Raw genomic sequence first — 141768 nt, forward strand, 5'->3', positions numbered from 1 at the left:
AATAAATCATTAGACAGTATACAAAGAAGAAGTGCCTGTTGGCTTATTATGAGGATTTATTTGAGTTTAAAATACCACAATCCTCTAACAAGGTCACAATAAACCTTTCATTGAAAACCTCAATCACAGTCTCTCCCCAAGGAAACATTGAGGTGTTTATCTTTTCTTCCTCTTTGCTTGCAGGCCAGTGGACAGAAGAAAAATAAATGTATTTGTTGCTTTGTTTTCAACAGTAAATGTAATGAAGATTATGCAAATTACATGGATGTAAAACCAAACATGTTTTTACAAAGGGCATAATCTGGTGACTGTGCTGGGTTGAAAGAGCTGTCTTTTATTCACTGGAGCAAAAAAAACAAAACATACACAATATGTGCTTGAGTGTTTATTAATTAGTTTGCATAGGTTGCCAAAATTGTGATGTGTAAAAGTACATACTTTATATGTGAACACACAAGTAATGTATGCGTGCCGCATCTTCACTCACTAGAGACTAAAGCGTTGGGGCTGAGTGGTATTTTGTTGAGAGAGAATGTAGTCATGTTAATGTGTCAGTGATGATGCTGATGCCTACTGATGGATGACTTTTACTCAGGCTGTCATTTGCAAATGTAAACACCCACGAGCTGTTGAAAGTGATGTGTTAAAAATAGCCTAATTATGAGTTATTGCAGGAGCGGTGAACGTGTCGGCCATGCGGTGCTCCCTTGAGAAAAGGAGGGTGGACATGACACTTGTGAGATGTGATGGGCTGAGTCTGAAAATGGTTCTGTTGACAAAAACATGCCATTTGTTGCATCCGTTGCGTGCCTCATGAGAGCCACGCTGATTGTGTATTCATGCATCTGTAATGAATGCAGTTATGTTGAGATCGCCTCATGATTTATTGCATCTGGAGTCGCCACCCTCCAAAATCTTTGTTTCCCAATTAATTCTGTTTTCTGCATGCTGATGCTCGAATTTAAATACCAAACCCCGCCTGTGATTGTAGAATGCTTTGCAGGGAGTTAAGATATTTCTGGAGGGAGGTGCCATTCCCATCAGAGCAGTCTCTGTTTCTGAATCGTGAGTTATTGGGTGGCTTGTGAGCCCTTTTCAAGCACTATCTCTGAAAATATTTACTGGCTAACGCAGTGGACCCGTTGCTGCAGTGCGGTGTTCATTTGCACAGGCTAGATGTGTCTGATAGGATCAGATACTCTGGATTGAGCATCAGTGTTGTCGCTGCTGCAGCGGGTCGTTAAAGCATAATAACAATTTGAGGGAGGTGTTTTGAAGACAAATATGGGCAGCTGCTGCTGTGGGCAAAGTTCCCTATTTGGTTAGGAGAGTAAAGTGACACCTCTGAGTCAGAGAGACTGTGCCTTGATGTTATACAGTTAGCCAGTGGTGTTTTCAATTGGGAGAAAATTAAGAGGGCATCATGCCTTATTTCCTGTGTCTTTCCTAACTGACAATTAGGAAAGAAACTGGGACGACAATTATTGTTTATTTTGGGTAAAACTTCCTAAATACAATTTGAGACAAGGTAGATAAACAGATTTTCTCAGATTAGTTTTCCTGCTCTCCTCCCATTTGTTGCTAGGCAGAGTTCATGAGGCTTAAACTCAATTGCCCCAAACTACATATAGTACGTCAGTCAGTCCTAAACCAGCCTGTTCCATAAAGTCAAACTACACATTTTGAGCACTCCCAGTTGGCGGAAACATCCAGGAATTATGCAGACTCCTCCTGTTCTGTATGAAAAGGACGTAGATGTTCACACATTCACTACTGTATTGATTTGAAGCTTTAGCTTGTGTAAAAAAGAATAGCAAGGTGATTTTTCTGTGGTCATCATTCCAGTGGGAACTGAAAACAGAAATCAAGACACACGCACAGTTGCCCAAGCTTGGAATAAATTCAAAAACAACTTACATGGTGTGAATGAATGATCAAATATGAAGTCAACTTGGACAGGTGGCAGTGGTTGTCTGCATGGTTACAGATTTGGAGTGACCCATCCTAGCACTTTTGCAACCTCGACAGCCAAAGATATAAAATGCCAACTAATAAACGGTTTGGATAATGGATGGATGGAGGGATGGATAAATACATGAACAGATATGTCACTCCAATGATGAAAGCTTCAAGTGGTTAGCAAGTGTGTCTAACTGGATATACCCATAATGACAATTAATTCATTATCTCTGCATTGTTTTCTTCTGATCAGCAAAGATCTTATTGTTGGATGTCTGTAACAACTTATCCTGACTGGCTATTTTGTGTTGTGGGGTGTGTTGAGAGATTTTTACTCACAGTCTGCTCGGAAAACAGTAGGAGCCGACAATCATGAATATTAAACATGTTCAGTATTTCTGCTTGCAAATTCTTTTGTGTGGTCAACACCGAGCTCAGCCGAGCCACGGATTTCGTACACTCTAAAAACAGTTGGGTTAAAAGTAACACAATTTTGAGTGAAAAATGGACCGATCTGCTACTTGGGTCAATTTGACCCATAATAGATTTTTGTCACTTCACTCACTTTATGAAGTTGTTTTCATTTTCACTGGGGTTTTTTCGGCTAAAAGCATGATGCACACAGCACTAGCATGTTCCGTGTAAAATACGTTTTAATTGTATTTGACCAAAGAATATTAGAAATGATAATAAAAAGAAAAATACAATACAAGTGACCACATGACAATGTCAAAATCATTAAACTAATGTGCAATTAAATGGAAAAACTCCCCAAGGACACATGGGATACAGGTGCAACACAAAAACACACAAGCAGGGATTGGATTGAAATAGAATGGCTACTTGTGAACTTTTTGATGTTTTTCAACTTTATTAAAGGAATCTAAAAATAATAATTGTAAAATACAAGGGTCTTTACCGGGGCTACACAGATTTCTGACGGGGCTATGGCACCACCAAGCCCCGGTGTAGCGAAGTGCCTGATTATCATGATGCCTCTCACAGGCCATACTTGGTATTACAACAGACATCTATCTGGTTTAGGGGAGGAGACTGAGGATCGTCGGTGGACCTTTTGTTACATGCGGGGTGAGCTGTGCTGGTCATCTTGAGTAGACTACACAGAGCAGTGCACACACTTGCTGATATTTGCTTAGTCATGTGTGGGGTTGCTCATGAGGAAAAAAATGGTTATGTAATCACTCTCTATCACTGCTGTCACTAAAACTGGGCAGATTGTTCTTCTAAATGTATTTTCAGCCTGGAATGTGGGGCAAAGGGGTGTGCACTATTTTTAATTGATAATAGCTTATTATGTTCTTTGAGCCTGACAAGACAAACATTTGGAATATGTAAAAAATGCTGAAGAATTTTTGGTCTGTTTATACTAGATAATTGCAGTGTAAACACACCCATAAGGAAAATCCCACATGCCCAGGACTGCAGGAGGAAGTCATACTGACATACCGAAAAAAGAAATGACTCCCCAAAACATTAAAAGGATTATGAGACGTGTTTATATGTAGTCATTATTTTCATCTGATAATAAATGCTTTGTAGACTATATTTATAAAATAATTATGTATGCATGAGACAAGAGCAGCTACCAGGACAGATGGGCACTTCTAAACATATAGTAATGTTCCCATCTATCACTGTGCATCCAGGAATCACAGCTCCCAGATAAATTATTTATTCATTATTACTGCATGCTACTTCTAAAGCTTTTATGCCAGCTGTTTCTTCTAAGGTGGGATTTCTCTTCTTTTTCCAGAACAGGTTCAAACTCTTTTCAAATGATATGCCTCAGTGTGCAGTATGCAAGGAATACATCAGTCATCGCAGTCCATGTGCATTGTCTGACCTTATGTCTTATAAGGTGATGAAAATGATTCTGCTTTGGGCTCCAGGCTTTAGGTCACTGCTTCTGGCTCATATTCATCACACTGTAAAGGAAGTGACCTGATATCACCCAGCAAGCATGCTAGAATATTAGTGAGCTATATTTTACGGAGTGTGCATCGTCCCCGACCACTTGTAAAGATCTCCAGTGCAGCGATGACGCTCCCGTGAACGATGTGGGCAACCAAATCCTCAGAGAGGGCCCAAGGCTTCATTGTAGTGCAACTTCCCAGCCCTCTCTATGCTGCCGCTCTCCACTTGTCATCCTCAGTTAGCTCAGCAAAGTAATGAGCATGCCGCTGTACATTTTTCATGACGAGGGGTGGGTGTGAAAAATGTGCTCCTTATAATGCTTTTAATACGCAAGTTTTCCCACACACGCTTCACCCCATCCCCCGCCGAGCACCCTCCAGGCTCCCATGGTGCTGCATGAGCTTGTTTCATGGTAACATTCCCTGCGGGAGATTCAGCATAATGCAATGTCACTCTCGGTGATGAATATGTTGACTGCAGCAGATACACAAGCAGCTGTAAATCATGAGTAAATTAGATCATAGTGCCCGTCCTCTTTGGCAAAATAGACATCGGAGAAGAATTATAGTATAGTGAGGTCTCACATTAACAGAAGGAGAATGGATCTCAATTGTTATTATACTTCAGAGCAATGAAATATGAATATGATAATATTTTAAGAGTAATTGTAAAAAATGTAAGATAAAATACACACAAGTTGACACGGATTAATTTGCTATAAAGAGAAGAATTCTACAACATTAGGTAAATGCACAATTCAGTGACATCCACTAATCAAGCTGGATTTAAAATGCTGTCTTCCGAACATTCACATGAAAACCACTACATTGAATGAATGAATGACTTACAACATTTTTTTATACTAGCACCAATGCTAGTACTAACACAACATGTAAGACCTGGCCGGTATACTGTAAATCACAAATTACAGTGACATGTGGTTGTCATTCCACTGATAGAGACAATGATCCACTTACTATGAGACAGTGAACCATCCAAATTCATGATTATAGCGATATTTTGTTTTACATGTTTGATTTCGCCATTCATCAATGAGAATGCAGAATTATTGCACATATATGATATTATATATATTTACTAGGAATATAACGGTTTTTGTATTCGTCCCGTACCGTCTCGGTACGGGCTTCACGGTTCGGTGCACGCAGTCATACGCCGAATACGTCTGATGGGGAAAAAAAAAAAAGTCAACGCCTGAGACCAAGCGACCACCACATTTGTTGCTCGAAGAAGAAATAGATCAAAAACAAATGTAGAAGAAAAATGGCGAGTGCGGGAGAAAGCATGGAGCTAGAGGAACCGTCTGCCCCTATACAAATCAGTCGTTTGGGAACATTCCGGCTTCCGATTTGAGTACGACGGCGATGGAGTGCAAGCAGTGGAGCGAACAAGAACTGTGTGTCGGCGTTGTTCGACCTCCGTGCGGTATGTTGCAGGTAAATCTTCAAAAATGCATGCTAACACGTGCAAGACGGCATCACCCCGATACAGTTAGCGGACTGTAGAAAAAAGAAACCCGTTCAACACCAACAATTTATCCCAGGCTACTTTTAAGCAGCCTGGAGAAGTGAAAGCAGACAGATCCAACAATATTCGTAATTACTGAAGCAATCGGCATATACATAGCAACATCTATGCGCCCATATGTTTTAGTCTAAGAGCCGGGCTTCAAACGTTTATTAAACGTGCTGGAGCCCCGTTACAATGTTCCATCCCGGGCGCATATAGTAAGACCGCGCTCGCTATCATATACAATCGAACAAGAGTCGTAGTGGAGCATGAGCTATCCTCTGCTGCGCCCTAACTCTTGGAACGAAGTTAAAAGTTGGCAAGTGCTACCTGACTTTATCTGCAATGTCATTTTATACATACAAGAAAGGGTGTTTTCCTGTGTTCTATCTTTTATTATTATTATTATCATTATTATTATTATTATTATTATTATTTATGAACAACCCTAATGCATACATTTTTATTCTATTTTGTGCTTTTATAAACTGGAATGTTTTTTGCTTCATAGCAAATTGAAATGTAGCTTGATCTCTGTTAAAACAAAATTTCAAAAAAACAACCTAGTCTTGTGCATTTGAGACTTATCGCTGGACCGAACCCGTACCGAACCGTGACCACCATACTGAGGTACGTACCGAACCGTGACTTTTGTGAACCGTTACACCCCTAATATTTTCATTAATGAATAATCAAAGGTGCAGAGGACATTGCTTATTTCAGATAAACCAAACTAAATCTCTCCAAGCCACAAGATAGAGCTCAGCCACAGTAAATGTCAGCACCCCCATGAATTGAAAATTAATAGTCCCTCCATTCAAATTTGCTGACAACAGCAGTTTTTCTTGTGCCTAGACCAAATTGATTTATTAAAATGTTAGATTTTGCACATTGCATACTTTGATGTTAAACAAGCAAGCTAAGTTCAATAGAATTCCCTCTTAAAGTCCATCCATCCATTATCGATACCGCTTATCCTCACAAGGGTGGCGGGGCGTGCTGGAGGCTATCCCAGCTGTCTTCGGGCAGTAGGCGGCGGACACCGTGAATTGGTTACCAGCCAATCGCACGGCACACAGAGACAAACATCCGCACTCACAATCACACCGAGGGGCAATTTAGAGAGTCCAATGAACTTACCATGCATGTTTTTGGAATGTGGGAGGAAACCGAAGTACCCGGAGAAAACCCACACAGGCACAGGAAGAACATGCAAACTCCGGAGCCGGGCTCGAACCCACAACCTCTGAACTGTGAGGGGGACGTGCTAACCAGTCGACCACCGTGCCGCCCTCACTCTTAAAGTGTTTCTATCAAATAGCAAATATCCTGTTAAAGAAAGAATAAATTAAAAGACAAGACTCTCAGAGAGAATATTTTTGGTCATATGAGACAAAACCAGAAGAAGTCACATCAGCGTTGCTCTATATGTTTACAGACAAAAATGAAGCATCCGGAAAAAGACCTGCTGTGAAGCCTGCTTATGTTCTGGCACAGCTTTGCTGCATCAGGCACAAATGCTGTCTTATGTGCAAAGTACAATTTGAATCTCAAGACTGTCAAGTGAAATGAGCTGCCCAGTGTAAGAACGCATGGTCTCAGCTGCATGTCTTGCGTTTTCCAGCAGGATAAAGACCCAAATTACACGGCTAAAAATATCTGCAGTGGACAAACCTCAATGAGAGCTGCATTGATTGCAGTAATTGCCTCAGGAGGTTGTGCTACAAAGTATTAAGTTAAAAGCATTTTGGTTCAGGCCAGTTTCATTTGTCTTATTTCTAAAATAAATCAAATCATCAGCTGTCATTCGGTAGTTCTTTGTCAATTCCAATTACTTTTGTCATTTTCAAATTATTTCAGTGACCACGTGTTTTTGTTTTTGTTTTCCTTTTCTTTAACAGAAGGTTACCAACAATTGTGTATTGTGTCCAAATTAATCAATGTGGACTGAAACAAATTTTTATGGTCATATTTATTGCAATTCTTTAATTATAGCAGCCTCTAATTTTGCGTTTATACCTTTATTCTATCATTAGTGTATGGTACTCTGGGAATTCAGCATAGTAATGAAAAAGCGCCATTACCTCGACGATGTACTGATGGTAAACTGAATTCATTTTATGGACTCTGAGTCTCTTACTATACTGATCCAGTTTGCTTGAGTCAACAGTTTTTGCTGCCTGAATCTCCTGTGTTTCCAACGAGTCTGCTTACTTGAGTCAGTGAACAAAATGACCTGAGTCAACCTATCTCACACACAGTATAATTAGCATTATAAATAAAATGAATAAAAATGTCTTGTGTTTATTTAACCCTTAATTTTAGGTCAAAATGGAACAACCCAATTTGTTGTGTTAGTTTAACCCTAAAAGTTGGGTCAAAACTGAAAAACCCAATTTTTTGGTTCAAAGTGACCCAAGTCTGGGTCGGTCTTTTTTTAACACAACAGTTGGGTCAAATTTAACCCCAAAATAGTTATTTTTGACCCAACTGTTTTTAGAGTGCACCTCGTGCATTTAGCAGCATCCAGGCAAAGGCCTTGTAGGATCTGTGTTAATCGTCTCCATATCCTGATCCAGTCTGATTATTCGAATTATTGCATCTTCGAGCCATTGCCGTTATTGTGATGGAGGAGTTTGCATGTCCTGATGATCCTAAAATCTATTTACCTTTTTGCCCTTGGCAGGGTCACCCAAGGCCAACTGTGGTGCCTCCGTTGATCATGACCAACGTTAGACTTTGACCGATCATGACACATGGGTCACCTGGGTCCCCTTTGGAGCCAAGCCTTGTGGGTAGAGCTCTTTTGCGAGCCCCTGGTGGGTGGAACTGCACTCACGTCCCAGCTAGGCACAGCCCAAAGAGGTAACGGGGATGGGCTGTATTGGATGGAATACTTTGAAATTACAGGGAGTCTGTTCTATAACCTCAACAGGGACTCGGGGTGCCTGGGAGTTCACCCAACCAGTGTTCTTGCACTGTGGATTCAGTGGGTCCTATGAGTGGGGCTCCGGGAGCCTCTGTTGCTGTCTGCATTGGTGGCAGTAAGTTGGAGTTTTTTTTTAATTGATTGTTGGACTCCTAAACTACCCTTTGTCATAGATACTGTTCATAAACATTATGGTCAGAATTTCACCCAGGGTTCGGTTTGGTGACCTCAAATCACAAGGGTTTCCATGGTCACCCTTCTCCATGGTTTTTAATCTGAGACCATGGAAAAGGTTGCTGTGTCGCCTTTGGATCAGAGAGGAGTGGAGGAGTCAAGTGGAGGAGTAAAAGTGTCTTGCGATTCAACAGTTGGGGAACAATGAAATGGGAGAGTGACAGGTGGTAGGTGTATAGCATCACTGCAGAAGCAGCACTGGTCTGTTGTGGTGTAGGTGTTGATTTGCTTGTCATTCTGACCTAAGGTCATGAGCTGTGAGTATTAGAAAGAAAAAGATCCCAAAATGAATTTCCTTCGCTGGGTATGTAGACTTTCTCTTTGAGATAGAGTGAGTAGTTTTTTTTCCTGTCCTTTTACTCTCTCACTCAAAGTTGCATCCCTCACACGTTTCTGTTTTTTGTAATAATTTTTTTCTCAGTGTCAATAGCAATCAGTTCTGGGTATTCCGTCCCACGGGCGGAATAGTCCGTCCCTCTCGCCCAGACGGATGCCCATTTTTGGGACGGAGGACGGGGGGTGACATGTTTTAAAAAAGGACCGGACTAAGCAATGCCGGAGGTGGATTTTAGTCCAACTCACTAATCATCCCTCATGCGTGTGACGTGGTCGCGAGGCGGCCAAAATTTCATCTCAACCTACTCGGCGAAATGGACGAACGACAAAAATTGCCTCAGAACGCTTCAAACGCGCCACAGGTTACCCAACTGCGTGTACTTACCTGCATTGGGAACGCCCTGGTGGGAACGCTGTGCACTGCACATGTTCGGTCTTCACGGAGGGGAGAAGAAATGGAAGAAGGGGAAGAAGGAGCGCTGGCATTTGACCACGGGAAATTTGAAACCTGAATGCCACAGCGGTGTCATCTCATTTAGATTGGAAAGGAAATTCCTAAGCAAAAACAAGAATCCAAAGAGACCCTGCGTCTACTAGCTGGCTTGGAAATACCTCAGAATTTTCTTGGAACATCTGGATCAATGGTCGGAGAGAGGCAAGACTGGGGCTCTCTGCTTCGGCTGATGCCCTTGGGACGTGACCCTGGATGGATGGATGGATGGATGGATGGATGGATGGATGGATGGATGGATGGCTGGATGGATATATGGATGGATGGATGGATGAGTTTCAAGCTTGGGGTTAATTCAGGGACCAACCAGCTCTAAGACAGTGATAATGATGTAAAAGCACTGCAATAGAGCATTTGTGCAGAAAATCAAAACAAGCTGATCTACACAATCTCTCTTGACAGCATGTCATCATTTTTTCTGAAAATCTAGGCCACTGTGCTGTGGCTCAGAATGAACTGGACTGTTCATGCAGTCTCCCGAAGAGGACAAGAGATGATTGATGACAGATACAATGACTGTTGCCACAATTTCATTTGAAACCAGAGCTGTATTTAGCCTACTCTTGCAACCAGGTGTGCAAACCCGTCATCCTCTTCTTTTGAACCACTTTGCTCAGATTTGGATTCGTGCGATGTTGTTAGGGAGTTTCACATAGGTGATCATTAGTAACACTGATCAAGATTAAAATTATTTTATATATATATATATATATATATATATATATATATATATATATATATATATATATATATATATATATATATTTTTTTTTTTTTTTTTAATTTTACCATGCATTGTAATTTATAGATATGGTGTTTCAAAAAATAACTGCACCTTCCGCTGAACCTAACCCTTAATTCAGAAATACTATTAAATATTTTACTATATTACATGTGTTTGAGGAAAAACGAGGGCAGGTGATACCCTTTTTTCCTTTTTGCTTTCAATGTAGCATGGTTTTCGCGATACGAATACTACAGTACTAGTTTAAAGTGCAAACCATGTCACTTTTTTGTTATTATTAATTTTACTTATCAATACTAAATAATCTGGGCTCTGGTCATTCTGTGATGAGTTTCCATGTTGCGTGGTGTCAGATTCCCCTTACCGGAGAACTAACCATTTCTAGTCCTCGCCAGATCTCCATCTAACGGGTTTGAACTTTCCGTTTTTCCCCGCCAGCAGTAAAGTGGCCTCATGGGGGGGTCGGAAGCTCTCTTAAGCCGGCGTCAAGGTAGACACGTCTAGATAATAACTGCCGTAATATTACGAGGTCAACCCTTCTTCCGTCGCCCACACGCTCTCAATGAGTGACCACTTTAGAATTAAGGCGAATGATCCGACCACTCTCGTTTTTTAGGCAGCTCTACCTCTTAAGAATCGTTTGCACTTGTTACGACCTAGAAAATTTAGCTTTCCTTGGTAGGATGGCTTGGGTTTTTTTACATTGAGCCGGCGTAACTATTTGAATTTATTTATAGCATATACCGTTATTATGGGTGCAGTTATTCATTAAAAAGGTCGAATGGTTGAAATAAAAGAAAATAATAAGGTGACAAAGATTATTTTATAATTTAAAGACAATTTTAATAAGGGAATAAATAAATCATTCAATAATCATGAGTCAATGTTGAACACGCCAGATGCGTACTACAATCAATAATCATGAACAATTGTGAAATAAAATGGTTACAATAGTCAAATAACAATTGCAAACGATTAATACGAATAGTGATAAAAGACAATAATCAAATTGGAAAAGGTCATCCTTTTGGCATAATACTATGAAAATGATATTACTCATTGGTCTTATAAGCAAAACATTTTTCCAGTGAAATCTGAACTCCCAATAATTGAGATAATTCAACAAAATCAAGTTGTTAATTATTATGGAAAGGATAAACCTTAATAATAAAAGAGCATGAATTTAAGAAAATGATTAAAATAAATACATTGGCTTGAATGCAATTAAAAACATAAATGTGATGAAAAGGAAAAAATAAGCATTAATCTATTTTGGGTGGAATTAAGATTGATCAGTTCTTAATCAACACGAAGCCTAATTCATCGACAAGGTATTTTGAATTTGGAAAAGTACGCTGTCTAACTGTCTCTCTTAAATGCAATAGAGTGTTTTTCCTAATGTTACCTTATCGTCGTTCATTTGGTTAAGTCCAAAAGAAGCTAAAGAAGTCCTTTTGCCGCAGTGTCTTACACTAGAGAATCAAAAGGCAAAAATCTAACTTCATCCACGCAGCTCTTCGCTATGCGCCCTTCAGACTACAGCCCCCTAGCTGGCAGAAGGAAAAGAGAGCAATGATCTCTGAAGGCTGAGGCCTTTTATAGGTCCTCGTCCTTCTGGGAGCTTCGAGATGAGGTCGTGGAAAATTCCACTGTAAAACACATGATTCTCCCGACATTACCTCATCGTTCACCCTTGTCCGAATTACCTTTACTCCATATTTGGAAATCTGCCTTATCGCCCATCGGCCTGTGTTCAACAGAGCATATCGGTGTGACCATAAATCATATGTCCTGTTCAGTGGCATACAGTCAGCATCACCCCATTATCTTCCTACAAATGTACAATGAAGCATTGCTTTTATAAAATTCCACCATTCAGGCTAATACGTCCTTTTCATCCAAAGTCTTCACCAGTTCCTATATCACAATAAGTAATAATAAAATCAACCGTTCAAAATCAAACCGTTTCTCAATCACATTACTACATTTTTCTGCACATGTAGTAATGGGCCTAACATAGTTACAACTCTTAGCACATGTAACATATTGTGAGAATATGTACATGGCATAAACATAGCATCTAATAAGCAAGTACTGAGTATATATGTGGCAGTAGCTAAGCATGCAAAGCAATCTCAACAACAAGTTTGTAGATAAACAACAACACATCAAAACATAGCAAATGAATGAAACAGAAAATTATCACAACATGTCATAGCAAAGTACAGCAAGTGCACATTAAACATGCAGAGCAACTATTACATAATACATCAATATAAAATGATATGTATATATCTGTTGCATTGAATATTGAAAGAATGTTGCATTGAACCTGTCTCTCTGCATGAATTGTGGTCCTGTGTTAAAGCACTGGCAACCTCTAGTGTCTAAATTTGAAGCCGAGAATTTAGAATTGAGGTCAATTTCCCCAATTCAAGCCAACGTTGCTCCTAGGAACGTAGTCCATTCATTATATTTACCAAATGATCCATCACGTCACCTGACCATGGCGCTTTTGGTAAATCTTTTATGCTCCACGTAACACGACAGTGGGTTTTCTGCAGGTACTTCCTCCCAAATTCAAAGAATTTGTATGTTGGGGCAATTGAAGACTAGGCTAGCCATGGGTGTAAGTTGTCTATGTGTATCCTGTGATTGCTGGCAACCAGTACCTTGTGCACCCTGCCTATGACAAAGTCAGTTGGGATGGGTTTCTGCTCATCTGTAACCCTGAAGATAACCGGCATAAAATAGATAGATTCATGGATAGCCTACTGGAAAGGAGGGGAAAAGACGCATTAACAGATCTGTTGTGTCTGCTAAAAACTAAATGCGTCTAAATGTGGCATATAAAAGACTATTCCACATTTCTATGCAGCATAACACAGATTTCCTTTCAATAACATGGAAGATGTTGCATTAGGCCAAGTAGCAGCGATGGTAATGGACTTTCTCTGTTACCCTGGAATATCGACTTGTCCCTGGCTTCTGTTATAAAGCTGGCACCAAACTGCAAAAGGCTCTTCTTTTGAACCTTATAAACAGAGGAGAAACCCCCAGGATGGACACCCACAGCCTAAAGCTATACTTTTTCTCCTGCCTGGTATTTCAAGTTGTTTGGAAACAAAATGGTAAAAAACAAATTCAGCAGCATTGTATATATTCAGAAACTTTTCATGCACAAACTATCCCAAGGGTGTTCCCATTGGCATGTCAACTAGCAGTGTGCACTCTCACACTAAGGATCAAAATAGGACATGGTTGATGTATTACCATCGAAGAAAAAAAGAGGCTGAGGTTTTTCTGCAAATACAAACTCTTATTATTAATATTCATCACAGCTCAAACGAAAGCTGTTTTTTCTTGATAACCCCACTAACCACGATGACAGCTCCAACCTGACAGCAGCATATGCAGACGTTCATGACCACCGAAATAAGAAAGTCTTCAGAGAGCAGTTCACACCGGCTCAGTAAGCTGCCTGTTGTGGATGAAATGTTGCCATCCTGGGCGCTCTAAGCCCTGCCACTCACTTTCCATACATAACAACATGTCATGGATTGGATGGCCAGCGTGAACTTCATCAAGCCTGTTCAACCTTTCTGTGATATCTGAAGAAAAGAAAGGACCCTTGATGCAGCTAACGTTCCGACATTTTACAATTAACGTTTTTTGTTGTCATAGTGTGTACAACAGGTACAGGTATTTTATATATATATATATATATATATATATATATATATATATATATATATATATATATATATATATATATATGTGTGCATAAAAGGGCAATTCAATAGCTCCAAGAGATGAGAAGTAGAATGTAAAATGCGAATGTCTAGTTGAATGGCCTGGGAGCAGAGCGGTCGTAACAATACTAAATCTATAAAAGACAATTTTGAGGCTCCAAACGCTCAATGGTGAAGCGATTCACTTGGATTGATCAAGGAGCAAACCGATCACAAGGGAGCATCACACATGTCTCCATGGTTTGAGCAGGTGGAACTCTCAGGAGGATTTAAAGTTGAATTGAATGGATTTGTGGGGATGGACTTAATAAATCCAGAAGATGCAAATAGAATTCTCAAACCATTGTAACCACATTTGGCTGGTGTGCGGAAAATTTTAAGTTCATAATGATACCAGTGCAATTTCAATGAACTAAGGTTGCATGAGAAAAGAACATCTCAGTGAAAACAGACAACACCTTTTCTAAAAGTCCCACCCTGAGCAGCAAGCCTAAATTCACTGACATATTACAAGGCTTTGTTTGTTATAATTGATTCTCGTTGAAAACTAATTTCCCTCCCTCCAACTGAAATAAATGCAGCACGTCTGCCATTAAAAATTTAGAACCTGTGCCTCCTATTGCACTCTTCCTCTCTGAAAATAAATATGGCATAGAAGAAAAAAAACTAAATATTGCATAATCATTCACTTCTGATGATTGCCATATCCATGAAGATGGATCACCAAAGCAGCATTGGTCATGTACAGCAGCAGTATTCCACAGCCACAAAAGACACAAAAGTTAAAAAAAAAAAAAAAAAAAGAAAGAAACCAGCAGCAGCTTCATGTCTGAAATCACTGGTTCATGAACCTGGCGCCAGAGCAGGCCAGCGATCATGGTCTTGAAGTTGTCAATGGATTGAAAGTTTCATCCAAATTGCAGTTTTGTACATCTCCATAAGAGAAACCTGCATTTTTTTTTTTCTTTGTACATATTGTTTGTCCACGGTTTCATTTTACTGCTGTGTGACATGACCCTTAGGTCTCTTGAAGCCACCGATCCGCAGCCGCGATTTCCGGAGCATAGGTTTCTTTACGATCCGGGTTCGCTAAGCCCATGACCAACCCTCCTTCTCCCCCTCCATCGGGGCATGACATTAATTTGTATTTTTGTATTGCATTCTAAAAAATGAATGCATCCTGTATTTAAATTTCTATTCCCCCTCATTCATGTACTTTTCTGACACTTGCTTGAATATAAAGATGAATAAAAATATTTAAGCTTTTTCTGGGAAAATTAAAGTTGATGTCCTCCAATGTAATCAAATTACACAGTCTCATGTAAACAACTTAATGATGTCAACTATACTAGATGTATTTTTACCAAATGTAAATGATAATACATTGTTTTGGCGTCATTCAACTCCCTGAAAGGCATTTTGACTCACTCAAATTGAGCAATAAAATACTTATGAATTATTGGTAGCATTCAGAAATGTTCCTGTAATAAATGTTGTGCTTTTAATACTTCATTGCCTATTGTGCCATGAGTTTCTGCTGGTGGCATAAAGAAAGGTGAAGAGATCACGAAGATGTCTCTTAGTACTCAATTCAAAGTATCATCCATTATTTGAGGATAAGTGACACCTTTAAATGTATGGCAATCATTTTTTTTTACTACAGAGCCAAGAACGGGTGAGGAGTGAATAATATTTCACTGCAGAGCCAACAATGGGCAAGGATTGAATAATATTTCCATGCTCCTCACTTTATTTCACATTTTTATTCATGGTTGACAGTCATTTTTCATTGAGGTTTCAACATATTTCTTTGTTTTTTGTTGCTGTTTTTTGCTTTTGTTTTTTTAATGACATTTATTTGTGAGTAATGTGAAACTTGTGAAGCTTTAATTGCAAATGACAGACTTGGCCGGTTGCAATAAATATGTAATGATTTTCATCAGCACCAGTAATATGATCTGCACCGATGCAAGCACAGTAGTGTATAGCGGCCAGAACAGGGCAGAAGTCTAATTACCGCGTTGCGGTGTTGGGAAGTGCACAGGCTAATCCTTTATGAGTGGCTCTGACAGATGTGTCCAATTAATGGCCTGTCTGAAGGAAGACTAGTTTAGATGCATACCATCTAGGGATTTTTATTTCAAAGTACAAGACCCAAGACTCACTTTTGACAAGGATTTATGGTGAGATTTAATCAGACTATGCTTTTTTTTTTTTTGGCATATGCTGAGACTACAGTTCATAAAGTGCTGGGATAAAAAGTAATTTAACAAAAGGATAAGGTTATGTTAAAATGTTAAAGTAGCTGTAAGGAGAGAACAACTTTTTTTTTTTGCTATTGACCGCCTCCTTGAGAAGAGCTTAATTTAAATGAAAGAGCGGTAAACATGTTTTGGCTCAACATCAACACATGATAAGAAACCAGAGACCAGAGGTGGGTGCGTCAGTAAATTTCACCAGTCCGTCATTCGTCATTCGCCAGTGGCCGGCCTGCCAGTCCATCGGTCGTCAGTCCGTCACTCCGTCATTGTGCTTCTGTCATAGCTAAATTTGCTCCTACGCCCATTTCAACATGATAGGATGATGTGAAGTTTTGACGGCGTTGCATCTGCCAATTGGTGTCAAGATCGTACTTACTACATCACACGCAGACTTGTACAGCACAAGCGGACACACAGCCAAACAAAGTCAAAAAACAGACACACAGCGTGGTGAAATAAAAACAATATGGGACAATATCATTGCAGTCTGATATAGTTAATAAATTATACAACCCAGCCAACAAATGAGAAGCGGGCTTCGGAGAATGAGAACTGAGATTACTAGCCAAATCAACCACAGATCACCAGATTGACTAGCAATGTTCAAAAACTTGATGTTCAAGGGGTTTTATTTTCTATTGTAAGATGAGGAGCCCCTCCTCCACTCCACTCTAAGCAACGCTGGTGTAGTCACTCCCAAACACACGCGAGACACGTTTGCTTCAGTTGACGGACCTTCAGTTGTTACTGATGGAATGCCCGCCACTGGGGTTAGTGACGATTCAGCTGATGGCCAAAAAAAACGCTTCCGTTAGCACTTAGTCCGTCAGTGTTTCAAAGTTTCCGTCAGTTAGCCAGAAATGCGTGAGTCCGTCAGTGACTTTCCATTGGTACTGACGGAATGCCCAACACTGCCAGAGAAGTCAAACGAAGAATATTACAGTACTCGCTCTACATTAACAAATAAACATTATCAACTCAATTTTTGTTATAACAGCCTAATCCTGCGTGGTGCTCTGCAGAGGCAGCGAGACCCGGTGTTGGTCATTTTGCAGATGAGCACAGACCGGCAAATTTGAGAGAGGAAGGTCTGCACCGCTTGTAATAGTGGTCACAGCTGACTTAAGAGTCATTGCTAATCAGACTGACTCCCCTTTTTCCCATTAAATGCAGCACACCAGTCACACTCAGACAGTCTTGGTATGGTGAAGCACAGATAACCATTTTTTTGACATGGGCGAAGCAGGCACAAAATGTCCGTGCCATGAAGTGGGCACTTAGAGGCCGCCCCACTCCCAATCATTCATATGCTATCATCTGACATCACCACACTTGTCCACGGAGCTCGATATCCGTCTGCGTGCGCTCCAATCGGATTCACCAAAATCGTGTCACATCAGCAGTCTGCGCCGGCACTTAGACGTGGTTGAAGCAGGCATGAATTTAGATTCACTTTCTGCCACCAAATTTTCACTCTGCCAGGCGCATCTCTGACGACACTCCCTCTGATATGGTGGTATGAGAAGCTTGGCGAAAAACCGCCTGCCAAATTGGCAAACACATGCAGTGAGCTTACATGAAACCCGGCATTTGTGCCTTGCCACAGATGCGCTGTATACGAAAATAGAGCCCTGTGAATAAAGTAAGCACCAACACTAGCACCAACCAGAACCATATTATAAACCACCAGGGGCGGAGCCAGAACGTGGCTCATGGATGGGCCTGAATATTTCTCTCACTGAGCACAATCCTTCTGTCACGACACATCATATATGAACGGAATAATATGAAGTTCACATCTTCCTTAGACAACCAAAATGATGCCATTCTTAATATTCAATCAAATAAAAAGACAAGGAAACACAAATTGAAAAATCCATCCATCCATCCATTATCGATACCGCTTATCCTCACAAGGGTCGCGGGGCGTGCTGGAGCCTATCCCAGCTGTCTTCAGGCAGTAGGCAGGGGACATGCTAAATTGGTTGCCAGCCAATCGCAGGGCACACAGAGACAAACATCCGCACTCACAATTTAAAGAGTCCAATCAATTTCAAATTCGAAAATAATTTACAAAAAATTTAGAAGTAAATATTTTTTCTTAAATCTCACTGGGTGGGCTGTCTGTCGATCTGGGTGGACCTGTGCAAACCCAGGCCCACCCATGGCTCCGCCCCTGTAAACCACTCAAGTAGATAAGATGTTGTTGTCATTGCAATCGCAGCGACATTATTCCTCATATTACAAACCAATGTACCATTCAAACGATTTTGAAGATGTTCTTTTTTTGAGTACTTGTACAATAACGTGTCAGTTGTTGTGAAAAATTGGCTGCGAGAACAGGACAAAAGTTTTTTTTTATAGGGTGACCAGTGAATAATTTTAATAAGCTAGTTAAGAAACCAAACGTAGGATGTACAAAGGTCAAAGAGGACACAGTTCGATTAAACTAAATCTACACTTCAACACTAAACATTTAGTGTTTTAATCGGGAAGTGTTGGACTGAAAAGTGAAAAAAAAAAAAACATTCCACTATCATTTGCCACTCCTATGCATGAGCACTTTTCCATTCCTTCTTGAATGAATGAATTTGGTTTGAGAGGACAGTCAAAGAATCTCACCCGTTAGGTCTGACAAGAAACCTTAATGGAGCTGAGCCACCTCTCCCCGGCTGCTCAGAGAAAAGCCTGTCAGCTTGCATGTACATGCATTTAGGCTGATTTGCCTTGGATCCCGCTGACAGGCTCACAGGCACGTTTCACTGCTGGAGATGCTACGCCGTTGTCTGGCAACCCCCTAGATCACAGAGTTGTGCTGCATGACCGGCGCATTGTAAAGTGTGAGTGCACCGTGCTGCTCATGCAAAAGAAAGCTAGTAAACAGAAACGCAGCATCTGCATCCATTGATGTGCTGCCTGCCCTTTGGTGCTCATTACCTGGACTTATTATGAGGCATCGTTTTGATCTGCTGGCCGGGGCACCGCTGGGCTCAGCCAGACTAATGTACTCATTACGATCCATTTTAAACTGCAGGAAGCAAATATAAGCTGCATGTTGAATGTGTCAGATTTAATTTGAAAGCTGAATTTACACTATAGGTCCAGATTCAGATTGAATGCTTGTATTAGAATGTATCAGTCTGTTAACATGTAAAGCTTACCTTTGATGCTCAAGTGACATAACTGATCAGCTGCCATGTTTTGCTTTGAGCTTCATTTTTTGCTTTCTTGTAATAATATACAGTTCAACATGAGAGGCAGACCAGCAGGTTTTATGTCAGATATTTGAAATCACTCACAGTGACTTTAACCAAGTGTCAGGCTGGGAAAGCCACCATTAGAAAGAAAATTTGGTCAGGGCCAGTTGAGGAAAAGTGGCTTCCTCTCAAGGCTCTTTGGCAGTCCAGTTTTGACCTAGGACCTCCCCAGCCCTTTCATTTGTCTTTTCTGAGTGAGATAACCAGGAAATACTTTGTGGGAAGGTTGTTTGAATTCTAAAAATGCTTAAGGAAGCAATGAATCACGAGTAAGTTACAAATATGCTACTACACAACTTACAATGTTAATATTAGACAATGTTGTAACAGTTATTTTCATATACCAATTTTTACACAATAAAAAATAACTTTGGAAAGCAGTAGATTCACACAAGAGACTTATGTCAGCAATACTCACTCAATTTAAACAGTGCTGACTGTTCCTATGTTTGAAGGGAAGCAACTTTGCATCCCCCAAGACCGCAATGAGGTTTTCCAATAAGATGAAGGAAAGGTGGTATAAAAATTAGGAGATCTGACTTTCCAAAGCGCTCCCCATTTTTTTGTTTTGTTTTTTTTGTCTCTTTTATGCACCATGGTTGCTAGTGGAGAGTGGAGCAATCAGTGCACCTGGATGCTACAATATCATCAGGTGTGCCACAACATTAACTCTAATCACTTAATTGGTCCGAAAACATTGTATTTATCTATGTCAAATAATGTGTCTTTGTTAATCTATCTACAAGCACATATATTTAAAGGGAGAACAAATCAATGCTCTTTGACTTGATGGCAGAAGGCACAATTAACGTGTATCCGTCATTATTTAAATATTTATACTTTTTTCAACATTTAGGTTTGGTGGTGTGCAATTAATTTTTTCCAATGTAAAGTATGCGCTTTGGCTCCAAAAAGTTTGGGAAACATTTTTATATACTATCAGGCCCCTTAAACTCAGCGCCCACACAAACAGTCAGATCATTCCCTTGTCTTCTGCTGTTCAGCATTCTGTCTCGTTCACAATGTCGCCGGGTTTGTTGCCTACCACTTTTCACTTTTGTATTTTCTCCGTGCTAGATACTAGAGACTGTCAAACTTCTTGTTTCTGATGATTGATTTTGTCTCTTCTTCCTGGCTTCCCTCCTTTTGCTGCCTTTCACTGACTGTAAGTTCAAAAACAGAATCTGCAAGCCTCATTTACATTCTCAAAATCACTGCGCTGACATGTACCAAACACCTAAAAAAACCAAAACACATAAACTCGCTGAATACATAAAAAGGAGGCATGATTTGGATTTGAAGATAGCGGATTACATGCAATATTTTTTTCTTGCTTAATATCACAAGAATCCATCCATATCTGAATTGGACCACATGGAGAACCACCCCAAAACAAACACATAGTGTACCTCTAACCTTAATCGCATTATTTTTTCCAACCAATAAGATAAGAATTATAATGGTACCCATTAAAAAGTCATGAACAAAGACAGACACATTGTTCCAATGTACAGAAATAATGTGTGTATAAGTATTTTAATTAGTGCCTTATAATTGGTTCATATCATGCTGACAATTTTTTTAGAATGAAATAAAACACAATTACTTTCAATAGTTTTTTTTGTGTGACATTCAGGGATCCCCCAAAATGTCACCTACTTTATTCATATCGGAGGTCCATGTCACGAACACACTGAAACCAAACATTTTAGTCATTTGGTAGTCAGTAAACAAGCACTGGAATTCATACAGGCAGATCGGAAGCATCATGCCAGCACCCGCAGAGCCACAGACTGCCGTTTATTTGAAACAGGAACATACAGCACCAAGATACAAAAAAAAAAAAAACAGTTCTAAAATCAAAGCACATTTGAAACATCCGAACAGACTGAAGAACATACAATAGTACAAGTCAGAAACAGTCAAGTCAGCTTTAATTTCACTTTTAGCCTCGTACTTGATCGCCTTGAACAACAGCGCCCAGCAGTTTACCGCAGCGTGAGACGGCCGGTCGTCTGAACGGCAGTTAAGGAGGAGGTGTCAGGGTTTGTCAGAATTATGAAGACATCAAGGTTTCAGCCTCCAAAGACAGCCGTGTGTGTTCTATACATTCGCTTGTGTTTCTTTGCAGTCAATGAGGCTAATTATTAAAATACAGAGGCCTATAAAAATATGTGTACCTAGTTCAGCATCATGACATCTAGACAGTATTCGTATATATTCATAAATATTTCAATATATATGTAAATAAATATTCTATGTGTGGATTATAAATCTTCATAAAAGCCTTTGCTTAGTACAGACTCCAAATGCTGACCCGGCTGACCCTGATGTCCGGAAATCTGGGTGAAAGGCCAAGTGTTCACACGGACGGGCACTGGTGTTGCATGCCAACGTTCTTCTCACCGTGCCAGTCTCTAACCGTGCTGGCATTCGTTCTTACTGCAGGTGGCTTGGCGTTCAATCTGCCAGGTGCCCTCTTCGTATGTGCAGTAGCAGATTGTACACTCATCGATCTTCACCTCTCGTCCGGCCGGTATCACTGTTGTGTCTGCAAAGCAGTTGGGTCCTGTTGGCAAGAATAAGAATGGAAAATGAGAACTGCAAAGCAATACGCAGAATCAAGCCAATAACAGCGCCACAAATGAATAATGTGAAGTCTGCATTGAGGGATTTCTGTCCTAAAACCGCTATTGAACGTTGTTCAACCCCTGCGAAAAAGACCACCTTTGGCCCGGAGGACACAACATCCATGATTTCAAAAAATAATTTGAAACGTGAACCCGTCAGACCACAACACACTTTTTTTGCATTAGTCCATCTCAGATGAGCTCAGGCTCAAACGCCAGCAGCGTTTCAGGGAGTTTTTGATATACGGGCTTTCACTTTGCATGGTTGAGTTTTAGCTTGCATTTGTTGATGTAGCGAAGAACATTATTAACTGACAATGGTTGGTTTTCTGAAAAGTTAATGAGCCCACATGGCAATATCCTTCACACAATGACATCAGTGTTTGATGCAGCCTTTGGGATCCATTGTCATTGGCATTCAGTTTCGGCGACGCTGTTTACGTGCAGAGATTTCTACAGATTGTTTGATTCTTTTGATGATATTTCGGACTGTAGATGATGAAATCCCCAAATTCCTTGTAAAAGTACAACGGGAAACATTGCTCTTTAACGGCTGGACTCCTTTTTTGGAACGGGTAGCAGGCATCAGAATCAAAATGAAACAATATTCGGAAGAAAAAAAAAAAATTCCCTGAAAATGTAAAAAAATTAAATAAAATAAGAAAAGACCTGCACAGTATATATCGTCACACTCCAAGTACACGTCAGGTAGGTTGCCTAGTTTTTGTTTTTAATTTTTTTTGGCAAGGAAAATAAGGCTGCCTACACAACTAGGCTTTTCATGATTAATGTAACATGTTCAATGTTACAAAGCCACCCGTACACTGATGGGGGACTTAAGGATAGCGAATAATTTCTATCTAGCCTGTATTATTCAGCCGTGGGATGTTTATTTCATACTGCTGTAATATTTGCCGAAATTGTTTATTATTGTCGCACCACCGGAAGTAGTCGAGTGAATAGTGATCACTAGAGGTCGATCAGGGATCAGAAGGTTTGAAAAAAAACGATACTTGATCACCGATTCAATCGGAAGATGGAGCAATATATCTATTTATATCTACAGAAAGAATGCATGGGAAAAATACTCAATTAAAAATCCAAAATTATTTAACAAAAAAAAAACACACTGATAAACATTGAATATAACATGTAATATTTACAGCATCTCCTTTTTGGAAATTGTGGCTGGGGCTTTTGCTCAAATGATTGCTATCTTGGTACAACCGCTGTGAACAAATCCACACAAGCTACGCCAAGTAGCCTACACCTGCTCCTTTTAGGACCGTATTGGAAGCTGGCTGTGTTGTGCAAGTCACAGACCGCAATGATTATTTTGTCGTACATTGTTTGTCCAATTTTTACCTGGCATGTATGTGCCGTGTATGTGACGAGAAAAGCACATTCTCAAAACCGTTTGGCTCCGGTGTAGCTGTACAGGCTCACACCTATCCACGCAAATAGTATTGACTCTATATGTAATCACGTCGCGAGAATAGCTCAACTCACATTCGGCATGACCACAGTATATCTCGTATCCTTGTTCAGCAAATGTTTAGTGTGTCTTGTCCAAATTGAGCTGTTTCCATGTTTGTTCAAACAACACGCCTGCCTGCTGGTTGCATTTGTGATTGGCTAAATGTGCATGGCCGGAAGTTCACATAACGTACGCTGAGTGATGAACACGATTTTGAATTGAAGAGATGTTAAATTAAATGAATAACATATACTGCAACTAGTTCTTTTTTTGGGGTAGTTTTTAGACTTTTTACTAGTAAAAAAAAAACCTATATGAACACTATTACTTTATGATTGGATGGTCGGGGGTGCGGGGTTCTGCCTCCCAGCGCAAAGGCTTTCCACTCACAAGAAACGCAACAAGGCCAAAACCAGATTAGCTTTCGGGCTCATCTGTACGCTATGACAGCACAGGAAGACCCTGGAGTTCACAAGGTCGTGTTTGCTGTAATGTCTTATTTCATGGAGATGATGACGTTACAGTCGATCAGTGATTTTGCATACAATGCCAAATATTGACTGATTTCGATTTAGTCGGTCAGATCGGTCTAAAGTTTAATGATTACACTGTGAGTTGATGGAAAACAACCCTGGGAAGTTATGTAATGCATTTGAATAAGCTATAGTACAGTCGTTTATCACAAGAGCTGCTACCACCAGTGAAGTGGATCAGCGGGTGAATAAAACATGTTTTGCAACATATAAACAGGCACCATGTTATTGACAATGTTCAGTGTAATCAAATGAGTGATTGCATACCGGGTAGAAGACTTCTTGACAAAAGCACACTTTCTACACTACAAAATGCAAACAACTCATTGTTTGGAAGAAGAATAGGAAGGGTAGGGTGGAATTTTCTGAAAAGTGAGGAGCCCCCCCAAAAAATTCTGAGACTTTTTATGGCCTGATGATATAAAGGTTAAGCATTACCACATGGATATTCACATCAACGATAAAAGGGATTGGCCTCCCTATGGAAGACAGTGTACCTCACTCATTATTTTACTTTCTCTAATAATTATTTCTCATGTAGGATTTGAGATTATTTCCTTTATTTATTATTGGATATGTGACACTTGTCTTAAACTTGTGGCTTTTATTGATCCAATTCCTAGTTATAACTTCACATTGATTTAACAAATGTTTAATCCTGGTTTAAGGTATGCTAGCTCTGTGTGCACTTCAGGTCTTTTTGGGGGTTATTTTTAATCCTATCACCTTGACCCATGTATTCTGTTCTGTGTATTTGATAACCTTTACTGCCCCCTCTGAGTAAACGCTTGTTCACAATATTTCTCTGTGTCGTGTTCCTTTCTACCCATTCCTGCCAGACGCTTTAGCCAATTCTTCATGTGTTCCTCATTTGCGCCCAATTCATTGGAACTTCCGCTTCCAAATTTTCAGTCTTCATCTTTCCAATATTGAGACTCACTAATAGGTCTAATAATTGTACTTTTCAAAGTAAGGACATTTTCAAGTGGAAAGATTTGATTTTGTTTGATTCAAGGACGGTACATTTTAAAGTGGTTAATTAAACAGTTTGATTTACCGGGAGTTCAGTTAAATCCAAACTGACTTCCTAATTTAAATTGGTTTCTATCCCCTAGTTGCAACATAATAAATGTAATCATTGTGCATTGGCAAAGTAGATCACCTGTCCAGCAGGAGTGATTTATGGACAAAACATTTTAATATAAAATGTCATTGAAACGTTTACAATTTATGTACATGTTCTCAGGGGCCCCAAGAAAAATCTTGTTTTACAAGAACTCTGTTTTCATGTTGTTTCAGGGCACACATTAAAGCAATCTCTATCATGCGTTATGTAGGGAGGGAATAAAGAGAGATGATAACTTACCCCGATCCTATGCTCAATTTACAGTAAGTAGATCATACATGATATACATCATGTCACAATACAACATTTTCGGGGGACAAGCTACAGTAGTTGACTAAAACTCATACAGTGTGAAAAAGTGTTTTGGGGCATGTTTGTCACAGTTAAATGTTTCCAATCATTAAACTAATTCAAGTAGTAGTCAAAGACCGAAGGATCTAAATCAACATGAATGGCTAGATATTAGCCAAGAGGTTAACCTATATGTTAAAAACCAATATGGCAATTACACAAGTGTTAGAGTCAGTGTGCCCTGATCTGACCAACCTGGAGAGGATCAGCCCAGGGAGGACAGCCAGGGAGGAGACCAGCCCACATTATGTTTAGATTTTTTTTTTTGAAGACAGTATAAATGTGAGGGCTGCATGTTAGACCGTGCCCCTTTTCTGCCCTCGCCCAACTGAGAGCATTCGCAAGGATGGAAAAGCTGCCCTGATCTGATCATTGTATGATTCCTGAACTTCAGAGATGGAAAAGAAAACAGACGAGAAAATTCAATCGACTTGTGTGAGTCTTTATTTACATTGGATACCTTCTTGAAAGATAAAAAGAAGACGCATTGAGTAAGTAGTTGTTTTGTAATTTGCTAATTGGACTTATGGCCTCGAGACCTGCAAAACATTCCAGCAAGACAACACAATTAAACGCAAAATGCAGTTTTTATATGAAGGTTTTTTGTTTTTACGGGAGAAAATAAATCCAAACATACATGGCCCTGTATGAAAAGTGATTGCAGCCTAAATCCTGGTTGGCCCACCCTCAGCAGTAACAACCGAAATCAAGTGCTTTCTATAACTGGCAATGAGTCTGTCACATCTCTGTGCAGAAATTTTGGCCCACTCATCCTTGCACAATTGCTTTAATTTAGCAACACAGCAGAGTTTTCGAGCATGAACAGCCTTTTTAAGGTCAGTCAGATTCAATTATGTACTTTGACTAGGTCCAGTCCAGTCCAAAACCTTCGTTTTGTTTTTGTAACCTATTCAGAAGTTGACTTGCTGTTGATGTAGAACCCAAATGCGCTTCAGCTTGAGGTCACAAACTGATGGCCAAACAGTCTCTCTCAGGAGTTTCTGGAAAAGAGCAGAATTCATGCTTCCATCAATCATAACAAGTCATCCAGGTATTGAATTAGCAAAGCAGGCCCCAGACCATTACACTGCCACACCATATTTGACTGTTGGTATTATGTGCTTTTTCTGAAATGATGTTCCTTTTACACCAGATGTAATGAGACACATACCTTAAAAGTAAGACAATCCTTCATGTTCTTTTTGGTGAGCGGTGGCTTGGCTGTGGAACTCTGCCATGGATGTCATGTTTGCCCAGTCTCTTCCTTATTGTTGAGTCATGAACACTGATCTCAGCTGAGGCGGGGGAGGCCGGCAGTTCTTTAGACATTGTCCTGGATTCCTTTGTGACCTCCTGGATGAGTCGTCACTTTGCTCTTGGGGTCATTTCTGTAGGCTGGTCACTCCTGGGGAGGTTCACCACTGTTCCATTCGTTCTCAATTTGTGGATAATGGCTCTCACCAGATTCGCTGGAGTTCGAAAGCTTGACTTTGTAATCGTTTCCAGACTGATAGATGCCAATTTTTTTATTTGTCATCTGTTTTAGTATTAATTTGGATACGGACAATTTGTTGCAGATTTTTTTTGTATTCTGGCCGACTTCAGTTTGTCCGGCAGGTTCTTTTTAAGTGATTTCTTGACTGAACAAGTTTGCAGATAATCAGGCGCGGGTGTGGTCAGTGCAAATGAAATTAAAAATGTGATTAGCCACTGGAAATTCATGATTTAACAAAGGGGGGGGGGTACTTTTCACACAGGGGCTGGTAGCTTTGAATAAATTTGTCCGCTTAATGAACCAAATCACCATTTAAAAACTGCATTTTTTGTTTACTTACGTTATCTCAACTCAAATATGTTCTTTACATTTGTTTGATCATCTTAGACATTACAGTAGCGAAACTATGCAAAACATTAACAATTTTAGAAGCGGACAAATACGTTTTCATGGGACTGTATTCACACTGAATCAAATTGTTTAGAAAAATGCTTGGAAAAATGTATGGTACATTGAATGTAATCCGACATGTATTTTGTCTCATTTGTGAGCAAACTGCTCCAGCTGTCTTCTCCAGATCGCTGTTTCCCTTGATATTCAGTCGGATTTAGATCAAGGCTCTTCAGAATATTCCGATAGAAAAAAAGTGTTGTAAATTGATATGCATCCATTTTCTACCTTGTTAAGTCATGTATGATAATTATCAAGAGAAATCATTAAATTGGCCAGTGTCTTCCGTTAATTGTTAATAATAACATAATTAAAGGTCAATTGAGAACATGTGTTATTTAGGAAGAGTACCCTTCACAGTACCCAAGAAGTAGATTTTTCAGTTTCAAAAAGATTGGTGACCCTCTGCTCTTTGGCCACATTCTTCTTTAAAATTCAATAAGTGTGACTTAAGGACAGATTTCGTCATTTCATAAATGTCTTACAGCTCTGTAGAGACATTAACAGTTCAAGTGTGCAATGTTTTTTTTTTAACCATATTGGGTTGAGTGGAGCATATTGTAAGTTTAGCTACTATAAATTGCAGTAGGCCCTTATATACCTTTCCTGACATCACAGCCAGCTAAAGTGCAGTCAAAGGCAAACAGACCATGGGCAACCACAACTGTCACAGTGAAAAATATGCTCTCCAACTGGGCTGTCCCAAAATCATGTTATGGCATGAGGATGAAAAGGGCAGGAAAATAATATAATAGATACACAAATGTCAAATCTTGCGATAAGGTTTGTAATATTGTAGGTGCCATGTTGTGCCCTTTTCTGACCGGCAGTAATCAGAAGCAAACCAATACAGAAGACATTTTACAGGATGCAGCAAAGTTTTCACCAGGGCCATTTAAAAGGTGGAATTTACACTCTGACATTTTCCCAAACTGCCATGAATCATCCAAAGGACGCTGATCGGTTTCTACTTTAGCTTTTCTCTGCCATTAACAGGCTCTTGAGACCAATGAGTGGCTGCCCTTGTTTTATGCAGAGAAGTATTTTCCTTTTAGCATCAGACTAGGGATCCACATTTTTTTACTATAATAATCGAAAAGATTGACAATGTATCTATTGGTGTAATAGGAAGGAGAAAAAGGCAAATTCACTCAATAATGTTATTATGTCCAAATACTCATTTTTAAAGGCCTGGGTCACCGTACTCCAAGCAGAAAGGCGCTTAAACCTTTTCTTTTTTTTTTTTTTTTTTTTTTTTTTAATGAAGGTAATGGTGCTCTATTTTCAGACAAGTCTCACCTTGGCCATTAATTATTATGCGTGTAATTTAAAATGATTTGCTTAATGAGATACGATTTTATTGTGCAAATACTTGAGGAGACTTTACAAAGGATTGCTGTTGCTTTTGTAATTAAATAAGTTTTTAGACTTTACAACTGATTCCTTATTACTCAGTAACAATTTACAAGTGTGCTTTCAGTACATCAAAAAATCAAAGACGGCTGCTTTCTGGGGTAAAAAAAATGTGTCAATAATGTTACATAACAGTAGCTCAATCTCTCTCATATGTGTCAACTTTTCCCCATATTTGATACATTTTTTGATCATTTCAAATTGCGTATGCCGTATAACAATTTTTGTACGGGGAAAAAAAAAATGTAAACTCGTTTTTTGTTAGACCGATCTCGTCTTGCCCATTTGGGCTCTAATACGGAGCGTCCGTAAGCGATTGCGACTGTAAACTTCGGTCGACTTTCACGAGCATAGCGTTCTCTTTCCTTGTTTGATGAGGACTCCTTTACCACTTGATATGCAACAAAATTTAATTTGCCTAATGCAGTGTCTTGAAACAGCCATCTCTGACATTCACCGACAATAAACATATTATTTAATTAGAAACTCTACGTTTTTTTTTCTTACTTTCTGATCCTCTCATAAGTACATTGCCGTGGATGTCTGGCGACCAGTTGAGGGAGTCCTACACCTCTCGCCTCGCGGATGTGCTAACCATGATTAAAATCAATTAAATGGAAGATTCCTTTAAAAATTAAATGTTTTTCTTCTTTTCTGAACATGCCTCAAGCACAAATCTAACTGCAGGCACCGGAGAATGTGCAAAATAAATAAAAAATACATATACAGTGTCAGTCAAAACAATGTATTGTATACACACGCCACACTCTAAAAACAGTTGGGTTAAAAATAACACAATTTGGGGTAAAAAATGGACCGATCCACTAATTGGGTCAATTTGACCCACCTTCTTGCGTTGTTTTGTACAAAACAGCCCAAGTTTTGGGGTTGATTTGTACAAAACTACCCATTTTTTGGGTTGTTTTCTGTAACCCTAACCCAGAAAGTTGGGTCAAATTGACCCAAGTAGTGCATCAGTTTTTGACCCCAAATTGTGTTATTTTTAACCCAACTGTTTTTAGAGAGAAAAGGATAATTTGCATAAATATTTTAAAAGCAAATTTATTCAGACATCACAAAATTAATACAAGTTACCTTTGGCCTCTACAATTACAAGAGATGCTTAAACTGGTGGTCATTAGCTACCAGACATTTATGTGTCTAGCAAACTACTGCTTGAGTGACATTGGCCTTCGTGCCCAATGGGATTGCTGCACATGCATTTTCAATTTCTTGTCTGAGGAAAATCACTGTAGTCAGTTTCCTGCGATACACAATATCCCTTAGGATATCTATGAGGGAATCGAACACATGAAAATGCATGTGCGGCAATCCCACTGGACACTTTGGCCAATGTTACCCAAGTAGTAGCGGAAATGTTGACACAAGAACACACAAACTGAGTTTTAGAGGTAGATTCATTGCCAAAATTATGGAAATTATATTGATAGGCCCTCCAAACATCATTTCACCAGAATTTTCCTTTGTTGTCGACGTTTTGGGATGGCTGTTGTCTCCTGAAGGTGCTTTTGTCTTCAGCCTCCAGGAAGAAAAAAAGAGCCCATAAAGCATCCATTATCTCCCCAACAGCACCACACAAAATATAAAGTCGACAGGAATTGTTTCAGGCAGCATCAGGTATCGCATAACAATGGCCATTCCTCGCACTAACAAGCTCTCAAGCTGCTGTGTTACACATTACTATGTAATTAGGAGACTGAAAAATGAGGAGTCTTTCCATTGCAGCCGCCCCATTTCATTGGGTGTCAGCACCCAGAGGAAGGTGCTGCTAGCACATCAATCAATGCGAACAGCCTGTCAAAATGTCAGCTTTAACACATTCATAAGTCCTTTCGATGCCAGCGTACACCCTTGCTGGGGAACAGCTCATCCTGTGGCCGTGGACTGCTGTCGTTGCTGATTCATCATCATTAGGGATCCTTACAACAGTTTCTCATGAGAAGTGTATCAAAGATTTGCAAGGACAATAATGTTAGAAAGCAAACACCAAACTTCATCTTGATTAGTCTGTGAAACACACACACGCAGTTGCATTGGTGCATGCATTGAACATTCATTTTTATCATCCTTTTTTTCATTTGTCACGGCTTCATTAATACACAGGCCTCCTCTGCATCAATCCATGGCTTTTCTTTGCAGCGCACTCGGCACCACAAGAACTTTTCAATAGCAGTCACAGAGACAAATGGACTGTACATGTGGAGCCAGACATTCACTCCAGTTTGTTAAGAGGTGACAAAGGCCGCATGTGGAAATGATATGCCATTAGCACCTGTAGCTTGAAAGCAGCACCGCATCATGGAATGGAAGAGAAGACATCCCATCATTCGAAAAAATGAAAACCAACAGATCTCAATTATCCAGAGAGAAAAGTAGCTGACATCACTCATCTTAATGGACTTCTTGAGCGTATTTGCATTATAAATGTAGAATAAAAGTGTCACTGATGTGTAAAGACATAAAACATGAGAGGGACCAATTTCGCAAAAACTATGAATAAATGAATTCAAGTTATTAATAGCTTGGAGTGTCTGTACTACGTCCAGCATAATCTTTTCTTCTTCATGTTTTATGCAGTGAGACCACCTATAATCTTTAGGGATGAATCCACCTGGACACCGGCGGCCTGCCTATTGTAGTCAATGTCCTTCATGAGGGCAGAAATAACAGACCCTCTACTGTCGTCCTACGGGTGTCCAGGTAATACTCGGACTTTACTTGAATCCCATTATACATTTAATGCTTTGATGTCATTGTAAGGGGCTCAATCTCTTTATAATGTAAAATATCCAACCAAAGGGCCACGATGAAATATATTCAAACGAAATGAATAGAATCATACAAAACAAGCAGGGAAGCACTCTGACTGAGCACTACACATGTGATGTGATCAGCTCTCATTATGGCAATCATAACTTGGGAAATGCCTTGTAAAATATTGACATATGATGAAATACCTCAACGAAAAAGTGAAATACATAAAACAAATCTGTCAGTATTTTGAACGCCAGCGCAAGTCTAGCGCAAAGCGCAGTCTAACTGTGTGTATGGGTGGAGTTTTCCTTCTTTTGGTGTCTTCCTAGACTGATGCAGAAAGAAGGGGGCGTTTGCGCCTTTGTGGGAGGTAACGCAGCCGACTTGTTTGACATCCAATCGAAGCGTCTCCCCTCGCTCCGTTGAAATTTATCGCAGAGAGAGCTGCGCAGTCTACATGGCATGTAAATGCAGGCGATTGGCGCACACAAAGTACATTTAAAGGAACTGCAAGAAGATCTCCACTCGCTGATGATGTCAACTTTACATGTACAATATGTACATATAATACATATATATGGGTGGTCATTTGTCTTTTTTGATGCAGGGCCTTCAACAAATGGCCTTAAAAACAACCTTTATAGTCTTCTTTTTCTTTCTTTTTTTTGTAAGCCACATCTTAAAAGGTCCTTAATTCTTGCCTTAATTCAAATGAGACTTTATCGCTCTTGGCAGCAAGGCCATGTCTCATGTTGCTCTATTTGAAGTGATATTGGCTCTGGTTCAGACCGTTTATCACATCCCCACAGATTAGTGCTGACCCTAATGTCTGCGTCTCATAGAACAACCGTTTGTTTCCTTGTACGTTACCAAGACGATAACCTGCAAGAGTAAAGGAAAAGAGGGATTGGAGCACCGACTGAGAAGATGAGGAGAGAGGCCTCTCTTTAATTTCTTTATTTTAACATCCTCCAAAAGCATGCCGTGCAGAATTTTTATTTAAATTGAAAAATAGGACGGGCAAAATAGTCAATTTGCTTGGCTTTGTGGGCCGGTGAGTAAACGCGGCGAACCGGCACTCTTCAAGTTGCAGCAGAGTACGGAGTAGTTTTAGCAGTGCTTTGGTTCGTTTCTTTGGTTTTGCATCCATCATGAGTAGAATAGGCAGAGCATATTTGCAGTACTTTACAGAACTGCTTTGCGTGGTTCAGTTAATGACAGCAACTGGGACTTCGTAATGCTGGAGATCTGCAGATCAGCGGACCGCTCCTTCACCATCCGACAAAAGACAGTGAGGCTAAGGTCTAGACTAAATGCTAACGCCTTCAAAACAGCCATTCCAAGATTCTTTCTCGCCAACTCCCAGCTCAACAATAAAATGGATGGTAAAAACTGAGACGTGGCTGGACTCTTTTCATCCTATATACACACACACACACACACACACACATGCACGCACGTATAAATACACTTTTTAGGTAGGATTTAGAATGAGTAAAATGCAGAGAACCTGCCACCATTCACAGCTGTTCTTTGATATTCATGAACAACTGTCTGGGCGAGATGTCAGCGATACCTCACACTTTCATCTTCATCCCCTGGCCCTTCCCCAAATGTCTCCATGCATAACGACTGAATAACACATCTGAGACAGGGGACTGCTGTGCCATAGGCATCGATTTTGCATGTCTGAAAAGGCCACGATAATGCCAGTGCATAATTGATGAACTCATCAAACGTGGCAATACTTTATCGTTTTTAGCAATGGAAGAGGTGCTACAGCGGAAAAATGCAGACTGGCTAAATCACGCAGATAGCAGAGATGTTGAATGGGGAATCTCATTTGGATACTGCGTCTCACCCTTTCATCCATTTGTTTCACGTTCTCAATTTTTGCGTACCTTACTTTTCAACATTGGCACAGCTACTGTGATTTACTCAGTCAGCCAGTGGTAAAGCACCCCTGCATGAGGAATTTGTTATTTTCCTATTAATGAGATGAGCTTTGATGTGACACATTTCCTACAAGCTATTAACATCTGCTACTCTTAAACAGCATATGCTAGCAGGGCGACAACTTTAATGACCGCCGATAACCTTATTTTACACTAATTACTGTGTAGGGCAAAAGAGTTTTCCCTTTTCTGTTGCATGTAGAACTCTGTTTGATTAATAGTGGGTAGGTGGAATTTGATAGCTATTATTGTTGTAATTCTCACCTTTTAGGAAACATCATGAATAAAAGACAAAGTAAAATTAAGTTTAGTTACTGTATGTCAATACAAGCTCATAGATCACTCAATCACTTCTTTTTACCAGTGTCAAATATATATAGAAAATAATATATCTCTTGAAACTAAATAGCTGCTGTGCAGCTGCAAGGAGAATTAAAACCCTGAATGGCATTTGTTTCCATAGCATTGTAGTAATTAAAGATGAAATCAATGTAAACTGTTTTATTATTATTGGAGCAAGTCTTGTTGGTTTTCTTTCGTTATTTGATTAATCATTTGGCAATAACAAAAAAAATTGAAACGGTGTATATTTTTTCATGCTTTGACTTCATTGTTTATTTTATACATTGTCTATGAAACAATCTATAATCAAATATACACAGTTTTATGCCAGTTTCTTTTTTTTTGTTTCATGTGTATTCTATTAAATTTTATATATTTTAGATAGTACTTAAATTCATTACATACTTCTAAAGCATGAGAAAGCAAAATGTATTTTTGGTCAATTGCTCCATTGATCTAGTGGTGTACTGAGTAGGATTAGACAATAAACATTTTTGATGGAAGAATTCACGCATAGGTGTTGCCTGGTCAAATTGAAAAGCACTGTTTATTGCATTTACAAATAATGCAATTAAAGTATTTTAATTTGAATTAATGTGACTAATTTATTCCAGCCTGTAATTACACTGGTCAACACAGTTTTTTTGTCAACGATTTAATCAGAGATCCAAGTAAACTGAATTTTGTTTGCGCTGATTCTGAATCTGCCAACATTTTTTTCTCTCACACATCAGGTTTTCATAATAATAATAATAATAATAATAATAATAATAATAATAAAAGGGTTAGGTTCAGCAACAGGTGAATTTTTTTCTGAAATGTCAGCAACAAATTACAATGCATGGTAAAATTCACAGTCCGCTGACAGTGTAGTGATACACACGCCTGAGTTGTGGGATCGATTCCCGCTCGGTGACAGTGTCTATGTGTGCCCTGCGACTGGCTGGCGACCAGTTTGGGGTGTAGTCTGCCTTCGCCCATTGACGGCTGGGATAGGCTCCAGCAACTCCCCGCGACCCTATATAGGATAAGCGGTTTGGAAGATGACATGACATGGTAAAATTCATATTGTGTATGCTTTAATAGGTCAATCTTCAAAATAAAAAATGAAAATATCTAAAAAAACATAATGTGCTAGGAAAACTGTAAAGAGCTTTTTTTAAATTAGTGTCAAAAATACATTTAGGGACACATAAAGCCATCAATGATTAAGATTTGCTATTGACCAGTGTTATTATTTTTTTATCCCCACCACTCACACGTTTTGGGTTGTGCATGCATGAAAAATAATTTTCACTGTCTTGGTTTATTTCTAATACAGTGTCTAATAACTGTACAATTTTGATCGCTATGATTGTGATATAAATGTTTCATGTAGTTTCTTTTGGTTGTGGGTGATGAAGGATAGTGAATTACTTTTTAGGTAGGTTGATGTTAATTATATTTTTGTTTCCTTAACCTATGAGGCACTGGCAATAAATTATTCTTGGAAAGAACCATAAAATTGACTAGACTGACTAAACTGGAAAAGATTTAAACATCCTGTCACTTGCAAGAAAGCAAATTGTAACAGAACCACAAAAAAGGCAATTATAGCGTGTAAATTGGCATTACACTATTTTGCAAAGATGCAATGATCAGTGTTTTGGCTTCGGGGACATATCAGATGGTATTCAGCAAGCGCCATTGTACTTTTAGGAGAAAATGTGAATGATTTGATCTAACTCCAAATACCACTTTCAATTTGTTGCATGCTATTAGATACATGTCACACAGAGTGAAATCAGAAAAAAATGTAGAAGGAAAAGAAGTCTGCTCTTTTAGTGCCATTTCTATCAAAACTCTACACCGCCTGTTTTAAAATTAGAATGTACTGTATGTGCTGTAGTGTGGGAATGTTGCACAGCATGTATATATATATATATATATATATATATATATATATATATATATATATATATATATATATACATATATATCTGTCTGCACTTTTATGTTGATGATTCCTTCAGGCCTGTCGGCTCACATTGGTTAGGGATGGCTTCATTGTACGTTTAAGATGCATTGTGTGTGTTCATTGTTTTAAACTTAGCTTGTTGGTGGTGCTGCACGGTTAATTACAGAGCACGCTGTCTGTCTGGTATAATTTCCTGTCTCACTGGCTACAGGGTATATGAACAGATTATATCATTTAATACAGTGCTATTTCTTTTTGTCAGAGATCTGCTTTGAATGACAGCAGCAGGAGGTTCGGCATCACTGTATGTATGAGTTGGATACATGTGTGTGTTCTAAAGTTAATGTGCATGACTGTGACTCAGTCAACATATTATGAATTGATTAGGAATAAAATCAACACTGGGCCTCAATTTCCCGCAACTGAACATAGTAGGGGTTGAACGACTTAAAGTTTCTTGTAGTTTACTATAAACTGAAGATCATCAGTGATGTCATTGGTATTTCATCAATGACATTTTACTTTTTTAACACAGTACAGTGGTCTCCAACCTTTGTCGCGGCAGGGTCCGGTTTCACATAAAGACATATTTTGACAGACTGGCATAGAAAGAAACAAAAACAAAGGATGAGAACAACAAGTCACTCTCACACTAATGTAGTTTTGTAATTAATGAGGCGCCCTGCATGTTTTTTTTCAAGAAGCCAACCAGTCTCATCTTCAGTCTCAAGTTGTTTTGGGAAACATTATTGACTTCATATTTGACTAATTTATTCCCACTTGAAACATGAAGCATAAAGTGGACATTTAAGGTGATTAATTCAGCCAAGTAGCTCGGTTAATTTTTTCATGCGGCAATGACATGACGTCATCTTTAGTGATGTCTCCATGAAATTAGATCAAAAGCCACGCCTCGTTATTACCCGCAAATACAAACAGACGGAGGTAGCATTTATAATGCAGTGTGAACGCTTACTCAAAAAAGAAATCAGATTTTACCCCAAAATCTGAATTGAGCATTTAGTCCTCAGGTGTGAACCTAGCCTAAGACTTAGCTTGATTTCGTGCTGCTGCCCTAGATCTTTGCCGCCAGTCCCATGGTCCTGATGGTGTCGATATTTTAAGAACAGCGTCAATTGGAATAGCCTGTTATAATGACGCAAACCACTATTCTCATCCACAACCATCGCCCTTTTGCACGGGCATTTCAATCCTCCACGGAGATGTAGTTCAGCGAGAGCAGCAGAAGGGCAAGTTGAAAGTCCCCTTTAAATTGGCCAACTGAAGGATGAGATACCAGAAACATGTGATTAACAGTTAGAAGACTTCAAGTTTTAAACGTAAATGTGGAGTAGTATAGTAGACTCGTCGACAAGTAGTTTCAACCGCCTACCAGGGGTGTCAAACTCCAGTCCTCGGGGGCCGCCCTCCTGCATGTCTTAGAGGTTTCCTCGTCCAACACACCTGATTCAAACGATCGGGATCAGGATCAGGCTCCTGCAGAACTTGCTGATGAGCTGATCATTTGAAACAGGTGTGTTGCAGCAGGGAGGGATGGAAAACAGACAGGACAGCGGCCCTCGAGGACCGGAGTTCGACACCCGTGGCCCATGGTCCAATGCTTTTGCTTGTTTTGACATTTTGTTGTCTCTCGTGGAGTTAACATTTTAAAATTGCAACCCTGCACCCTTACAGCTTGAAAAAAGAGTATACTTTGGCCACAGAAATCCGACATTTTCTGATTCAGAAACAGCAGCCCTCATGTCATTTGCTCTCTTTGATATATCAAACTCAAGCAAGCTTATGGTAATATGGGTGGAATCCATTGCAACACGGCATATCCTTCCCGGTTGAAAGAGCATGAAGCCTTGGTGGCAGTTGCGAGTATTATTTTACACCCATGCCACATCTGTCTCTGAACAGATGTGCATACAGCTAAAGCTCAGCAAATCTACTGTGCAATCCAAAGGAGAAAAGATGGAGCATTGCCCAAATGCAACACAAGCACTCTCAGCATGTGCATATTTCACAACTGAACAGACGATCATCATGTTGTCTGCCAAAATACAGCAGGTAAGTATGACTGCCTACTAACAGGACATGCTTAGGGGAAAGAAACAGGAATTTTACTTTTAATTTGGATTCATTTTGAGCTCATTTTAAGTGTTTTATTTGTCGACTTTGGTTCATTCTGTTGGTTGGAAATACAATCTAGATTTCTTTGTATCTCTTTTGAAAGCCATGCGGTTAAGTATTTTCATTTCAAATTTTCTCCTGTGAAGATGAAGATCAGCGCCAACATGATAAGGCAATAATCTCTTTTCTACTTTGAAGGGATTCGAGCAGTATTGTTGCACTATAAGTGGTTTTTTGTGTGCAACATATTCTGTCATCTTCATCTGGCAGATTTGCTAGTGGCATTCTGCACCACAATACTTAACAATCCCATTTCAGTGATATATACTGCATCATCTTTGCCATTGTTTTTGCTGAAGGAAGCAGTGTTGATGACATATGAATTGTATTACAGTCACACCAAGAGAAAGAGAAAAAAATGACACTCTGACATGCTGTCCTCAATCATTGGAATCAGATTTGACTTGAATTGACTGAGCTGCATGATTTCTTCTCAAATGGGCCAGTGCAGAGGTTTACCATCACCAACAAAACATGAACATGCAGCACCTCTACTCATGACAGCACACCACACTGAGGCATCAATTTACCACAGCACATATGATGCAGCCTCTCTTTGAAGTTAGAATGAGGAATAATTCGTCAAAAATATGGAAGGACATATGACTGATGAGCCACATACAGTGCATGACCTTTGAAAAGGAGCTACTAAGTTACGACACAAAGGCACGCGCGCACACACACGCACACGCACACCCACACACCCACGCGCACACAAGTACAGTTCATTGTACTAGCAATATTTTTCAGGGTTTTCATTTTAAAGGGAGAACATGCACTATTCAACTAATAAATCCAATATCAAAGTATTACTTATATGCATTGTGAAGTTACATCAGCTTTGTTTATGTAACACCAAAAAAACAACAGATGCTATATCTTAAGGCACTTTGAAAATGTGAAAATGTTTCGGAAGACACTTCTCACACATTCAAGTGAAACAACAGAACACCACATGAATAGGGATGCACTTATACAAGTACCGTTATCGCTGCTGATATCGTACGATCTGTACTCCTACTCTGAAACTATGACACCAGATACCACTTTTCCAGCCTGTTATACACTACACTATTCTGCCCACTATTTTGTCCACTATTCTGAGTGCGCAGTGTGAAGTTCAGCACTTTGCAAACAATTTTTCAAAAAGACTCAACATGCGTTTATCGACATCCCCAGTTGAAGTTTACAGTAGACGAACCAAATAATGAGGATTACACAGGATATTTCGAGAAAAAATACATATAGCTTTGTCTTGCAAAGGTCCACTAGCTTAGCTTAATGTAAACACATAATATGAAACCCTACAGAGATGCTAACAAATAGCATTGAAGACTCAGCAAAAAACTTTTAATTATGAATTTTAGAACACAAAGGGTTGAGTATCATATTGCCAGTGTCCTGTGAAAAACATGTATGTACAATTTGGGATTTTTTAAAAATGTTCGCATTAATGTGATGTCTGTAACGCGGAAAGCACATTCGCGTCAAAATAAGAAAAATGAAAAAAATGGACATGGGTTTTTTTCCACATCACAGTGACGATATGCAGAAAGATGATACAATATTCACATTCAAATATTGTTTCTACTCTGCGAAAAACGAGTTACCGTACATTACTGCAGCTTTGCACCTGCATCCTTGTTTGTGTCTTGTCATCAACTGTACTTGTATTGTCTGCATCTACTGCCACACTGTCCGTGATAAATTAAAGTTTGTGTTTTAAAACAATATTTGATTAAAATTAAAACCCATTCCCTCGAAATTGCAAGACCGAAAGGCTTTATCAAGTGCCGGGACTTGATATCGGTGAGTACTCAAATGTAAGTACTCGTACTGCTACTCCACCTGAAAAAAAGGTCATCGGTGTATCCCCACATGTGAACAAGCTAAAGGTCCAAGTCACAACATTTGAAGAAAATTAAAGAACTGAAAAAGCTCGACCAGTAGAAATACTGTAACACTTGCATGGGATGTGTCTTTGTCAATATTGGTGCTTGTGACCAAAACATCCACAACATTGGCTTGTCAGCTTTCTGCGCCTTCTGACTTGAGCTATATGTTTTTTGGACATGCATTTTGTCCACATGTGCATGTGGGTTGTTATTCAGTGAACGTAAACACACTAACATCAGTCGCTTGAACGCACATGTAACGAGACAAATCCAAATCTTAAGCCTGTAGTGTAAATGTGGGGACGCAACCCGTAGACGGTGGAAAACTGTGGGTGGAGAAGTCATTGCTTTGATGATTTGGATGGATTGACTGAATCTATGGGCTGCTGAAACATTTCAAATAACTATTGCTGTTGAACATAAAATCCTCATACTTACCACTCTTGCAGATCGGACAACACTGGTCCGGCTCATATTCCGGGTCCACACATTCTGTCTGAGGGCAGGCCGACACAGAACACAGCACCTCTCCGCTTGGTTCACATCGACATTTCTCACATGGAGACACCTGGAAAACACAATTAGCACACATGAATGCGTTCACACATCCACACAGTGGAAGCATCCATTTTGAATTAATTCCTTGACATCTTTGTCTCACAATAGCAACCGGACAAGATTTCTGGAAACTGACAGTCTGTCAAAATGCTGAGTCTGGTTGGAAATGGACACTCGAGTACAACGCACTAAGAATTTAGAAAATTGCATGATGGGGCCTGAAGAAAGTGCATTTTAGGGGAATGGTTTTGTGTGATATTGCCTATAGAAAATCTGGTCAAAAAACACCATCAAATTCGACTGAAACAGAGTAACTTCCTTATTTCTCAACGTTATCCTCAATCCTTTTGTTTCATCTTCAACTCGGGGAACTCACTCCTCTTACTGGCTGGGAAGTCTCAGTTAAAAATATCCACCCGTTACTCATATAGGCCGAAATTACGAGACGGTCAACAGAATTATTATTATTTACAATTATTGTGATATTTCAAACGCTGACACTTGCCCTAAAACTCGACTTAACTGGGGCAAATGGATGATTATTAGGGAGAAGAGCAGTGTGGGTCGTGAACTTCAGCAGTCAATTGTTTTTATTCGTGAATTTATTTGTTATGTAGGATTTTTGCAGCATTTGAAGTGCTCAATCCATGATTTGAAGAAAATCCCGCAAAGATGGCAGCTACTTGTCACGTTGCTACTTACATGGTCTACCCTTGTATGTGCATAAGAATTAAATGCAACATTAAAAAGTGTCTTAAGTTTGTTTTCTTTTATTTTTATGCATTCAACATAGAGGAGTACTTTACAGGAGTACAACAAATGGAAACATTTTCCTGCAAGTGTCTTGGATATCAGGTTACATAAAGAAGATCATTAAAACCTAAATGTCATTCTGTATCTGCATCTGTAATTTCTTGTTGACTTTATGGTTAATCAAGTGAAAATGAAGTCAGTATTACATCATAAAAAAAAGTTTTGTTCATGCAATCAATTCTAAAAACACTCTCCAGTCCGCACTTTTTATTTTGAAGCTGGGTCAACATATCCGACAATGCAGCTGGTTCCTCGCTCCATTAGTGTTCCAGGCAGCAACATGCACACATGCATGTGAAAGATGCTGAATCAATTCAGAAATGTCAAATTATTGATTGTTAAATAACATAACGCTGGCAGGATGAATAAAGTGGAAATCACAAGTTGGACACCCGCCAGAAAGTCATTGTGGTGAACAAAGTGAATCTAAGGGATAGGTAGAAGTAGGCTTTCCATCAGTCCATCACTGACAGAGGCCCGTTTTGCTGACGAATAAAAAATGACAAATAACTTTTACTACTTTGTCACTAACCTGGTCAAGTATCAACAGACTCTCTGTCCGTCACTGGATGACAAACGACGGACCAGCAACATTTTGTAAATTGCACTCCTCTGGCGGTAGGGTTGTCCCATGTCCACGTTAATATGAGTATTCTTTTTATCCACAGTACAAAAAAGCTGCAGTATTGATGGTATTGTGAGTGACAAGTTCTGTACATGCATGCAGAAACAAGAAATGACCAAGCCACAACATCAGAGCAGAGCAGCAGCATGTGAACCTCGGCTAATGATTTTTAAAAAATGTTTTGTGTGAAAATGATTTACCGGTAATATGCACTGCTGGATCTCAAGACTCCCAGGACTAAGCAAAGTATCGTGCAACACATGGATACAGGGGCGTATGATTACAGATATCATAACTTTGTGGACGCCACTGTGCAAAGATTACAAGCTACCTGAGTGAATGATGCTCACTTATATTTATGTTGGGGAATAAAAACTCATATGCTTGAGACATGTTTTGACATGTGGACATGTAAATCACTCACTCTGGTCTTAACTGCATGCAGACCCTGCTCTTACCTTCTGTACAACTCAATTGAGAAAAACATGTTTTCGAGAAGGTAAGTAAAAATTTGCAATTGAGATCACGCGGTTGCACAAGTGTGGACACCCTCTTTGAATTGGAGATGTTCAGACTTAATCATCCCTCCGTCCATTTTTTATCCCGCTTATCCTCACTATGGTCAACAGCCCAGCATAGCACACGTTGATAAACAAACATTCACACTCACATTCACACCTAAGGATAAACAAGTCAATCACATTCAAATTCATGTGAAAGGCAAGTCGGCACACACCCGCCATCATTTAAAGTGCATCTGATTAACCCTCAAATAAAGTTTAGATGTTCTAGTTGGCATTTCTTAACTTTGTTTTTCTGACAGAGGCCTGAAGGTTTTGTGCTGGTATTTGAAATTGTGCATAATTCCCTTCACCTGGACTAAGTCCCCAGTTCCAGTTGAAGAAAAACAGCCCCAACGCATGATTCTGCCAACACAATGTTTCACTGTATGTACAATATAGTGCTCTTATAGTGACAATGTGTTGTATTTGCGTACATTTTTTAATGATAGCCAACAACTTCCAGCTTTAATTTCCTGACACATTTTCCCACATGCATTTGAGACATTTCAAATGTGTCATCTTCAACACCGCTTATCCTGCGCATGGTCAGGGGGAGGTGCTGGAGCCTATCCGAGCTGACTTCGGACGAAAGGCGGACTAAACCCTGAACTGGTCGCCAGACAGTCGGAGTACATTTCAAATGTATTTTTGTTCAATTTTGCCAGACTTGGATGTTCTTTATTTTTTGTAAGATAGGGCTTCCGTCTTGTCAACCTACCTTACAGCCCAGACGTATGAAGAAGACAGGATATTGGTGTTTCTTATACTAAGCCACTACTTGCTAAAAATTCCTGCAGCTGTCCACCTGCCTTTTGGCAACCTCCCTGGCTAGTTTTCCCTATTATTTTTTCATCTAGTGTTTGAAAGGACATTCAGTTCTTTGTAATGTCACTGAAAAGTAAGAAGAGGGGATTTTTTTTTAAGTTTGACTTGACTTGGCTTGTACGAGTTAAGAACTAGCAAGTAGCAACCCCACCTCTGAGGAAGATTCATCGCCCCCTAGTGTTGCTGAGGCTGACAGTGTTTGGTCAAATATCGAATTACACCCGGTGCATGTGAACTGGAAAGTTGGAAAATGAGAGAACGAACCGATTAATGTTGCTGCAAATACTGTCCATTCACATGCCTCAAATTTCAGCCCTGGTTGCCACAATAATGGAGGACATAATGCAGTTGTGAACACACTTCACATAATATAACTGCAAAGTCTTAAATTGACAAAATGGTCTATTAGGTCAAGTGAAGGAAACAAGTTATTTTCAGGATGTAATAGGATTGTCTTGTGAAAATCAATAAGAATAGGAAATAAAACATCATCAAAATTTCATAGGCTTCTCTTTGAAACAAAGTTTAAAACGAAACGAGTTCAAATGTCTTTGCTCTTGAATTGTTCTCATGCGTCTCATAGCCCAGAAAAGACTGGAGCTGATTGTGTACAGATTGAAAGGCATGCAGCTCCTATATTCCCTGTGGAAGGCTTGTTTGGCAATCCCTTGTGCGTAGCAGCATACCTTTGGTCCTATGAAGAGCGCTAAGGTTAATTCTGACAGCATTGTTGCTGATTGCAGAGGCTTTCGCCTCCGCATGCCACTTCACTGTGAAAATGGAACGAGGCAGCACTTCCCAAACAAGTTAGCAATCACGCATAACAACCTGCCTGTTGCAAATCCCACGGCGCAGCACAAAGGCTAATGTATGATGCTTGTGTGAGAAGTTTTTTTTTTTTTTTGCAGGTTTAGCTCAGCACACATTTGACATAAAACCGCTTTTAACATCTGTGAGTAGGCCTAATCTCAAGATTCACTTCTAGTCACTAGCATAAAAAGGGTAAATGTAACATTGTGTTGGATAAACAATTGCAGCACGCAGGTGATCCATCCTTTTTAGAATTGTGAAGAGACACTTCTAGCTTGTAAGACTACTACAAGCGTACAGTAACAATACGAAAAGACTTTGCTGAAGGTGCACGTCGAAATTGAGCCGACAGAAATATTCCGGCGAGAAGAAAGACAAGTGCTGACCTTTGCCATTATAAATCTGCCTTCATGCCTTCTTCCCCGCCTGCTTGCTGGGGGGCAACTACTTTTTACGTAGCGCTTGCCATAGACTCATTTGAACGTCAAAGCAGGTCCCGTCAGCGTTTTGTTCCACTTGGACAAATAAATAAGTGAAAGCAGTTCCTGAACTCACCTTAAACTCCTCTAGCGAAGAGTACATCTTTCCGCGAAACTCGCAGTAGTTCTTTTTCTCCTTGCACTGCGGGCAGCATTGACTTGTGTCCACTTTAATGCAGCGAGGGTGCACCCTGGGACAATCTGGCTTGCTGCACAGAGGACCTTCATCTGTACAGAGGCAAGGGCATGTGGACGGGCCTGGGGTGAATTGCTCACCGATTGCGAATACAAAACCGCTCTCATCCATGCAGCCTTTACCCCTGTAGTCCGGGTAGGCGTACTCGTCAATGGCTTCCAAGGACAGGGTGACGTCACTTGTGGGGCCCACGTTTATTTGGTTGACGTTGTCCTGCTCAGGCCACAGCTCTTGGGACTTTCCACCCTTAGATCTGAGGTTAGACCTGGCACGGCTCATGCCAGTTCTGTTTAGGCCCAAAGTATCGTTGTCCTCAGGCTGCAGCTGCTTGGGGAGCACTTTTCCCTCTCTGGCCTGGGTCAACACTCGCTCCAGACGTTCACGGCTAACGGGTAGGGTCGTGATAGGATTACTCTCAGCACCATTCATCAGGAACCAGAGAACAAAGAGAACCTCTGCTGTCATGGCAACGGAGTGCAGCATCTCTCCCCACCACCAGTGAGGTGGGAAAACACCTTGGCTCACATAACACACTTCACATCTCAGGTGTGAGCCAGTCCATCTGGAAAGAGAAAATTAAACTGGGGTTATGCGCTTAGTGTTTTGTCACTTTTTATCCCAGGTGCCGGCTTTGGAACAGGGCAACAAATTCACATGGCTTTGTTCCATCATGTCAAGCAAACACCCCAGTGAGTCTAAGATCAGTGGATTGGATTGTCGAGATAGGGAACATTCATAGGCCTGTGTTAGGAAATCAATACTGCTTGATACTGTAACAGTTCTCTGCATCAATCAGTCTTGTTGGTGACAAAGAGCTTCGAAGGACTTGAATCAAACATTCTTAAGCCTCCGCACCTCTTAACGGAACAAAGAGTCTGGATCAATTTATTTCTGAAAATGAATCGCAGTCAACTGTAACAGGAATTGATTTGAAAAAGAGCATGATTTGTGTCAGGCTGCAACCGTATCAAGTCATTCAAAGTAAAGAAGCTTTCTTTTTCACTGTACATATTCAAGAATCCAAAACCACCTTGGAGCCTTCTTTTATGTTGTAATCACATGTAATTGCACATCACATACATTAATACACAACACCTCGGGAGGAATGAAATCCTGGAGTAAACTGCTAACGCAGCACATTTTATAAAAAGCTGTGCTCGATATTTTTATTTTTGCCTCTCGCTAAACTTGATTTACTCTGGCACTTTGAAATTCAAATGCCTGCTATGACGCTTTGCTGCGTTCGGTGGCCTACTTCCATTTATTTCCTTGCCATTGCTGAGGCCAAGCACACGCTGCAGTTGTATTGATGTTAACAATTTCATACAATGATATAATTATTCTGTGTTGCCTAACTAAATGTAAAATAATCCCGTGTCAATTTATTCCAGCATAGTTAATTGAATACATTCATTTATTTGTGTACTTCAAGACTCTTTCCTCCAGAATGATAGAAGGAAACCAAGGAAGGAAAGTTAGCGTGAGCACAAAACAAGTACGGTACGTTTGTGACAAGATGAAAGGCAGATGTTTAGACAACCTGACAAAAAATTCAATCCGACTCAAACTATGGCGCCTAAGTCTTCATAAATTCTGAGCCACTCCGAGGAAAAAGATGAAGTTGACTGCTGGCAGCCAAGAGTATTTGAGCAATGTTTCTAGCTGATTTGCTATGTTTGAGGCAGAAGCGTTTGAGATGTAGTGGAAGTGAAAGCCAGCAGAAAGAGAGAGAGATGATGAGATGAGCCCATTAGTAAAGGAACCTCACCCCTAACTACCTTAACAGCTGTTACAAACTGTCACATGGACACTGCATGCTTGCCTTGTGCTCCTAAAGGAGTGATTATTGACTGCGTGGCTTTCGGGTGGCTTGTCAAACGTGCACAAACTGCCTAATTTGAGCAAGCAAATTAATAATTACTGCGCATCTTGCTTTTTCTCTTTTCTCCAATAAATGACGGCGGAAGGGTACCCCGGCCGCAGGCGGAAGGCGATAAACGGACCACAAACTTTTAGTAAAAAGCCCAGCTCTGCATATCATCAACTTCTTATAGTTATATACTTAAAGCTATCGATAGCTAGATACATAGATTAATGAATACTTCTTTTGCATGTATCTAGGTGTACTACAGTGTATAACAAAGCTGATATTTATTGTAATACATCAAATAAATTAATTAATTGCCTGGGTTTGTTGAAAAATACATTAGAAAAGGACCTTCAAAACATTGAGGGAAAACATTGCAATTATATTACTTTCCAAAAACCCACTCAGCTATAACTGCAATGAGGCATTGGAAATCAGAGAATTCTCTAATGGAGCCCCTAATAGCAGGCTTGTTGGAAATACACCTGCAGTAACTAAATGCCATTCACAATGGAACACCAGAAGGGACACACTTTATTCATAAGCCAACATGTATGTGCGCACATCAACAGTTTTTTTCCTATTTAAAGTGGAAGTCAACCCAAACATTTTTAACAAGAATATGTTCAGGCCCACTTGTTGAAACAAGGCATTTGCATTAATATTGTGTTAGTGGACTATGAGTTAAGACGCAAAATCCACCCGTTTTTACCCACCTCAAGGGGCGGCCATTTTGTCACTTCTGTCGACTGAAAATGATATCACAGTTGCTCGGGGCTCAGGTAACGACCAATCACGGCTCACCTGTTTTCTGAAGCTGAGCCGTGACTGGTCGTTACCTGAGCCCCGAGCACCTGTGATGTCATTTTCAGTCAACAGAAGTGACAAAATGGCACTTGAGATGAGCCCTGAGATGGCTAAAAGCAGGTGTGTATCAACTCTTATTTCACTCGCCTAATATTCATTAGAATGCCTTGTTTCAACAAGTGGGCCTGCATAGAACATATTCTTGAAAAAAAATGTTTGGGTTGACTTACTTTAAATCATTTTAATACAATTTGCATATTTTTGTTGTGTTGCATATCACAGGAAAACCTGTGATTGCACTCCATCAGTCTGTTACTGTTTTTGAAATTACTTCGAGGCGATATTTTTTTTATTTTCTTTGCACTTTATTATTTATTAAGGATTAAAACAGTCTACAGGCAACTTTATTTCATAAGTTAATTGGGCTGTTCTTTATTTGGTTGTTAGAAAGACTATAAAACTGAGATTATGTTTTAAACACTTAACAAGTTTGAGAAAATAACATGATTTATATCGTACATTGACATTCTGTCCAAAAATCCTAAAATATGACTTCTTTTTGGAAAGAACAATTCTACAGAGGGCTACAAAACATAAAGGGACAAAATGCACTAAATGATGTTATAACATTCGAGGTAGAGCCGTTTACTACCTCTGGGCGCTATTGTCTCAAAAGTAAAATACATAAATGTGACTTGGTCATAACAAAAACATTACACAAGGCGTTTCATTCAAAATCTTGCCCTTGTATCTTTGAAAGAGATGACAAAATGAGCAGAAAAATAGAGGACATACAAGGAGAACAAATCCATTACAATGGTGGACAAAAGGAAAACTGACTGTAGGACAAGCTTCATTCATTCTGAATTGAATTATTTTTATTGCATCTTTTTCAAGGTTATTCCATCCTCGAAACCTTAATCTCGCTGTTTTATAATAAATCACATATTTTCCTTGGGTTCTTACTTTGCAAGCATTGTATAATCTCTATTAAAAAGACCTTACAGCGATAGTGCTGTGAGGGAAAAAAAAAGTTGTGTTATGACATTGGTTTATGCTTCAATTTTCTTACTTGAAAACACATTTCGTAATTGCTGGTTTGCATCAATTTAATCCGGACTTAAAAACAATTTTTTCCCCACAGGAAATAATGGAAAAAGAAATAATTTATTCAAGAGTCAATTATTCCACAGTTTTATGCAAAACATATGTCAAAAAGAATCTGTAACATGGGGTAAAGGTGACAATTATGCTGCCTGTCATTTGCATGCAACAGCCTTTAGAAGGCAAAAGTGTGCAGAAACGAATTTGCAAATGCTGCTTTGTGTGAGTGCTCATTTCATGCCTTTCACAAAGAGCAGCTCAAGGTATGACACTTTTTAAGTCAATTGGCACTGAAAAAGCTAAAGCCTCGTCACAATATGTTCCATCACTACTTTAACGAAGCAAAGCGTCTTCCACTAAATCATCGTGCCCAGCTCAACTTGTCTCGGTGCAAGTTGAAGCTTCTCCAGCTAACTTAGTTCAGCATAACTTGCTCCATGCGTCTCTTATTGACGCATCACCAAGCAGTGATTAAGTGTGACTGTGAGGTGACATGACTATTTTGGGAAATGTGTGTGGAAAAATGAACAAATCTGGTGGATATTTTTTTTCATATATAAGTCCTCTTCACGTCCACTGCCAGCGTGTCATTGGAGTAGCCATTAACGGCCGCACAGGGCACTTGAGGCGGCAAGAGAGTGCGACACTGAACCACGGCTTATATGAAAATTAATATGAAAATGTTTACCACAAAGTGAGTATAGTGCTAATATACATCAACTTTAACAAACTTAAACGTTCCTTGCCGAGGCATGCTTATTACTGTTGGACATTTTCCTGAAAACAAAACAAAAACATTTGTCAATCTGAGGAGAAGGGGGCTTACCTGTGTATATAATCGACATGATAATCGGTTCTGAAAAGATTTGTTAGTGACAGCTCTAATCGCGACTCATTATTCAAGTACAAGGTTGCTACATGGCAACTCAAATCAGGAAAAAGAACCTCCAGAACCAGAATTGTGCTGTGTTCGGAACATTTTTTGGAGAAATGCTTCATCAAGTCAACCGTCTTTCACACACATTTCCGGCTTTTAAGCGACAAAGCCACACACACACACACACACACACACACACACACACGTATAAACATTAAGCTCAGTCCCCTCTCGTGGCTGTGAGGTCGAGCTGCATCACCACGGGGGTGTACCAGTATTAATTAATGTTTTGGGTTTTTTTTCTAAGTATAGCATACATTGAGAATCAACTGAAGAACAGCTCCGTTTGTGCTTCAGAGCTCACATCCCCTCAGAATGCTCATTTGGTGAGCCCTATCCCAAATAATGAAAATTCACAAGTAAATGAAGTGTTCCGCGTGTCCTGCAAAACCTGGAAAATGATTGAATAATTTTCCAGTCATGGAACACACATGGAAAATGAGAAAAAAAGTAAAGTGTCCTGGAAAAACTTGAGAAAATTATTGTCTCTACCTAAAATTCTCACTGCCTTGTGGGTAAACGCAAACGGGTTAAAGTCTGTTTTCAGCCGCCTTCAATGGACAACGTTGAGTTTTGGTGCTTTTCAGCTCCATCGCTGCTTCTAGCCAGCAAAATATCCCATGTGATGCTTCCAGACAATCTCCTCTCTGTCACCTGTATTGAGTGACAGAAAACTGCAGTGGGCGTGCCGTCACTTTTGGCTGTGTGCTGGGAGAGGAAATAGTAGGTAGTTTTTCTGGGTCACATTTCACTCAGTATTTCATTCTTGCTCCATTGTCCCGACAACAGAAACAGAAAATATATGAATGAGGAAAACTTCATTAGGAATTCAGTTCTACTAAAATACTAGTGTGTATGTGCACAAAGAGCAGATCTTTGTTTTTCATGCAGTTTTAGTTAGTGTTATGCCCCTGGGCTAGCCAACCTGGCTGTGGCAGTGTCAAGGGTGCTAGCATAGGCTTTGGCCACTCTCCAGCCCATCAGCAGCTCATTAGTCAGTCATCTCTATTCCATCAGCTTGATTTACTTAGCAATGAAATTAATTTAGATGTCAACATCCAAGTGAGATCTCATATTAGTTCCGGGATATTCGCGAATGAGTTGTTCTTTTGAACGGCTCTTTTGGTGTGAACAATGAGAATCAATTCGCAGCTGTGAGGTTGACTGTTCGGTTTTCCGAGCCAATTTGGTATGGTATTTGGTAACATTGAAACAAGTGGTTAAATGTACAAAACATAAGTTACAATTGTATAAAATAACACTTCCCAAAGCTTGGGGTGGAATTGATTAGTGTATATTGTGTTAACTTGACTACTTCTGTAGCAGATGCGATAGTCCCGGAAAAGTTAAAAAAAAAAAAAAAAGTCCTGGAAAAGTTCTGGAAAATAATTCCAAGAAAAGATTGGGAACCCTGAAGTGATGCCCCCCCCCCCCCCCCCCTAAGGAGTATGTAATTGCCTATAGATGCCACAGGATGGAAGCAAAGCACTTAAAATGGGGAGCATCATAAAAAGGAAATTGCTCTCCAGACTAAGAATAATCAGCAAAACATCAACACCATGCATCTAGAATGTACACAATCATGAACCCATGTTACATAAACGACTATTCAGTAATTAATGTATTTAACAGAAACACACTACCTTCGCATTAGGTAGTATTAGCTACCATACTCTGCGAAATAACACGCTCGTGCAAACTGAAACTGACATAACATCACACATGGAAAAACAAATATGAGCACTAGCACTTTAGACATATGGTTTAAGTTTAATAACTTAAGCCCACCTTTTGCCATTTACACACAATTGTAAATAAATAAATACACTGAAAATAGATGAATTTGCAAATGTTGACACTGCACTGTATAATTTTGGGCTTCGTTTCGCAAACATCATTTGCAATGCTATTCACTTACGAGTCAACATTGGGAATCACAGCCAAACTAGTTGCAGATGGTCGGGAACTAATGAAATCCAGTTGCAGAACCCTGCAAGACGAACCAATTGTTCTGTCCTGTTCAGTTGCATTGCTTGAGGTGCGGCTTGCTTTTAAGACTCATATTCAGTGAAGCATCTCTCTGCTTGTAGTGAGAGTCAAAATGAAGCCTTTTAAACTCAGCACAGATGTGGCCTTGTGGACTCAGTAAAGCCTTTGTGCTTACTACAGTCATCAGAGTTTATGTACTGTAAGATCATATATATTGTAAATGTCTGACAGCTTCTTTAAAATGAAGCAAATCATCTCTGCAGGTAGAGAACAAAAATCCTTTTTAATTATTTTCAGTTGCATGTAGTTATCCCAGGGAAATATACAAGAAAATGACTGGTTCAGTACAATATATTTTGGCTGAACTTTTTCTATTTCTTTTTAAAGCTGATAAGTCAGTGGTGAGGTGATTTTCACATTAGGTGGTCTCTTTTTGCAGTGACCTTCTGATATGTCTCTGCATGCTTTCAAATATTGGATACCTCTGAGCCAACTCTAATGTTGCAAATACATAAGTTCCAAAACTGTCAATTAAAAAAGACACATGCGGTGCATGTGACTCACACAATGCATCAATAATTATATTGCTCAGCAAATGAACCACAAGTGTTTGGGAAACCAGACAAAATGTCTGTTTATTTCAATCCTTTAACAAATAAGAATGATTCCTAAATCTGTGAGGTCTGGAAACAAACCTGAGACCTCCAGGGGTATGTACATGTATATAAACTATATTAATAAGCTAAGTAGTAAAGAATATATTTTAGTTTTTTGTTGAAGCATTTAAATCAAATCAGAGAAGTGCAAACATTAATGATTTTAAACTAACTTTATATCTAATTTTTCTTCTAGCTCTGCTCCACCATTTATATATACATATAGTATATTAGATATTTATGGTCAATATGGCCTTATTATATTAGGCGTAGATATTTGATTAAATTCCCTTGACTGACAATGGGAAAAATTAACTTGATTCAATACAATTTTAATAATATTTTAATATTCATGTTGGATATCACAAAATACAGAAAATGTGTCACCACATGTATAGCCTACTCCTATTACATTAATAATCTTTTTTATATCAAATGCAATAATAAACGTTAAATGCTTTGTAACAAAAGAGAAAAAAAAACAGGGCAAACGTTTTTTTGTTTGAGGCCTAACCAAACCTATTAATATTAAAAAAAAAAAAAAAAAAAAAAAAAGCTTACTGGTTCTTGATGAGCAATATGAATACGTCAACATGAACACAGTTCAGAGACACTAACGGCTTAACATTGCAAACCTTGCAAGACAGCTGGGATAGGCTCCAGCACTCTCCGAGACCCTTGTGAGGACAAGCGGTATAGATAATGGATGGATGGATGGATGGACATTATGATATTGTGACATCCCTAATAAACACACACATGCATATATATCCTTCCATCCATTATCGATACCGCTTATCCTCACAAGGGTCACGGGCGTGATGGAGCGTGATATATATATATATATATATATATATATATATATATATATATATATATATATATATATATATGTATATATATATATATATATATATATATATATATATATATATATATATATATATATATATATATATATATATAATAGTACTAGCAATACTAGTAAACTACAATAAATGACATTGGACTCTTACTGGAGTGCAAAATGTGTATTTGTCATTATGCAGTGTAACAATGTGTAACCGATTGATTGTTTTTGTCAAAGTAATACATTACTATGCGGTAATTCTGTTTTGCTTAATGTGCGAATACATTTGGGGGATTGGATATAAGTACAATTACACTGGCTGTGCAGTTACAGCAGAGGAAATGGTGAATATGATTATTTTTAAACCTAAGGAAAGAATGCTAACGCAATAGTAAATAGAGCAAGCATTCGATGATTACAAGGTAATGTAATTGGGCCCTACACCATATTAACACTAAATAAAACACTTTAACACAAAGCATCAGCCCTAAATGCAGGTTCATGGCTCATTGTGGCAGTAAAGGTTTATATTTTTGCCTCCCATTAAAATTTAACTGAGATAATCAAGGTGATGAATGTTAAAACAAAGCAACATTAGCAAGATATCTCAGACCAAAGCCAGAACTGTTTTTGACTACTTAATGAGACTGAGAGCTTTTCCTTGACACAAAGCCAAATTTACTACAAATAATTTTCCACATCATTGCTCAGCTCTACTATTAATATTGCAAATTTGCTATTGATCCACATGCATTTTTCTTTAACTCTGTGATCCTGATCTCCACTGACATTTAAATATTGCACTGACTTTCTGCACAAGAATGAATAAACCACTTGTTTTGCAGCATGAGCAGGTTAGGGATGTCACTTTGGATACGCATCCACAAAGTCAAAGGTCAATATTTTGCTCACATCACCATATTTCATATTTGTCACAGTTGAACACTGAGGTGCAGCCACGGTGATTAATCTAAGAGAGATTTAACCTGGCTGTTAGTTCATGGTTCAATGATTCTCACCATAGCGTTGATTTATGACTCATAATAAATATTGTTGCTTTCATTACCAAGCAGAGGAAATAAAGCCCATAAGTCTTGAAAAGGAGCATTAGCTCAGGGAGCAAATTTAGCTCAAGCTTGACTAATAAGACACTACTCATTCTATTCCTGTAGATTAGACTGACAAGACTTCAATAACACAAGATACGGAGAAAAGGTTGACCTGCCTCTTGCTTTCTGCAGTAATGTCACTCACAGTTGTTTCTTCTAGGGTAGCTCAGAGCAATTTACCCAACACATTAATGCTATAAATAGGCCCAAATAAAATTATGCAGAGTCCCCTTCTTCAGGAATTTTCTACACATGAGCTGAGACATCTCTGTTTTAGTTGATTTCTAATTAGCTCCGATGCATTCTGGCAGTATTTTTTAAAAAAAACTCTATTACGAGCATGTTTCATCCACATGAGAGGGAGAACCAAGCTTGCGCGGCTGAGAGCAGCCTCATGTTTTGATTTGTGTTTAAGGCTGTTGTTGTAAACAGTCCAAGGCTCACACAGGTTGGCTGGCAATGAACCGCCACGGCGAGTATTGCATTCAAAATGTCTCCGTGAATAAAAGTAAAGCGATGTCCCTCTGTCACATCAAACTAGACGTCACTTGGAGGAAAAGCAGGTCCACGGGCTAGAATTAAATCAGGCTCACAATATGCCTGCACAGCTGTCTGCACTTCATTTTTTGCACATGCTGAATCAAATTCCTTATCTTCACTGCTCCAACATTCAAACATGCCAGCTACACACTTGGGGAATGGAACTATTTACTTTGGTCAATTTGTGACAAAGCACATCACAGGGGATAAGACATGAAAGGTTCAGACAGTGTTTGCTTGTGGGCTCCAATGTGACAGGACTGGGAAAGCATTGAATTAATGATGCGACATTTTTTTGCACAGGTGGATTAATGCAATCTAATTAGAGCAATAAGGTACACCAAAGCAAAGTATTATGCCATCTGTCAGCGAATAAATCGCCGCAGAGCTTTCTAATTGAATTTCATCCTTTGACCGTAAATCTCTCAAAAAGTGACCTACATCAAAAGAAAGTTTTCCAAAGCATACGACGCAAAAAGGCAACCACCATTGCAAAACTGTCATGTAATTTTTGGATAATGTGGCCTGGAATAAAGGTGAAAATGTGCTTGTGTTCACAATTTCAGCCATGAAAAGTACAAAAGAACCGAGTTGATGTTAAAGGGCAGAGTGCGGCATATGACACATCGTGTATATTTCATTTTCTGCAGCTCACAAAGAGATGTAGTGACATTTACATTTTACTGAGTGTATAATGTAATACAAACATTAGCACACAGAGCTCCTTTTTTTTTTTTTGCCTTGAAGCTTGAATCTCCTAGGACATCTCTTACCTACCTGAATACACTCTGAATGCAATTCCATTGTACATGTAATATGTGTCCACCACGCTGGTACTGTATTATTTTCTCCTCCCATCCTTAAGTTGCACACTTAAGGAAGACACATGCAGCATCTACAGGTGCATACAGCATCGCTACTATATTGTACTGTATAGATGCTGTTTGTGTAATATATAAATGGATTTTACATGCTGGTTGCAATCTAAGTAAATAGCTCTCAAGAACACTGAAACACATACGAAATATCAAAAGAGCATTCCACTTGAACTATGACGACAATCACGCGAACCTACCTGTGATAAACGTACGGTCTCCGTCAGCGCTTTGGGTCACCAGTACACACAGTTCGACCAGTATACAGAGTGTGTGAGGGGGAGCCAGACAGCAACAAATGATAACAAGTGCAGACTGGTCCACTTTGTTCAAAGACGGTGGCTCTCTGGAGGATGGCGGCTCGTTGTTAACTTTACTCGTCTCACAAGAGTGTAGAAGGTGCTCCGCTCTCTGCTTGTGCTTCAGAGAGTGTGATGTCCCCCTGCTCCACACACACAGGCACTTTATTCTCTCTCCCCAAATTATTAAATAAATGGAGGCGGAGTGCCTTGGTTCCGACGTCGTGGTAACTAACAAAGTGGCCGCTAGATAGCGCAATTTAAAAACCTGAACTGCTGACGGCGGGGACGTCGGTGGTTATGATAAATCAGGTCCAGCATCTCAGATCGGTTTTACGCTCCTATTAACAATGTCGGTTAATTGTGTCTAGGGCATTTAAAAAAACGGACCATTCATTTTATATGTATTTTTTCACGTTTTCAAGATAGTCAGGTAATAAACCATCACAACTGGATAATACGCCCATCTCATGGTCATGAGAGGATTTGAGAATATGAGAATTTTTTAAAATCTGATATCAATACTTAATATCAAATAGTTTGCTATGTTAAGCACAACAATGTGACAGATACGCAGGCACCTGAAAAACATAGATGTAAAATATTTCTGAATAAATTATTTACAATTGAATAAAGAAGTAAAATTTTACATAAATACTATGTAATGTTAGTCATAGTATTTACTATTTAACAGAGCTGGGCAATTGACCCTTTTTTGTTGGTCCGTCTTCCGTCCTTCGTCCGCGACCCGGGTACCCTTCCGTCCTCGTCCCTCCGTCCTTATTCATTAAAAATGATCGTCCTCTGACCCAGTCTGTCCTCGTCCTTTTAATGCGGTTCCGTCCTTACGACCGCCTCCCCACACCCACCAAAAAAAATAAATAAATAAAAAAAAAAAAACTCCGTGCATGATGCTAACGGCAGAGGTTTATTTAAAGCTCATTAGCTGGTTAATTTACTATTCAAATCCACTTACCTTATGGGCACCCACGTTTGGGTTATGTATTCAAACTTCTATAATTCAGTGCAAGTAGCACTTAAAAAGATTCTGACAGTTGAGGAGAAAAATTCAAAGTGTTATCTTCAAAAAGAGACCAAAACTATGCCGATACTCCAAATGGTTCAAGTACAGCATCAAATTTACTTTGGTGCACCTTTCATTCAGGTAAAACTGCCAGGTGGAATTGCAAAGGGCTACCTTATGAACCCAACATTGTCCAACAACAACTACCATGGGTCCCACATACCTGGTTTACATACCTTTAGTTTTTTTACAGCTGTTGAACCAAGACGGCAATACTGTTTGCATTAGTTTTAACACAGTGTCGGCCACCTGATTGCGATGTCGAAACCTTTTTTTTGTTTGGCCAGTTGTCGTCTACTACCAAGCAAAGCCCCTCCCCTCTCCGCTGTGTGCGAATGAAGCGGATGTGGCATTCAGGTTTCAAATTTCCCGCGGTCAAATGCCAGCACTCCTTCTTCTCCTTTTTTCTTCATCACATTCTTCCTACCTTCCTTCCTTTTCTTCTCATGCATTGCACAGCTTTCCCGCAGGGGCGTTCCCAATGCAAGTAAGTACGCACAGCTGGGTAAGCTGTATTTCATGGTATTTCAATTCTTCAAGAACAATTTTAGCTACATAATAAAAAAAAAAAAAGATTGTCTTTTACTGATCATATATGTATAATAGCGTTGCATTGGTTTGAGTAGCACGCTTCATAATGGCTTAAAGGATTTGGGGGAATGAGAATAAGTACTTAAGGCTACTTACCCTACGACAGCGATGGGCAATTAATTTTGCAGAGGGGCCATATAAGAAAATGGAATGCTTGCCGAGGACCAAGCCAATACGCTAAAATCAGCTTTGTCTCTATTAGTTTTAATGTAGAAAAAGCACATTGTCTTGCTTCAATGCATTACTACGTGTGAATTAGGGAATACAAATTTTACACAAAATTACAAGTGGTCATTAAAATTCCATTTTTAACATTACTTTTGTGTATCAACCACCGACTCATATTAGCCATTTCTTGTCATGACTCCCAAATACAGATAAGTGGGAAGCAAATTATTATTGACAATGATGAATAACGAAACAGGGATCACTTATAATACTGCACACACAATATTTAGAGTATATGAAACTGTAGATTTGCATACAGTATTATCAGGCCAAATAATCTTGGCCCTCTTCCCTCCACCATGGAAGAAATAAGAATGCTGCTAACATTAGGATCACAGATGTCATTTTTAATAGCCTACACATACATATTTTTTAAAATGTTTCTTTTCATAAGCCTAGTTTTTATTTAATTTATAACGACCACTCTATTCTCTATGGTTGAAAATAAAAATCATTTTCTTGGCAGAGGTTGGCTGTGACCCGAAAACTCTGAACGCATATCAGCATACACACGTCAGTGCTTTCTGCTGTTACACCTTGCCTGAGGTTGAATGTCAATCTTCACTGTCATTATATTTCGGCCCCATTAACTATTGATCTTCTGCACGTCAACATTTAATCCCAGCAAAATGGCCCATATGGTTGTCCAGTCAAAAGGGTCAATTCAAGGTTGACAGAGTATGGGGACACAGAGTAACTACACGACACTACACAAGCGGCCTGTTAGCAATACAGTATTGCAGTGTATACACTTGGGTATAAACTAGAGATTACAATTTTTTGTTTACTTTTTCCTTATTTTTTTGGTGCACCCTGCTGAATATTTACAAGGATTATATTCTGCACTTCCTCCCTGCTCACCTGGGATTTGCAAACATATTTTCTATCAACTGCCTCCAACCAAAATAGTAAAATGTTTTGCTTTGTCAGTGTTTTTTTTCTATACAACACAAAAACATGAGTTTCTATATTAGTTTAATTGTATGTATAGGTCTTTGGGAAAATTATAGCCCCGTGTGCTCTATCAGTAAAATTGAAAAAATACAACTGTATTTGAAATAGGATTAGGACTCTCAAGATATGTATTTAAGTTAAGGTATTTTTCCTTCTGTGTAGTCTTCAATTTAATACAATAAAAACTACTACTTACTTACAAGAGTAAACAATGCCTGAACCTTCCAACCTGATAAGTACGGTGATTTGCATAATGTAAAATAACCATTCAAATTCCTCTAATAAAAACAACCACTTTTTATTAATAAAACGTCACATTTATTCCAAATTCATATCGTTAACATCGAGCATTACAAAACTGCAATGTTTCAGCATATACCATCACCACCCAAAAAAACAAACAAACAAACAAAAAGTATTACAGTTACTGTGCCGTGTCAGTTTCTGACATAAATGGTTAATCAGTTGTGATGGAGACTGAACAAAAAACAAGCAGAAACAATAAATGAGTTGTTTGGACCAGTCCTGCTCTACAGGATTACTGTGCAGAGTGAAATCCACTAGAATCCAGTGTGGCTTTAGAATAATCCCATCAGAACTGCAACGGTGCCATGCTACTACAGAACACCCAAGCCTGTTAGCCCTGATGAGAGCCTATAGTGAAGGAACGTAGAGAAGTATGACAGAGAAATGAAGCAATCCTTGTTAATTACACTAAACACAACAACCTCTGTTGTACATAACAAACCATTTAACAGCCTGCTGCCTACAGAAATTGAATTTGCTATCAAAAAGAGGTCTAGGAAGGAACACAGAAAGTAAACATTGCATATTAAGAAACAAATCTCCTGGAGTAAGTCTTCATATAAAGCTCTGTGACACAAAGCCAAAAGAAAAGTATGCTTTTCCCTGGGTTCAAAGCAACCCTGAGTTCGCACATTGCATCTTATGCAATTGATACTGAGTTAATACGCACCTCTGCCTATGAAAATATGCTCTCCTGATTAATGGAAAGCAAGTGCTACTCAGGTAAACCTTGCATATTTGTGCCAGCCATTGACACATTCACTATCATTTTGTAAACTGTTATCCAAATAGACATGTCCAAAAGGACTCTCAGTATGGAGCAAACTTCTGTCGCTCAGACTTTTTGACGCCAGCGGTTGGTATTTTTGCAGTGTAAGGGGCTAAACCCTGTGTTAGGCTGGTAGCTGCTGCTGGATGGACAGCCAGAACGGGAAGTGTTTTCATGCCAAGCAGGCTGGAAACAGGGACGGCATAGTGGGAATTTTGGATGGCCTGTAAGGCGGAGGGAGAGTGGACGTTAATGTTGGTGGGAGCTGGGGTGGTGGCCGCCAGAACGGCTAGAGAGGTAGCAGCATTGGAGGCGGTGGAAGCAGACTGAGCGTAGCTCATGTTGAGGTCAACTGGGGTCGCAGCGGAAGCAGCCTGCATGGTGTATTTAGCCATCTCTAAGCTGCGCGCCGTGATGTTGGAGGGGATGTTGAGACGGTGTGAGGTTAAGAGAAGACAATGGAACGTGAAGGGACAAAAGGTGGGTAAGACAACAAAGAAGAGATGGGGGGAGAGAGAGGAGAAAACATGAGAGTCAGAGTAGTAATTTGTTAAAAAAGCAGACATGATCCGGATTTGTTTTTATGTCATCAAGAGACTGGAGCAGTTAGCTGCAACAAATCCAACCACACCTTGACCACAATTATTCTGTCCTCATAAAAATGCTTGGTTGGCTTTCATGTCAGCGTGCACTGTACACTGCAGCCCTGATTTAAATGGCTGCTGTGCACCATGTCTTACCTGGCGCTGATGAGGTACTGGGCCACGCTAATGCTTGCCGGTGAGCCTGTGATCGTGACTTGGCGCATGGCTGAGCCATCAGTGGCACTGGCAATTTTGATGTGAGCTCCCGAGACCTGGCGAATTTCATTGATCTTGCTGCCTTGTCTTCCAATTATGCAGCCAATAAACTAGAAGAGCAGGAGAGTGAAAGAATGTAAATAGCAAATGAGCTCAGGTTTCTCCCCTTCGCAGGAATTATATCACAAGGGAACAACTAAACCACACACACACAAAAAAAAGCACCACAATGAATCCTTAAGAGGAGTGGGTTCCCAGTTGTTAACTGAAATAGAGGGAATATATTACAGCTCACTTTTAGGGATTATGCAAAATGTGTGAGATGTTGCCAACCTTTCACAAATCAACAGAAGCCAGTAGTAGAGCATCTAAATTTTGAGGGGGTGGCGCATGTGTGTCCATTTGTTTGTCAATTAGCACGCCACTTCTGGAAGGATGATACTATTATGGCAGTTCTACTGATGCCTAAGGGCATAGGGGCATTAAACTAAATCTTTATATCTTTAAATTTATCCAATACCACGCCAACTTAATGGGTGTTTCCTTGTCACATTTGCCATTCTCTACACGTTTTGGAGAAATCCGTTTTGAATTTTTCTTACTGTTTATACTGTGTCAAAAAAGTGGTGGCCTGAGACCTGCACGGTACTTTAGTTCAACATTACTTTGCTTCACTTTGACCAAATTATTTTTAAACAAACATCCTTATTATAAAGGCATCTGCACTAACATTGCAGACTAAGCTGTTGAGAGCATAAATGAATTCAAGGAAAAGAGGATACAGTTCTTATATCAAATTACCGATACCCAAACATTCCTGATCAAAGCTAGCCACAAAGACAGTGCTAATGAAGTACGCAGCATCCAGATTATTGGTGTGGATTCTAACTACTGCCACAACACAAACAATGAAACACTTACATCATTAGGTATTGCCAGCTCCTGTGAACTTGTGGGGGCAGACGCATCCAATCCTGTAAAGTAGGACACAGAACGCTAACAACCGCATGGCGCTAATGGCTTCCACTTTTATGACATAACAAATTGACCTACTTTTAGAAGTTATTACTTTTGATAACATGGGAGTAACAAAAAGAAGCTTTCAAGCCATGTGTACTATACACGATATACATAGGCTATTTAACACACATTCTAGCCACATATTTCACACAGCTACATTGCTAATGCGATAATGTCATATACAGCATGGCTTCTTTTACATCAGTCCTCTGTATGTGGTGCGAGCTCAGTTAGTTGTGGCAGACTGCATGGAAATGTGGGTTGATAATGTCAGGGATAGTCTGAACCAAGATCATGTTAGATTTTGAGGGGGGATGTTGCTGGATGGGAGGGATGCGGGTCAAGAGATTGGGATTTGTTTCAGACGGCGAAATTGGGCACTTTCAGAGGATTGGGAAATAGTGACAAATGGTTAAATATTCACAAATGTGTAAATATTACTGTCATTTTCAAATTTCCCGCTTTGGTAACTTATTTCAACTATATGGACAAAAGTATATGCCTCATTGAATTGATTAATTTATCAGGGGTTGTGCAGACATGTGAGAGGAGTCTCTAATTCTACATTGTGAGAACAGTTTAAGGATAATACCCTTCCTGTTCCACCATGAGTGTGCCCCGCTGTACAAATGAAGGTCCATAAAGTAAGAATTGTGGTTTGGACGAATTTGAGAACCCTGATCCATCAAAAACCTTTGGGAGAGGCATAGCTTGTGAGCCAGCAGACCTTCTTGACCAATATCAATGACCTCTGACCTCAAAGGTTCCTTCAGATGAATATAAAATGTCCACATTTATTTTCCCCTCCAAATAGATTTTCATAATACTTTTGTCTATACAGTCTACATGCTATCCACACTGTAACCCACTTTGCGGGTTTCACAATTTGTTTTGATCTCCACTAGTGCTTCGTGAGATGTGGCCACTAACAATTGACCTGAGAGAAGGAATGGCCTCTGCGAGAATGGAGGCAACCCTGATGCTCTCTAATGTGACACAGGGCTGTTTGATGTTGTGATTGGAAGAGGAGTGACGACAGAGGGATCGATGGTCTTCCCCGGGGAGCCGTGGGTACGTACCAGGGAAGGTAGGGTTGCTCTGCCCAAGGGAAGGGAGGGGGATATGCTGCATAGCCAACTGGTGAAGCTTGGTCAACTGCAGGGTAGGAAGGAAGTTAGAGCTAACCAATCAAACTGGATTATTTCAGAGGAGTTGACAGCTACAATACAGAGACAATCTGAAGTTCACAAACATCACAGATGGTGTCAGTGAGAAGATTCTTTTCCTTCAGAAAGCATGCTGGATTCTCATGGAAGTAGTCTGAAAATACAGTCACATCTCTGGCTACAAAACTACAACTTTATCATGAAGGGACTACCTTTAAACTTTGATTTCAATCAGTGCATGCTGCTAATTTGTGTTAGTGTTAGTAATGTTGACAAATCAGAGTTTCATTGATGCTGAGACTATTCAGAAAGGGGATCGTTGGGACTGGTGGGAGTGGGCAGAGTTGGACAGAATGGGGAGGAGTCAGTCATTTAAAGGAACACACTTACATCTTGATGAGCAAAAGCATATTGCCCTGGAAGTGCAAATGCCTGGATGGTATAAGAGAAGAGATGTGATTATGTTTCAGTTGACATATGAGCACGAAGAGTAAACTCAAGCATGCGTGCTTTATTCAAAATCCATTCCCTCACTTTTTCCATAGCTAATATCTTTAATGGGTTTGATGGAATGTTATCTGTATGCTATCTGATGTTTTTACCCCATTTTGACTAGCCAGAAATTCAATAACAGATGTCAGATAAATCACAGCAGCCTGTGCCAAATCTAGGACAGTGGCAAGCCAGTTAATGGAAAACAACAGCTTGAGTCACGATATTGTTTATGTTTCACACTGCAGGGAATTAATAATGGAAATGGGTATCATTTATATCCGTCACACACTGGCTACATTGTTGAATGTGTTTTAATCACGCTATTTCCTCCTCTTAATGCTTACATGTGTGTAATATAAAGCTGTTACTGCCTCTCTAGTGTCATAATAACCACTTAATTAAACAAACCACTTAAAAAGCTTTTTTTTCAAACTTAGTTCGGACATAAAAAAGGGGGGGATCCCATAACAGTTTTTATTTGGTCAACGGGACAAGATTTTTTTTACATTTGATCAATAAAATAGTTTAAAGGGCACACGTTTATGGAAAAAGACATCTAGATTCGTGTTTATTGTTATAAATATTTTCCGTGTTAATTCATTTATCGATATACTGTACATCCATGAAACGTTGAGCAGTTAAGTTTGAGGAAACCCAACATTTTCAAGTCTTTTTTTTTTTTTTTTTTTACAAAAAGGCAAAGTTGTAGATGGCAACTTACTTGTGCAGGGTGCTGTTGTGCTAATACTGCATGAGCTCCAGCAGGTATGGCTTTTGGACGGTAGGGAATAGTTGCTCCTTTTGGAGGAGACTAGAGACAAAGTCATGGAAACAGAATATTTTATATACAGAACTCTTACTAAAACTGATACATTTTACATCACTTATATCCCTCGCTGAATCTTTTAATAGCCGTCTAATCGGTTGAGAAGGTTACATGGACCTTGCATGCCACAGATGAAATAAACTCTTAATTTGCAAGACTTTTCATTTTTCCAACATGAGGGTAATCGTGCCCTTGTCAAGAAGGTTGGTAAGAGAGATAAATTAATGATCCCAACTCGTTCACTCAGAAAATACATATTATGCTGTGACATGAAGTAAAACAGGTATTGTGATAATGCTTCATGATATTATTTAATAATAGCCCATCTGATGGGTAGCAGCTTCATGAATGTAAAGGTGAGTTGATTTAAAGCTTAAGTCACTAATTACTTCAGCTCTTAGCTCTTAATTATCACTTTAGAAATAATGGCTTCATGGTCGAAAGGTTCTCTTTGCAAAATTTACACCAAAGCATTGGGCCGTTTGACGACAGGAAAATGAATATGCATATATATAGTAAAATAAAAATATCATAACACAACCACTAATGAAAATGTAGACACACTTGAAATGTATTTTAATGGATGGTATAATGTAAACGGTACTTCCGGTGATTCTGTACATCATTGTATATGACCTGCAGTGAGGTTGAACTCACTCAATGCAAAGCTTTTCCAACACACTGAACAAATAAACAAATGTGGCACCGTTGTGTGTCAAGACAAAGCTCATGACGAGTCGTTTCACAGCACTTACCTCCAGCATGATAGAGCAGATGTGTCGCACACACTGAGTGATGGCCTGTGGAGTGCCAGAGATTGTGACAGCCCTCTCGGTCGAATCCGGCAGCATGTCTCCTGCCACCTGAACCTGGGCCCCTGTGGTCTTGACATCACCAGACAACAGAGCAAAATGACTATTTATTGCCAGAAAGAGCTCTCCATCACCCAAAATTGAAATCTCAGTCTCAAGCACCTGCAACTTTACCCTGATAAGATTCCGACATGCAAAGAGCAGCTGCCACTGCCAGCCAAATAGAAACGTGTGCACCAATATTTAAAGAGGTGAACATAAATAATCTCCAGTTAGGATGGGCTTCCAGACCCTGCACAGGCTTAGTCATTCCGATTCTCATATGCAGCTATACCGATGCAGTTCCACAAAATGTAAGGAAAGGAATATCATGGATGCTTGATTGAAGTGTTTGATATTTGAGGACCCTTGATGCCAGAACATCAGGTAGAAGGCAGTCTCTTCTCATTCATATGCAGACAAACAACTTTCTGAGAGAAAATTGCAGAAACACAAGGCCTCCTACCTCTCGGATCTCTTTGATTTTAGATCCTCCTTTTCCAATCAGTGAGCCACACTGGCTCCCCGGGAAAACCAAGCGTAGTGTCACAGGCGGATTGCTTGTCACATTGCTGTTTGTCATCGCCACCGTTATATCCTGAGGAGAAGATCAACAATGTATTGTCGATATTAGCACAAACTTGAAAATGTAAATATGGGGATGTCAGCAATACTGACCTCCTCAAACTTTTGCGCAATCATGGAGAAAGCTCTGAAGATTCCCTCCGTGGGTCCTGTGATGGTTACTATCCTTTCGGGGGATGAGCCTTCTGATATGTTGATGCGAGCGCCACTCTGAGAAAAAAAAAAATCCAATCTAATTCCTATGCTGTGTCGTGCAGATCTGTGAGAATATGCTAAGACACACACTGTTTATTTCTTACCTCCTCTCTCATTTTCTTCACTGTTTCCCCTTTCTGGAAGCAAATAAAGGGGATTAACTGATTTCATTCCATTTTAAGGATGGCCGTGACACAATAAATTATGTTTTATTTTAAAATGAACCTACCTTTCCAATTATACTGCCAACTTCCTGTAATGAAAAGAAACCTTTAATAACAGCCCTAACAAGCTATAACCAAAACGGGTATTACAAAAACATGGACTTACAATACAACAGTGAATTCATTCCTCAATTCCACATTGGTCAATTACCTTTCCATGCATCAATAACCTCAGTGTCAATGTAACATTCAGGGTCCCATCTGAGGCCATTTCTTCCCTCTCAGACATGCCCTGTGTTTTCACACCTTGTATGGAAATACTCTGCAAAGGAATTAAGAGAGTTTAGGCAAGAGATATATTCAGGGTTCTTCAATGATTAATGTAAAAATTCGTAGAGATGATACAGACATTGATGTCCTCACTTTCCCTGCTAAATGACCTTATATTACAGTACAGTTAATGCTGCCTGTGGAACTGTATCATTTCCAGTTTGCCACTGTGACTTGACTGAGAGAATGCCTTCAGACTGATAATAATGTAAGAGCAATAACAAAATCCTTGGCTGTATCATCATTCTATCAATCTCCAGGAGAAATAAAAATGATTTATATCTGTAAAGATGTTCAGACCCTCATCAAGGGACTGAGTCTGGACCAGTGAGGTTTTTCTCCAGATCCTGTAGTTGTGAGTGCGGAGAAGATAAGCCTATCACGAGGCGCAATCTTACATGGGGACCAAGTCTTTGGTTCCGGCTTAACGCAAGATGTGTGACTCCCTTGGATATGATAAGACACAAAGGACGCCACTGTGGAGAGCCGACAATCAAGTGATATGTGTGTGATGGTCTCCAATGTACTGACACACAATTTCAGCTCGGAAGACACAGTGAATCAAATCTTTGTTGTCTATGCAGAACAAATGAAGAATGTTTGGAGGCATTCAATGTCGGAAGAGAGGCTGCTTGCTAATAACACACAAAGAGAAAGAAGACTCTTTCTTTTTTTGACCAGATTGGATTACCGCGTATTATTTTGGTATTATGAAAGTGTTATTTCTTTATTTATGAAGTGTCTTGGAGCATGCAGACTTCCCCTGCGGTGAATGCCATAATTAGTTATATACCCATAGAGGAGAATAGCAATTTTTATGTAAAACCTATGCTTCTCTGTCGCAGTACGATCAAAATCAATGAAGAGAATTTCCTCTTTGTATTAGTCAGACTTTTGGGGAGTAGGTTTTGTATTGTGTGAAGCCTCATCTAAACCCTGCTGGCCCAAGCAAATGTACAGTAGATTGATTCCCTGATACAATAATACAATACAATGCAATTTTATTTATATAGCGCATTTCATAACAGCTAGAGCTGAAACAAAGCACTTTACAAACAATACAATAAATTAAAGAAAAACAATAAAAAAGGCTGTGATACACGGATTAATAAATATAGATATAAATAAATAATAATAAATAAATACCTCCTGGAAGGTAAAAAGGGGAAGATAGCGTGGCTACATGCTATTGGTGCATACCCATGAGCTGTTATTTGTTAATCCGGATTCATCTGGTCCTACGGCAGGATTTTGTATACACAATTACATTTGTAATACATGACTAGTGACCCGCCCACAGATCCCTGTTTGGATACTTACATAAACCAATGAATGACAAACTCCTTGCTGCCATTCCAAACCTTGAAGAAAACAAAAGCAGAGAGGGAACTTTAGCATAATCTTGGTGCAATTACCAGAATAAAATATGATGATTTGATAATGAGTTCTTTTTTATTCACTGTGCTCTGAAATTATCCTGTCATATGCCAGTGTTGATTCTGACCAAATTACCAAATCCAATTAATACCTCTGAGGTTGTTTTGCTGTCAACAATGAAGCTTCTTTTCTCCTCTGTGTATTATTATAAAATTACAGCGCCAACATCAAATAAACAGCAACATCTCTTCCTAATCCTATAGGCCAGGATTTGTTTAGTCAATGCTAAGACCCTTTTGACCCATTTCTGTCACCTCTAGTATGTCAGCGCCTACTCAAGACTTCTGAACAAAACATTGGCACACAATGGCATCCACAGTGTACACAACATGATAAAAACAATTAATACAGCCTACTAATCATTCAGGCCGGTGAAAAAAATCGACATTGATGGCTTTATGATTTTTGAAAACGGTAATGAGGTGGTAATTTTATTTCCATGTGATAAAACCATGCTTCTTTTATAAAATCAAGTGCTTTTTGGAGGAGCACAGGAAACAATGTTCACCACAAGTTGATGTTCTAGCAATTGGTGGAAAATAGACAACTGATGTATAATAATAATCCGTTTATAAGGTATTGCTAAAATCCGGTTGAAGTAACTTTAATGCACCAAACTGAAGACAAACAGCCATCTTAATCCATTTCACCTCACTGATTGAAGTCAGGAGTTATACATAGGTGCAAAGATGCTCCTTCTTTCATTGCCAACATTCCAGTTGTCTGCAACGCTGCTGGCTATCCAAAGTAGACGGTGAACACCCTACTGTACATCTTGTTATTGTATCTCCGGATGAAGGCCTTATGCAACACGAAAAAATTGAAAAATGTACTGACCTTATGTGAAAACCATTCACTCCTCTCCTTTGTGTTGGGCAACGCCTAACAGTAGTAGTTTGTTTGTTGTCCGTGTTCGGTGTTTACTTCCTTTGTTGTCAGTTATCCACAGAGTGGACAGATGGCTCTCTGTGCCCTTAGACTGGCTGGAGTGGAGGCTGGCTTTGCTATTAGTCCCTCAGCTTAGCCCAAGATAAGCCCCTACACAGGGCAAGTGAACCCACATCTCTTGCCTAATTCTCCCCGTCCCTGCCACCAAAGAGGCGTTCCTCCACACGAAGATCCACAGGCTGAAGAGGCCTAAGGGCAGGGCAAAGAGTCTCTTCTGCTGGCCGCTGTCCAAGCCACAGATAGCAGTGGCTACAGTTAGGGCCACCACAAAAAAACCCAATCCTTTTATTAAACATAAAAATATTACCATAAAAAAAAACAGACAGAAAGATGCAGTTAAGTGATATTGCTTGTAAAGTTTGGAGGGTAAAAAAAAAAAATATGAAATCGGTTCGTTGTGCTTGGAGCCCGACTAATTGAGGGCTGAAAAGGACAATGTGGCGTTGGAGGTATTTAGTGATGTTAAGCACAATGTCCTCGTGGGGTGCTTCCCCCCCCTCTCCCTGCTTTGCCCTCCCCCACACCAAGCCCCTCTGCCCTGGAAATGAGGCCATACAAGATACAATACAGCCCTTCTGCGCAGAAAAATGTATTCAGCTGAGCTTCAAAATTGTGAGGGAAGTGAATCAGTGAAGCATAAGTGGCATATTTAATTACTATTCACTGTGTTGCACGGAAACAATGATGGCTGCTGTGAGCCTCATGGCTGTCTTTTGGACATCTGAGCGGTGCTCAGCAGTTCAATACATCTCGCTAGTAGTTCTTCTGTGAATAAAACTGTTTCATTTAGTCATGGCGCATGTGAGAATTTTTTTGTGTTAAGTGAGAAAGTAAAATGAAGAGGTCGCGAGTTAAAGAAAGAAAGTCAATAAAAGTTCATTCTCTAATTCTACAAAGATTTATATCGCTATTATTTGGGATGATAAGACATTTCAATTCCAAGTGACTTGTGCCTAATCCCCCCTCCTATGATGATGGTTCTGTTGAGGCTGGGATTATATGTAATGAGATTACTGTGGAGGGATTGCTTAAAACTTGTTACAGGAACTAGTTCCAGTTAGAGTTAAAGACCTACAGAATACACCCTAAACTAATGCTGACTCACCACAGGTCAGGCAAAGTAACAGTATAAGCAATTCTATCTCTTTATGCGCCTAACCCTGAGAATTAAAACCAGCAATAGGCTACTGTATATTCAATTTTGCCACATTTTGAGAGCATCATTCATTACATTTCATTAAGTTAATTGGCTTGGAACAAATTATTATACATTGTTAATTTGACCACCAAATGTCCTCATTAATATGTTTTTACTATTTGCAATATTCACACGAGGCTTGTCAGAAATATTCCAGAACTGCTGTCACAAAGGATGCGTATAATTAAAATCGAAACTGCAAACTACAAGTTTTTCCTATTGATGACATTGCACTGGAGTCAGCCACACTTTCCCAACCTTTACTGACATACCTTCCATTCATTCCTGGAAGGATTCTTCTGGGATCCTCAAAAGCTCTGCGTCACAACCATCTTGATAGCATCCACATCTTCAAAACAGGGTCCCCTTTATGACCCCCTTGAGCTTGGAAAAGAGAGAAAAAAAGTCATGTCAAGTGAGGAGGGAGGTTGCTCCAGCACACATAGGTCAGGAACTGTCGGATGCTCAAGCCGTTGTAAGGTGGTGTGTTGTCATGGTGAAGCAATCATGAATGATGTCACAGCTCATGCCTCTTCTCCTGCAACAATAATTCAGTCTCACTTTAACTGTTATGTATCATCATTATATTTCCATTCATCCAACTTGTACATTGATGATCCTCTCTAGAATGCATAAATGTGCTTATAAAATATTTTATTTTATTATTACAATTAGAGGTGCAACTAACTGATTATCAAATTAATCGATAGTTATTTTTGATAATCAAATAATCGTTTAGGTAACTTTGAAAATTCTGCAAATCCTCAGAATTTGAGCTTCTCGTCAGTATCCTCCAAATTCTGTAGCCCTTGATGAAATTAGACTGATCATCTTTGTGTTGAATCAAAATAAAACATTTGCTTTTACTTTGAAATGATAATAATAATAATAATAATGATATAATAATATGATGATAATAATAATAAATACATTTTCTGACATCTTACGGACCAAGGCAGTAACTGAATCATAAGTAATTTATGTCTGTGTCTATGTCTTTATTTTCTACACTGTCAATTTGAAATAATGTCCTGTTTTTAAATAAAGGGGTGAAAATCAAAACAAGTTTTATCTGATTCATCGATTAATCAAAAAAATTAATTCATTATTAAAATAATTGTTAGTTGCACCCATACTTACCATAAATCAAGAGTTAAATGAGCTGAATCGATTAAAAAATGAAAAAAAAATACATTGTAGTTAAACATTTACGAGGAAAAATGAATCAATTAATGGAAAAATGTTACAGGACTCTTGATATTGTAAATGATGGTTGAAATGAATTAAAGATAGGAGTGAGCCTTGTGGCCCACGGGCCATAGTGTTCCAATCCCTATGGCCCTATAAAACTACCTGAGGTGAAAGAGACAGGCTGTGGCTTTTGTTACTTATTTCTCACCTGTTTTTTATCAATGAATATCTAGGGTCTGGCGTTTGGGGCATAATCCACGGTAACTAGAGAAGAGATTGGGTTGGAGTAGGATAGTTGTTAACTTGTCGCAGTCTTGTAACCCGTGGCGTGATGACCACAGTTGCTGCGGAAGATGCCCCTTGCAAAAGATCATTGCAGTCTGATCTGTTGCATGCTTGTCTCAAAGACGGATGCCCAATCAAAGTAGTTAGTTGACAGGGGGTGCAGTTAAAAAAAATGGATTGGTTGATACACATGCGTCGCGTGTGATGCCCCTTGAAATGTATTTGTTGACAGGGTGAGTGGGGGATGTGGATGTCTCCATTGAGGTGGTTACCGCCCTGTTGGCTCCCCCCCTCAGCACACCACTGGTTGTAACTTTCACATGAATAGCAATTGCTGTTAAAGTTACAACAAGCCTACGCGAGGCGACCAAGGTCTTGTGCTCTTCATGGGACTGTGAAACTGAGCACGTGGTCAGCGAACTTTGAGCGTGGAAATCAATCAATAACTGTCTTCATTCTAGCAGCTGTTCGGGTTTAGCTGCGCCAAACACAACGACATTTCATATCGCAAGACGCTCCATGGACTTCCACAAACTTAACTCTTTTGAAACCTTTCAGGAGGTGTGGAGTTGTTATGGTTACGGAGAAAACCTGGAGGACGTGCTTGAGGGGGAGTTCACGCGGATTAAAGGTAATAATTGTATCTCTTGTGAATTGCTGTGAGCGGTTTAAAGTTAGCTAAGAGTACAGAGCAGTTCTTGTTATTGTACAAAGGAGCTGTATATCTGGATCATGCAGCAACTACTTTGTACCCGGAATCACTGGTCAGGAGGTACTGCCAGGATATTTCAAGGAACTTGTATGGTATGTAAAGCAACATTTGCTTTTATTTGTCACCTCATGTTACTTTGTGAAGCACTAAAATTGATGTACGGCATCATCTTCCTAATAGGAAACCCTCACAGCCACAACCCCAGCAGCAGGTTGACACATGAGACCGTGGAGAGGGTCAGATACAGGTGAGCTCCAATCATGCCCTTAGACACATTCCAAATGGGCCCATGTGCCCTCTTTGAAACTACCTTGCATGAAATGAGTTTTTTTTTTAAAAGAGATCATTTTCTTTCAGGATATTGCAGCATTTCAACACTACCCCTGAGGAATACTCAGTGATTTTCACTTCTGGCTGTACAGCCGCTATCAAATTAGCGGCAGAGGTCTTCCCCTGGAGGTCGCAGACAGAAAGCAAGGCGGGCAGTCACTTCTGCTTCCTCGCTGACAACCATACATCTGTTGTTGGCATAAGAGGACTAACATCTAACCGGGGAGTAGTTACCCTGCCCGTCTCACCCCAGGAAGTGGAAAATAGGGCAAAGGATAAGACTGAGGGTGAAGATGCGGTTTGTCAGACGCCACATCTCTTCTGCTACCCGGCACAGAGCAACTTCTCGGGGACGAAGTATCCCCTTAGCCATGTAGAAGGCATCCGGGCAAGACGTCTTTATCCAGCATGTGACCATCGAGGCCAGTGGTTTGTGCTGCTGGACGCAGCCTCGCTTGTCAGCTGTTCTCCTCTAAACCTACAAGACTGCCCTGCCGATTTCATTCCCATCTCCTTCTACAAGATATTTGGCTTCCCTACAGGTCTGGGGGCCCTTCTTGTCCGCAACCACGCAGCAGGCATACTAAAAAAGACTTATTTTGGAGGAGGCACAGCAGCATCTTACCTTTCCGGAGAAGATTATTATGTGCAGGCTGCAAACCTTTCTGACAGGTAAAGCCGTGAACGCATCGACAAGCATAGAGACCGTCTCTGAAAACACCATAACTTTGCATACCCTGTCATGTAATGTTTGTTTTTTCTGGATAAGATTTGAAGATGGCACTGTCTCGTTCTTGGACATCATTGCCCTCAACCACGGCTTTGAAGCTTTATACACGATCACCGGTAACTAAGGGTGACACTACAAAAAATGCAGAGGGAAACAACAGTCATCTGTTCCTTTTCTTTCTTTCAGGGGGAATGGAAAACATTCAACAGCACACCTTTGGCTTAGCTCGTTATACTTACATGCTTCTGTCAAGTCTGTGCCATGGCAACGGGCGACCAGTGGCCCAGATGTACACACAAGGCCAGTTTGACAGCCCAAGCACCCAGGGCGCAATACTAAACTTCAACCTTATCGATCCGCGTGGAGAAATAATTGGATATTCACAGGTACATATGTTGAATTGCTCACGCCACATCAAGTAAAAAAGATCCAGTGTGGTAATGCATAATAATAATTGTCCGACAGGTAGACCGAATGGCAAGTTTGTACAACATTCATGTGCGCACCGGTTGCTTCTGCAACACTGGAGCTTGTCAGAGCTTTCTTGGGATCACAAATCAGCAGATGAGGAGAAACCTGCAGGTAGAAAAAGAATAGTGAAATGCATAAAAACACCGTTTTTCAAAATCTCTGCTCATTGAATGAAACGTTGTCTTTTTCTTTTTCAGGCCGGCCACGTCTGCGGAGACACCATCGACTCGGTGGACGGGCAACCGACCGGATCTGTTCGCGTTTCGTTTGGCTACATGTCAACGTTTGACGACTGTCAAAAGTTCCTGAGTTTTGTTGTCGAGTGCTTTGTCAAGAAACCAGTGTCGGTTGACAGCGCAAGACTGGAAAGGCTTAAAGCAGCCATTGTATCAAATGAAGAGACAACAGTCAATATCAATGAAGTAAGGCACAAAGTTGAAGCGAAGAAGAACGTTTCACGGAAGGGATTTGAACCCCTGCGTCCAAACAGCCGTGAGGGTCCTTATACATTGACCAACATCTACATATATCCTATCAAATCATGTGGTGCATTTGAGGTGTGAGCATCAACTTTGTGTTATTATTTCACTTCCTGCATTCTTTATCTTTACACAGTAAATTTTGTCATTTATTCTAGGTCCACAACTGGCCAGTGGGACCTCAGGGTTTACTATATGACCGAAGCTGGATGGTGGTAAATGGAAATGGCGTGTGTTTGAGTCAGAAAAGAGAGCCACGTTTATGCCTCATTCACCCGCGAGTTCATCTGTCCTCAAACGAATTGCTCCTGCAGGCATCGAGTCAGTCAGTCAGTCTCTGAATGCGACACACTGCTCAAGCAAGAAAAAAAAAGCTGCCAATCAGTCTGTAATTTTTCTTTCTTAAAGGATTTTCCTACTGTCCTGCAGGGATGAATACCATTTCAGTTCCACTGGAAATCAGGACTGAAATGCACGCGAGCTTTCCAGTCTGTCAGAATAAAGTGTGTGGTGACAGGTGAGTTGTGGACATTTGGTTGATATTTATTATTTCCTTTTACAGCACTCTAAATGCTACTTTTTGACGACAAATGACATTTAAAAGCAGGGGTGTCAAACTTGTTTTTGTCACAGGCCACATCATAGTTATGGTTTCCTTCAGAGGGCCGTTATGACTGTGAATCCTAATAAATGTATGATCACCCCATGTTATGGTGCATGTAACATATGGTGTATATGTAACAAATTGAGGAATAACTAGCTTTGAAATCATTTTAAAAAGTGAAGACAATTTGCAATGTTGGTATTTTAGCAAGAAACATGAAGTTGATGCACATAATTTATTTTCGCGTGCCACACAAAAATATGTGGCGAGCCAGATCTAGCCCTCCGGCCTGCTGTTTTAAAGCCCCATAATTTAAAACAAAACATATGCCCCTGTTTTTTAGGGAAAATTAATCAATGAGTAAGAGGTGTTATGGATGAATTTTGACGATCCAAAGTTTTGTTGCAAAAAACGTACAACCTTCTCTTTGTGAAATCAAACTGTAGCGGTATATCTCTGGGGTTCTCCTAAACGCAATCGTCCTGCTTTCCCCAGGGTGGAGACGATAGACTGTGGAGATGAGGCTGCATCGTGGCTTTCAGACTTGCTTGAACAGCCATGCCGCCTGATAAGACAAAGTCCAGATTTTACCCGACACATGAAGACGAAGTCTGATACAGGTAAATGTGTCTGAATTTTACTGTGGTTTGTGTTGCAATGCTTCAAATACTATCTTACATCTAGACCAGATCAAAGGGAAACACTATAAACTCCATTCCTCCATTTTTTTTATAACACTTATCCTTCTTAGGCTTGCTAGTGAGCTGGAGCCTTTCCTACCCCAGCTGACTTTGGCTTCTTGACTTTTTTGGTTGTGTTACATGGTACAGCCTGGATGGGTCACCAGGCAATCACAGGGCACACAAATACAAATAACTATTTTCATATTTGGACAATTTAGAGCAGCGCTTCTAAATTATTTTCTGTTACGCCCCTGGAGCCCTAGCAAGAAGAACATTTTACGGGCCGCCCCTCCCCCCAACTCTCTCCCGCGACAATATAAATAGTACCATTTGTCTATAAAATTGTTATAAGTGCATAGTATTAAGTCCTGCGAAGAAAGAAATATAGATCAACTTACAAGAGAGATTAACTTTATGAACATTTTTTGGTCTCTCTGCACCCTGTTAAATATTTTTCCATGGTGTCTCTTAAGGATCACTGCACTATATAACTCCTGCTCTGAGCTGTGTGCGCGCATATGCTTGAGGGGGGGGGACCCTACCCCTTAGAGCTACTCCCTGCGCCCACTCTTAATGAGAGCGCCATAGCCATCTAACATAGTGGTTGTGCAATTGCACTTTATTCTACTATGGGAAAAAAAATGTAGCCTGGGGTCAGACAATTTTGAGCTTGCTGACAAAAGCTGTGAATACTGACAGTATGTACATCTGATCTCTTGGGGTTTTTAAAAAAAAAATACATTTGTAAAAATTCCCCCCAAAACCTTTTTCCACAATCAATGTCATTATGGTGTGTTGTATGTAAATGAGGGGGAACATGAATTTGTTCCACTTTGGAATGAGGTTGTAACATAACAAAATGAGGAAAAAGTCAATGCTGTGAATACTTATGAATACCGAATGCACGATACCTTCTTTGAATAGCAGCGAAAGAAATTTAGATCACCATTGTCTATTTAATTGAGAGTGCACAGGCTGAATACGAAATAACAGCAAATATACTGAATGTGCAGCTTGTGTGCAATAATCCCTCCACCTTGTAGAGTAGAACTTCAATTTTCACATTCATTGAGGATTTCCAGCAGAGATGAGTGCCTGAAAATCGATGGGTAATATACAGTATTTTCCTTCTAGCCGTCACCTCCTCGTCACTCTCCCTGGTGAATGAAGCTCAGTATCTCATGATCAACCGTGCAAGTGTGGAGCTCATTCAAAAAGTAATGAGCAGCAGGTTTGAACACATGCCGTCTCATTCAAAAATGCTCAATGTGCACTTTGTGCAGTGAAAGTTATCAGGATGTGACAACGCCTCTACATTTACATAAAACTGTATAATTTAGAGAGTGCAACAAAATAACATGCAATTGCCACGATTCCTTTCAAAGGCAAGACCATCCAGAGCTTGACACACAGAACATCATCAGTCGGTTCCGATCCAATTTTGTCATCTCAGGGGTTGAACCATTTGAGGAAGATAATTGGTCACACTTGATTATTGGCAACATTCGATTCATGGTGAGCTGCCACTTTGGGATATGAGATGACATCCTCGAATGTGCCAGAAGTAGCTTCTTAAAAAGCTAAATGTGCTTTCTGTGTGATAAATCAAAAGGTTAAAGGTCAATGTGTACGGTGCCAAATGGTTGGAGTTGACCAGAACACTGGGACCAAAACAAAGGAGCCTCTGATGTCTCTTTCTGCGTACCGCAATGGAAAGGTAAGTCGAGGCCAAGTGATTTCATTATATCCAATCCTACATTCTTGTTTGTTTGCAATGTTTTTTTCAAATTGTGGAGAAATAAACATAGCCAAACGTACGGTGGCTACTCCTCCTCCAATTTGGAAAAAAAAACCTGACCCCCCCCCCCTGCTAGACACTCAATTCTTAGTATAATATTTAGCTGCGCGTCATGCTGCTCCTTATTTCTGGCATTTCCAGGTTACATTTGGCGTGTACTTGACCCATCAGTTGCCAAAAGGTTCACAGACAGCTGGTGTCCTCAGTGCTGGCTCCCACATACTGCCGGAGCCCCATACTTCTGAAAATGATCATCCATTTCTACCAACATCTCTTTCTTCAGCAAACACCGGGGACTTACCCTAAACATGAATTTCTGGGGAATTTCTGTCATGATTGCGGATAGGCTATGTGTTGGGTTTGCACAGGGTTCTTATTTTATACTGTATATATTGTTGTTTGCCACATTTCATTTTAGTGACATCAATGGCCCTGGTCCTGAAAGAACCAGGGAAAGGGGTTGAACTTTTTTTTTCTCAGTGTCTAAGCATTGAGTCGATACAATATGACTAATATATGCAGCGTTTGATACAGTAAATCATAATATACTGTTGGGCAGGTTGGAAACTTGGGTAGGACTAAATGGAATAGTCCTAAATTGGTTCGGGTCCTACTTGGAGAAAAGGAGTTATTTTGTGACCATTGGAAGTTTTAAATATGATTGAATAGCCATGGCATGTGGGGTACCTCAAGGGTCAGTCTTTGGAGCTCTTTTGTTCAGCCTGTATATGCTACCCTTGGGTCAAATTTCTCACAATGGCTATCATGGTAGATGATACACAGCTATATCAATGTCCTCAAGTGACAACAGTTCAATGAAGGTGCAGTCGCTGTCCAAAAGAAATTAATAACTGGTTGAACCAAAATTTCTTTCAACTTAACCAAAACAAAACTGAGGTCATTGTTTTAGGCAATAAAAACTGTTGTAAAAACCCATGTATTTTCATAGACAGGCGCCAGTGCACTCAGCTTCAAAACGGGCGCATATGGAGCGGTGCTGCTCAGTGTGCATTAAGGCAGAAAGCGGGACTGAAGTACTGTAGAGCATGATGTGGTACGCGGTGAAACATACAGTTTGACATTTTATGAATATTTATGATGGACATCAGTCAGCATTTGTTCGTATCTACGAATGTTCGTAAGTCCAATGAATACTTAAGTATTCATGACAAATTCCCAACTTGAGTAAAAAATCTATGGCAGAGACAAATTTCACAAGTCAGGCTTGATGCAATCATTGGTGCTGATTTTAACCTGCTCAACAATTCTTCCTCTGGTTATTCCAGTGGGGCTTTAAATAGTTTTTATTCCAAACACACCACTCATGCTGCTGCCAGAAATCCAAGGCAGATTTTTCCCAGTACAGAAGAAAACTACCAGACTACCAGAGTATCTTACGTTTGTGCAACCCCCGGCCCCCAACCCCAAAAAACTTGTATTTCCTGAAAAATAGTAGAAGGTCAGATTGCTCAGTCAAATGACCATATTCTCATATATTCTATGTTGAAAATCCCAGTCTTAATCACTGTGAAAGTGCTGCGTTCGACCAAATGCCTGAGCCCAGAATTTGCAGAATTTATTGTGAGGACCTAAAATGTCACTGGAGTAAAACACTGTGAGCTATTTTATTGGTCATTTTTGCAGGCACACCATTGGTAAATGGAATTTTATATTCACATTATTGTAATACTTTCATGTCTGTTGTATTAATTATGTACTGTACAGCAGTGCTGGGCATACCGCCTATGTGATGGGCCAGTCCGCCTATCCGCCTAGGACAGACTCACATTTTGGAGGCGATAAACAAGAGATGGGAAACTTGAGAAAAAAATTGCCGGACTAAGCATAGTCGGAAGACCTTTTTTTTCTAAAACATTGTAATCGTCTATTTTCGATAGCCTTACTCACCTATAGGCGATTACTATTTGGTCCAGCCGGACAAAATGGTTAAACGGACATCGGAAGGGTACCGCGCCTGTAGGCGGAAGGCGACAAACGCAAATTTTTAGTAAAATGCCCAGCTCTGCTGTACAGTACATTGTTGAAATGGCTGTTGAACTTTAAATTCAATTAACCATCACCAAATCGACCACATTGTTTGTGTAAATACCATGTATATCATTTAACATTTATTGTGTAGGAAGGCATGGTTATAATGAAAAGATTTATGGCCCCTGAGATGGCTAAAAACAGGTGGATTTTGTTCATATTCCACAAACGCAATATTAATCAGAATGCCATGTTTTAACTAGTGGGTCTACATAGAACATACTCTTGGAAAGAAATTATTTGGGGTTGACTTCCGCTTTAAATAATCAAAATCAAATCAAATCAAAACACTTTATTTGTCACCGAGGGGCAATTTAGAAGGCGTAACAAGCAGCATTGTAGGACAAGACAACATCATAAAAAACATACATCAATTATAATAGGAAAATGAAAATATATATATCCATCTGCTGCCAAGTAAAAAGTGCTCTGTGCTTAATGCTAAGTTCTGCGTGCGTTCAGTCCATCGGTGCCGGTTGGGACAAGGCAGGGTCATTGTTCAGGAGCAGGACTCCTCTGGGGACAAAGGTGGCCCTCCTCCTTTGTGTTCTGCAGCGTGGGCATCGCAGACTTCGACCTGATGGGAGCCACTCAAACACGGAGTGGAGTGAATGTGAGGGGTTGTGCAGAATCCTGTGAGCAAAGCGGATGGTTTATTTTTCGCAAAAGGCAGGTTCTAACAGGGTGGCCAATAGGCGTGTGCGATCTTGCAGAGTGATGGAATAAACCCAGGAGATGAATGAGAATGTTAAGACGCTCTCAATAAAAGTGTGATAGAAGGTAAGGAGAATGTCTTTGTTTACTCCAAAGGATGTAGGTTTCCTGAGCCTCTGATGGCATTTCCTGATGATCTCCTCAATGTTAGAGGAAAACTTCAGGAGGTCAAAGATCGTACCCAGGTATCTGTACTCATCTACCACCTCCACAGGCTCCCCCCGAATGTTGGTAGTAACCAGAGCTGGGCACTTGACCCTTTTTTGCCGGTCCGGCCGCAACCCTCCACCCTTGACCTGGGCACCCTTCCAGCCATATTCATAAACATTGTCGGCCGCCGCCCCGTTCTGCCCCCAGACCCTCCCCCCCCCCCAAAAAAAAGCGGCCATGATTGACGTCGCCGCGGGAGGGATGCTAACGGCAGAGGCTTTATAAAGATCATTAGCTGGCTAATTTACAATCCGAACCCGCCGTGGACATGCTTCAAATGCGGCAGTAGTACTTAACCAACTGCTTGTGCTTACTTGCATTGCGAGCCCCGGGGTTGAATTTGTCGTATTGTATGTATAATTATTTGGGTCCAACAGACAGCAAGAAGTCGCAGTCAGAAAGTTACTTATTTTCCACACTTCCCGGCCTTCAAAATAAAAGCATACCAGCAAACCACTATACACAGCAGGTTTGCGACGGCATTTTTCCGGAAGTAGGAAAGACGAGACAGAAGTGCATGAACTCCACCTTGATGTGCCAGCGTCATCCTTGAGTGCTGCGGGCAGCTTGACTATACTCGTGGACACAAGCTGTTTTGAAACCGTTAAATTCCAAGTCGGGGGCGCGTCGCTTCAAAAAGACAGCAACAACAATGGATATCGTACCTGCAACAACCATAAAGGGACCGAGATGACTAGACTATGCATTTGATTTTATTGCCAAACTAGTTTGCTTTGCAGAAGCAACGAGCTGTGCTGCATCCTCTCTCTCTCCTCTCTGTTTGGGAAACTGTATGTCATCGCAACATGTGACATAATGGATCGATCAGAGCAGCAACAATGCCTGATGGGTGCGTGGTATGTGTTGCAGACCTGTCGCCAACAGCACAATGCGTCGTTCACGTGAATCAATGCGGCAGTTGTCACTCGCGCCAACGCGGGAGTAGAAAGAAGCCTAAAAAGAAGCCGAGTAGGCTGAGATGAAATTTGACCGTCTCGCGACCACGTCAAATGCATGAGGGCCGATTAGTGGGCCGGACTAAAATCCACTTCCAGTCCGGCCATTTTTTTTAAATTTGCCCCCCTGCCCCAAAAATGGGCATCCGGCCAGGCCGGAGGGTCCAACCGGTCCGGCCCAGGGACGGACTGCCCAGCCCTGGAAATAAGTTAAACTCTAATGTAGCCCCGACTACTCAAAGATAGTGTTATTTTGATGTCAAGTAAGTTGGACCAGATTCTAGATTCTCGAAGGCTACAATAGTGGTAAGGGCAGGTGTGCAAATGAAATAGCTGGAGACAGAATTGAGCAACAAAAATAAATTTATTAAATGTAAACAACAAAACTATTTACAACTTAACAGACGGCATCTATATACATGTGGTACCATAGTTTACAATTGTAAAAAAATAATACCAGAGTCCTACTGAGCTCAGTAATATTCAGTCTTTAAGTCAGTCAGTCAGTGTCCTTTTTTGTAGTCTTAGGTAGTCCTTGAAGAAGTGGTATAATAGTGGTAGTTGGGTTTGTTACCACATGATGTTTCTCAAAGGGTAGTGAAGAAGGTTTTCTTATCTCAGTTGGGGTTCTGGGCACAGGCTCGCCATCTCCATCGAATGAGAATGAATCTTCTCAAATCTTCTTTTACAATGTCTGTACCAAGGTAAAAAACCTAGCCTGCATAACAATAATTGTATTATTGTATGTAGCTAATAAAAGTATTATCAATTTGCAGTCTTATCAGTCGCTATAGCTTCACAGTAGTTCTCAATTTCTCAAACACTGCATTCAAATATCACATTCGAAAACAGTTATTCATATACCTACATGCATGTTTTCCAAAATATCATTGATACACAAGAAATTAACCAATGCAATAACAATGACATATTTCTCTATTTATCTTCAATTCCTTATCAACCCTATGTTTTATGATTAACATATATCAATCATTTGAATCAAGAAATAATTGTATTACCAACGGGTAGTTGAGTAATTCAATATTCCACTTTAAACTCACATTACATCAAAATGACCATTTAACATCCAAATGTCATATAATTCACCAAAAACATATTTACACATTAGCACTCATAAGAAATTGTCATGCAACCTTTCAGTTGGGCATCCAAGCGGAAAAGAACGAAGAAACAAGGTGAACTCGAAACGGCGTCTCGAGTAGGCGGGACAACTTGACTTTGTCCAATTAGAAAGTCATTGTCACCTAAGTGACATTACTCAAGGGAAATTGAGTAAGGTAGAAGATGCACACTTCCTCTTACCAAAATAAATGTTTTTCAAAGTAAAATGGTGCATTGAAATAAAATAGAACGTTTTCTCTACTGGGTTACACTAACTCCCCCCCAGACCGCCCAACTGAACTTTGAACGATCTGTAGGTCTGCACTGCACTAACAATAGAAAGTAGCAAAACGCACTGCAATTGCTGTTCAAAATGAGACAAAGAACTTCCAAAAAGGATGTGTCGACCTCCGCTCAGACATCAACCGAAGTTCAGAGGAAGCACGAAAATGAGTAAGTTAGCATGTTATTTCAATGTTTAATGTGGAATCACCCCGGAAATCACACACTTCGCTGTAGGAATTACATTGATTGTGCAATGTCGAATCTAACAAAGGATACGCATCGTTAGTAATATTCCGTGAAAGTACGATAGAATGACACTTTCTGTTTACTATGATGACAGTTCTGTACTAGCTAGCCAACAAGCTAGACTGAGACCATTCATACAGAAGTTGGTGCCAAGTCTGGACAAATTATTCGACTTTTCTGGGCTGGTGGAATAATGACCTCCTATGCTTCCCTTGAGGGGTGTGAGAAAATCAGTCTTTCCACTCTACGGGCTCTTCTGTCATATTAAAGTGTTAATGGAGGGGAGGAATGTGTTGTCCGTTGAATGGAAACAGTCTGAAGAACACCCTCTTTTATGCTGTTCCCTCTAGCAAGGTCAAAACGATTCCAGTAAGAGTCTTGACATAGTCATCACACCATTCCACTCTTTCACTTTATTATGGGTTGTTATTACTACAACCAGAATAGATATGTTTGAAACTCATTGTAAATCTGCAATGTTCATATACCTGTAATGCCATACCTATTGTGGATCTTTTTCACCACAGAGTGCAGTCACACATGTATGCTTCTGGAGACTGTCAATCGAAAGGTTGACACCTGTATTTCACCAAACATATTAGTTTTTGGACTATGGGAGGGTGGTGGCGTAACCCCCATAAGCACAGGGAGGACATGGAAATGGATACCAAAATGAAAGTCATACAGTTATACATATACGTTTGACCATGAAGAAAAAAGCACATCCTGGAGAAATCTGGTTATTTAAGTATTTTCTCTGCTGTGCTGGCCTAGGTCCCAATGGATGAAAAGTCGTTTACTCGCACTATTTGTCATCCTTGTTTTGGCTCCTTTCACCCTGATCGTGTCACGGGAATTATTCCAGCACCTTGTTTACAAGCACAGAAGTAAGTGAATTCCCGATATGGATATAAAACCTTGATTTACCTATAAAAATATCCTTGTCTTTTGTTTGCAGTCAAGGTTCCGTTCTTTGTTGACCTCAGCCAACCTGTTGATTTCTCCCTAAATCACACCATCAACATGTACTTGACATCAGAGGAAGGAATTTCTCTTGGTGTATGGTGAGTCCAGTATCTAATTTTAAACAGAAAGTAAATTTTAATGTTCCATTTCTTAGGTCTGTATTGTTTTGACTTGTTCCAGGTACACAGTCCCTGAAAGTAAATGGAAAGAGGCACAAGACAAAGACTTGGCATGGTACCAAAGCACATTCAGTGATGGAAGTCCAGTTTTTATATATCTACATGGGAACACGGGCACAAGGTATGTTAGACAATGCATTTATATATTAGTTAGGAAGTATGGGGAACTTTTCCCCTAAATTATTTGCAATTTAATTTCTTACAAAGCGTTTCAACAGGGCAGCTACTCATCGGGTGGGAGTTACAAAAGTGAGTAATCATCCACACAAACCCATTGATGATATTACGACAGTAAAGCTAATCCCATGGTAAGTAATTTATGTTAAAGTGACTTCATTTGTCAACAGGTATTGAGTGCACTTGGTTATCATGTGCTGGTGCCTGACTACAGAGGTTGGTGAAAATTAAGAGTTCTGCAGTATTTCTAATTAACTTTTTCATTCCTAATGATCGATGCTACAAAGAAATGAAAACTTTGGCTGTAATAAATAGCAGGCAGTAGAATTTCCATTCAGCCTGCCATGCAGTGTAACTTTTGCTTTGCGTGACCGCCATCTAGTGGTTGCAAGGAGAACCTACATCTAACTGTCTTCAGTGAACCCCTGGCAGGTTTTGGAGACTCAAGTGGTGAGCCAACTGAAGCTGGACTCACTACAGATGCTCTCCATGTATACAACTGGGTCAAAGAACGCAGTGGAAGCAGCCTGGTTGTCTTCTGGGGACATTCTCTTGGCACTGGGTCAGTTGGATTTGCAACAGTTGACAGTCAGCATTACGAAGAAAGACTACATGCATACCATTTCTGGCTTTGGCTACTGCTGTGATAGTATGGTGCACTCGAGATGACCAACACAGCTCAGTGCACACCACACACATAGTTATTACAGTATTTCTCCACTATCAAGACTGACCTATGGGCGGCAGCATTGTGCCACAGTGCCTTCAGAAGCTGGGAAAAACAAAAAATGGAAGAGTAGTACAGCGACCCCTGTTTATTCGCAGTTGTCATTTGCAAATTTACCTATTTTATGATTTTTGTTGGGGTGGGAGGGTGGCTAGGAGAGGGCAATGACAAATTCTATTTCCATTTCCAGACGCTATCTGTCCACAACGCTTACATACAATTGAAAAGGCAGATCTGATTTTCCTCAACAAGAGCTGATTTTGAGTTTAGGCTGTACCAGATACTAATCAGGACTGGGTTGCCATGTTCTGTTTTGTATCTTATACACACCTGCTTAGTCTATCAGTGGAAGCTCAGTAACATGTTTTAAGTCCTTGCAGCATCAGACATTCAAGTGTAAATGTATTTTCTTGAGGAAAAAAAATGCTCTCTTGTGAAAGCGTAACCTTCCCCATGTGAAAAGAAAACTCTTAAAATTGAAATGGAAGTTTACAGGTTTGATATTAATACCGGTTCAAAATAGCCCAAGTGAGAAATGCAAAAATTAAACCGTTTATAGAATTAAAATTCAGAAAGAAGTTCTCAGAAAGAAGTTCAGATGATTTTATCTAAAAATAACTAAACCAGGGTTATCTAAACTTTTTCTTCCAAGGGCCATATCAATTCAGAGGAGGCAAGGGCCGCACTTTAATTTATTTAACACACTAAACCAAGGTCAGATGGTTCATCTGTTAATGTTATTGATGTGTTAGTGTTCCTGCGGTTGCAATTCAAACAGACATGTATCAAGATGTCTGTAGTTGGATTTAGAGGCACCAACCAACTACAATATTTTAGATGTTGATTTTGTTTTTTGTTGCTTTGTGCACCTCAATAATTTTCAGTGGTCCAACTGAAATGTCTTAATTTTTCACTGTTGGAAATAAAGCGAAAGGTTTTGGAAAATTCAATAAGAAGTAATAGAAAACTATTGCTAAAAGGTGTGTTAACCTTGTAATATGTGTCTTTTCAGAGTGTCCATGAACACTGCAGTCAAACTGGTAGATCAAGGTGGGTTCAACGACACAAGCAAATACTAATTATGAAAAACAATTACATTTTACTGTGATTGCATCAGCAGGTATTGTTTTGGATGGCATAATTCTCGAAGGCACCTTTAATATAGCTAAAGAGAAAGTACCAGATCATGTGTTTTCTTGGGTAAGCTTTGTCAACATGTGCTACTTAATAGGTTTATTTTATACCAAAAATAATGTTGATTTTGTTTTTATTTGCATTTTTGCATAAGTACTACTGGAAGATTCCTGGCTGGGGATACTTTTTTCCAGAGTTCTGGGCTGAAAATAAAGTTGTCTTTCCCAATGAAGAAAAGTAAGTTTTAATTATAGCCAACGCCTAATGTGTTCAAAAAATCATTAACATTGTAATTTGGTAAAACTAATATTGGCCTGCTTAACATGATTGTGGTTTATTCTGCAGTTTGAAAAGAATGAAAAGCCCGCTACTTTTCCTGCATGCAGAAGACGATCCAGTTCTCATTGAGTTTGCTAAGGAGGTATGACTATGAATCGTTAGCAATTTACCAAATGAGAAATGGTTGTATTAAATAATCAATTGTATATATGTTTGACATTTCCCGCCAGCTATACGAGGTAGCAGTGAGTACTCAGAATGCAGAGCGAGTCAAGTTTGTGTCCTTTGAAGGTTCTTTAGGGTATCTACATAATGGATTATACAAAGACCCCCGCCTGCCAGACATCATTAAGTGAGGAAACATTTCACTGATAATTTCACTGAATATATATTTTTATAAAAAGTGAAGCCAATACTTGGCTACTATATGTTAAGGGGTAGTGACTTAACAGTGTCATTTTTCTCCACAGAACATTTGTGATGTCTTTGTGAAGTGGGAAACCGCCTCCAGCACATGTTTAATGTAGTGTATGTCATTGATAGACTGTTTAATGTAGACAAATAATTAGTTTCATCGCAAATGTTTATGTTGATTAGCTTTTACACATAATGAATCCAAACCTATTTGAGTAATAACTCTAGGAAATGTAATTTAAGATATCCCTTATGTAGTGATTCCTGAAAAACAGTGTGGGGTTGATTTTTTTTTCTTCAATTATGGTGATGTGTATGAAAATTAATGAATTATTAAGAATTTCATAGATTGTGTAGAAATGATTGCTGATCAATTGTCCCCTGAAGCAGTTTAGGCCAAATGAGTGTACTGCTTGGCTGCAACCAGCTGAGACGATAGTGGTTTAGTATTAGCTTGCTTTCTAGAGAATAGCAAAATAACATCACCTACTGGAAGTTAAGCTAGATGCGCACATACCTCCGCTTAAGAGATTTTTCACCCTAATAAAAATATTTTTTAAAAGTCTCTCTGTCTCTATCTTATAGAATCCTGTTTTACCATTGTAGTGGAATATTGTCATTGCAAATGTCACAACTACATAGCAATGGAAGTCATGTAAGAGTTTCAACCCATCCAAGGCACGAAAAACAATGAACAACAGAGGGAGGCAGAAGAGAAGCTGGACGGGTTGCCAAAACGGCGCGCCGATTTCTCAGATGAAAAATGAAAACATAGAAAGCGGGAGGGGGAAAAACAGCCCCAAACTATGCTCCTGTAAAGGAAGCGCACAATATGGATTTGTAAATAGAAAAAAACCCTCTTCAATCAGTCACATGTACACTCAACAAACCACAACTCAAATATTTGTATATTTAAAAGTGGGGTATGGGTGTACCGTGTAATAGGTGGGGGCATGGCAGCCCAGATGCACTGAGCGGACAATCGCGGCCTCCTTCTCAGCACACCTGCACTGCAGCAGAGGAAGCAGTGGGGGCAGGGTAGCCACGGGAGGCATTGATAAGGTTGCATTGTGTTGTGTGTAGTGTGTCCGTGTGTGTATGACTCTCTGTCCTCGTCCTGGCCAGCTCGCCAAAACACATTTGGAGGTGGTAATCACCATTCTGGATTCATGTTCTAGTATTTATTTATTTACTTCTTAACTTTTTTTCCCCCTCACATCCATATCAACCTTGCACCCTCCAAACAAGGCAAATAAGGCAACGTCGATGATAACTGGTGAATACAAAGCAGACCCGCCACCAGAGCCCAGCCTTAACACTTTAATGGCCACCGTATCCGTTTGGCACACTAAATTTAGATTGTCTTAAAAGATAGACATTTGCTTGGAAGTGAACATCAACTCATTAAACCTTCTCTTATACTTGGTATACATGTGTTATGCATAAAAAGAACACTTAAAGACTTTTTGGGGAGAGGCATTATGCACTTTAAGTAGGGTTCCCAGCAAGATGGAACTTTTTCTAAACCCATTCATCGCTTATAACATATTTCTGGTTGGTTTTTCAAAAGGTTGGAATGTTTTTTTGTCATATTGTGGTTTAGGAATGACTACTGAACATAATCAGGTAACTTGTTGATATAGGGATGTTCCGATCAGGTTTTATGACACCGATACCGATCATGCATGAATGAGATCGGCCAATACCGATTCCGATCACATGGAATATCTGTATATTTTCCCATTTATTTATGGTGACTGCTATTATGCAATATTATCTGAAGAAAAAACAGCCATATTATTGCCGTAATTTTGACAAAAATCTGTATATATTTTCAAAAGCATGAAGAAATACAAAACAATACAACGATTACTCAGTCACAAAGATAACTGAAAAACTTAAATTTACCATCTTTTAGTAACGCAGTTTTGACAGATCAAAATAATCAGCAGTCTCAAAAGACTTAATTATGCAAAAAGTCAAATAAATAGCATGCCACCTAAACATTGCATGGTTCCGAATATAATCAAAGTAGAAAAAAAATGTTGCATGCAGGCTTCACTTGAATAATCTATTCATCCATCCATCCATTATCTATACCGCTTCTCCTCTCAAGGTTCGTGGGCGTGCTGGAGCCTATCCCAGCTGTCTTCGGGCAGTAGGCAGGGGACACCCTGAATCGGTTGCCAGCCAATCGCAGGGCACACATAGACATAAACTATTCAATGAGTTCCTAAATTGAAACGACTCAGGATCATTACTGTCTTGTGCATAGACAAACTATCTTGTGCATTTGTCAACGAGAAAAAGTCACTGTTAGTCTTTTTGTTAATTACAAAATGATTTAGTGGGTCTGTTGCCCACAAGTGACCTACAATGCGTCTCCCTGTGGCAATAATGTCACTTATACTGGGTTGTGCCCGCCATGACTTTATCCAATGCAGTGAGCCTCGTAAACTCACCATAGTCTCCCAATTGCTTTTTCTTCAAATGTCGGATTAAGTTGGTTGTGTTGAAACTTTTGGCCATGCTCCCCGCGCGGGGTACCTTTTCATGGCATATACAGTATTACAAGACGCAAACTCCACACGCACAGCAGACAATGCTATGTTCACACCAACTGCGGTGGTCGGAATATTCGATCAAATCTTTTATTGCCCATCAAAACATCCGATCACCCGCAGCTCATGCTTCGCTGCCTTATGTTGCGTCCCTCCCCCCTGCTCGCAGCAGAGGCGAGGCTGCTTGCAGGGCGGCGCGAGTGACGCTTTTGGACGGAGGGACGTCGGCGCATATTAAACAAGTAAACTTTTTTGCCATTTCGTCTCGCGGCAGCCAAGCATGAGCTGCGGGTGGTCGGATGTTTTGATCGGCAATAAAAGGCTTTGATCGAATATTCCAATCACGTAATTTTTCACGAAAAGCGGCCGATCATGATCGGTGCCCGATCGATCGGAGCATCCCTACTTAACAAAAAATAGGGAAGCAATAATTATTCAAAAACAAACTGTACCAAACGGATACTCGGACGAATTAGGCATTAGAATGTATAGCAACAGGACATACACGTTGTGTGCCTCTGCAAACATTCTATGCATGGTTATCTCAGTCAATATGTGAATTTGCAGACACAAAGTAGCTTCAGTATTCATTTCTTGTGTTTCAGTGACTCTAAAGACTCATGATTTTCCCACCATTCAAATGCAAGCCTTGTAGCGAGCCTTATTGTCTTGTCTAAGCCAAAGCATGGCATGTGTAAATTAGTCACTGAACCTTTCTGATTTCTGTAGACAAAGGCAAGTGGATGGACCTTGTTGAATATCAACAACACCTTTTGCTTGGAGATCAAGTATCTAGTTGAGCCTTTCCTGGTTCCAGAAAAAAATATTTGACCTCCCTAAAGTGAAGACACCTTTCACCAACTTCAAAACAATTTTCACGAATGAGATGATCAGGCACGTTGTCTACCACACCATTCTCTATTCTGCTCAACAAATGGAAAATCCAATCAACACAAGCATTGCAGAGATGGAACACTTCCTGGCTATGTTACTATTCATGGGAGTTTTTTTAATTTCCTGCCATTGAAGACTACTGGGACATGGAATCACGTTTCCCCGTGATTGCAGAAATCATGCCACGAAACCGCTTCAAGATGCTACGTCGTTTCATCATTTCAATGTCAACCAGCAAATTGCAGAGAGCCCCGATCGTTTCTACAAGATCCGCTCACTGTTTGACATGTTGCGAAAGCAGTGCCTCGAAATCCCATCTACTTTCAAGCAGTCACTGGATGAGGTCATGGTTCCTTACAAAGGCACCAGAGTAGGAAATCTGCGTGAGTTCATCCGAAACAAAACCTCATCGTTTTGGCTTCAACATCTACAGTCGGGCCAGTATACCTCTGGAATCATCCATCAATCATCATTTGGTGGGCGAGCATGGACCCCCACTGGCCCGCCTGGAGTGAGGGGTCTGATACAAAATATTGTAACGAATTGGTTTATCTGTGTTGTGGTCAGATTTGCATTTTGACAAGTTTGTGTTGTTTCCGAGGCTGTTGAATGCATCGCGCGGGTCACTGGAGGGTAGGGGGGTGCGATGAGAGAGGAGCAGCGGAGGACGAAGGGTAGCGAGCTTTGCGTCTGTAGTTGACCTAACGGTTGTTGTTCGGTACTGTGTTGGCGTCGGCTGCGGCCTACAGTAGCCGGTTGAACTAATAAAAACGCGTTCAAGAAACTACGTCTGACAGCGTGTTCTTGGAAGACGCTACGGTATTCTCCATATAGTATTTATTCCAACATGGATTTTTTTTCACACATTAACAATTAACCGCCTATACGCTCACTTGGGTGAGATTTTGTTTGTTTAAATGACATTAGTTCATACAGCCTTAAGTGAACCCAAAACCCTAGTCAACGTTGTAATAGTAAATACAGCTTGAATATTTTGTTTTACTTTTTACCATGTCGTCCTTAAAATCAAAGTACTCAACGTTGCCCCGTATCCTGTATGTAAGTCAACAAAAGTCTATCTCAGTTTTGTTGACTTACATGCGCATTGAAGGCGAAAAACTAAACCCTGGAGCACATTGCATTCACTTTGGCGTGCGCATTTGATCTACAAAAAAAAGGCTAAATAAATGTTCAATCTGCCTCAACTTATACGGGGGGGTTGTTTGGATAAGGTTTGCTTTGTGGCATGTTTCACGTCGTACAATAACTTTGGTAAACGTGAAGCTCCCGTCTTTGGCAGTCGGATGACGTGGCTGAAGGTTGTGGATGATGCGTTTCCTTATACATCGTTTCATTCATCGCTTCCCAGCGTGATTGGATGGGCCGAGTCACGTGGCGCACTTCAGCCAATCGGAAGTGCATCCGATGAGTAATCGTGTAACACTTACGCCGTATGCGTAGAGGAAGAGCGTCCCAAAAATCGCCTCAGTCATACAACCAGGAAGAAGGTGGGATAGCCCCGCAAAGCTAACACCCCCGATCTTTCTGCACACTTTCACCGAAAAGAATGGGATCATCCAGGTGGAGGGTGGTAGCTGCGTTGTTCCTCGTTCTACTAGGCTCCTTATTACCTGCCGAAGCAGATGAACACGAACACACAGTAAGGCTGCGTTTCTAAGGCCGAATAAAAAGGGTCTTCCTTTTGAAATAATGGTCGTTTGTGCTGCGTGCAACATGCTAACGTTTTGCTTAGCTTTAAAGTGGAGCTGTACTCGGATCGCAGAGATGAAAGCCAGTCGTCGTGTTCTTTCTTGTTAAATATTGGGCTAGGGAAACGACAGCGACCCTAACCATTAGCTAGCTAACCTGTCAACGCTTGTCGGCCTAAGTGCTTATGGACAAACGTTTGCCCGTTGGTTTGTTAGCACGGCTTCCTAGCTCCTCAAGCTATTAAGCACCGGCCGGCGGAAGCGGCGCTCAAGTTTGACAAGTCGCGTTATCAGCTCTGGTCACAAAGTGTTTTTTTTTTAATACACCGTGTACCAAAATTATTTACAATAACGCATAGGCAGCCCGTAAAAGACGAAGCTGCCTTCGTCTGTGCTAATACTGTATGTTGCAAACACTAGTTAGGTGCCAGGCCTCACAGTAGTCTCACGATCTTACAGGTTTTTGATTATTTTCAGTTGTCAAATTTATAGATTCGATGATGCTAAATAAAAAAACTTACTACAGGGGGATTTGTTGCTACTTTATTTAATCATGCACTTGTCATGATTACGACACTCACGTTTGCGTTGTGTCAGTTATTTTGAGTACAGATGCATACAATTTGGGTAAATAATCACTGATGTTCTCATCATAATCGCTTTGACATCATTAAAATGTACCAGAATAATGAAACTCTGAGGTATTCCTGATTTGGGCACGTTGCCCACACGGTCTTGCTTAATGCAGTACAGTACTGTAAAAATGGTGAATTATACAAAATCAAAAATGTAACCTGGTTTTACTGTCCACATCAGGTTATTTGATCAAAATTTTGATCTAATTAAGTAATTTGATCGTACATATTTTTTTTACATAATATTGAACATTTTGTCCATCCTGTCATTATGGTTGGGTGGGTGTGTTACTGCCCTTTAAGAAACCCTCTGATTAGTTATGTGACATAATTACCATCATTCAGAAACAGTGACTAGTCGCAGATTAAATATTTGAATTTATTATCCATAATTGTCATCTATTATGTGTTTAGTTGGATGTTGTCAAGCTTAACATGCTCACGCATATACATTGTCTGCTTGCAATAAATTTCTAAAAAAAAAGTGTGAGGGATTTACTTATATGCATTTGTAATAAACCTACTCAGTACAGTGTTTATCAAGATCAATAAATAAATATCAGATTTTGGGGCGGAGAAAATGGGGTAATCTCTTAAATCATTTTATGGTGATGTTGATATATGTCCAGCATTCATACTAAGAGCCCTTTTTTCCCCCTTTCAGTACACAGATAAAGAGGAGGTAGTATTATGGATGAACACAGTTGGGCCTTACCACAACCGACAGGAGACGTACAAGTATTTCTCTTTACCCTTCTGTGTGGGCACAAAGAAAACCATCAGTCATTACCATGAAACACTTGGAGAAGCTTTGCAGGGAGTGGAGCTGGAATTTAGCGGCCTTGACATCAAGTTCAAAGGTATTTAACTGTTGCACCAAAATGTAATACCTGAGCATTTCATCAGAGAGATCAATTGCTTTCATGAGTCTGCTTCTTGTAAGACACTAGGGCTGTTACAAATGACTACAGTAATTTGCTTGGTAGACTAGTCATCGCTAGAAGTCGTGATCAGTCAACTAGTCAGATCATACATAAATTGAGGCATATCACACCAGCAAGCATCTGCTCCTATGTAACAAATCTTCACCATACAGCTTGAATCCTTTAAGGTATGTTAAAATTAAAGATAAAAAACAATTAGGATGATAGTACGTTCGACTTTGTTTATCCAAAAAGTTGTACTTTGCTTCACTAGTAAATAGAATTTAAAAATATTAACTTGATCTGTGAAACAACATTTTAAAAAACTATTTTATGATTAGAAGGAACGTCTTTGTTTAGTACTGGAACGTAATATTTCGTAATGAACTGGCTATGTGTGTTTTATGTTTTGCTATTGAGGGGTTGTGGCAAACATGTCAAGTTTTGTTACGTGTGGTCCTGTTTCCGACTTCCTGAAAAAAAATGGAATCAGGCATCAGCCTAAACATACGTTGTTTTTCTTTCACCACCATGCTGCCATGAACAGCAGGTTTGCTGCTGTGTATCCTGGGTGCTCTCGTCCTTCCTTCCTTATTCATAAAAATAGTCGTCCTCCGACCCTGTTCGTCCTCGTCCTTTTAAAGCGCTTCCGTCCTTGCATTCCGTCGATCCGCCGCCCCCCAAATTAAAAAAAAAAAAAAAAAACCACCCAAAAAACCTTTGTGCACTCATAAACATTATTTAAAGATCATTAGCTGGCTAATTTCCTGTACATATCCACTTACCAGCTGGGAGAATCGTGAGTGGATTGAATTGTTTACAACTGTTTAAACAAGATAGCATTTAGCTGCAACACAAGACCGTCGTGATGTGATGACGATATGAGGAGAATATTTACGATTGAGTAATAATGATATGCTATTGCGTTTTATTGCAAAACTTTTGTGTTTTAACACAAGACGTTTTTATAAAATAATTATTGCAAAATAACGCAAGGTTATTTTAAGAGGAAACAATGACTTCCACTTCCGGGTCGTTTAAATGTATATGCTGGTAGAGATTTTTACGGTCTAAAGATGTCCCACACAAGGACATACTTTCCATGCAAAGGGATAAGGTACTAAATGTTAACAACAAAATTGCTATCCCGGATTACACACACAAAACAGGCTGGCCGTGTTTCTGTCAGTGAAATGGATGACTCCTGTGGCATTATCCATGGTGTTACATGTGTTGAACCACTAGAGGGGAGAATTTGCATGTGCAATGTGACTACTGGGCAGCACATGAAAAGCATTGTGCAGGCATTTAATGAAGGCGGTTCCGTAGAAGAGAACATGCAGTGGTCTTGCTTTTTAACAGCACCCAACACAACATGATCAGTTGGTACTTAACCCGGTTAGGGACGAATAGAGGGATGGATGAAAACCCACTTCCGTCCTTGCTTAGTCCATTCTTTTTAAAAGGCTTCTTGTCCTCCGTCCGTCCACAGAATGGGCATCCATCCGGGATGGAGGGATGGACCGTTCCGTCTCTGGGACGGAATGCAGCGTGACGGATATACATTTCAACACTGCTATTAAATTACCTCTATTACATTATGGGTTTAATGATTTAATTGATTCTCTCGGTAGCCCCAAACATTTAACCAGAGATGGGAGTAAGTCTCACATGGAGGAACTTCAGATCATTTATCACATTTCAGAGTTGATCACAGATTTCCACCAGACTTGTGTACGCTGGCTGTCATAGAAAATATGAACACCACACAAGTGTTAATTCTAGTACAAATTTGACCTACAACTGTTTTAAAACTGTACATACTATACAGAGTTTACTTGAAGTTGGACAATTTTCTCATTAATACTGCTCAAAGTGTAGATGTATGCCTTCTCATGTACAGTTGTAATATGACATTCAAAATAATGCATTTTCTCCACCTCTCTAGATGAAGTCATGCAGACAACATATTGTGAAATTGATCTGGACAAAGTCAAACGGGATGCTTTTGTGTATGCCATAAAGAATCACTACTGGTACCAAATGTACATCGATGACCTGCCAATCTGGGGTAAGTGACAATCAAAAAGATGAATGAGGGAATAATTAGCGACACATCTGTTTTGCTATAATCTCTGCTGCCCTGTATATTGCCTGTATGTCTTTATCAGCCAGTAGTCTTTGTTGTATAACATTGGCATTTTAGGCATTCTTTGTATGGGTCTGTATGGTATTTTGTCATGGGTTAAAAGCAATTTATCCTATGTATAATATGCCATCAGTACTTTTTTGGGCCTCCCATTTGCATTAACCCATTAAGGATGGGAGTGCATAACCATCTTTCTACCCTTAAAGCCTGGAGAGCATATATGTCATTTTCTATTTTTTTTTTATCCCATTTTTGTTCTCTTAACCAATGAAATGCATCAGAATACACACATGACGGTGTCGTGAGCCTGCAGAGGATGTTCTGGAATTCTTTCATAAGTCATAATGGCGGACGCCATCGATCGCGGGAGCTTTGAAATGAGTAACGGCAGTGATATAGATGATGCGCTTGTGTACTTTGCACCAGTAGAACCGGTCGAACGTGATATATGGTATAGATATATGTTTGTAGACAATGACAATATCGACGTCTTAGTAACAAAATAGAGGAGGGTAATTACCACTCAATTTTAAAATTTTAAAAATAGTGCTTCTCTTACACTGACTATTTTTACATCTTGATTGAAACAGTAAAGATTAACAAACTGTGCAAGCCACATGTCTAAAGTCTCAAAATCTTTTGGAATTATGTTTCTGTCTGCTACAGGGGCTGAGATATTCATTATTTTGTAGGTGTTGAATTTCTGGGAAAACTTGGGGTTTTCAAGGGTAATTCCAAAGACGACCTTAGGTTTTGGGGAGCTGTTGAGCCAGGTGCTTTAGGCTTTAATGGGTTAATGGACAATTTTAGGGATTAGCCTTTGACACAGTTAGGGTGTTATTGTAGCACAAGTTGCTTAGATTGGCCTTCAGATCGACTGCGTTTCAGGGTTTCTGTTCCCTCATCTTCCTCTTAACAATACCCCATAAATTTTCGGTGGGGTTCAAGTAAGGCGAGTTTGCTAGCCGATCAAGTACAGTTATTCCTTGACTATTAAAACACGTATTGGTAGTTTTGGCTACGTGGGCACGTACCAAATCCTGCTGGAAAATAAAATTGTCTCCAAAAACTCGATGGCCGCGGTAAGCATGAAGACTCTGGGACCTTGATTTCCAAGTGAAATGTTAACTTGACTTTCATCAAGAGGACTTGGGACCACTGGGGAACAGACCAGTACCTTTTCTCCTTAGCCCAGCACAGACGCGTCTGATGTTGTTTTTGGTTCAGGAGTGGCTTGAGTCATGAAATTCTACAGCTGTAGCCCATGTCATGCAAAAACGTCTGTCTGTGGTGGTTCTTGATGCACTGACACCAGCCTCAGTCTTTATGAAGCACCCTTGGATTTCTAATTCGCTGTTGCTTGACAATCCTCTCAAGGCTGCAGTCATCCCTGTCACTTGTGCACCTTTTCCAGCCACGTATTTCATTTTTGTGCCTTTTCTCCTTACGGACGGTGTCAATGACGGTTTTCTCTACACTCGTCAAGTCGGCAGTCTTGAGACAATTTAAAGGCTGAGGAAAACCTCTCTATGCCATAATATAACACAAGTTGCACAACTAATTGTTGAAATAGATGGACTTTCCCTTGATATTCAAATTTTTGGCACCCTCATGTACATGTGCCTCAATGTTGTGTTAATGTTTAATGATTTAATGTTTATTTTTTTCTTTATTTTACACAGTTTGAATAAGGTTTGTGATAGTTGTAGTATTTACACACAGTATTAATGGATTCCATTGCTCAGTAGCACCATTAATTAGTCACATTTAGGTGTTAACAATGAAGCCACTCTTGTATATTTGATTGTTATTATATGGGTGCCACACCTTTGGCTGCTCAAACAAAAGTACAGTATTAGTATAATCATTTTGCTGAAGTAGGTAATGGGTGGAGTGCATGGACATTTCCCTGTGTTGTGTATCTACCGTCAGTGAAGCAACAATAAATGGACTTTGACCTAGGACAATGTGTATATTTTACATTGAATTATTACAATAAATCATTCATGTGAAAATGCTCAACTTGTCGCAGATGCTTTCTGACCTCACCATGCAGGAAGACAAAACTTTCTGAAAAGAGTTAGTGGATCAAAGCCAAGGAGAGGGAGAATTATATTACCATGTTGTCCCTCCACCGTTCGCAGGGCATAGGCACCAACCTGACCGCCAAATATCAAAAGTCTGTGAATCGCAGGGGTCACCCAAAAAGTGATTCTAAAGTCTATATGCACCTGAGTGGAGCCACCCTTGATTTTGTATGTCTACCGATACGCTACCTCAACAATTCAGTTCGGAGAACAGGCCAAGAACCTTGGCGTCATTTTTGACTCTGAGCTCAGTTTTATTCCTCATATTAAAAATGTAACCAAGATTGGTTTTTATCACCTTAAGAATATCGCCAGAGTCCGCCCGTTTCTCTCTCAGGCTAACACGGAAGTGCTGATGCATGCCTTTATTTCCTGTCGTTTAGATTACTGTAATGCCCTGCTCTCTGGCCTCCCGAAAAAGAGCATTTCACCACTGCAACTACTGCAGAATTCAGCCGCTCGGGTGCTGACGAGAACCAGAGGGCGGGAGCACATTACGCCAGTTTTGAAATTGCTGCATTGGCTCCCTGTGTGTTTCAGGATCGATTTTAAAGTACTTTTATTAGTTTATAAATGTGTTAATGGTCTTGGGCCATCTTATTTATCTGATTTGCTTTTATCATACCAGCCCTCGCGGATCCTGAGGTCCTCTGGCGCCGGCCTTTTATTTATTCCAAGGGTGAGGACCAAAATGCATGGCGAGGCTGCATTCAGCCATTTTGGTCCTCACCTTTGGAATAGCCTGCCAGAGGATGTCAGGTCTGCAGAGACTGTTGATATTTTTAAGAGGAAGCTCAAGACACACCTTTTTAGTTTGGCTTTCAACAACTTTTAAATAATTTATCTTTTCTTTTGATTGAAGATAATTCTATGTTTTGCTTTGAATGTTTTAAAGCACTTTGAGTTGCATTTTTATGTATGAAAAGTGCTATATAAATAAAATGTGATTGATTGAAATGTGATTGATATGGATGGATGTATTAATAGCTATAGATACTATACAGGATTTCTTCTGTATATTTGACTTATTCTATACTAAATACATTTGTTTATCATATAATTGTACAGTATAATTAGTCAGTGCAGCCTTAGCTGCATAGTTGGTGCAGTTCAGTTGTGTGTTCAACTCAGCTCATTTACAAACAATCACTTACTGATTGTCTGATCAAATGCAACCAGAAGGGCACAAATTTGCTTGTCACATAAGAATTGACTCACGTTAAACTCGTCATTTGAAGGCAAGTGTTTTAAACGTATCCCATTTTTTAACCTGTTGCTCGTTGACCTCAGTGATGATGTTTAGTGAGCTATGTACTCTTAGCTATATAGCCACACTTGGTTATACGTATCAGCAGAGCTGTGCACTTGACCGTTTTTTGCCGGATTGTCCTCCGTCCACGACCTGGGTACCCCTCCGTCCTCGTCCCTCCGTCCTTATTCATAAAAATTATCGTCCTCCGACCCCGTCCGTCCTCTTCTTTTTATAGTGCATCCGTCCTTGCATTCCATCGGTCCGACTAATTGTTTTGATTACAATTGTTTAACCAAGATAGTATTTAGCTGCAACACAAACCCGTCGTGATGTGATCATGACTGGTGCAATTCAGGGGACATCAAGAGAATATTTAAGATTGAGTAATAACGCAATACTATTCTATTTTATTGCAAAACTTTTGTGTTTTAACGTAAGATGTTTTCATTTTTTCTAAAATAATTATTGTAAAAAAGTTATTTTAAGAGGAAACAAAGACTTCCACTTCCCGGTCATTTAAATGTATACGCTGGTAGAGATTTTTATGGTCTAAAGACCCAGTCCCACATAAGGACATACTTCACAAGCAAAGGGATGAGGTACTAAATGTGAACAGTTAGTTAACAAAACTATCCCGGATTATGCACACAATACAGGATGGTCGTGTTTTTGTCGGTGAGGTGAAATGGCCGTCCTCCGTCCAAAAAATGGTCGTCCGTCCGGGACTGAGGGATGGACTGTTCCGGCCCCGGGACGGACTGCCCAGCTCTACGTATCAGAGTGTATAGCATCTGTCTTTCGGCTTGTCCAAGCTGCTGTCTGTGCAAGCAAAATCTTTCTATATCGCTCTCCGTGCCTCTTTTATCACAATAAGCTGCAGAAAAGCACAAATATTTGTTTCTTTTCCCTTTCCAATCTACACTGTCTGGGGAGGAATGCTTTTTGGGTGGCACCGCCCACTACATTGTGTGTTGTGACTGTGAGCTGGCTCTAGACACAAATACTCCTGCCTGAACCTGACTTTGTTGCTGTCACTCTTGAAATTCCAGTACTAAAAAAAACCTGTAAAGTTACATTATGTACCAGTAATGCAAAACTCAGCTATTTCCTGACGTCATTCCAAAACCTCCTACGTAACATTTTGGCGAATTTCATATTTTTTCAAAAATCTATACTATTGGTCTGTCCACGTGCGTGGGAGTTGCGTTTACACATTATTGACCAATTTAAAGTGTTGAAAATGGCTTGTTTTCTTCCATGCAAGGTTTGAACAGGTTCCCTGAAAAGTGACTATTTCGGAGGTACAAGGTTTTGGCCCGACACCAGCTGTTTTATTGGCATTTTTTTTTTTTTTTTACCCCAGAACTATTTTGTACTACTAAGAAAAAAAGAAGGGTTGGAGTGGGGGGTATAAGCTCTTTAAGCCAGTGCCAGCCAGCTACAAATTTCGTGTTTGACCCTGATTTCTGATCATGTGAAGGCTTTATTAGCAGTTTTAACCCCAAAATATACAAACTATTATCCCAAAACACTTGGGAAGAGGCTCATTGCATTTCCGATACTGAAAAAAAAAATTGTAGACCGCATTTGTGGTGGACAGTACATTTTGAATAAATAAATGAAATAGAAATAGCAATGTTTTCCTCAGACGAAAAGTTTGGGAAAACGTTGTAAGCTTATAAGGTATAAACTAGTGGTGCGCTGATCGATCGGCCACCGATGTTGATCAATGCCTTTCATTGCCGATCACCCGCAGCTTGTACTTTACAACCTGTAGATCACTAGAGACCAGGCTGTGTGCAGTGTAGCGTCATCCACTCCCTCTTAATACTGCACGCAAGATGCATTTTCTGCACCGTCCATTTGAAATAATGTCCAGTTTTTGTAGAATAAAGTGACGGAAATTAGGATAAAATGATCGTATTTATTTTTATTTCCGTACCTGAATCGATATCGCAGATCTCACTAATGGATGATCACAATCTGCAGCATAAAACCCTGATCGGAACACCCAGAGTATAAATTACTACCAATGGGAATAATAAAGAAAACATAATGAAAGGTACCCACCGTGCACAGGAAAATAAGTGTGATTGTAAATAGTGCCACAAATGATCTTAGTATTACATTTACAATGTTTGATCATCATACCCTGATTATTTCCATGTGCTACTACACCTCTTTAGGTCTAATTGTAATGTAAAATTCCATCCATATAATTTCTTTCCAGGTATTGTTGGTGAGGCAGATGAAAATGGAGAAGATCACTACCTTTGGACATACAAGAAATTGGAGATTGGCTTTAACGGCAACAGAATTGTTGATGTAAATCTTACTAGTGAAGGAAAAGTTCGGCTCGTGCCCAACACAAGAATTGCAATGTCTTATTCTGTGAGTACTGGATAATCTACTGAGATTTTTATTTACCGGTATTTTATTTTTATTTATTTTTTTGTGGGTCGGGGGGTTGAGGATCTACAATTGAAAATTATGGCTGTGCCTTTCATGTTGGTCTTGTAAATGTGATTTTGTTGTAAACAAATGTTATAAACTCTGCATTTAAGTGTCCCTAAATGCATATACAGGTGAAATGGAAGAAGTCAGATGTGAAGTTTGAGGACAGATTTGACAAGTACCTTGATCCATCCTTCTTCCAGCACAGGGTGAGTGAGTAGAATGTCTGCTTTAGGTCATTTCCCATGAACAAGTATGTTATTATCACTCGATTATCCAAACCGCTTATCCTCACAAATCTACAATGGAGTGGTTCCAAACTAAACTAATTGAGAATCTGTGGAAAAATCTGCAAACTGCTGTTCATTAACACTCTCCATCTAACCTACCTGAGCTGGCAGAAATGGCGTGATGGGCAAAACTGATAGAGACAGCTTTTTTTCTGTGTTCAAAATTGTGAGGCGGCCGCCTCCAGCTAAATTTGTGCCCACCTCCAGCCAGTGCGATTGATATGATCATGCGATTGATGGCTGCGGCACCAACATATTTTAACTGCAGTTGCAGTGTTCGCCACTGTGGAGGCGCTATATCAGGCCTGGCCAACCCGCGTCTCACGAGCCGCAGGCGGATCTCTGCCCGGTTTCATGAGGCTCTTAAAACCCTTTTCGCTCTGAACTTGGAGCGCGCCTTTGTCCAACCCATTCATTGTGTAAGTTAGTGAGGGGCGGCACCACAGAATGGAGCGTTGCTGAGCGGCACTTTTGACTTCCTGGTCGACTTTTCTTCCAAATATGGGCACGTTGTTGCGCATATGATAAAGTCCTTGTCCGAACGCGGCGATTGAAAAGATTACATTCGGCAAGCGAGGTACCAGCTACCTGCATCTCATGAATAATAGTTATTCTTATTGGAACTCTTAACTTAAAATATGTTCCCTGTAAAAGAAAGTGAGTTCGTTGAATTTGCAGAATACATGCACATTATGGCACATGATCAGGATGGTACCACCTCTGCCTCAATTTGAGCCAGGAAAACCCAGAGAGACATACCCTAAAAGACTTGTTGTTGTAATCGCAGCAGAAGTATTCACTCGGGGGGGTGGGGGTGAATATTTTTGCATGTCCTACTTTTCATTTTATCTACATATATAGGGGAAAAATAGTTTTGAAATATCATAAATTTCCTTTCACTTCACGATTTTGTCCCACTTGGTGTTGATTGTTCACAAAAAATCCAATTTTATGTCTTTGTTTGAAGCCTGATGTGGCAAAAGGTCAAAAAGTTCAGTGGGAGCTAATACTTTGGCAAGGCACTGGATGTCGCCAGAAGCCACGGCCAATGTTTCTTCAATAATAAGAAATAATAACTTGTATTTACATCGTGCCTTTCAAGGGACCCAAGGACACTTTGTCTAACACTTGACTCCACCGATATGCCCAATGACACACAGCAAGAGTGTGTGCACACTCAACATGTCTATTTAAATTTTGGTGTCAGTGTTTTAAGAATATTCTTTACGGTGAAGTGTTCTCAAAAGCGTTTAAGGCTATCTTGCAAGTTGCAGCTAATACTTTCTAGGGACAGACCGATTATCGTCCGGGCCGATATTTGGCATTTTGGCGATTATAGTTTTTTTTTCGATTATATATTTTATTTTAAGGCCGATAAATTAAAAATTGCTTTATTCGTGCTTGCTACAGCGTGCTTCTCTCTCTTTTTGCTGCACGACCGGCCCTGCCTGCACAGGCATATTGGCCTGCCCAAAGCACCATCTGATTGGTTCCTTGTGCAGTGCGTAACAGCCAATCAGCGTAAAGCTGCGTGTTTGCTCTCTGCTCGCTCTCTCTCGCTGTCTCCTGGACGAGCCAGGCACATACATGACGGGAGTCGGCGAGTGAGAAGGTAATGCAATAGACTTCGCCCAAATTTTAGTAAATGTCAGTCTACTATAACTCACTTGTAACATTACTATGAGACCTTCTATGTCATATAAACACAAGGGGAAATTGTGCTCGCCACAGTAAGCTGCCTTGCGGCTCAAGATAACCACTCCCCCAATGTCACAAAAGTTAACTTGCTTTGTGAATGACATGGCTCCTGAGAGAAGTTGCTGATAATATCGGGTATGGTGATAAAAGATGTGAGTGAGTGCCAACGTGTGCGTGTCTGTGTGTAAGCCACGTAATGAAAAGCTAAACTCAACTTTATTTATAGAGCACTTTAAAACAACCACCGCTCCAAGTGCTGTACATGGTGCAAAAATTGACGGCAAAGTACTGCATGTGAAAGTCCGGTCTTGGAAACATGCTTATTTTTCTGGCTAGTAGCTGCGTTGAGGATTCACTTTTATGTTTTTGAACTTTAAAACAAAGATATGTGACGGATAAACATTTCAGTTATAGTGGAACTTTAGAAAACTATTTACTGTAAGCAGATGTTTGTTAGACATGCAGCTGAGCCTGGGAGCTCCCTGCACTTTTTTGTGAGACTAAGTTAAAACAAAAGTTGTGTATTTTTTAAGATCTGGAAAAGCTTTAACATCTTGTAAGTCACTAAAGTTTAACAAAGTTTAATAAACATGGGCTTAAAGGCATTTGAACTAAGTCAGGTGTTGGAGTTTTTATTTTTCATAAATTTGACACCATTTTACCCCTTTTTTCTACAAATAAATATCAGCTTCAAATATCGGATATCGTCCGCCTTAACTAAGAATAATCGGTATTGGCCCTGAAAAAAGCGTATCGGTCTATCCCTAATACTTTGTCATCGAAGCCCAATAAGTTCTTTCACACACAGCTTTGAATTATTAACTGTGGTATTCACTCATTCTTCCTAGATACATTGGTTCTCTATCTTTAACTCCTTCATGATGGTGATCTTCTTGGTGGGTCTGGTGTCCATGATTTTGATGAGAACTCTCAGAAAGGATTATGCCAGATACAGCAAAGAGGAGGAAATGGACGACATGGTATGCTCACTTATGGTTCTTGAGTGACAATCACCTGCACTTTCAAATGAGTCCATACGATGCTGTGGTTTTCCCAATAGGACCGAGACCTGGGAGATGAATACGGTTGGAAGCAGGTGCATGGGGATGTATTCCGGCCCTCAAGCCATCCATTGCTTTTCTCCTCGCTCATTGGATCTGGCTGCCAGATCTTCTCAGTATCTCTCATTGTCATAATCGTGGCAATGGTTGAGGATCTGTATACAGAGTAAGCCAGAAAATACATTTCCATGGAAGGAATCACGAACTTAACAGACTTCATTTTCATTTTGCTTTGCAGGAGAGGGTCGATGCTGAGCACAGCCATTTTTGTGTATGCTGCCACCTCGCCTGTTAATGGCTATTTTGGTGGAAGCTTGTACGCAAAACAAGGAGGTAATGATATTTGAAAATAGACCTTATTTGCATGTCATATACCGTATTTTCCGGACTATAAGCCGCACCTTTATATAAGCCATACCTATCTATGTTGCAAAAATTTTGAACTATAAATGTACGTTTATGTACTTGAACAGATTCTTTCCTAACAGTGCCTTTTAACACGGCAGCAACTTTGCTGATGAAAACGGAACAGAACAAAGAGAAAAGTACTTATCTTTCATTTCACTGCCCGCTGCCACTCCAGTTTGTCAGTTAATGTCCTTTTATTGCTTTATTGCTCCACTCCCGCAAACCACCAATGAAACGCGTAGTGCTTCCACCAATGAAACGCGTAGTGCTTAACCTAGTGCATAGCGCCCTCGCCTGTTGAACTCCTCCACCTGCAGTCACATCCTGTGAACTCATTCACTGCCATTGACAAATTTACTTGTCTTTTCACTGTCCAACCATTCAATCCCAGGAATTCATTACGTTTTCCCTTTTTTTCAAACATTAGGGTAAAAGATGTCTGTCTGTGAATAAGTTAATAGCTATTGTATTGTATTGTAATTCCAGTTAGTCCGCGGTGGAAGAACAATCCACAGAATAGCTGGACCGGTCTATAAACTGCATGGTTCAAAACCTAGGAAAAAAGTATCGGCTTGTAGTCCGGAAAATACGGTACTCATTTATAATTTTTGGGTTTGATTTCTTGACTAATAAAGGAAGAAGATGGATCAAGCAAATGTTCATCGGGGCCTTTATGATCCCAGCAATGGTGTGCGGAACTGCCTTCTTCATCAACTTCATCGCAATCTACTATCACGCCTCCAGAGCCATCCCATTTGGCACCATGGTGGGTTAACACAGACATGCAAACCACAACATATGAAAAACCTTGTCTAGGTCAATAACTATTTATTTTTATGTGCAACTGCATGCCGCTAACCTTGGGAGGCGGCTGGATTGATATGTAATACTGCGGAGTCTTGTTTTTGATGCTTTTGCGATTAATCTGTTCCAAACAGTGTGACTTAAACCGAATTGTATGAAAACTGAATCAGTGTTTCCCACACTTGAAAAATGAACTGTCTAAATTTAAGAAATAAATACTTATTTTGAGAGGATTCAGACTAATAACAAGTGAAATAAGATTTATTGAAATCAGAAAAATATCTTGGCTTTTGAAAAGAGAAATACTGGTACCTTAAAATAAGTGGTGAAACTTAAAGCACTATATTAGGTAAAATAAAGTTGAAAGTAACCTACCATGTATGTTTTTGGAATGGGGGCCCGAGTACCCCGAGAAAATTAGAAAAAAATATACAAATTCCTTGGATTGAATGGCTGGACTGTGAAAAGACAAGTACATTTGTCAATGGCAGTGACTGAGCTAAACACAAACTTAAAATGTCTTAAACAATTTCTGAACCAATTAAGAGAAATTAGATTATTCCCTGTGGCACACCAACAGAAGTGCTGTAAATTCAATCTCAACTAATTTGCTGTTACAAAGAACAAAAGATGACACCAATGAGGAAGTTGATCTACATTTATGGCGGCTCGCCCTGGGCAGGCAGAAATAATCTGTTTAGCACAACCCAGGCATCGAAACAGGAGTTCCCATCCCTAGTGTCAGGTTAGCGCAACACTGCATTAAGCACGTAATAGCAAAGGAACAATCCATTTTACAGTTGTAGTTTTAGTTGCCATGCCACTTAAACTGTTATGAATATTGCCCATGTGCAGGTGGCTGTTTGTTGCATCTGCTTCTTCGTCATTCTGCCACTAAACCTGGTGGGAACCATTTTGGGGAGGAATCTTTCTGGCCAGCCAAACTTCCCATGCAGGGTGAATGCTGTGCCGAGGCCAATTCCTGAGAAAAAATGGTAGGTGTACTTCACGAAATGTTCTCACTGGGGCGGAACCGGGCTTGTCATTTGCACAGTGACGGTCTGCTCTTTATTAATGTTTACAACCCTCAGACACTCACGCAGCCCAAAGGAAATAAGTGACTTGATTTTCAACCCAGTAGCTTCCTTTTTCCTTTTTACTTCAAGCACACTAAAGCCATGCGTGGGAATTTTTCTGCCGTTAGGTTCATGGAGCCAGTTGTCATCGTCTGTCTCGGTGGAATCCTTCCTTTCGGTTCCATCTTTATTGAAATGTAAGTTGACATCCTGAGAGAGGCTACGATATTTTAGGCTCATGTTCATTACACAAGTTGACTTTGCTCCCCTCAACAGGTATTTCATTTTCACATCTTTCTGGGCCTATAAAATCTACTACGTCTACGGCTTCATGATGCTGGTCCTGGTTATCCTTTGCATTGTGACAGTGTGCGTCACCATCGTGTGCACGTATTTCTTGCTCAATGCCGAGGACTACAGATGGTGAGCATCTTTGTCTTGTCTCAGACTGCAACTTTGGAAGAAAATCAGTTATAAAAACAGAACACGACATTTCTCCTTTTCAGGCAATGGACGAGCTTCCTGTCTGCTGCATCCACTGCAGTTTATGTTTACATGTACTCTTTTTACTACTATTTCTTCAAAACTAAGTGAGTTTGAGTCTGGCGGATGTTTTCATATTTTTTTTGTACAAAACAATTGCCCAAACTGAAGGTTTTCTTCTCTGGTTTATTTCAGGATGTACGGGCTGTTCCAGACATCCTTCTACTTTGGTTACATGGCTGTGTTCAGCACTGCTCTTGGAATCATGTGTGGTCAGTCCTGCCTGTTGTTCTTAAAAACCAAATTATTAAATACAAGCAAAAGACATGGTCATGACCAGAACTCAAAAGTAATGTGATTATGTGCTAAAAATAAACAGAACATTTTAGCTGTCGTTTGTACAAACAAGTCACACAACCTTGACAATAGCATTGATATTAGTGCTACCATTTCTCTTTGATTAAATATCCATCCACCCAATTTCTATAGCGCTTGTCTTCATTTGGGTCACGGGTGAGCTGGAGCCTCACCCAGCTGCCTTTTAGGCAAGAGGCAGAGTACACACACTTAAATAATAGACATATCTCTTCACATTTCTAAGTCTTTAAGACTATTATACAATATTTTTCTGGGAGGTATGCTCCATTCTGAATGGTGCCTGAGAGCGAATATTGTGGATCCATTGTATTTTTATAAAACCAGCATTTTGTCAGGAATTATTGTACTGTATGATGAAATCCCAAGGACTTTGAACGTTGGTGTGTGTGTTACAGGTGCGGTCGGATACATGGGAACAAGTGCCTTTGTGAGGAAGATATACACAAATGTGAAAATAGACTAAAGCAGCACGGCAAGGTGGATCGTGGTCATGGAATCGCCTGCGTGTATCCTGGAAGACCGCCGGCATACAACATCCTTTGTTAGTTTTCTTTCTTGCAAAGAGATTGTGAGAATCTCACTTTGTACAATGTAGTTTTCCATTTTCTGAATGATTTTCAACGCTGCAATATGAAGTGATCAGATGCAAAGCTGCGGATGAGGCATTGAGAAAAAAAAAAAAAAAGGTTCTGTTTTTATCAGTTGCTTTCATACAAATATTGGGGGCAAATGTTTAAGGCTTATGTGGCTTCTCTTCCAAACCAGTCCCACCTGAGACCAGACTACATACATGTTTATGGATGGAATAGTGCAGCTCTCTTCAGTGAAGAGGCCTAAATATATTGAAAGCCTTTATTTGTTCTATTGTGTCAGAATAACAGAGTTGGCTTTGCGCCCATATTCTGACTTGATTTCTATTTTGTATTCTTGAAGTCAACTCACAGTAACGTTAGTGCATAGACCTAGTACTTTGTTTCCATTTACTTCCACTGCAAAAGTAGACGCTGTCACTTGAGTCATTCCCCCATTTTGGCGGCTCTAATTTCCCTGTTACGGTCCGTGTCCATCCAGTGGCAATGTTCGAGTCCTGCTGTAGTTGACTGTGGAGGCAAGAATGAGGGTCAGATCAGCAGTTGGGGTACAGTAACAGACTTTTAAATGGATGTAATGCTTTCCCCCAGGTTTAGTCTTGTTTTCTTAATGTTTGGGTTTGAATTATGTCTACATGTAAAGATAATATATGTATGAGGGGAGTGTATATAACCTTAATGTACCTTTAGATGTAGATCCCAAATGTATTTTCATTGTACAGATTTACAAGAGGGTGTTTTTTATGAATCAGCTAAAAACAAAAGGTATGTTGTGTTTGATGCTTGGGGTGGGGCTGGTGGCGCCGTTTCATCTTGCCTGAAATTGCATGGGGGGGGGGTATTCACCACCAGACCAAATTGGTTCACCGGCAGGATCAGCTTCACAATGGAAGTCTGCATTGTGGAGGCAGGCTGGCCGACTTTGGCTCACTTATTGGTTTTCTATTATTTAAAGCTTTAAGAAGACTTAACACGCCAGATCCCTTGCACACCATTTTTGTTGCCTAACATGCCATGTGTGAATGTCCAAAGGAATGAGCTTTGTTTTCACATACTGTACAAACGTACACTTGATGTCTTCATAATCGCACGGAGTGCTGCAGTCTTTCCAAGTCTTTATTTACCCCCTACATATTGTGTATATACAGTATGTTCCCTACTTGTACTGCTTTCTCAGTTCCAGTTCTTCCCCACTGAAGTTTATTTGGCACCTCATGTTGTGTACCAATGTCTGGTGAGACATTTTCATCCTGCATATTGTTGTAAAAAGAGGAAATAAACATGTTTATGTACAGGGGTCGTGATCTTAGGCCTGTTATCTTCATGCTGCACTCCTATTGTACAAAAAACAAGTACCAACAGATTTTACTGGTTTGTCATGAATTAGCTTTTATTAGCATAATTGTCCATGTCACAGTGCATAAAACAAAACTTTCATCCACATGGACTCGTCTGCCTTACAATCAATTCACTTTTTCAAAGTACTCTTTAGCGCCTTCAGGGTTTGGTTTGATCTGAAATCAAAGGAAAAATGACTTTCAATTTCAGACTTTCTCCACATATTAATAAGCAGGCTGAAACATTGTCCACTCACTGTTGGCGACTTGGGGGTCCAGCTCGCTGGACACACCTCACCATGTGTCTCCACAAACTGGAAAGCCTTCACAAGACGAAGGGTCTCTTCAACACAACGACCCACTGGTAGGTCATTTATGCTCATGTGCTTCACCACACCGTTTGGATCAATGATGAACAGACCCCTAAAAGGAAAGTTAAACGTAATTTTAAAATCAGGAAAGCAGTTGTACAGCAATTTAATTTTATTGGGTCTTCACAGGTCAGCACTAACCCTGAATTGCGGCATTTATTGTGGCAATGCTAGTGACTGGACTTAGAACTACAAACTAACAAGTTCCATGTTTTATAAGAATTTCACAATGACAAAAGTCACAAGCACAATAACAAAAACACCAACTTTCTGGCAGAGGTACAAACAAAACCAACAGTGGCGAAAGCAGAAAGCTTTAATAGTTTACATACTGAGTTTGTGAAATATCACAGTAAAAATTCAGCTGGAAATGAATGCTGATTGTACCTGAGAGCAATGCCTGGGTCCTCGAGCAGCACGCCATAGTCTCTGGATATCTGCTTGTTGAGGTCGGCAAGCAGAGGGATATGAATGCTGCCCAAGCCTCCAGCCTGCCAGACATAAACCAACGCCATCATTACAACAGAATACAACACTTGACACATAAGTCAATTACCGTACTCAACGTACAGAGCTGTAAAAAAAAACAAAAAACGACTGCCCCGCTGCCCCTAAAGTCTGATTTTGTAGGTGCATTTGTCACTCAAATGTTTCACATTACTTTTCAAGCAAGTATCAAATGCTGTTTCTAAATGCTGATTTATTCATTGTGAAATAATTCAAACCCTGTATGGCTCTATGTAAAAAAAAAAACTGGTAGTGCCAACTGCCAACATTCGCAGCAATAGAAATCGAGCAATTTAACTGTGCCGAATAGGAAGGTTTTAGAGCGTGAACTGCCCATATAAAGGTCATACCAGAGCACCTGAATTTGAGTTAGGGCCAGACTTTGACTTGGCCACCCCAAACCTTCATTTTGTTTTTACTTTCATGCCATTCAGGGGTGGACTCGCTGTTTCATGTGATTGTTGGGCTGCATAACTTTGGAAAGCATGAGGGACTGAACTGGTTGCCTGATGTTTGCCTGTAGACAACAGAATTCAGTTTCATTGTGTGATTTATTAAAGAATGCTGATCAGGTTCTGAAGTTGGAAAGCAGCATGGTATCAAATGCTGCTATTTATTTATGGTGCATGTGTAACTGGGACATGTGCACCTTACAAAAAAGCAATATTTCTCATCTTGTCAGTCCACAGAAAAAAAGGCCTGTGATCATTAAAATATTTCTTGGCAAATGTGACAAGAGCCTTTGTGTTCTTATTTGTCAACTGTGATTTTCACTTTGGAATTTTCACATACCAATTGACCCACCACCCATACTGACCTTAAGAGGCAAAATGGCAACGTGCAGTTAGCTCGTTAGCTATGCCTACACCACAAAAATATATATTTTCTTGGGTGGTTCGTTGGCATGGCCACTTTGCGAGCTCATCCTGGAGATAAATATGGATGAGATAGAGGGTGGCTCAAACTCAAACCCTACTACTAGTAAAACAACTGAAATGTCATCCAGATATGAACGCAACAGGTTTAGACTGTTGCATTGTGTGCTCATAATTGAACTTAATTGTACCTTATTCCACGAGGAAGCATACCTTGCGAGGGGTGTTGATCCATGCTAGGTGTGTGAAATGAGAGTCCACAGACACACCCACTACCTCACAGTTGATGTCATGGAACTCATTAGCCTTGTCGCTGAATGAGATAATTTCTGTTGGGCACACGAAGGTGCTAAGATAAAGCAAACACAAAGAAACCATTTAACAGTATTGAACATAACTGAGACACGTGAATCTGTTTATGGTTCATGCAGGCTGCATTGGGCAATATTTGGTCAGTAAACTTATTTTGATCTTTAAAAGGCACCCGTTCCCCCACTATATCACATTGTTGTTGTTTTTTAATCCATCTTTTTTTCTTAAAAATAAGTTTTATTAGGGATAGGCAGGTATCCATCAGGTATCACTCTCAAGCCCATACCGGCCTTATTTTAATCTATAGGGTATCATTGAGGGAGCCGATACCAGCCACGGATACTTAAAGCACACCAAAAAAATCTGACATTCAGTAGGCCCTCCTCTGCAATAGTTGGCGCAATACTACAGCAGTTTGACATATTTGTGAATCATCATCTACGTCAGAATTTTTTGTCATTGTGTTAAATGAAATTTGATATATCAAAATTAATATAGGTATTGGTATCGTGAGTAATCAAAGAGTGACTACTCATACTAGTATCGGTTTGAAAAAAGTGGCATCAAACATCCCTAGTTTTTACAGTACACTTGCTGTAATACAGCTTTCAATATCAAAGGTCTACTAGCTTTTTCAGCACCCTTGTTTTACTATATTAACTCATCTGATAAGCTAACCAGTCAGATAAACGGTCTTGCTTAAGACTGGTTAATTACTACAGAAATACTTATCAAATCACACAGCATTGACACAGGACAGTGTGGGACGTTCTGAGGTTTGTCAGAGGGAGAGGCAGCACTCACAAATCCAGCGGGTAGAAGAAAAGGACCAAGTATTTGCCCTTGAAGTCAGCGAGGCTCATCTCCTTGAATTCCCCATTTTGGACCGCTGTGGCTTTAAAAGCAGGTGCCGGTTGAGTGACAGCAGGGGTCCATCTGCAAGAGCCTGAGAGAAGGATCGCGTTACCTACTTAAGGCACTGTGAACTAGGCGCTACTTTGTGCTAAGTCTGTGCAAAATGCCATTATTCAGATGAATGGTCCCATCAGAAAGGGGCCTAATGACATGAATACATACTGGTAGAGAAACAGGCCCTTTGAAGTGCAGAAACAGACACAATTCGTTCAGCTGCAGCGCCTCCTTGCTGACATGCTACTGCAACTCTTGCCTGGAAAATGACAGCCATGATTTTACATGCAGTTATGTTTGTGTCATCATCATCCTCTTCGTGTTTAGCAAGTACAGTGTTCCCCCACAATATCGCTCTTCCATATTGTAGAATGTAGACTTTTAACACAGAATTGCTAAAAATAAATTATTTTTTCACAGGCAAATCCAAATTTAGAGTTGTTTAGCTTCAGTATAGTATCACATTGTGCCACAGCATGCCAGGAAGCACAAATATCTACTGGAAGAGATGCAACATATTATGAACAACTTATCTCTAATGACTGTTGTTCCAACAGAGCAAACAGCATATATGCTTGTGTATACTGTTGTATGGTCTGTTTGTATGTGTTTCTGCTCTGTGATCATTATATTAGCTGTTATTTATAGCTTATAATTGATGTAAGATGTACTGTATGTTGATTTCCATTGCACTGCCTGGAGCATTTTTTATTTTAGCATTAAACTAGTACACGTTCATTAGTCATTTTTTTGGTGTTTAAATGATTACTTCTTATTCATTGTTTTATATGTCCCCTTTACGGAGAACTTAAACTGGGAGTGATAAATGAACATTGTATTGTATTGTATAATAATACTACGATGGCGACCGATGACAATTTTTGTAAAAAAATAAAATAAAATGGATGCATGGTTGATGGTCAAGTGTTGCGTAATTTCAAAAGACCTGCGCACTTCTATTTATTTTCAGTTTCGTAACCACTTGACTTATCAGGATGAATGTAATGGAGGGAAGCACAGCGACTGTTCAGTATTTTATGTTTGCACGTGCGTGCCACCGATATTGAGATGCCAGTGAATATTTTGAGTTGGTTGTCTAAATGTACAATACAACGCGAAGAGGTCAAGAACCAGAGCGCCCCAGGTTCGATGTGCTGGCTCGCAATGTGCGACACGCAGCATGTCAGGACAACCAAAGTAGACTTGTTACGCATTCTTCAACAACATCTCCAATGGCATTACTAACAAGTGAAACGAAAGCAAACACACAGCCTGATACGATTTAGTGTAAAGTTGTGAACTCACAGACGTCCTGAGAAGTCTTCCAATGCTGGCTGCCATTTTGGATGATGTCTGAAGGGGCGGTTGGACATTACTATGTCGCGTATTACCGAATTTTATACAGTACTATTGTATAGAATTGTACTACTAATATTATTGTTGTTTATCAAACAGTCAAAACTGTCATAAATTAAAATGAAATAAAATAAGATAAAAATTAAACGAAATCGATGAACGATGTATTCAGATGGTCCCTGAAGACAAAAATATATTTGCTGATAGTTCAAACATGCAGCTGTATATCTTTCAACTTGAATTGAATATACAGAATAGAATACACGTGCATTTGACGCTATGCGTTTATGTAAATTCAACATAAACTCATTGTCAACATGGACACTTGTAACCCTGTAGTTCTAAATTTTCCGACCGTCCTTGAACGAATAACTGATCACGTGACTTAACACGGAAGTCGTACCTATTTGACCTCGAAAATATGTCAGAAGCTTCTGTTTGAATGGGAGAATGTGTTTGTGTTTGTTTAAACGAGTTTATTTTTTAAAGAAGTAATTACAGTACTGGTATGATGGACGCCAATCTGCTGTTCTGGAAGAGCCATGGGGAGGTAATTGAGCAAGCGGAGTTTCTTCAGCATCATCATTTCGAAAAATGACTACTGTATCAAAGGAAGGGTTACATTACTTAGATACAGTATAGGTTTCCATTCATGAACATGTATTAATTTTCATTCCAGTCTGTTTTTAGTCGCTTAAAGATCTGGGTCAATCTTTTGGATCCATCCTTTCTGCTCACATCAAATGTGAGTATCAGGAACAGTCAGTAGGTAACAAGACCGTAGTGCTGGAAAAATTAAACTTCAAATTTGTTTCATGAACCAGTTGTTGTATTTCTTTTACTCCTCTAGATGGCACTCTCTGTTCAACATGGGGCTGAAAGTACACTGACTTGAGATTTCTTAAACCCCTGTATTCATGCCAACAGTGTCATCTAGAGGAGTCAAAAAATACAGCAACTGGTTCAAGAAGCAAATTTGAAGCTTCATTTTCCCATCAGTACTGGACATGTGATGTGCCACTAATGGTGAACTGATGATTCTGCTCCTCTCAGGCCGAAATACAAGAAACCTGCGCCCAACTTAGAAGTGGTGAAAATTTCAACAAAAAGGTCAGATAAGCTCAGTATTCCCTTGTCTTTTTGACACTGTGACTAATGCAAGTACTAATATTCTCTTTGTTCTCCCTGCCTGTAGGATGAACATGCATGGGATATTTCCCTTGTAAGTAATACAGGATACACGGGCCTGTTTTAGTTGCTCAAAATAATTTGGGGCGTATTTTTGATGTGTAGACATTAAGTTAAAATTCACGTTTTGATGACCACTTTGTCTTAACAGTCATCCGTCCATGCTGATTCTGGTTCTGTGCTTCCACTAGTTTTCCGCCCTCCAGGTACAGTATATTTAAAAATACTGTGTACATAAAACTGGTAGATGTGCCAATAATGAACTCTGTGCAATTGTGGACATGTTATTAGAATAAAGGACACGTTTGGGGATTTTATCATTTTGACTTCACACCACCACTACGGATTGGAAATAAAACCGTGATTGTGATATTAGAGTACAATTTCAGCTTCAATTGAAGCAGTTCAACACAAATATAGAATTTACCATTTAGAAATACACCAAATTTATGTAAGACTACCTCATTTTTCAGAGACTCAGAAGCATTTGGATAATTTGGACAGCTGGCTTAAAAAGAGGTTAATTGGCCACATGCAAACAAAGAGGCCATCACTAGACATCTACAGTATCTTAGACAGATAGCAAAAACCTTCGGTGTGGCCAAATCAACAAAGCGCCGGTCAGCACAACAACATGAAATGGCCTGAGAGGCTACAAAAGAGAACTGAAGAGCCCACTGGTGTTTATTGATAATGTGACTGCTGACAAGTTTACTGCCACGTGATTAATTGTGATGTGCATCAGGCTGTACTCTCTGTAACATTCAGTCACAAGTTGCAAAGCTCCCTTTTGAAGATGTTTCACTGCTATTAACACTCTCGCCTGTCTCTTTTCTATCCAGCATTTTTGCCATTTACAGCTCCTTTGGTACGTCTGTCTTTCAGTCATAATACGTGATATTTTGGCACTTATCTGAGGAATATTGAACAATGTCTCCATTTTTTAGGTGGTTGCCAGCTTTTTGCCACATAGAAATATCAAACCAACCTTGTTCTGGCAGGTATGGGACTAAACTGTCTTTTCTACGGTAAAGTGTGTGTTCTATACCACTTGATTTACATCACCAAAACGCCCCCTTGCAGTTTTTACTACAGAGTTACATTGCCGGATTCAACTATGCAAACAGAAATTGCTCCTCAGAACAGGTAATGTACTTTTTGCAATACTGTAATGAGGCCCGATGTACTAAATAAAGTGACTGCATCGGACCTCAGCTTTGACAGTTGCAATCAAATCACTCATGAATGAGGAGTTGGCGCTTTTTGCTTATCTGCAGGGTCAGACGCCGTCTCCGAAGCAGCTCCTCTTGATAGCAGGGACAGTCTCGTATGCAACTTGTGCAGGGGTATGTACAGCAGTTATTGTGCTACATCAACTGTAAATATTTAGCCTACCTGTAAAGGTCGCGGCCATAGCGTTGGGTGCGCATCCACAATTCACTGAGATACAAGTCAAGGGCTGGAGCGCAAGACATGCTTCACAACCCACTCGTGAAGCCTAAATCTGTCGCGTACAATTCTAATTTACACCACTGCAATCTACAGCCAGAATAATAAATTACTGAATTGTTGCCTGACCATGTCAATCAAAGCTCAGTATTATTATTTTTGAAGGCATTTTTTTTTTTAAATGCAGCTCGTGTAAGCATGCTGTACCTTATGCCTTGTTCTCAGAGTTTATGTCCTTTCTGTATTGGAAGTTGTTAGGGAAATTGTAGATCGTGATAATATCCTGTTCTTTGTGGTTCCAGGCCCTTCCTCAAATTATTGTCAACCGACTAGGGATAAGAAGCCTACTCATCCAAAATGTCTTCAGGTTCATCGCACCAATCCCACTCTCAGGTTTGCCATTTCTTAAAAGAAAAGCGGTTAAATAAACATTGTTGTTAGTGGAAATCCTCATATCTTCCCAATCATTATTTTTCAGGAAATAAAAAAAATCGATATTATTTTTTCAAGTTATGAAACATTGTATTAGAGAGCAAGCTATTTTCAACACATTAGATTGCTTATTTTCTTCAGATCACAGGGACTGACCAAGAGTAAGTAGTAAATTGTGAAGAAAAAAAAAATATATATATATATAAAAGTGACCCAATTTGTGACAATATGATGGTAAGTTATTTCAGAGCATAACGTTGTGTTTCTTGCCAGCTGCTCTCGCTTTCTTCAACGCGTTTACTGTCAGAGGGGAGGAATGTGCAAATGGTATCAAAGTGTTTGATTCCAATGGGAATTCCGTCGGCATATCTAAGGCAGCAGCAGAAAAGGTAATAAGAGTAAATATCAAAGCCTGCATGTTGGTTATCCTCACTATTGCAATGGTTTGTTTGTCAGGCTGTGATGGAAACTGCATTGTCAAGAGCAGTACTGTTTGGCACAACTGCTGCTGCTCCTAATCTACTGCTTTCAGTCTTACAGAGGTCAGCTGACTCTAATATGAATCATCAGATTGAAATTGTTGGTGAACTAAAGAAGTTCTCTCCTGCAGAACTAGACTTTTCCAGACGAATGCTCTGCTGGTCGCCCCTATCCGTCACATAAGTGTAGCAATTGTCCTCGGCCTGATGATCCCAATTTCATTCAGTCTCTACCCTCAATTGGGGACGGTAAGGTCTGGGCATCCTCTCGACTGAATTTATCAACATGAGCTCAGCTGACACTGACCTTGTTCTTCCAGATAAGGAAAGAAAACGTTGATGAAGACCTACAGGCCAAGGTAGCCGAAGAACAGTTATTCTACCACAGAGGACTTTGAGCAAGTTTAATACAACTGAACCTCGTAGGCTCAAACCAAATGTTAAATGAATAAGCAGCACATTGTTGTTTAACAATACATTTATTAATACAGTATGAATATTTGGAGCATGAATTGATGCCAAATACACATCTGTTCATAAAAATAAATGCAAACCTCCACTGTTACATCATGAATTCTATGCAACTATGTAATGAAACACTGAGGCACTTAACCATTCTCCTGGCAAATGTACGCCACAACCCAAATACTTAATAATAATTAAAACAACACAATCAAACGTTAAGAGAGAGACAATATATCTGTAGGCACGGACTGAGCTGATAACTTGATAAGAAACACTTGTTTGAACAAATCTGAAGTGATTATCAAATCCATAGAAAAACGGACTTCTTTTAAAATGGTTGTATGATTATCACAATGGCAACCGATCCAAAATTACCCCCCCCAAAAAAAACTGACATGAAAAATTGACTGGCAAATAGTTCATTGTAATTTCTGCCCATGCATGAGGTGTAAAAATAAACCACACAGTAACTGTTCTGTTTGTTGCCTGTTGCTGTCAATGTGTCTATAAACTAGCGCTTCTTCATTGTGACAACACAATTATGAATGCTTTCAAGCCATGGCCAGACTACAGAACGCCACTGAGTAGGGTGTGCAATTAATCGAAATTCAATTACGATTATTGCACTCCACGATTAGAAAATTGGCATATTTGTAAAAATATATATGTATATTAAAATGCCATTATATCCAGTGCACTTTGTTTACGCAAGGAAATCATACTTGAATTTATACATTTGCACCTTTATAAAAATTAAATTGAAAATATTAATTTTGTTTGGTCCAAAAGGGTCTTACATAGTGTTTCAAAGAAATGTATTTGTCTTTATCGTTTTTACGTTTAAACATTTTCTTGTGTTGTACCAAAAAAATAAATGATCGTTTGAATCGTGATTTTAATTATTACCAAGATAATCATGATTAATTAATTAATTTATTTTATTTTTTTTAAATAGAGCAGCCCTACCACTGAGTTCTGTTAGAAGCACAGTCAGATTAGCGTCAGTGTTATACGAGTGCCACATAATTGGAAAAAAAAAAAGAAATACTGACTTCACAGGTGAAAATGCTTTCATTGTGTTTATGGGCACACACACTCCGGCTCCACTTATGCAACTGAAGCCGCTTGCTGGGCCTTATAGCTCCCCTCACAGGATGGCAAAAAAAAGCCTTACACGGTCGCAGTGGAGCTGGTGGTGTTATCGGTCTCTGATTTTCATGAGACGGGACTGCTCCCTCAAAACAGGCTTAAAAAATGTCAGAAGTGTATTGTAATTTTTGATCACTGGGGTATTATGACAACGATCTAAGGACAGATGTATTTCAAAAAAGTTTTATTTTGTAGAAAGGAATTCATTTCTTTTATAGCAAATATTACCCGAGTTATTTCCTGGGAACGACTAGATTACTGCACCATGCTTTCCCTCTGGGAATGATATTAACAGCATGTAACAATGGGGCACCGCCTTCAGAAAGCTACATGGGCAAATACAAGGTAATTTCTGGGTCTGTATTATGTCTTGGAATTTGATGTCATTAAGAAAAATATTAAACTCATACTTGATTTAAAAAAAAAAAAATGCCACACTTGGCATACTTTTATTGTCATAATCAGCATCTGCTTAAGTAACAGGCCTGCCTGAACTGTCACCCTTTGGGACAGCATCTGAAAATCTGTAAAATCTTATAAAAGTCTTACACCTGTAAAATCTGCTCAGCAGCAGCCAGATGAAACAGGAAGTTTTCCGTCGCTGGAGGGAAATGTTGCTGCTTTAAATGTTCCAGAGTCATTTTAGAGCCTTCACATTGATCAGCCAAGGTCCCCAAATGAGCTAGAATCTGTTTGGTCTTCAAAGAAATGTCCTGCAATTCAGAATGTGGGCATCACATATGGGAAAAATTAATCTCTATTCCTGACAGCTAAAAAAAAAAAAAAAAAAAAAAAAGACAATCACCTTTATGACGTGACTATCTGACCTCTCTGTGTCTTCTGCAGACTGGATAATAAGATGACCGATGTCCTTGTGTAACTTCCCCATCATCATAGCCTCTGTTGGATCACAACATTATTTATTGTCATTTCCTACTCCCTGCGGTCAAAATGCTCATGAGCACAGCACTGTAGTGTTACTTTCTGTACTAAAGGTTTACAGCACCTTTGGCACTCTGTGACACAGTGATGATGTTGTCTGGGAGATTCACATACACATCATACAGGTCTGATCTGTTGCTCACCTCTGCATCAACAAATCCTGCTATATACCCTGTAGGAAGAAACATTACTTTCACATAAATAACAGATCTCCCTTAACATGAGAAAGCAAAGATTACATAGATCTGACCATTACAACACCATATCCTACCATAACTCACTGGACCTGAACTGCTGCTGGGTTTATTTTTTTATTTATTTATTTTTTTTTAAACAAAGTTGATTCTGTTGAATTTACAGGTTAAGAAAAAGGTCAAATCCTTGTTAAAAATCTGTTCCCCTCCACCTTGAGCTATTGGGCTATTTTTCTTAAGGTTTTTGTTTGAATTCTGAATTTTTGACTGACCAACCGTTTGAGTTCTGAGGATCCACTAGACTAGATACTTCCTTACATATCTGCAAGCCAGTAAAAGAATACATTTAAAGAAATATGGATTAGGATTTTGGGGCGTTCTTAAAAAATGAAACATTTAATCCCTCAAAAGGAAATTCATTTTACACTCTGCCAGGGCTGCAGGTAGGGGTGTAACAAAAACAGATTTGAATGGGAAAATTGCCTTTGATGTAAAAGATGCGAGTGCATCATCATCAGTAGACTGAATCGAACTAAATCGAAGTTCTCTACTTTAAAATATTCGCTGATAAATTGTCATGTCAGATGACCCTGAGTTGACACAAAATGAGCCTCTTTGAAGAATAGTGTTTCATGGGAAAGAACTTCTTAGTTTGTAGGCCCAGAGCGGGCCTGTGGTGAGAAAATAGGACTATTTTGTGTCATAGAAACGGTGACCAGTTCCCCTTAGGAGTTCGCACTCATCAACATGGATGAATGAAAGCAGGAAACTTTCACCTGGGCATTTACTGAGATGCTCCAGTTCAGTATCAGTCAGGTACACATATGGATGCAGAATAGACCAGTTTTTCCTGTGCCACGCTAGAGCAGGAAGCACTCTAAAAGACAAGATTAACAGTGTGAACATGCACACCTAAAGCGACCATGGCCACCACCAGACGTAGATAATAATTAAATTCTGAATTTATTATTATCAAATACTTTACCTTGTGAATTCCAACAAGGCTTCAATTCGAGGATGGTGGACAGCGATCCGCTTTTTCAGCATGACAGCAGTGTACAGGATAATGGTCTCCATGCCAAACTGAGATACCACATCTGATACAAAACAGGTGCAGATTGATGTGTGTCTTACCTGCTATTTATCTATACACACTGAACAGGAAAAAGAAATGAAGGAATTGGGCGTCTTCAATTTCTAGGTTGAAATTGTTACAAAATTGTGCCACATGTTCCAAATGTTGTTTTAATAAGATATGATAGTGGTTGTATCCCCCCTAACACCATCCCAGAGCATCTTCATATTTTATATGACTTCCAATTGATATCAAGTGACGCTCTATTACTGAAATTAAGCAGAAGTCACATTTTACATCCGTACCTTTGATTGATCCTGCCAGGAAAGCCCTTCGGACATCGTAGTCCTTGGTTAAAAACGAGCCATTCTCTTCACTCTGGCAAATACCTTTGGTGAGGACAGCGATGTAGACCTCCATCATTTTCACAGGACTGCCATATTTGATGTACATCCTGAATACCAAATCTTTATTAAAGCTGGTCCTCTAAAATTGTGTAATAGTTCAAGTCAATAACAATGTTGCATGGAGGCTGTACCTGCACAGTATTCGATTTAGTGCAGCATATTTCTCAGGGTTGAAGTCTTTTGCTGTTACTACCACTGACAAATGAGTGACCTGAGAATGGGAGAAACAACTTTAAGGTATGTATTTAAGAAAAGTAAATGCTGTGCCATCGTTGTTATGAATGAGCCAGGTACCTTCTTTAGAGGCGTAGGCTCCTGTACCTCCAGTGTGCTGATGTAGTACCAGGTGCGACAGAATTGGCCAAATACAAATGGGTGAAAATCTTCATTGTTCTGTGTCAGACAGCACTTGCTGAGCAGGACTTGTCTTAGTTCGGAGCCCACCGCAGGATAGCACCAAACCCACAGTGTGTCCCCATTCACATCTTTTTCTGGGAACAACATGAGACATTTTAAATGGATGGCTTTTCTGAACACACTTGTAGATTAAGGCAATGATGTAGTGCAGTGGTCTCAAATATCGCATGATGATATTTTGCGACCCCCTATACTTGACATTAAAATTTAAGGACAATGCAGCTCCCACGTTTTAACATTAAGATTTAAGGATAATGCAGCTCCCATGTTTTTGCTGTCATTTTGTTGTTGTTTTCTAATCACTCATGGGCTACCATAGCTGACGCTCGTCACAGCTTTTAATTAATTCTGAAGTGACCAAGTGGAAGGAAAAAATATCCTTTCATCCATTCCCAGTCTTGTGTTTTTCAAAACCTGCAATGATGAGAAATGTTGGCGATGGGAACAGCCAATTTTGAGAAAAAAAGGAGAATGTTTTTTGTTGTTGTTGTTGTTGTTGAACACAGGAGCACCCGACATGTCTTGAATGCACAGAGAAAGTCGCAGTGCTCATGAAATCAGACGTCATTATTCAAGTAGACATGCTGAGGAGTATGCAAAGTACCAAGGAGATGGGAGAGAGGACCGTGTCTCTAATTTTATTCATGTTCATAATAACTGCTGATGTTATAAGATGTTATTAATAAAGGTCGACAAGATAGGATTAGTTGTACTTTTTTTTTGTTAATACCTGAACCCCTTTTGGTGAAATACTCGATGCAGCCCAGACACACCCAGACTCACGCGGCCCCACATAAGATGAGTTTGAGACAACTCGTATAGCGCCAAGACAGAACATGAGAATTCAGCTATAGGAGCAATTTAGCTCACACTGCTATCATGTGATTCTACACCACAAACTGTATGCGTGAGTCTCTAATCTCCCATGAAAAAGAACACAAGGTAAAACATTGGCTTGAGAACGTTGACTTACCAATCAATCCAACGCTTAGCATAGACTGTGTTTCAGTTGCTGCCATATTCCATTCCTGGAGAATTCAAAGTAATCACAAACAAATTTGGGAGGCAAAATCAAATCGCATCAAGATGCGACTCTCAAGCCACGAAACATAAAAACTATTCAAATGTAAAAATCTCGAAATAAATGCTGCACAGATGTGATGAGACCATAAGTGCGATGAAACTGAGGAGTTGTATTTGTATTTTGTACCTGTGCTGTCGCCACTTTTCTCCTCAGTGCGTATTTCTTTCTTCCTTTTTCCGGGTCAGGAGACCTGACAGGCCACTCCAACCAATCACTTTGTGGGCGTAAAAGATGCATTCAAAGCTACCTGTAAAATTGTATTTTTTTTATGCTCGAGCTGACGGCCCAGTCATCTGTCAATAAAACGTACTTAAAATTAATTCCACGATTCCCTAATAGATATATACATCTCTCTCTCTCTCTCTCTCTCTCTCTCTCTCTCTCTCTCTCTCTCTCTCTCTCTCTCTCTCTCTCTCCCTCTCGCTCTCTCGCGCTCTCTCTCGCTCGCTCTTTTTCGTCCTTTGTCACGTGAATGCAGCACAGCAGTGAAGCAATTGGAAGGCACGGTCGCAGTCAGGCTTAGCACGTCCGCCTCACAGTTCAGAGGTCGTGGGTTCGATCCGGCCTCCCTGTGTGGAGTTTGCATGTTCTCCCCGTGCCTGCGTGGATTTTCTCCGGGTACTCCGGTTTCCTCCCACATTCCAAAAACATGCATGGTAAATTGATTGGACTCTCTAAATTGCCCCTAGGTGTGATTGTGAGTGCGGATGTTTGTCTTTGTGTGCCCTGCGATTGGCTGGCAACCAATTCAGGGTGTCCCCCGCCTACTGCCCCAAGACAGCTGGGATAGGCTCCAGCACGTCCCGCGACCCTTGTGAGAAGAAGCGGTATAGATAATGGATGGATGGGCCGCAGTCAGGGACAGTGGGACACAGATAATGGTCAGCTACCCTGCTCCACCAGCCGGGTAACTCTGTGTTACTACTAGGACATACATTGTAAGATCATTTTCAAAACGGAAATCATGCAAACTAAACGAAGAAGTTTGTGTGGAGAAGAAAGGCTCTCCGACCTTCTCCACGGCTTGCCATTGAAAAACACATTGGGATAAATCACTGCGAGGTTTTCAATGTCTTTAACATCATGGCACCAAGGAGGATGCTGCTTTTGAGCACTATACTAGCCTGTTATTAGCAAGGCCTGCAGTACAGGGTAAACACAAGTTTACCAACTTTGCAGAGATACCGTTTATCCACCTCTGTCCAGTTTTTTATTGAAGTACTTGGCTGTATATAGTTAATATAGGATATACTGTATATTTAATAAGCTGGTGGTGTGACTTTTAAAAAAAAACTATTTAGAGAATTTTACAAACCAACGTCAACTTGCATTCAACATGTGTGTAATGTTTATTCTTCTATAAGGTATTCCATATGCGCAAAAGCACCTGTTTTTTTCCTGGAACTCTTGACCCCCAAAATGTCTTTGTACGCTACTGTTAAAGACTCTGCATTTCTAATATTGTTTGGGAGGCTGTTCCATATGGAGGACCAAAACTGCAAAAGTCAAACATAAATATAAGTGAAAATAAAAAAACAAATATAAATATTATAATTGAAATAAATGAAATGTAAATAGTCCCTGATAGTGTAGTGGTACACACGCCTGAGTTGTGTGCGGGCAGCGTGGGATCGATTCCCGCTCAGTGACAGTGTCTATGTGTGCCCTGCAACTGGCTGGCGACCAGTTCGGGGTGTAGTCTGTCTTCGCCCACTGACAGCTGGGATAGGCTCCAGCAACTCCCCGCGACCCTGTATAGGATAAGCGGTTTGGAAGATGACATGACATGACAATGTAAATAAATTGATATTTAACTGGATTTATATATTTATTTATTGTTTTATTTCCACATTTATTTTGCTATTTATTTTTTATTTTTAAAGCCTTATTTATTTTTGCATTTATTTTTACTTTTATTTTGTGTTCTTATTTCCATATATATTTTTTATTTCATTTTTTTCAATTATATTTTTTATTTTCACTTGTATTAATTTATTATTATTATTATTATCATCATCATTATTATTACTATTATTATTATTATTATTATTATTACTATTATTATTATTATTTTATATTTTAACAGAACAAACTTTTTATCCCATACAGAAAAAAACATTTGTATACTTAGTCACCATGTGAAAGGATGGGAAACATTTATTCACATAAATACATCATATCAGGCCTGTACCATTTATGTCAAGAAATTATTTCATCATACGTATTTTATTTGTAATTCCCATGTGTCAAAACAGACGCGAAAATCATCTATGCATCAGTACATCACAAGGGGAAGTTAATGGAAAAAAATGTTTTTTTCAAGAATATGTTCTATGCAAGGCGGCACGGTAGTCGACTGGTTAGCACGCCCGCCTCACAGTTCAGAGGTCGTGGGTTCGATCCCGGCTCCGGCCTCCCTGTGTGGAGTTTGCATGTTCTCCCCGTGCCTGCGTGGGTTTCCTCCGGGTACTCCGGTTTCCTCCCACATTCCAAAAACATGCATGGTAAGTTGATTGGACTCTCTAAATTGCCCCTAGGTGTGATTGTGAGTGCGGATGTTTGTCTCTGTTTGCCCTGCGATTGGCTGGCAACCAGTTCGGGGTGTCCCCCGCCTACTGCCCGAGGACTGCAAACCTGCGACCCTTGTGAGGAGGAGCGGTGTGGATAATGGATGGATGGATGTTCTATGCAAGCCCACTAGTTGAAACAGGGCCTTCTGATAAATACTGCTATTGTGGGGTAAGTGTTACTCCACTCGTTTTTAGCCATCTCTGGAAGCGGTCATTTTGTCTTCTGTCGACTGAAAATGACATCACAACTGCTCACAACGACCAATCACGGCTCAGATTCAGAAAACAGGTCAGCCGTGATTGGTCATTGTGAGCAGTTGTGATGTCATTTTCAGTCGACAGAAGACAAAATGGCCGCCCCCGGAGTTGGCTAAAAAGGATTACATATTGATGATTAATTTATATTCCACAAACGCAAAATGTATCAGAATGCCGTATTTCAACTAGTGAGCCTGCTGGGAACATATTCTTGAAAAAAATATGTTTGGCTTGACTTCCGCTTACAGTTACCTGTAATTACGCACGTGGCCAGTAGCTGGTGCGTGTGCACATAAAGCATCAACAAATGAAATCTTGTCGGAATCAATGTTTGAGATGTTTCGAGGCCTCATGGGAATTCTCGCCATCACTACAACAGAGCCGAAACCGTTCTTTTAGGCTTGAATATGAACAAATGTGAACTACGCACACGGATTGACATGGAACAAACATATGACTTTTTTTTATTATTACAAAATATAGACAACAGAGTAATCAGGCAATCCAATTAACATCTTTTACATACATATACAACAAACATATAACTAAAATATGACAACCGTTGAGTGTTGACGAACGCACTACAATGAGTGTAACATACGGGGATTTTGGAGTCATCCAGAGTTGCCAGATTTTCTGAAACCCCCTTTTGGAAGGGAAAATTTTGTAAGGCACGACTTTCACAGTTGTTTAAAATACGCGTTGTTATTTCGAACTATTCAAATAGCCACATCCTCTGTAACATATGGCGTAAGTATAACTAAGACCAAAACTACTGTGCACTTAAACCGCAAATATTTGAAGAGAGAGAAATACATATATAATATATATATCATTTATGAGATGCCAGGGATTATAATGTTTTTGTTTGTTTGTTTTTAGACTAAGGAAATCTTAGTTTTGGATATTTTAAGCATTTGTGACCACATTGTAGTAATTCAATGTCCTTAATGTGAACCGTTAGTTATTTTTCATGGGGGATGGCCTCTGACGCACTTGGCAACCTTAGCAGGCCGCTCACGAGGTTCTTCCTTTCTCAGCCACCGCTGTCTGCGTGCGTCAACCCGTGGCCTGGATGGACTGGTGGAATCTTTCAAAATTCACATAAGTTCGGCGATTTGAGTAGACAAGCGAGCCATCAACATGCCGGCGTATTTTCAGCGCCCAGAGAATGCTCTGAAACGAGCGAATGGTGAGTGGAAATAGTTTGTCGTGGCTGACGCTGCTGTTATCCTTGAGCTGCCTCGTCACCGAAAGCGGTGCTAATGCTAATGCTAGCTAGTGAATGGCGCGGAGGAAGTCGCAGTGAATGTATCAGCTAGTTTACGATCAAGGCCGCTCCCGTTGATTGAAAAGAATGCAGCACGGAGACCACTTGAAGTTTAACAGTCGAAATGATAGTGTCAAATTGCTCATGTCAATTGTCTCCGTTTTACATATGGTGACGATGTCTACGCTAACGTGTCGCCGCATTGGGCCCAGCTGCTTACCAAGAAATTGTGTTATTTGACGAAAAGTGAAGCAGTTCTGCCCAGATAATTGACTGATTACATGGTATCTTCCTTTTCGTATAATGTACAGAATTTCTGGAAGTTGGCAAGAAGCAACCTGCTTTGGATGTGTTGTACGATGTCATCAAGAGCAAGAAGCATCGAACATGGCAGAAGATCCACGAGCCCATTATGCTCAAATACCTGGAGCTTTGCGTGGATCTTCGCAAGAGCCACCTGGCTAAAGAGGGTCTCTACCAGTACAAAAACATCTGCCAGCAGGTTAGGTTCCTTTGTGTGTCCTCCTGCAATGTCCTCTTGGACAAGATCTTTAGGGGTTAAAGTGTTCTTTTGTTTGTACCATCAGGTGAACATAAAATCACTTGAGGATGTGGTTAGGGCTTACTTGAAGCTGGCGGAGGACAAGACGGAAACGGCGAAAGAGGAGTCTCAGCAGATGGTCCTGGACATCGAGGATCTGGACAACATCCAGACTCCAGAAAGGTGAGAGAGTTTGTATCGGGTGTACTGTAAATGGTGGTTTACTGCTTGTTCTTAAATAGTTAAACGCTTATTGTTTTGGGCTCTGTTGTCAACCTTCAGCGTACTGCTGAGTGCTGTGAGTGGAGAGGACACTCAGGATCGTACCGATCGTCTGCTCCTCACTCCGTGGGTGAAATTTCTGTGGGAGTCCTACCGCCAGTGCCTGGACCTTCTCCGAAACAACTCCAAGGTGGAGCGCCTTTACCATGACATTGCCCAGCAAGGTATTCCTAACATATTTATTTGCAATCGAGCATAATGTTGTTAAGAACATTTACTTGACTTTCGCTTTAAGGCCTTTGTTTTAAGGTCAAATGTTTTGACGCAATCTACATCAAGTGTGTTGTCATTTCTTTTGCAGCATTCAAGTTTTGCCTTCAGTACACCCGAAAGGCAGAGTTTCGCAAGTTGTGTGACAACCTGCGGATGCATCTGGGTCAGATTCAGCGACACCACAACCAGAGCACTGCCATCAACCTGAACAACCCTGAAAGCCAGTCCATGCATCTGGAGACACGCCTGGTGCAGCTTGACAGTGCCATAAGCATGGAGCTCTGGCAGGTCTGTTTCTCACAGTAGAATATACAACTACAACTCATTCACTTCGACTACTGTGAACAATGAAAGGTGGAACACAATCTGTTGTGTTACCTTTGAATGTTTACAATTAAGTAAGTTGCTCCACTCACTGTATAAGTAAGGGCTCCACTCACTGTATATGACAAATATGAGGAAACACTGTGAGGTATATGACGTAGACCACTAATGGTACTTTAAATGTTGTCTAATGTTGCAATTGTTAAGAGAGAGGTGCTATGTAAAACCATTTTGTCTTTCCAGGAAGCATTCAAGGCTGTTGAGGACATCCATGGTCTGTTTGCTCTGTCCAAGAAGCCACCCAAACCCCAGCTAATGGCGAACTATTACAACAAGGTGTCGACTGTGTTTTGGAAGTCCGGAAATGCTCTTTTTCATGCTTGCACCCTACACCGACTTTACCACCTCTCCAGAGAGATGCGCAAGAATCTCACACAAGAGGAGATGCAGAGGTATCTTAGTTTTTATACTCAGGTTTGTATAAGATTTACTCTGTTGAAGACCATTTAATTATAAATCCCTCCTCACTCCACCTTCAGGATGTCTACCAGAGTCCTCCTGGCTACTCTCTCCATTCCCATCACCCCTGAGCGCACAGATATCGCTCGGCTATTGGACATGGATGGCATCATTGTGGAGAAACACCGCCGGCTGGCAACCCTCCTGGGCCTGCAAGCTCCACCAACCCGCCAAAGTCTGATCAATGACATGGTGCGTCATTTGTATAATGTTCTCGAAATGTTTTAGATTCTGGTGAAATTTTTGGTAAGTATGTTTCAGAGTGAATTTGTATTCATTTTCTTTTTTCGTTTCATACAAACTCGTAAAGTGACATTTAGACAAGATTTTGTCAAATAATTGTATTAAGTTTTGTATTTTAGTAACAGTACTTGAAATTAGAGGTGTCAAAATTAATCGATTATAATCGCTGAATAATTTAGGGTCAATGTTTATCTCCAAATGGTCTAAAGCCTCTGATTTTAGCCTCTGAAAAGTAAATCTCTGATTTCTTTAGTCGTTCTTGAAGGGCCGACTGATAATCAAAATTAATAATATATTAGTAATAATAATTGATTAAAATAGTACATTTGCTTTTACTTTGGAGTGCAATGATCAACATCTTTCCCTATTGATAATGGACCAAACCAGTAAATGACTCATCAATTTATAGAACAAAAAAAATAAGTTGGTTCATTGTTTTACAAAAATGATCACTATTTGCAACCATCCAACCATAATTGGCATGTAGTTGAACCCAAAGCCCAGAAGTGTAGCCCTTGGTATTAATCAGTATCCAAGAAAATAGCTCTGTTTCAAAACCTTTGAATACATCACTGCCTCTCGTGTGGTTTTGTTTGCGCATTAAACAATACCAAATAAACAACATAATTGTTTTATTGTTTTTTTAACAATATTTGGAAAAAAGTATATAATACATTTTAATTCAAAATAATGCATTCAATTCATTGATACAGCAATCGATTCTATTAGTATTCGACAGTGAGAGCCCTACTTGAAATCTCAACATAGCCCATATTGTATATGTAAGGGGGAAGCAAATCAGTTTTGTCTTTGTATGTTTTCTACATTACAATATCAAATAATTGGTGAATGCCCCGTGGCGTGTGATATGGTCATATAAAACTATGCCTCTCTAGTTTGTAATCCTTTTGTCTTGGAGGTTTTGAAAGACAACATTTTTAATGTGCCTTCCAGGTCAGATTTAACCTGTTGCAATACGTAGTACCTGACGTGAAAGAACTTCACAACTGGCTCGAAGTTGACTTCCATCCTTTGAAGCTGAGTGGAAGAGTAACCAAGGTAAAACATTTGGGAGCAACAAACTTTGCAATGTAGTTCGCAATGTTAGTTTTTCCCCCAAGCAAAATTTGATCAAACGCATACTGTATGTCTTATTGCTTTTGGAAATTTCCTATTCCCACCCCAAAATCTGCTCTGTTCTATTCCTAGGTGCTGAATTGGGTGAGAGACCAAGGTGAGAAGGAATCTGACCTTCAGCACTATGTTCCTCATCTGCAAAGTAACACCATCTTGCGTCTCCTGCAACAAGTAATTAGAAAAATATTTTGCGTTGAAATGCTTTGATTTTACAAGCACGCCTTTGCCATGGTTGTTTCATATTTTGTGTGCGTTTATATTAGGTCGCACAGATCTACCAGAGCATTGAGTTCAGTCGTTTGGCCTCCCTTGTTCCATTCGTGGATGCCTTCCAGCTGGAGCGCTCCATTGTTGATGCTGCCAGGCACTGTGATCTGCAGGTAAGGTCATGATCCCATCACACACAGGCACACAGGTATGGACTATCGTCATCAAAATCTGTGCTCCCTTATGAAGGTTCGAATTGACCACACCTCTCGGACGTTGAGTTTTGGATCAGACCTGAACTACTCAACTAAGGAGGATGCCCCAGTTGGTCCCTTCTTGCAAAACATGCCGTCTGAGCAAATAAGGAACCAGCTGACTGCTATGTCTGCCTCTTTGGCCAAGGCCATGCAGGTCATCAAACCTGCCTCCACACTGGTGAGCTCAGTCTATTCTCACTTGCCACTTTTTCCTTAGTCACCACAAGGCTCGAAAAAGGCTGTCTCGCATCGTTAATTGCGAGTCTAAATGTGCATTTGACACCTCATTAAAAAAAAAAAAAACACTGACTAGTGAAGCTCAGCATCACAGATTTTTTTCAGGTAATTGAACCACCGAGAAGGTCATAAAAAGCTTCGCTGGGCTAGATGCACGTCAACTATGTGCGTGTAGTGGGATTTTGAGGAAAGCTTCGTGCTGCTTACGCCACAGCGCCTATTTAGCTAACAACGCCCTCTAGCTGGCCTCTACTACAGCTAAACACAAAGTGGAGTCGCTCCTAAATCGGTCATCTTCGCCTCCATGGCAGAGAATAAGCAACACTTCTGACAAGTATTGTCATGAAGGGATGACGAAAGACGAAGAAGCGTTGCTAATAATCAGAGGTGGGCATTCCGTCTATGTGATGGACTGGTCCGTCTGTCCGTCAGTGATGGACACCCGTTTTGCCGACGGTTGACGAACGATGGGAAAATGTTCAAATAGACAGATTAAGCATAGACGGAAACCACTTTATCCCTGCTCTAGTGGTAGAAACGCGGTAATGCGCTTCATAAAACCTTTGATCAGGTCTCTGGGATTAACCAGTGTAAAATTGCTCTTCAAATTGAGAAAGTTGCTCCTCAAATTAAGTAATTGAATAACAAAACTACTCAGCAAAAAAAAACTTATTTTCAGCCTTTTATCATTCGGGTTTCAGGATATGACTGATTCACAATTTTTTTGACAATAAGAAATTCTCACAAATGTTGCTATAAAAAAAAAAGAAAATCTTTACTAAATGACCTTGGATACCGTCACATTTAGAGAGATTTGGCATCATTCCTCGTAACTCTTAAATAGGTTTTAAATTCTTCAATACAAAATGTTAACTCACCATACTTTTCTCTTTTAGCAAGAGCGTGAGGAGCAGAGCCAGCAGGCCATAGCTGCTTACCTGAAAAATGCCCGCAAAGATCATCAGCGTATCCTGGCTCGCAGACAGACCATAGAAGAACGCAAGGAGCGCCTGGAAAGCCTAAACATACAACGTGAGAAGGAAGAAATAGAGCAGCGGGAAGCTGAGATGCAGAAGGTCCGCAAGGCAGAGGAGGAGCGCCTGCGCCAGGAGGCTAAAGAGAGGGAGAAGGAGCGCATTATGCAAGAGCATGAGCAGATCAAGAAAAAGACGGTGCGAGAGCGTCTGGAGCAAATTAAGAAGACTGAACTGGGAGCAAAGGCCTTCAAAGATATTGACATTGAGGTAAAGTCTAACCCCTACAACCCTGTTGGTTCATATGTTTCATCTCCGTATTGCAGCAATGTGTCATAGTTGTGGCTAAGATGTATTAGCATACCTTTTGTCATGGTGCAGGACCTGGAGGAGCTGGATCCTGACTTCATCATGGCCAAGCAAGTGGAGCAGCTGGAGAAAGAGAAGAAGGAACTTCAAGAGCGCCTGAAGAACCAGGAGAAGAAGGTAACGCCAAGATGGTGACGTCACTCATCTCTGTACTGGACTCACTGTCTCTCCCTCCGCAGATTGACTACTTTGAGAGGGCCAAACGACTTGAGGAAATTCCTCTTATCAAAAAGGCATATGAGGAGCAGCGTATCAAGGACATGGAACTGTGGGAGCTTCAGGAGGAAGAGCGGGTTTGTTGGAAATTATCTTCGGAAAATGAACTATTGTACACACATTAAGTCCCTTCCAGATTTTACAAACTTATTTTGCTGTTGCAGATCAGTAACATGAAAGTAGAACGGGAGAAGGCCTTGGAACACAAGAAGCGCATGTCCCGCATGATGGAGGACAAGGAAAACTTTTTATCCAAAATAACTGCTGCTCGTAGCTTCATTTATGAGGTGAGAGAGGGTAGAGCCTGTATCTGTTTACTCGTAGCATAATTTAAGCACACGTTTGTGATCTTGGATTTTTCTTTTTGTAGGAGAAACTGAAGGCATTCGAGGAGCGCCTGTTGGAGGAAAGGAAGACTCGTCTGGAGGAAAGGAAGAGGCAGCGTAAAGAAGACAGACGTAAAGCTTTCTACCTCCAGAAAGAGGAAGAAGAACAGCGTATCCACGAGGAACAACTCAAGAAAGGTAATGAACATTTATGCACTTCGCCTCACAAAGCAGAGGTCCTACTAATTGGCTGGTCAATCTGTTAATAAGCTAACGGAAAAAAAATTGTTTTGCTTGTTTACTAATTGAAGCCATTCTGTTTTGTTAACATGGTAGTAGTGTGTCAAAAGTGTGTTGAACTTGAAACTCATGATGTGCATTTGTTAAAAGGCGAATGTTTTTTTGTTGTTTTAACTAAGACTAAATTAAAGCCTTTTTGAGTTTATGTTGACTAAAACTGGATGCTGATTTTGTCTCAGAACGTGAGGAGCGTGAGCGCATTGAACAGGAGCAACGAGAGGAGGAAGAGCGAGAGTACCAGGAGCGGCTGCGTAAACTTGAAGAGCAGGAAAGGAAGCAACGTGCTCGTCAGCAGGAGATCGAAGAGCGCGAGCGCCGACGTGAAGAGGAGAGACGCACAAACCCCGATGAGAAAGCTAAGGTTCATCTCAACTTGTCTCCATCATGTGTTCGCCAGTTATTCCAGTTGATTGTGGGGATGTGTTCCAAATCTCCCTGCAATAAGTGAAAATCTACTTTGAGAGGCAGTATGCAAACATTCTTAGCGTTTTACCCATCCCACACGCTTAGCAATATAGCGGGGGTTTATTGTACATCTTTATTGTGAAGTAAAAAAGTTTGTATTGTTCTAAACAGGATTGGGGTGAGAAAGAGGAGGGAGGATGGCGGAAGCGCACTGAAGGGGAATCAGAGTGGCGTCGTCCTGTGCCCGACAGGTGTGTTTGCTGCATACTCATTGCTTGTGGTAGTCTGTGCTCTTCTAAGACTTGGGCTGTCTCTCTAGGGAATGGAGGCAAGAGGGTCGTGATGAAGATAAGGAGGAGAGAGATTCTTATAAACGAGGAGAGGGTCTACGTAGGGGCGGAGATGACAGAGGACCACGTAGAGGCTATGATGATGATCGAGGTTCACGTCGGGGTGGAGATGACGACCGTCCATCCCGCAGAGGGATGGATGATGACCGAGGTCCACGCAGAGGTTTTGATGACGATCGCGGCCCCCGTCGTGGCTTTGATGACGATCGCGGCCCCCGGCGTGGCTTTGATGACGATCGCGGCCCCCGGCGTGGCTTTGATGATGATCGCGGCCCCCGGCGTGGCTTTGATGACGATCGCGGTCCCCGGCGTGGCTTTGATGACGACCGCGGTCCACGTAGAGGCATGGATGACTGGGGAGCCAGAAGAGGAGGCGATGACGACAGGGGAGGAAGAAGAGACGATGGTCCGCGTCGCGATCATGATCGCGATGACCCAGCACCCTGGAAGCCACTCAGTAGACCGGGTAAGCATTCAGCCATTGAGTCATCTAGTAAATGGGGACTGAAGTTCAAATCAGAGAGCAGTTTAGTTTAAGAGATGCAGTAAATAACAAGTTGGTTTGTGACTACTCAGAAAAGGCAGCATTGAATGCCATTTAACTGTCAAGATATAACATGAAGCAATTTGAGAGTTGGATGTCACTCCTCACAAATGAGCAAAAAACAGCAATAGGACTTTTCTAAGCAGAAAGCACATTTATGCACATCCCCTTTGTCAATTTGGTGTTTTTTTTTCTTCTGGATCTGATTGGTTAAAAATTGATTTGTTAGGGTTAATTTGTAGCGGGCTCTCTAGAACTACTTGGGAACATAGCTCGAGAAATATTTATTTTCTTACCAGGACTAATGTGTGTGCAAAGTTTCATGTTTTTTCCAAGGTTTAGCCGCTCAGAAACAGCTTTAATTTTCATTCTATACAGCGCATTGCCACGGCAAAGTGTACGACGAAATAACTTGTTTAGATGAAGCACGCTAAGTTTGACGACGATTTGATAAATTCTCTAGGAGGAGTTTGTTAAAGTAGGACCTCTATAAAAGGCCCACAATATATTATAAGTAAATTCAAAATGGATTTCCTGTCAGGTTTAGCATATGGCTCAAGAAGACTTTTTCATAGGTCGTGCGCTGTAACATATGCCTCTCAATTTGCCTAGATCTCAGTGAAACGTACAACGCAGAATACTTCGTTAAGAAGGAATTATGAAATGCAAAATTTGATGCTCCGCCCCCGTCGTATAGTATGTCGAAAACGTAAAATATTTTTCCCTGTTGTTGCTCCCAGTGTTGAGATGGTACAACCCAAATTAGAAATCAGTTGGGATAACCGTGAAGGACAAGGGGGCAGAGGTATGACCTAGGGGTGGGCGATATGGGCAAAAAAAAAAAAAAAAAAAAAACTAACGATAATTTGATGGTATTCTACAAAAAATATTTAAAATCTGCACTTGCTTCACAGACCAATTGTGGATAGACACTGTTTGTGAACATCTCTTTTAAATTGCTAAATACAGTTTCTGCAAAACATAATGATATTCTACAACATTAACAATAAAGAACAAAAAAATATGTATAGACTTACATTGATTTTTGGGAATATTTATGTCATTTAAATGTCTCTGCTGTTAATTCCATAATGATGACATTTTGAGCTACAGTAAGTACTGGTGTACCACTGCCAACTACTAGAGCAATCAGAATGAGAAAAAGGTGAATTTGATATGTGACGAAGTGTCACCCAGCGAGAGAAAAAGACGTCATGACAAACATAACGTTATAACAAAACTGCAATTTACAGATAAGTGCATTTTCCCCACTCATTCATTGCTGTGATATGTAGACTTGTGACGGTATTCATGTTTGGCTGTATTCTGGTGTCACACTAATAAGCCGTCATAGTTTGTGCAACAACATGCCTCGGGAATACAGGCTAGTTATGAATGAAGCGGACTACAAGCGAGTAAACTGAATGTTAACCGATCATCCAGGATGTCACGTTTGACTTGCTCGCTAAAGTACTGAGTGTGTGTGCGTGTGTGCGTGAGTGCGGGTGTTTATATTTGTTGGTTCAACTCAGCGACTGTTTTCTAAGTGTGTGTGTTTAGCGTGCTTGCGCGGTTGCCACGGTTTCCTCGTAATCCATATGGCTCGTGGTGCAACAGAATGGCTCTTCACGGTGGCCGTTTTGGCACATCTAACAATGTTATTCCCACCGACGTCAGTCCTGTCAACCCCAAACCATTTACAGACTACGGACGGCGTGGACTCGCGCCTCGCTATGAATTGGATCCCCGCCCGACACTCTGTTTGAAACAGCTCCGCTGCAGTGCGAACAGAGTCACGTGACCGGGTCCTTCCCCTTGATTCGGCGAATGATTATCACTTCCTCCTCCTCTGCCGTCAATGCACACTGATTTTCAACATTTCCTCATACTTTGCGGCCGTCAACTGACTTGCGTCGTTATGCTTTTAGAGGCAGTATCAATCCTCGATCATGTAAAATGACACATTGTGAAAGCAAAATTGACGATCGCCCACCTCTAGTATGACCCCTGTAAATGTGCAAAAATGGGCTAAAGTTCCACTTTCAAATAATCATAACTCATTTCCTATACATGTTAGGGTACCATGTATGTATGTTAGGGTGCATACCAAAGTCTTATTTGTATGTCTGAGGGTGCTACATGTGCCTCCCAGTTTTTGTAGCCATAGATCAAACTTACCGGAGCAGGGTACGGATAAACCACTCTAGGAGGCTCTACCGTCCCATTGTTTTGTAATTGTGTATGGCAACTTTAAAATATACAAATTTTCGCCAGGCCCGATGTGTACGCAATGTTTGGTGCGTTTTCGGTCACGATTATTTCCTCAAAAATGCAAGTCTTTACGGAGAAGAATAAGAATTTCTATGAAAACTATAGGGTCCTTGCAGCGTTCACTGCTCAGGCACTAAAAATGCTCAAGTTTGCCTTGTGGCTAAGACTATTCAAGACAGCAGCAACAATTGAATATGCTATTCATGACGGAGCACACAGCCAAGTGGTGAAGCCATCTTCAAAATAAAATCTGTCGATTGTCGTTTTCTTCCAAATAACACTGTTGCCAGCATTTTCCTTTACGTAGGAGCCATTCTGAAAGCTTACAGTACCCAATTGCAATAATTTTTGTGCTAATTGTGCTTTTTTGTTTTTATTTTGTATGAACATTTTGTGCATAACCTGATTTGTTTGTCTAGCTGGTGGTTGATAACCTGCGCTTTCACTTTACTTGATTTTTGGTCAAATGACGAGCTAGGGGCTCATGTCGTAGGTGGTTGGCGTGAGCGGGAAAAGGCTAGGGAGGAGAGCTGGGGCCCTCCTCGTGGCGGTACCAATGACGACCAAGATGACGACGAGAGAGAGGAACGAACCAGTGACCGCTTCAGAGACCGTCAAAGGTGGGTCTGACAGAATGAAGACAGTATTGTATGGTTGTGTGGATTGCCACTTCATTTAATGTGTGTGTTTCCAGAGAGGACAATGGCTGGAGAAGATCAGAAGAAGCAAGAGGTGGTTGGAGAGATTCTCGCAGAGAGGACACTGACCGTCGCGGTGAGCGTGATGATCGCCGCGGTGAACGTGACGATCGCCCACGTGACAGAGAACGCCGTGATGATCATCAGAGAGCCCCACCAAGAGAACTCAATGATGGTAAAGCGTGCCTGTACTTGCGCTCTCATCGCATCACAATATTAGCTCCATGTGTACAGCAGTGCCAACAAATAAAACAGCGCCAATATATAGGAGATAAGGGTAAAATGGCTGAAATTATAGGCTCAATCAGTCCGTTTGAAAGTGATGCGCATCACTTTTTTACATTTTGGCGAGAATGACTGCAAGCTTTGCAATTTCATTCTTGGATACATTATAAATTATGAATATAGTTATGTGTTGGTGTAACACATGTATGCGTACTGTATGGCTTGGTGGTGGCCATTAAAAATGTAAAAAAAATTCTAAAACAAAAAATGGAGCACAGTTCTGGTTCCCAGGTGGTGAGGAATTTCTCCCAAAATAAATTAAAGCCTTTTGTTCCTCAACCCCTCCAAGGGTGGCAAGTATGTGGTCATTTTACTCTTTTTCCTGTGTAGAGTAGGCGTATACTTGGAAGAGTATACTTCATACTTGAAGTGGTAGTGAATCTGTCACAATGTTGTAAAAAATCTCAGCAGCTCATTTTGCAAGCCTTTCACCATTTTCTTTCGAAACCAAAACTACATAAATGTGAAACTGGAACCATGTCACTAGTCAGTTTACATTGAGGCATTTTTCTGGTCATTCATATAGAAATGATTCAGAAGGAAGTTCTCTGGCCCCCTGTTTACATGTGATGTGATCTTTTACAGTGTGCCACTTTAAATGCCCCACTCTGTTGATTAGCTCACGACGACGTCACTAAAGACGTCAAGAAAGAGTACCACCCCTGCAAATCCAAATCAAATTCCATTCAGATTTGGCCCTTTTATTCCGATCGAGGTGTTATATGGAGTAATTTCATTCCATTTGGTCATTCGGATTATTTGTATTCAGAATACATGGCTCCATGTAAACCCAGCTTCTGTCTTCTTTTGACCTATGTCATGTAAAACTGAGAGAAAAATGCATTTTTATTAGTATGCGAGCCACACCTCCAACAGCAGCCAGTAGGTGGCGTCATGTACCTTTGTACTTAGTGCCTCTGCTTCACTCCAACTGAGTGTGGATAAACGGATTACTTTATAGACCTCATTTCTAATGAGCAGTCTTATTTCTGCAGGAGGTACCTGGCGTCGTGGCGGTGAAGAAAGGCGTGAGGAACACGACAAGCCCAGAGAGCGCGAGCAAGACAAAGATGCTGAGGGAGAGAAGAACTGGCGTTCTGACAAAGACGCTCGTCGCACAAAGAACGAGACCGATGATGATGGCTGGACCACCGTCCGCCGCTGAGTGCCAACATCGTTGACGTGGCTCCAAAAATGATGGGAAGACGGATTAGCCTTCAGTAACTGATCCCTCATTTAGCTGAATTAAAGCTTTCGATACTCTCTGTGTATTGTTAATTTTCTTTTTTTTTTCCTGGGGATGGCTATTCCTTTTACTCCTAGTTAACTTCCAGCATTTCTGAAAACTTGAGGCTTCAAGCAAACAATCGCCGTAGACATGACCACCACCAGTGGATGGGAGCATTATCTATAATGTTATCAATATATCAACCTCAACTCTCAATGCAAACTCAGTGAATCACCAACTGCCTCTTTTAAACTGTTAACTTTCACATTGATGTTGTATGATGCCACTCTTACACAAAGGTCAAGCGCTTGAGTAATCGACTCTGATTATTAACATGTTAAACGAGTGAAATATCCATTTTGAAGTGTATTCTTGGAATATTAAATTTCTCATCTGAGTTTCTGCTTCTCTCACTGCAGTGACAATGCTGTTTGCATGTGACAGATAAAGTCTTTATTAAAAATGTTCGACCTCCACTTGTATACTCTTTGTCAAAATACGCTAGTTGAATATTGACACGTCATTGTGTGACCATCTAAATATCAAGCCTTCGCGAGGAGAAATGGGACAGTGTTGTGACTTGCTGGTGCCAGAGCTAATGGGCAACAAAGACAACAAATATCAAGTCTGCACATATTTTCAACGACTTTCCCACCCCCATGCAGATAACTCAGAACCAGTCTTTTTCAGACCCATTGCGAAATGACACATATGTCATTGGCATCAATGGCAATTGATCGGCAGTTAACTCATTGTTGCAGGGATTCTGAAAATGTACTGGTTGAGCGCCACCTTCAGGCACACTGCCCGATGTATGCAAAAATACCACTTTGTAAACTCACCTGTGGAGTAGTCTGTCATTGGCCTAATAGCTCAGTTGCCAAATCGTGGCTGAACGTTTTAATGAAAAAAGTAAATACCTGTTTTTTGCAAACCTTTTTTTTGGTGTTATCGATACTCCATTGGCTTAATTGACACTATTAACAGTATAATACATTATGTATCCAACATTATTAAGATTATAATAGTATCATTGTGTTGCTAAGAATGTTTTTTGTTTTGTTTTCCGAGAAGGTTCACACACGACTTGAGAAGCTGTGCTATTCGTCTCACAATTTTAAACTTTTCTCTTTGTATACAGCCGTTAGAGGTCACTAAAGCTCCACGTAGCGCAGCGGGACTTTTCACATGGCAATTGCAGGCTAAAGCCAGCATTGTATCGCGGGAATATATTCAATTTCATCCTAAGCTTTGTATAACCCAATAATATACCAAAACATGAGCGATATAAAATAAAACGCTTACTTAACTATTAACTATGCATTAATTTGCGTTTAATACTAGACTAAGATAAGACGTAATTTAATGGTCTTCACAGATGAAATCCAGGTGTTACAGAAGTTTGAATAATTAAACAAAAAAATCATTGTACTACATGTGTATTTCACTCCGAACTAATATTAAGGCACCAAAATAAAATTGCCCACGTGAGCAAATGAATGTCATTTTGTAAAAACTTTCAAAAAAAGAAAAAAAATGAAATTGTAAGACACTTATTAGTCATTTTTTTTCCTGTGTTGAGCTTATTGACACATGGACACGATGATAAAGTGTGTATTGTATTTTTCCAGAGACGCTGGACATTATCAAAGATTTTCTTCAAAGGGCCAAATAGCATTTTTTTTATATGGATATGTAAAAAGCTAGTCTTTGTATGTTGAGAGGCGAAAAATATCAACTTGGATTAAAAAAAAAAGTAAATGTAGTCTATGTATAACCATTGATGGGCCTATACAATATAAAAAATGCAAAATGGTATTTGTTCCCATATAATTCTGAAAGACTGAATTTACATTTATTTACATCAGAGAATGATTCTGAACGAGCAATTCCCCCGCTTGTTTTCAGCGAATAGCGACTGCCTGCAGTATAGCCTCCTCTACTTTTTAAATACAGTCCCACAATGGGATCAATGAGCCCAACTAAAACAATTCGTGGAAAAACATAATTGGCAGACGAATTAAGGCCGACCAGTGTAATTAGTCGATCCCCGAAAATCGGAATATAACGGTCGTTTCCAGTGCGGACGTGTCAGAGGCCTTCCGGTGCCTGAGCTCCGTGCGTGAGTTGCGCGCGCTGGCGTGCGTACCCGCACGCGCGCGCACGGCGGGGGTGCAGTTCAGCGGACGAATCGTGTCGGCGTTGCGTTCGAGTCCGCCTCTCTGAGCTCAGGCCGCTTTGCCATTGACGCACTTTAAAGCGCCTTGCTCCTTCTCCACCTTAAGGCGAGCGGCAGAAGCGGCGGCCAATCAGCATGCCATTAGAGGCTTCACAGGAAGCTGTTTATGGGAGTGCAGCGCTAATTAGCCTCATGAACTAACACATCTGCCCGCACCGAGTCACCGAGGAAAACGATCACATCCATGGATTAGTCTGGGAGCGCACGGACGCTTTTGATTTGACGTCCTTCTCCGGTGTCCACCGCGCCTAGGTGCGTGCTGCGCTTTTGCTGAACTTCTTCGCCGCACGCAACAACTTTCGCCTCTTTCCCAACTCTGGAGTATTTTCCGCGATAACTTCCACTGAAACTGGGGAACCCGGACCATCGCGCCATGTTTCAACCCACACCCAAGAGGTGTTTTACGATAGAGTCTTTGGTGGCCAAGGATAATCCGATACCGGCGTCCCGCTCGGAGGAGCCCATCAGGCC

General features: G+C 40.2%; 10 protein-coding genes and 1 long non-coding RNA gene across 20 annotated transcripts in view; 6 read left to right on the forward strand and 5 right to left on the reverse strand.

The window, feature by feature from the left end:
• Positions 1-2600: 2600 nt before the first annotated feature.
• On the reverse strand, positions 2601-11730 carry LOC147139605 (uncharacterized). 2 transcript variants are annotated; one of them, XR_015088801.1, is made up of 4 exons: positions 11585-11730; positions 9536-9677; positions 9309-9431; positions 2601-6753 (listed from the first exon to the last, which is right to left on the reverse strand). It is a non-coding gene; the product is annotated as an uncharacterized LOC147139605 (long non-coding RNA). The 2 variants fall into 2 exon arrangements; XR_015088802.1 differs by having other exon boundaries at positions 2601-4316; positions 6565-9431.
• Positions 11731-21192: 9462 nt separating this feature from the next.
• Positions 21193-56147, reverse strand: vwc2 (von Willebrand factor C domain containing 2). 2 transcript variants are annotated; one of them, XM_086045098.1, is made up of 5 exons: positions 55848-56147; positions 45036-45475; positions 44794-44945; positions 40483-40612; positions 21193-22018 (listed from the first exon to the last, which is right to left on the reverse strand). In XM_086045098.1, exons 2-5 carry the CDS (start codon positions 45394-45396, stop codon positions 21867-21869), a joined length of 795 nt encoding a protein of 264 aa, XP_085901224.1. In that variant the 5' UTR covers positions 45397-45475; positions 55848-56147; the 3' UTR covers positions 21193-21866. The 2 variants fall into 2 exon arrangements, with proteins under 2 accessions (XP_085901224.1, XP_085901223.1); XM_086045097.1 differs by having other exon boundaries at positions 44794-45475; positions 55848-56144.
• A 2938-nt stretch (positions 56148-59085) lies between these two features.
• On the reverse strand, positions 59086-69090 carry LOC147139607 (poly(rC)-binding protein 3). 3 transcript variants are annotated; one of them, XM_086044796.1, is made up of 14 exons: positions 68585-69090; positions 67631-67671; positions 66192-66302; positions 66046-66069; positions 65921-65953; positions 65715-65831; positions 65503-65634; positions 64941-65069; positions 64081-64170; positions 63255-63296; positions 62778-62853; positions 61600-61652; positions 60619-60788; positions 59086-59457 (listed from the first exon to the last, which is right to left on the reverse strand). In XM_086044796.1, the coding sequence occupies exons 3-14, from the start codon at positions 66267-66269 to the stop codon at positions 59421-59423; spliced, it is 981 nt and encodes a 326-aa protein (XP_085900922.1). In that variant the 5' UTR covers positions 66270-66302; positions 67631-67671; positions 68585-69090; the 3' UTR covers positions 59086-59420. The 3 variants fall into 3 exon arrangements, with proteins under 3 accessions (XP_085900922.1, XP_085900920.1, XP_085900921.1); XM_086044794.1 differs by having other exon boundaries at positions 59086-60280; positions 68585-69080; XM_086044795.1 differs by lacking the exons at positions 67631-67671; positions 68585-69090 and having other exon boundaries at positions 59086-60280; positions 66147-66295.
• A 2736-nt stretch (positions 69091-71826) lies between these two features.
• mocos (molybdenum cofactor sulfurase) lies at positions 71827-79955 on the forward strand. Of its 3 annotated transcripts, none has more exons than XM_086044792.1 (15): positions 71827-72000; positions 72084-72173; positions 72262-72328; positions 72439-73083; positions 73181-73257; positions 73328-73527; positions 73607-73723; positions 73810-74169; positions 74250-74412; positions 74500-74608; positions 75191-75315; positions 76513-76609; positions 76764-76893; positions 76991-77095; positions 77318-79955. In XM_086044792.1, the coding sequence occupies exons 1-15, from the start codon at positions 71889-71891 to the stop codon at positions 77480-77482; spliced, it is 2562 nt and encodes an 853-aa protein (XP_085900918.1). In that variant the 5' UTR covers positions 71827-71888; the 3' UTR covers positions 77483-79955. The 3 variants fall into 3 exon arrangements, 2 of the variants coding, with proteins under 2 accessions (XP_085900918.1, XP_085900919.1); XM_086044793.1 differs by having other exon boundaries at positions 74521-74608; XR_015088611.1 differs by lacking the exon at positions 77318-79955 and having other exon boundaries at positions 76513-76595; positions 76991-77092.
• A 2502-nt stretch (positions 79956-82457) lies between these two features.
• On the forward strand, positions 82458-87199 carry LOC147139609 (lysophosphatidylserine lipase ABHD12). Of its 2 annotated transcripts, none has more exons than XM_086045071.1 (13): positions 82458-82680; positions 83533-83645; positions 83717-83822; positions 83905-84024; positions 84122-84152; positions 84251-84296; positions 84513-84642; positions 85820-85857; positions 85925-86007; positions 86096-86178; positions 86287-86362; positions 86451-86572; positions 86691-87199. In XM_086045071.1, exons 1-13 carry the CDS (start codon positions 82601-82603, stop codon positions 86710-86712), a joined length of 1050 nt encoding a protein of 349 aa, XP_085901197.1. In that variant the 5' UTR covers positions 82458-82600; the 3' UTR covers positions 86713-87199. The 2 variants fall into 2 exon arrangements, with proteins under 2 accessions (XP_085901197.1, XP_085901199.1); XM_086045073.1 differs by having other exon boundaries at positions 82459-82680; positions 85928-86007.
• A 4311-nt stretch (positions 87200-91510) lies between these two features.
• Positions 91511-109383, forward strand: tm9sf3 (transmembrane 9 superfamily member 3). Its single transcript, XM_086044270.1, has 15 exons — positions 91511-91749; positions 93098-93293; positions 95305-95427; positions 101075-101235; positions 101430-101507; positions 104135-104266; positions 104347-104513; positions 104586-104680; positions 105391-105521; positions 106415-106554; positions 106764-106832; positions 106912-107058; positions 107142-107225; positions 107314-107390; positions 107892-109383. Exons 1-15 carry the CDS (start codon positions 91657-91659, stop codon positions 107957-107959), a joined length of 1761 nt encoding a protein of 586 aa, XP_085900396.1. The 5' UTR covers positions 91511-91656; the 3' UTR covers positions 107960-109383.
• Positions 109384-109449: 66 nt separating this feature from the next.
• On the reverse strand, positions 109450-113855 carry prdx3 (peroxiredoxin 3). The gene is made up of 7 exons (XM_086044274.1): positions 113703-113855; positions 112566-112656; positions 112293-112434; positions 111390-111525; positions 110182-110285; positions 109681-109846; positions 109450-109600 (listed from the first exon to the last, which is right to left on the reverse strand). Exons 1-7 carry the CDS (start codon positions 113736-113738, stop codon positions 109550-109552), a joined length of 726 nt encoding a protein of 241 aa, XP_085900400.1. The 5' UTR covers positions 113739-113855; the 3' UTR covers positions 109450-109549.
• A 254-nt stretch (positions 113856-114109) lies between these two features.
• Positions 114110-118241, forward strand: sfxn4 (sideroflexin 4). 2 transcript variants are annotated; one of them, XM_086044272.1, is made up of 14 exons: positions 114110-114303; positions 114433-114498; positions 114807-114863; positions 114949-114975; positions 115093-115147; positions 115784-115809; positions 115889-115942; positions 116025-116087; positions 116219-116287; positions 116693-116783; positions 117096-117211; positions 117279-117364; positions 117433-117550; positions 117622-118241. In XM_086044272.1, the coding sequence occupies exons 1-14, from the start codon at positions 114262-114264 to the stop codon at positions 117697-117699; spliced, it is 948 nt and encodes a 315-aa protein (XP_085900398.1). In that variant the 5' UTR covers positions 114110-114261; the 3' UTR covers positions 117700-118241. The 2 variants fall into 2 exon arrangements, with proteins under 2 accessions (XP_085900398.1, XP_085900399.1); XM_086044273.1 differs by having other exon boundaries at positions 114154-114303; positions 114444-114498.
• On the reverse strand, positions 117762-123279 carry dennd10 (DENN domain containing 10). Its single transcript, XM_086044271.1, has 10 exons — positions 123161-123279; positions 122924-122978; positions 121828-122024; positions 121665-121744; positions 121432-121580; positions 121037-121148; positions 120828-120928; positions 119922-120029; positions 119721-119815; positions 117762-119628 (listed from the first exon to the last, which is right to left on the reverse strand). The coding sequence occupies exons 1-10, from the start codon at positions 123269-123271 to the stop codon at positions 119461-119463; spliced, it is 1176 nt and encodes a 391-aa protein (XP_085900397.1). The 5' UTR covers positions 123272-123279; the 3' UTR covers positions 117762-119460.
• Positions 123280-126860: 3581 nt separating this feature from the next.
• Positions 126861-139534, forward strand: eif3a (eukaryotic translation initiation factor 3 subunit A). Of its 2 annotated transcripts, none has more exons than XM_086045207.1 (22): positions 126861-127054; positions 127444-127634; positions 127720-127856; positions 127956-128119; positions 128257-128456; positions 128736-128944; positions 129032-129203; positions 130209-130313; positions 130464-130562; positions 130655-130771; positions 130848-131033; positions 131989-132336; positions 132448-132552; positions 132615-132728; positions 132816-132938; positions 133022-133175; positions 133457-133638; positions 133854-133933; positions 134002-134498; positions 137326-137467; positions 137542-137720; positions 138826-139534. In XM_086045207.1, exons 1-22 carry the CDS (start codon positions 127006-127008, stop codon positions 138993-138995), a joined length of 3723 nt encoding a protein of 1240 aa, XP_085901333.1. In that variant the 5' UTR covers positions 126861-127005; the 3' UTR covers positions 138996-139534. The 2 variants fall into 2 exon arrangements, with proteins under 2 accessions (XP_085901333.1, XP_085901336.1); XM_086045210.1 differs by having other exon boundaries at positions 137341-137467.
• A 1717-nt stretch (positions 139535-141251) lies between these two features.
• The window catches only part of emx2 (empty spiracles homeobox 2), a 3979-nt gene continuing 3462 nt past the window's right edge, over positions 141252-141768 (forward strand). Inside the window, exon 1 of the mRNA XM_086045083.1 lies at positions 141252-141768. This exon is cut by the window's right edge and continues 293 nt beyond it. Within this exon, the coding sequence (XP_085901209.1) occupies positions 141671-141768 (98 nt within the window). The 5' untranslated portion in view covers positions 141252-141670.

Source organism: Filicampus tigris, chromosome 11 (assembly GCF_054856515.1).
Source record: "Filicampus tigris isolate MCC_2025a chromosome 11, RoL_Ftig_1.0, whole genome shotgun sequence".
NCBI classification, from domain to species: Eukaryota; Metazoa; Chordata; class Actinopteri; order Syngnathiformes; family Syngnathidae; genus Filicampus; species Filicampus tigris.

Coding starts and splice junctions, on each gene's coding strand:
- LOC147139609 (XM_086045071.1), top strand. CDS start 82,601: ATGAGACAAAGAACTTCCAAAAAGGATGTGTCGACCTCCGCTCAGACA. Junction 83,823..83,904: donor GGAATTTCTCTTGGTGTATG/GTGAGTCCAGTA, acceptor GACTTGTTCCAG/GTACACAGTCCCTGAAAGTA. Junction 84,025..84,121: donor CATGGGAACACGGGCACAAG/GTATGTTAGACA, acceptor GCGTTTCAACAG/GGCAGCTACTCATCGGGTGG.
- eif3a (XM_086045207.1), top strand. CDS start 127,006: ATGCCGGCGTATTTTCAGCGCCCAGAGAATGCTCTGAAACGAGCGAAT. Junction 132,939..133,021: donor CTCGTAGCTTCATTTATGAG/GTGAGAGAGGGT, acceptor TTCTTTTTGTAG/GAGAAACTGAAGGCATTCGA. Junction 137,468..137,541: donor CGCTTCAGAGACCGTCAAAG/GTGGGTCTGACA, acceptor GTGTGTTTCCAG/AGAGGACAATGGCTGGAGAA.
- LOC147139607 (XM_086044794.1), bottom strand. CDS start 66,269: ATGTCTGAGAGGGAAGAAATGGCCTCAGATGGGACCCTGAATGTTACA. Junction 65,832..65,920: donor TGAAGAAAATGAGAGAGGAG/GTAAGAAATAAA, acceptor TTTTTTTCTCAG/AGTGGCGCTCGCATCAACAT. Junction 61,653..62,777: donor GAGCAACCCTACCTTCCCTG/GTACGTACCCAC, acceptor CCTACTTTACAG/GATTGGATGCGTCTGCCCCC.
- dennd10 (XM_086044271.1), bottom strand. CDS start 123,271: ATGCATCTTTTACGCCCACAAAGTGATTGGTTGGAGTGGCCTGTCAGG. Junction 121,149..121,431: donor CCTGGCAGGATCAATCAAAG/GTACGGATGTAA, acceptor GTTTTGTATCAG/ATGTGGTATCTCAGTTTGGC. Junction 120,030..120,827: donor GCATCTCAGTAAATGCCCAG/GTGAAAGTTTCC, acceptor TTCTTCCTACAG/GGTATATAGCAGGATTTGTT.
- sfxn4 (XM_086044272.1), top strand. CDS start 114,262: ATGATGGACGCCAATCTGCTGTTCTGGAAGAGCCATGGGGAG. Junction 116,784..117,095: donor CGCACCAATCCCACTCTCAG/GTTTGCCATTTC, acceptor GTTTCTTGCCAG/CTGCTCTCGCTTTCTTCAAC. Junction 117,365..117,432: donor CTGCTTTCAGTCTTACAGAG/GTCAGCTGACTC, acceptor TCTCTCCTGCAG/AACTAGACTTTTCCAGACGA.
- prdx3 (XM_086044274.1), bottom strand. CDS start 113,738: ATGGCAGCCAGCATTGGAAGACTTCTCAGGACGTCT. Junction 112,435..112,565: donor AAGGGCCTGTTTCTCTACCA/GTATGTATTCAT, acceptor TCCTTCTCTCAG/GCTCTTGCAGATGGACCCCT. Junction 110,286..111,389: donor GGATCAACACCCCTCGCAAG/GTATGCTTCCTC, acceptor TATGTCTGGCAG/GCTGGAGGCTTGGGCAGCAT.
- tm9sf3 (XM_086044270.1), top strand. CDS start 91,657: ATGGGATCATCCAGGTGGAGGGTGGTAGCTGCGTTGTTCCTCGTTCTA. Junction 106,555..106,763: donor CCAATTCCTGAGAAAAAATG/GTAGGTGTACTT, acceptor TTCTGCCGTTAG/GTTCATGGAGCCAGTTGTCA. Junction 107,226..107,313: donor TACTATTTCTTCAAAACTAA/GTGAGTTTGAGT, acceptor GGTTTATTTCAG/GATGTACGGGCTGTTCCAGA.
- vwc2 (XM_086045097.1), bottom strand. CDS start 45,396: ATGCTGCACTCCGTTGCCATGACAGCAGAGGTTCTCTTTGTTCTCTGG. Junction 40,613..44,793: donor CTTCGCTAGAGGAGTTTAAG/GTGAGTTCAGGA, acceptor TGTGTTTTCCAG/GTGTCTCCATGTGAGAAATG. Junction 22,019..40,482: donor TTGTCCGATCTGCAAGAGTG/GTAAGTATGAGG, acceptor TCTTGCCAACAG/GACCCAACTGCTTTGCAGAC.
- mocos (XM_086044792.1), top strand. CDS start 71,889: ATGGACTTCCACAAACTTAACTCTTTTGAAACCTTTCAGGAGGTGTGG. Junction 72,329..72,438: donor GTGGAGAGGGTCAGATACAG/GTGAGCTCCAAT, acceptor ATTTTCTTTCAG/GATATTGCAGCATTTCAACA. Junction 74,170..74,249: donor AATCATGTGGTGCATTTGAG/GTGTGAGCATCA, acceptor CATTTATTCTAG/GTCCACAACTGGCCAGTGGG.